The sequence below is a fragment of the Oncorhynchus masou genome, chromosome 9 (assembly GCF_036934945.1).
Source record: "Oncorhynchus masou masou isolate Uvic2021 chromosome 9, UVic_Omas_1.1, whole genome shotgun sequence".
Taxonomy (NCBI): Eukaryota; Metazoa; Chordata; class Actinopteri; order Salmoniformes; family Salmonidae; genus Oncorhynchus; species Oncorhynchus masou.
The window spans coordinates 72,972,746-73,116,924 of NC_088220.1; the positions used below are offsets into that span (position 1 = coordinate 72,972,746).

Here is a 144,179-nt window from a genome sequence, read left to right on the forward strand (position 1 = left end):
GGTACAGGTTGCCTTGCAGAAGGAATCCCTTGCATCTCGCTGGCGCGCCGTGAAAGCGCTCAGGGGTATTCCGCAAACCAGCTCAGATGGGACAGGGGCAGGTAGTGGTGGTGTGGAGGTTGGTACCAGAACCAGTGCTGGAGACTAGTGGGACTGTACATTCCCCTCCAAACGCAGGATGGTTGCCAGCACGCTGTCCATTTCGCTGCCGAGTCTGGAGAGACAGTACTCGTGATGCTGGACTGTCCCTACGATGGTCACCAGCACTGACTTTCCCGCTGTCTCCATTTATAATGGGTCGATCATTCTGTCGCGTTGCATAAGGATGGGAGACAGGCGCAGGAATAAGTTAGTTTTTAAAAAGTCTTTACCTAAAACAAAAGAGCTAGGTGTAAACCTCTAAATAATTCACAGAACAAGATCCGTAATAACAAGTGCACAAAATACACGTAACACCAAAAACCCAAATAAAACAGAGCACGGGTTCTCACAAGACCAACAGGCATAGGACAATGATCAACAAGGACAAAGGGGAACAGAGGGCACATATATACACACACTAATCAGGGGGAATTGGAACCAGGTGTGCATAATGACACAAGACAGTTCGGGGTTGGTGGTAATGATCAAGTTCAGTGACGCCTAGAAGGCTGATGACGTAGACCTCCGGAGCTGGTGAACGGAATGAACAGCAGTAACGGGGGATCCATGACAGTTGGGGACAGATGCACCAGATCAGCAAACAGTAGACATTTGACTTCAGATTCTAGTAGGGTGAGGCCAGGTGCTACAGACTATTCTAGTGCCCTTGCCAATTTGTTGACATAGCTATATGTTGAAGAGGGTGGGGCTCAAGCTGCATCCCTGTCTCACCCCACGGCCCTGTGGAAAGAAATGTGTGTTTTCCCAATTTTAACTACACACTTGTTTGTGTACATGTATTTTATAATGTTGTATATTTCTTCCCCTAACACTGCTTTAAATCAGTTTATATAACAGACCCTCATGCCAAAGCATGAGAAGAATGAGCTTTTATTTTGGTTTATTTGTTTGTCTATCTATCTCTATGCCCTGTTGTTCACACGTATCTGCCGTCTTATTAGCTAGAATGGTCCCACCTGACCTCACCTCGTCCTGCCTGACTTCCATCTTTGAGGACATGCGTTTCCATTGATAGAGCAGTCACTCAAATATCTTGTCAATATAATAGACAATCTTTTGTACATCGCACAACTTTTCAGCAAATAGGTGGGGTGTACTATGGTAGTAGGGGCCTTGGTCACGCCTATAATCTTTGACACCAGCCTCCACTGGTCTTCAATAGGGCATAATCTCACCGCTTTTACTATCACAGTCTGATGAATTAGGATAGGCATAATCCAGTGTGATTGTGGATTAAGAAGCCTAATATTTGATAGCCTATGACAATTGTATAACATCAAATATGTTCCAAATACCCGTAGCAATACTTGGCTTTTGTTATGAACTGTTCGGTGTAACTGTGTTAGCCCTACATTTCCACAGTCGGCCTATTCATAGCCCAGTTTAGAACCCAGTGGGACTCTGATCTATCCTTATAACACCACCTTGAGTTATTTACCGACCCTTGCCTCTGCATGTTTTCCCACCTTCGAAGATATATCTGTAATAGGTAGAAGGTTCTGATTAGGAGGTTGTCAATTACTTCGCTGAGTGGGTGCCCAGCAAATAAATAAATACAATTGTTAGATGCTACCACCCCCTCCAAATCAAAACCAAACATGGATTCCATGTTGTGTCTTTACTTTGCGTACACACACCTGTCTGTCCTAGCTAATCAACCTCACAATACGAGCACCATGCTACCGCGGACAGGAAGCAGAGAAGAAGTAGAATGAAGCGTGTGCATGCAAACATTGACGTCCATGGCTGCTTTCAATATGAAAAAATGTACAGCAATGTTCAATGGAATTAAACGGAAACAGTGCGGTTCTGTACGAACAGTTGAAAAACAGGTAGATTTTGGGAACGCTATACTGCCCTTTAAATAGGTTGCTCATTGCGTCAAGCTACACTCTACCACATCCATGTTTCTGTCTGTTCAATAATGTTTTTGGGGAAACTTGTCATATGGGGATGATTTCTGTATTTTGAAAGTTACATAACTTGAAAACTTGATTGCTGACAAGCAAAACATTTTGGGACTATGTCAACAATGGACTGATGAAACAAAAACCAAAATATAGTTTTTGGCAGCCCCCACACCTCTCTGATTCAGAGGGGTTGGATTAAATGTGAAAGACATTTCAGTTGAATGCATTCCGTTCTGCAACTGACTAGTGCCACGTTCAAAAGAACTGGGAACTCGGAAATCTTCAACGTCCGACTTGAGTGCATTTAAGACAACTGGAACATCGGAAAAAAACGAGCTCTGACTGGGAAACATCTTTCAAACAGTCATCTGGCTCGGAATTCCAACTCGGGAAGTCAGGCCTCTTTCGAGAGCTCCGACTTCCCGACCTGAAAATCACTGACGTCATGATTGGACCTCGTATTTTTCCGAGATCCCAGATGTCTTGAAAGCACCTTAGGTATCACCTTACCCTTCCCACCTGGCACTGGCAGACCAACAAAGGTGCGTTCACAATACATCAACGGTTCTACACTATTATACTTGGTCTTTGATAATCCAGTGTGACTGTGAATTAACTATTTGAAATTGCCATTTAATTCGATACCAAATGTTAATATGAGTCTTTTGGTACGAGTAGTACTTTATACTAATAATTCAGACTGGCATTGTCCCGGACAGCTAAAGCTGGTTTCGGTGGGTCCTTCAGTCTTGGAGGAAAGAGCTAGTAGCTAGCAGTTAGCCGTGGTCAACATGCCGACTGTCAGTGTCAAAAGGGATCTTCTGTTTCATGCCTTGGGCAGAACATATAGTAAGAAATGTTACTTACCTTTTTAAGTCATATATATTCAGTACATTGTAGAATTACACATTTTAACTAGTTTCGGCGTTGTATTTTCAGACAAAGGGTACCTATATATATATATATAGCGAGGTAGCTGCCTAAGTTAGCTACTGTGGCTACCTAGCTAAGACGGTGGCTGATGCCGTGGCAATAACAGCATATTACGTTTTTTGTGGGTTGTTTAACAACATATCACATATGTTACATACAAAACGGCATATACTCTGTTTCTACTGAATAGTGATTGAAAACATGATTTGATAGTTGACAGAACTGATGATGCTTGTTATTTCACGACGATTGCATCATTTCCCTACCCAGACCTATCCTACCCTGCTAAGTTACTGTACTGAACGCCACATAGCTACGTCCATTTAACTAGTCAAATCTGATTTAAATGAAGAATGGAGGTGGGACCATAATATACGAATTATTCCAACATATTAAAATGCTTTTCTCTTTCCCTTCATTTAAGCTGATGAAGAATTTGATGAGTTGTGTTTTGAATTTGGGCTGGAGCTCGATGAGATTGTGAGTAGAAGACAGTGAGGATGAACTTCAGCCATATCCACTTGTTTGTGTGAGCCCCAAAACAATACATTGGTTATAACTCCTCCCCCTAACCCTGTCCTTCAGACCTCAGAGAAGGACATCATCAGTCGTGAGCAGGGGGACACCAAGGCAGAGGGGGCGTCTGATGTCATTCTGTATAAGATCGATGTCCCAGCTAACCGATATGACCTTCTGTGTCTGGAAGGGCTGGTCAGGGGCCTGCAGGTCTTCAAGCAGAAGTATGTAAACACATCCATATGGAGAATTGTGTGCTTAAACATTACTTTTACATTGCCAAAGTATTTCAGCTTGTGCTGCTTTATCGTGTGTGTTGTGTCTTCAGCTGTTTATTGACATGTCCATATGTGTCTGCACTCCAGGATGGAAGCCCCTCGCTACAGGCGTGTGAGTCCAGCCAGCAGTGAGCCTCAGAGGCTGGTCATCACAGAGGAGGTGGGTGAAAAACACAGACCAGACTCTCTGTTTAATGACCTGGGTTTGGGACAGAGTGTAGGGTTGGGTCATTTGGTCATCTCAGAGGAGGGGGGGGACATCAAATCAAACTTTATTTGTCACTTGCACCGAATGCAAAGCAGTGTGACAAAAACAACACAGAGTTACACAAACAAACGTACAGTCAATAATACAAAACAAAATAAAAATATAAAAATCTATGTACAGTGTGTGCAAATGTAGAAGATTAGGGAGAATAACAAGGCTATATACAGGGGTTACCGGTCAGTGTGCGGGGGTACAGGCTAGTTGAGGTACTCTGTACATGTAGGTGTTGGCGAAGTGACTATGCATAGGTAACAAACGAACAGCGAGTAGTAGCAGTGTACAAAGGGGAGGGCGGTCAATGTAAATTGCCCAGGGCGATTTTATGAATTGTTCAGCAGTCTTATGGCTTGGGGGTAGAAGCTGTTGAGGAGCCTTTTGGGCCTAGACTTGGCGTTCTGGTACCACTTGCCGTGCGGTAGCAGAGAAAACACTATAACTTGGGTGACTGGAGTCTCTGACAATTGTATGGGCTTTCCTCTGACACTGCTTATTATATAGGTCCTGGATGGCAGGAAGCTTGGCCCCAGTGATGTACTAGGCCGCTCACACTACCCTCTAGCGCCTTGCGGTCAGATGCCGAGCAGTTGCCATACCAGGCGGTGATGCAACCGGTCAGGATGCTCTTGATGGTGCAGCTGTCGAACCTTTTGAGGATCTGGGGACCCATGCCAAATCTTTTCAGTCTCCTGAGGGGGTACTGAAAAGGTTTTGTAGTGCCCTCTTCATGACTGTCTTGGTATGTTTGGACCATGAGAGTTCATTGGTGATGTGGACACCAAGGAACTTCAAACCCTCGAGCCGCTCCACTACAACCCTGTCGGTGTTAATGGGGGCCTTAATTACTCACATTGGAGCAGACTCTCTGTTTACTGACCTGGGTTTGGGGCAGAGTGTAGGGTTGGGTTCATTTGGTCGAGGGGGAAACATGGAGCAGATTCTCTGTTTACTGACCTGGGTTTGGGGCAGAGTGTAGGTTTGGTTCATTTGCTCATCACGGAGGAGGTGGGGGAGGGGGAAACATGGAGCGGACTGTTTACTGACCTGGGTTTGGGGCAGAGGGTAAGGTTGGGTCATACATCTTGTCTTTGACAAGATGATGAATTAAGATATTGAGCTGTTGATTAATTCCTCTACATTTGTTGAGGCTGTGCAAAGGAGGGTTTGTGTTGGAAGCAAGATATAGTTTTTAGAGATGAATGAGAGAATCCTGACCGACTGTGGGTGCCCCTGTTTGTGCCTGTCGTAGACAACTGCTGTGCGACCCCACGCTGTGGCTGCAGTCCTGAGGAACATCACCTTCACACAGGAACGCTACGACAGCTTTATCGAACTACAGGAGAAACTCCATCAGAATGTCTGTAGGTTAGTAGACACCTAACACATCTCTACCTTCACAGAAAAATATATACAACACACACACACAAGTTTGACCAACTCAGTGGCCTTGAGGTTAGTGTCTGCCCTTAGATTGGAATGTTGGGGGTTCGGTCCTTGTTTGAGTCATACCAAAGACTGATGGCTCTATGCTTGGATTGTGGGTAAGGCCCTGCGACAGTTTAGCATCCAATTGGTGTACTTGTACATCAAGCTGCCTTGCTCTACAAAAAACAGGAGATGGGGCCAGGAGCCTGTGGGCTATTCTGGCTTGGACAAGGCTTACTTATTACACACACAATTTCACCTCTGCATATTTATTGTCAATGTTTTGGTCAGAGACCTTTTTCAATACCATGCCTCATACTTCAGTGATGGCTTTCAATGTGTTCTTCTCTGGTAGTTTGAGATATTGACTCAGTGGATGTTGTGACAGTGTGTGTGAATTGACTGTAATCTGTGCTCTGTAGGAAAAGGACTCTGGTTGCCATCGGCACTCATGACCTGGACACCATTTCAGGCCCCTTCACCTACACAGCCAAACCACCTGGTGACATCCGCTTCAAACCTCTCAACCAGGCCAAGGAGTACACCGCACAGGAACTCATGAGCCTCTACAAAGTGAGCAGGGATTGGCTACAGAGATCATGAGCCTGTGTAACATGAGTTGTGATTGGGTATGGCTAGAGATCTTTTATTTCTGTCATCCCAATCTTTCAATTTGTTTCTATTTCTCCCTCTCAGACAGACAGCCACTTGCGACACTATCTGCACATCATTGAAGACGAGGCTGTATATCCTGTCATCTATGACAGCAACGGCATTGTTTTGTCTATGCCTCCAATCATCAATGGTGAGGACACACACATACAGTGCATTTGGAAAGTATTCAAACCCCTTGACTTTTTACCCATTTTGTTATGTTACAGCCTTTTTCTAAAATTGATTCAATTGTTTTTCTCTCATCAATCTACACACAATACCCCATAATGACAAAGCAAAAACAGATTTTTAGAAATGTTAGCAAATGTATTAAAAATAAAAAACCTAAATCACATTTACATTTACGTAAGTATTCAGACCCTTTACTCAGTACTTTGTTGAAGCACCTTTGGGAGCGACTACAGCCTTGAGTCTTCTTGGGTATGAGTCTACAAGCTTGGTACACCTGTATTTGGGGAGTTTCTTCCATTCTTCTCTGCAGATCCTCTCTAGTTCTGTCAGGTTAGATGGGGAGTGTTGCTGCACAGCGATTTTCAGGTGTCTCCAGAGATGTTCGGTCGGGTTCAAGTCCGGGCTCTGGCTGGGCCACTGAAGGACATTCAGGGACTTGTCCCGAAGCCACTCCTGCGTTGTCTTGGCTGTGTGCTTAGGGTCGTTGTCCTGTTGGAAGGTGAACCTTTGCCCCAGTCTGAGCTCCTGAGTGCTCTGGAGCAGGTTTTTATCAAGGATCTCTCTGTACTTAACTCTTTGTCTTTCCCTCAATCCTGACTAGTCTCTCAGTCCCTGCCGCTGAAAAACATCCCCACAGCATGATGCTGCCACCACCATGCTTCACCTTAGGGATGGTGCCACGTTTTCTCCAGACGTGACACTTGGCATTCAGGCCGAAGAGTTCAATCTTGTTTTCATCAGACCAGAGGATCTTGTTTTTCAATATCTGAGTGCTTTAGGTGCCTTTTGGCAGAGTGAACATTGGGTTTGTTGTCACCTCCCTGACCAAGGCCCTTCTCCCCCGATTGCTCAGTTTGGCTGGGCAGCCATCTCTAGGAAGAGTCTTAGTGGTTCCAAACTTCTTCCATTTGAAAATGATGAAGGCCACTCTCTTATTGTACCTTCATTGGTACCCTTCTCCAGATCTGTGCCTGGACACAATCCTGTCTCTGGGCTCTACAGACAATTCCTTTGACCTCATGGCTTGGTTTTTGCTCTGACATGCACTGTCAACTGTGGAACTTTATAGACAGGTGTGTGCCCTTCCAAACCATGCCCAATTAATTGAATTTACAACAGGTGGACTCCAATCAAGTTGCAGAAACATCTAAAGTATGATCAATGGAGACAATGCACTGAGCTCCATTTTGAGTCTCATACCCAAGGGTCTGAATACTTATGTAAATAAGTTATTTCTGTTTATTTTTAATACATTATCAAAAATGTCTTAACCTGTTTTTGCCTTGTCATTATGGGGTATTGTGTGTAGACTGATGAGGAAAAAATATTGAATAGATTATAGAATAAAGCTGTAATGTAATAAAATGTGGAAAGTCAAGGGGTCTGAATACTTTCCGTATGGACTGTATATGCCAAAACTATTAACCTCGTAGACTTCCAATATTGATTTACCCATGGTATGCTGTAGATACTGTTCTGTGTCTGTTTTTCAGGGGACCATTCCAAAATCTCCTTGAATACAAAGAATGTTTTTATCGAGTGCACAGCCACTGACCTTACCAAGGCAAAAATTGTGTTGGACATGATGGTGACGATGTTCTGCGAGTATTGTGAAGAGCCTTTCACGTGAGTCCAGGCAACAGCTGTTTAGATTTCTATGATTAAAATTAAATGGCTAATTGAACCTAATATGTTAGTGTGTAAAATAAGACCATGAATTAGTAGGAATCTGTCATTATAATAAGAAGTCCCTTTGCCCTACCCCACTTTAAGACTCCTCTTGACCTATCTCACGTTCTGTCGCTCTCTCTCTCAGGGTAGAGGAGGCTGAGGTGGTGTACCCAGATGGAAGGACCTGTCAGTACCCGGTACTGTATCCCCTCACCATCACCCTGCAGTCTGTTTCCTTTTGTGGGAAAATATATTAGAACCCACTGGTCAATATGTACATTCTGATTATCCCCATTCTATTTGTAACCCTCAACCTTTCTGCTATACCATGTGACCTCAGGAGCTGGCTTACAGGAAGGAAACTCTGTCAGCTGACTTCATCAACCGTAAAGTTGGCATCAGGTAACAAAGTGGCTTGAAATAATATCCAATCTTGTTCCTGTAGAGCTACCGTCCTGTAGGTTTCAACTCTAACCCTGTTCCTGGAGAGCTACCCTCCTGTAGGTTTCAACTCTTAACCCTGTTCCTGTAGAGCTACCCTCCTGTAGGTTTCAACTCTAACCCTGTTCCTGTCGAGCTACCCTCCTTAAGGTTTCAACTCTAACCCTAATCTAGTGCATCTGATTAAATAATTAGCTTGTTGATAAGCTGAATCAGGTTATTTACAACTGGGTTTGAGTGAAAACCTACAGGAGGGTAGCTCTCCAGGAACAGGGTTAGCGTTATAACCTACAGGAGGGTAGCTCTCCAGGAACAGGGTTAGCGTTATAACCTACAGGAGGGTAGCTCTCCAGGAACAGGGTTAGCGTTATAACCTACAGGAGGGTAGCTCTCCATGAACAGGGTTAGCGTTATAACCTACAGGAGGGTAGCTCTCCAGGAACAGGGTTAGCGTTATAACCTACAGGAGGGTAGCTCTCCAGGAACAGGGTTAGCGTTATAACCTACAGGAGGGTAGCTCTCCAGGAACAGGGTTAGCGTTATAACCTACAGGAGGGTAGCTCTCCAGGAACAGGGTTAGCGTTATAACCTACAGGAGGGTAGCTCTCCAGGAACAGGGTTAGCGTTATAACCTACAGGAGGGTAGCTCTCCAGGAACAGGGTTAGCGTTATAACCTACAGGAGGGTAGCTCTACACGAACCGCGTTAGCGTTGAAAGCTACCGTCCTGTAGGTTTCAACTCTTAACCCTGTTCCTGTCGAGCTACCCTCCTGAAGGTTTCAACTCTAACCCTAATCTAGTGCATCTGATTAAATAATTAGCTTGTTGATAAGCTGAATCAGGTTATTTACAACTGGGGTTTGAGTGAAAACCTACAGGAGGGTAGCTCTCCAGGAACAGGGTTAGCGTTATAACCTACAGGAGGGTAGCTCTCCAGGAACAGGGTTAGCGTTATAACCTACAGGAGGGTAGCTCTCCATGAACAGGGTTAGCGTTATAACCTACAGGAGGGTAGCTCTCCAGGAACAGGGTTAGCGTTATAATCTACAGGAGGGTAGCTCTCCAGGAACAGGGTTAGCGTTATAACCTACAGGAGGGTAGCTCTCCAGGAACAGGGTTAGCGTTATAACCTACAGGAGGGTAGCTCTCCAGGAACAGGGTTAGCGTTATAACCTACAGGAGGGTAGCTCTCCAGGAACAGGGTTAGCGTTGAAACCTACAGGAGGGTAGCTCTCCAGGAACAGGGTTAGCGTTATAACCTACAGGAGGGTAGCTCTACACGAACCGCGTTAGCGTTGAAACCTCCAGGAGGATAGCTCTCCAGGAACAGGGTTAGCGTTATAACCTACAGGAGGGTAGCTCTACACGAACCGCGTTAGCGTTGAAACCTCCAGGAGGATAGCTCAAGCAGAATGCTACCAATATCCTTACATTTACATGACTCTCTTATCCAGAGAGTCAGTCTTACATGAGCAGTTAGGGTTAAGTGCTTTCTCAATCATTTTTAAAAATAATCACCAAGTCGGCTTTGGGATTCAAACCATCGACCTTTCAGTTACTGACCCAATGTTCTTAACCGCTAGGCTACCTGCCGATGTTTAACGTTTGTAATGCTTTAATGTTTGTAATCCCCAGTGAGTCGACTGAGCATATCGCTCAACTGTTGACCAAGATGTGCTTGCGCTCAGAGGTCATGAGTGACGGCGAACAGATCGAGGTGGAGATCCCGCCCACGCGCTCTGACGTCATCCACGCCTGTGACATCATGGAGGACGCCGCCATGGCGTACGGTTTCAACAATATTCCCCGCACCACGCCGCGCACATATACCATAGCCAATCAGGTGAGGGTTTCTTCAGCCGGTTATTCATTAATGAAGTTGATTGGTTGTTGACTGGAGCTGCTAGTTGGGTGCTATTAAGTGGTGAAGTCTTATTTTCCCTCATGACTGTTGTGTTTTTAGCTCCCACTGAATAAGCTGTCAGAGCTACTGAGACAAGACCTGGCTGCTGCTGGATTCACGGAGGCCCTTACCTTTGCCCTGGTAATGACCACACTCTTTACCTTTGTGGAACCCAAGAAGAGTAGCTGCTGCTTCTGCAAAATCTAATGGGGATCCAAATAAATAAACACACAAACACATTTTCATGTGTTGTATCTGTCTTCCTGTGCAGTGTTCTCAAGAGGACATAGCTGACAAGCTGTTGAAGAACATCTCAGAGACCAGAGCATGTCACATCTCCAACCCTAAGACAGCTGAGTTCCAGGTGGACCACCATTACTGTGGATTAAACATGAATCTCTCTGATAACATCTGTCCCCCTTTGGTCTTTGAATGATCTCGTACAGTTGCTTTACACTACAGCAATTTTGAAGTTAAACAGTTGACTGGATTCTTTCACCCTCTATTGATGTGAGGGTTGTTCTCCACTAGAGGGTGCTGTGTGACTGGGTGGGTGTATCAGAGGCTGGTGGTGGTGTTAACAGCAGTGCTCGTCTTTTCCACCAGGTGGCGCGCACCACCCTGCTCTCAGGCCTGCTGAAGACTGTGGCTGCCAACAGGAAGATGCCTCTGCCTCTGAGGCTGTTTGAGATTTCAGACGTGGTTCTCAAGGATGAATCCAAAGGTCTGTTTGTATGCCGGTGTGACCTCCGTATTCATAATAGACAGTATTCATGGATATGTGATTAAGTAATGTCATTGTATGCCTGCCTTTCCAATTTCTTTATTAGGACAAACATGAATTTACATATTGATTCCCTCATACTCAAGTATACACACAGTCATTATCTGTTTTTAAAGACATCCTACAGTATATCCTGATGCCTACTTTGTCCTCTGCTCTCCCTCTCAGACGTGGGGGCCAGGAACAACCGTCGCCTGTGTGCTGTCTACTACAACAAGAGTCCTGGGTTTGAGGTGATCCACGGTCTGATGGACAGGGTTATGCAGCTGCTGGAGATCAAACCAGACCAGGGCAATGGCTACCACATCCAGGCTGCCGACGGTAAGACAACCAGGGAGCCATCTCAGTGGTTTAAACTGGACTCCGTTTCTTTCAATGGCAACTGATTGGTGAAAGCTCTGGATAGGTTTTCAGTTTTCACCATGGTGCTTTCAACTGACGTTGTCAAACCGGTCCAACTAGCCTCCCGAGTGGCGCAGCGGTCTAAGGCACTGCATCACAGTGTTGTGGCGTCACTACAGCCTGGGGTTTGATCTTGTGGCTGGTCATCTGCAAGCTGATTTCGGTCATCAGTTGAACGGCGTTTCCTCAGACACATTGGTGCGGCTGGCTTCCGGGGTAAGCAGGCAGGTGATAAGCAGCGCGGCTTGGTGGGTCATGTTTCGGAGGACGCATGACTCGACCTTCACTTCTCCCGAGCCTGTTGGAGAGTTGCAGTGATGAGACAAGATCGCAATTGGATATCATGAAATTGGGGAGAACAAAATTCAAAACAAGCTTGTCCAAGTCAGTGGTCATAAAGGAAAGGAAGCAAGGATAGGAAGTGGTATGAAACTAAAACCCATGTCATGGTTTCACAGTTTACACCTAAATGATTTTAGGGGGTGTTTTGTCCACTAGTGAAGTGAATGTTTTTCCATTGCACTCATGAAACTTGTTCCACAAATCAGTGTTTTTATGAGCTGTGGGTTCTGCAGGGCTCAATTAGCTCCAAACCCTCCCATCTCTGTGTCTCTCTCACTCCACCTCACTCACTCACCACAGGATGTGTGTCTCCTGTCACAATCTGTGGGGAAATGGATGGGCTCAAGGACCACAGAAAGAGGGATAAGGAGGGGGTGAAGAGAGAGTGCAGGGGTGTGGAGGATAGAGAAACGGGGAGGTGGAGGGTAAGCGAGCGTGTCGTCAGCAGTGGGAGTCAGACTGCATGTGAGTCACGTCTGCTGCTGCAGTGCGCCTCCCTGGGTTTACAGGGAGATCCATGGGCATTTAGACTGCCTGAAACACACACTCACAGCTACAGAAAACACGTAGACTGTCACATTTACACACTATTATGCAGAGAGAGCGAGAGCTGTCAGTTGTCTCACTCATAGCCATGTGGTGTAGGGCTGAGTGGTTAGGGAGTTAGTGGAAGGAGAGCCTCTAAAGGAGCAGATGCCCACGTTTCACTTAACTGTGTCAAATTCAGCCCTTCCCATTCACTGTTAAAGGCATGCTGTACCCTCCTGACTGTCTGGTTAGTGTTGACCTTGGCTCAGTGAGAATGAATCTTAAGAGTGTTTTCAGGGTTGGTGGAATAGGTTGTCACATTGTCAGGCTGGCTGTCTGGCTATTAGTGTAGCATTTTTAATGACTGGGTGTCATGGTGCTGCCCTGGAAGACACACACAGATCATGCAGAGATTTTTCTGTTGCTAGTTATGAGTAAGTATCTGAATGGTGGCTCAGGATTAAATTAGCTTTTAGGAGCAAAGCAGTGTGGGAAGACCTGAAGCACCATGGAGAAGAGAACAGAACACCGTAGGAACGTAACATGTCTGTGGAACTGGAGTCATGGCAACCCAGAGCCTAGCTGGTCTCTTCCTTGAACAGGCTCTAGCGGTCAGTGTTTTAAACAAATCAATGAGTTGTCTCACATCTGAGAATAGTTCAAGCCAAAATGAGACGGATCTTAGGTGTCTTGTCTATAGAAACATTTATTCCGAGACTACATTTCTTATGTTTATTTTCAGTGGACCACAGATCCTCTTCACCTTCCCTTCCTTCCCAACCCCCCTCTGTTTCCCCTCTTTTCTTTCAGATTCCACCTTCTTCCCTGGTCGCTGTGCTGAGATCTTTGCGTGCGGGAAGAGCATAGGACGCCTCGGGGTCCTTCACCCTGATGTCATCAACCGCTTTGAGCTCACCATGCCATGCTCCGCCCTGGACATCGACATTGAGCACTTCCTGTGATGTCACACGCAGACACACGCCTGAACCTGTAACTCCACCAAACTCACCTACTCATGCTCAGTCCATCTCAACACAGGCTTTCCCAGCTCCAGCAGAGTACAGTCCAACCTGCCACAGCTGAGCTCACATTTTTACGCAAATCTCCCATTGACATCACATTGCGAGCTTGAGATATGTGCGAAAGTAAGGATTCAGCCCCAAATAAATTGTTCAGTTTATATCATGCTGGTATTTCTGTTGACAAATGTACAACAGTGTATGAAGTAACCATAGAAATTGTCGGCTGGTATATACAAAGGATGTGGCCGTATTTTTATCTCCATGGTAATTAAAGTGAATATGAGATGTCAGCCTGTGACTCAGTCCTGTGTTTCTGAATTAATCTCAGTCCTGCTTCATTTGAGCTTTAACCAATATATGCTTTATTATACAATGTAAAGACATTGCTCTGAGCAATTGTATCGATTCAGGTCATTTACATTTCAAAGGTTTGTCATACAGCATATAGCCCTAATACACTGTATGAGTGTAAATAACAGGAAGCCACAAAGCTGTGGTTCAACAGGTTTCCTTGTGTTGTGTTCAACTGGTATGGTCTTGTTAGGTGAGTTAATGGTCCTGGGTGGAGCTTCATCTACTTGATACAACAGGACATGAACTCGTGACATACGATACAGTACTGTAACTGCAGGTGTTGCTTAGGTCTGTTTCCATGTGATGGTGAGGAAGTCAGAAATAACTAAGGCAAGTAACACGTTAAATAAGATCATTAGTCTTTTCAATTGTCTTCAGTCTTTCAAAGATTCACGATGTGTGAAAAATATAGAATCAATGTCGGATGTATAAAAAAAAATTGTAAATGTCAGAACATTCTTACACAACACTTGAATGATGACAGGATCCTAGAATGTTTTATATTGACACTACTGTTCAAAAGTTTGGGGTCACTCTGAAATGTCCTTGCTTTTTAAAGTAAAGCACATTTTTTATCTGTTAAAACAACATCAAATTGATCAGAAATACAGTGTAGACATTGTTCATGTTGTAAATGACTATTGTAGCTGGAAATGGAATATCTACATAGGCGTACAGAGGCCCATTATCAACAACCATCACTCCTGTGTTCCAATGGCACATTGTGTTAGCTAATCCAAGTTTATCATTTTAAAAGGCTAATTGATCATTATAAAATAATTTTGCAATTATGTTAGCACAGTTCAAAACTGTTGTGCACTTTTAAAGAAGCAATTAAACTGGCCTTTAGACTAGTTGAGTATCTGGAGCATCAGTATTTGTGGGTTTGATTACAGGCTCAAAATGGCTAGAATCAAAGACCTTTCTTCTGAAACTCATCAGTCTATTCTTGATATGAGAAATAAAGGTTATTCCATGTGAGAAATTGCCAAGAAACTGAAGATCTCGTACAACGCGGTGTACTACTCCCTTCACAGAAACTGTTTGATACTGTTTTCTAATTTCAAAGTGACCCCAAACTTTTGAATGGTAGTGTATATATTTTAACAGTTCATAAAAGCATTGGGTCATAGCAGTCCCAGTACTATGAACAGTCTATTGACCAGAATAGAGTGGACCAGGCCTATAGAAGTATAGGTGGTGAACTTATATGGCACCTCGATCTCCTTCCTTCTCCTGGCGTATATGTCTTTGACTGACACTCCATACCAGGAGCACAGCACCCACAGACTGGCTGTCTTCATTATCTGTCGAGTTGCAACCAACGCCACGACACCCACCACAAAGCGGGAGCTGGCCAGGGCTAAGACACCCAGTGTCAGTGCTGGCAGGGGTATGGGTAGCAATCCCTGGGGCTCAAACGTCTCCCCCAGCCTCTCATTTACCCAGTAGCCCACAGAACAGCCTGCACCCACCCCCAGGATGGTGGTGGTGTCCCCCCGCGTGGTGGTGTAATGGTCCAGCTCAGGGTAGGTGTAGCTCAGGAAGAGAGCCAGTACCAATGCCCCGATGGGGGAGAGTGGGGAGGTGAGTTGGAGCCGGTCGAAGGTTTCCCAGTATGGATAGGTGACCAACATTAATGTGGCTGAGATTAGAGCACCACAGATCACGTCCTGAAACCAGCAGGGAGTGGGATTATATACATACATGTATGTTATACATTTCTGTAACTGCTTAGACAGATATATTCATAATTGATTGAAGGGTGATGTGGTCTTTATGGTGATGAAGTGCTAGTCTGAGTCAGAGGAGGCTGGTGGGAATAGCAATAAGAGGACAGCCTCATTGTAACGGCTGGAATGGAATTAATGGAACAGAGTCATACTTGGGGTTTCTATATGTTTGACACCGTTCCATTTCTTTCTTTCCAGACATGTCCTCCTATAGCTCCTCTCACCAGCTTCCTCTGGTCAGAGTGTTGCTCTGGAACCTCTTATCTCATATTTACTCCAAAAACTCTTTACAGGTCATAATGAACTACTCATTCTTATGTAAAGGCATGATGAGTGTCAAAGTGAAAGGCAGGTCCCCGTAGCTAAGAGTGCCAGCCAGACATACAGTATGAATAATACATCCTGCATTGGGTCTGAATGTTTTATACAGTACTTTATACAGTACTGTCGGGCAGAGCAGCAGAAGAGACTTACCAGAGCAGAATGCATGCCTGTGTACAGACGACTCAGACACACCAACACAGACAGCACCACCGCCACAAGCAGACCCACTTCAAACTGGAACTGTGGACAGAAAATAGAGGTACACACTAATCACACTCTGACAACAGGAGGTTGGTGGCCCCTTAATCAGGGAGGACAGGCTTGTGGTAATGGCTGGAGTGGAATAGCATCAAACACGGTTTCTATGTTTCTGATAATATTCCATTCTCTCCATTCATCCCCTCAGCAGCCTCCACTGACTCAGACGTGGGTACACACACACTACTCCAAAACACACAACATTCTGATAAAATACATTCTCTGATACTCATATCCATGAATTATGGATATGATCTGAAAACCTCCTCAGCTTGGGACTGTCAGACTATGATGGTGGAAGCAAGAAACTCCCATCATCCCCCTAATCTTCTATCTGTCATTCATCTACATCCCCCTAAGACAACTACATCTTCTATCTGTCAACCATCTACATCACCCTAAGACAACTACATCTTCCATCTGTCATCCATCTACATCCCGCTAAGACAACTACATCTTCTATCTGTCATAGATCTACACCCCACCAACGACAATTACATCTTCTATCTGTCAACCATCTACATCACCCTAAGACAACTACATCTTCCATCTGTCTTCCATCTGTCATCCATCTACATCCCGCTAAGACAACTACATCTTCTATCTGTCATAGATCTACACCCCACCAATGACAATTACATCTTCTATCTGTCAACCATCTACATCCCCCTAAGACAACTACATCTTCTATCTGTCATAGATCTACATCCCCCTAAGACAACTACATCTTCTATCTGTCGACCATATACATCCCCCTAAGACAACTACATCTTCTATCTGTCATAGATCTACATCCCCCTAAGACAACTACATCTTCTATCTGTCAAAGATCTACACCCCACCAACGACAATTACATCTTCTATCTGTCATTCATCTACATCCCCCTAAGACAACTACATCTTCTATCTGTCATAGATCTACATCCCACCAAAGACAATTACATCTTCTATCTGTCAACCATATACATCAAATTTATTTATATAGCCCTTCGTACATCAGCTGATATCTCAAAGTGCTGTACAGAAAGCCTTTCCGTTCACCTTCCCACTCCTGGGCCAGACTACACTCAATCATATGCCCCACTGAAGAGATGAGTCTTCAGTAAAGACTTAAAGGTTGAGACCGAGTTTGCGTCTCTGACATGGGTAGGCAGAGCGTTCCATAAAAATGGAGCTCTATAGGAGAAAGCCCTGCCTCCAGCTGTTTGCTTAGAAATTCTAGGGACAATTAGGAGGCCTGCGTCTTGTGACCGTAGCGTACGTGTAGGTATGTACGGCAGGACCAAATCAGAGAGATAGGTAGGAGCAAGCCCTGTAATGCTTTGTAGGTTAGCAGTAAAACCTTGAAATCAGCTCTTGCTTTGACAGGAAGCCAGTGTAGGGAGGCGAGCACTGGAGTAATATGATCAAATTTTTGGGTTCTAGTCAGGATTCTAGCATCCGTATTTAGCACTAACTGAAGTTTATTTAGTGCTTTATCCGGGTAGCCGGAAAGTACAGCATTGCAGTAGTCTAACCTAGAAGTGACAAAAGCATGGATTAATTTTTCTGCATCATTTTTGGACAGAAAGTTTCTGATTTTTGCAATGTTACGTAGATGGAAAAAAGCTGTCCTTGAAATGGTCTTGATATGTTCTTCAAAAGAGAGATCAGGGTCCAGAGTAACGCCAAGGTCCTTCACAGTTTTATTTGAGACGACTGTACAACCATTAAGATTAATTGTCAGATTCAACAGAAGATCTCTTTGTTTCTTGGGACCTAGAACAAGCATCTCTGTTTTGTCCGAGTTTAAAAGTAGAAAGTTTGCAGCCATCCACTTCCTTATGTCTGAAACACATGCTTCTAGCAAGGGCAATTTTGGGGCTTCACCATGTTTCATTGAAATGTACAGCTGTGTGTCATCTGCATAGCAGTGAAAGTTAACATTATGTTTTCGAATAACATCCCCAAGAGGTAAAATATATAGTGAAAACAATAGTGGTCCTAAAACGGAACCTTGAGGAACACCGAAATTTACAGTTGATTTGTCAGAGGACAAACCATTCACAGAGACAAACTGATATATTTCCGACAGATAAGATCTAAACCAGGCCAGAACTTGTCCGTGTAGACCAATTTGGGTTTCCAATCTCTCCAAAAGAATGTGGTGATCGATGGTATCAAAAGCAGCACTAAGGTCTAGGAGCACGAGGACAGATGCAGAGCCTCGGTCCGATGCCATTAAAATGTAATTTACCACCTTCACAAGTGCCGTCTCAGTGCTATGATGGGGTCTAAAACCAGACTGAAGCATTTCGTATACATTGTTTGTCTTCAGGAAGGCAATGAGTTGCTGTGCGACAGCCTTTTCTAAGATTCTTGAGAGGAATGGAAGATTCGATATAGGCCGATAGTTTTTTATATTTTCTGGGTCAAGGTTTGGCTTTTTCAAGAGAGGCTTTATTACTGCCACTTTTAGTGAGTTTGGTACACATCCGGTGGATAGAGAGCCGTTTATTATGTTCAACATAGGAGGGCCAAGCACAGGAAGCAGCTCTTTCAGTAGTTTAGTTGGAATAGGGTCCAGTATGCAGCGTGAAGGTTGAGAGGCCATGATTATTTTCATCATTGTGTCAAGAGATATAGTACTAAAACACTTGAGCGTCTCTCTTGATCCTAGGTCCAGGCAGAGTTGTGCAGACTCAGGACAACTGAGCTTTGAAGGAATACGCAGATTTAAAGAGGAGTCTGTAATTTGCTTTCTAATAATCATAATTTTTTCCTCAAAGAAGTTAATGAATTTATCACTGCTAAAGTAAAAGTCATCCTCTCTTGGGGAATGCTGCTTTTTAGTTAGCTTTGCGACAGTATCAAAAAGGAATTTCGGATTGTTCTTATTTTCCTCAATTAAGTTAGAAAAATAGGATGATCGAGCAGCAGTAAGGGCTCTTCGGTACTGCACGGTACTGTCTTTCCAAGCTCGTCGGAAGACTTCCAGTTTGGTGTGGCGCCATTTCCGTTCCAATTTTCTGGAAGCTTGCTTCAGAGCTCGGGTATTTTCTGTGTACCAGGGAGCTAGTTTCTTATGAGAAATGTTTTTAGTTTTTAGGGGTGCAACTGCATCTAGGGTATTGCGCAAGGTTAAATTGAGTTCCTCAGTTAGGTGGTTAACTGATTTTTGTCCTCTGGCGTCATTGGGTAGACAGAGGGAATCTGGAAGGACATCAAGGAATCTTTGTGTTGTCTGTGAATTTATAGCACGACTTTTGATGTTCCTTGGTTGGGGTCTGAGCAGATTATTTGTTGCAATTGCAAACGTAATAAAATGGTGGTCCGATAGTCCAGGATTATGAGGAAAAACATTAAGATCCACAACATTTATTCCATGGGACAAAACTAGGTCCAGCGTATGACTGTGACAGTGAGTGGGTCCAGAGACATGTTGGACAAAACCCACTGAGTCGATGATGGCTCCGAAAGCCTTTTGGAGTGGGTCTCTGGACTTTTCCATGTGAATATTAAAGTTACCAAAGATTAGAATATTATCTGCTATGACTACAAGGTCCGATAGGAATTCAGGGAACTCAGTGAGGAACGCTGTATATGGCCCAGGAGGCCTGTAAACAGTAGCTATACAAAGTGATTGAGTAGGCTGCATAGATTTCATGACTAGAAGCTCAAAAGACGAAAACGTCATTTTTTTTTTTGTAAATTGAAATTTGCTATCGTAAATGTTAGCAACACTTCCGCCTTTGCGGGATGCACGGGGGATATGGTCACTAGTGTAGCCAGGAGGTGAGGCCTCATTTAACACAGTAAATTCATCAGGCTTAAGCCATGTTTCAGTCAGGCCAATCACATCAAGATTATGATCAGTGATTAGTTCGTTGACTATAATTGCCTTTGAAGTAAGGGATCTAACATTAAGTAGCCCTATTTTGAGATGTGAGGTATCATGATCTCTTTCAATAATACATCCCCCTAAGACAACTACATCTTCTATCTGTCATAGATCTACATCCCCCTAAGGCAACTACATCTTCTGTCATCCATCTATTCTGCCACTTTGACATATGTACTGCCTTAAAGACATCCTCTGTTTTGGCTCAACTGTCTCTGTCCATCTCCCCTTCCCTCTCCACCCTTTTAAATAATTTGCCCCATTTGTGTTTTTGTTTCCCTCCATTTCAATGACAGTGAAGAGAGCCTATGTCATGTATATTCATTGACCTCCTTTTCCCCTCCTTCCCTCCCTGCTTCTCTCTCTTTCCTGTGTCTGTTCCTTTCCCTTGCAGTTGGGGGGCTTTCAGAATAAGTTAATGAAGAATGGACTCTGAATGGACACAAAGGATGTTGGGATGGAGGGGCCACTGTGATTGACTGTCCTGACCTTTCACCCCTCAGAACCTAAGAGATCGCCTCAGGCCATTCAGACCACTAAACATCTATAGCTATGTAACCTCTCAGAAACAGAAACTAAGTCACCACATGCATAGCTATGCATGCTCTCTCAGAGTCAATGTCACCACTGCAGTACACTACCACTGTATCTGAGGCTGGTGTTGTTTGAGTAGCTGGTTGATTGATTGTTCTGTGTGAGACAGAGAGAGAATAGAGAGAGAGAGAGCAGAGGAGAGGAGAGCGAGAGAGTGAAGAGAGATCGACAGTCATTTACTCTAGTCTATCAGAGGAACAAAGCAGCTGTGTGGGTGTGTCTGATGGTGACTGTTGGTGTCTGATGGTGACTGGCCACTCCACCCCTCCCAGCACATTGCCAGGAAGGGCAGTCAGGGTCAGGACTCAGGGACTCAGGAGAGACAAGCCCCCTGAACAGAGATGCATACACCTATTTCAGGTCCTTCAAATCTGCATACACTCAACGTCTAGAGGCAAGTCGGGGGGTTTTCAGACAAGGCTGTACAGAGTCCGGCAAACTACACTGAACAAAAATATAAATATAACATTAAAGTGTTGGTCCTATGTTTCAAGAGCTGAAATAAAAAAATCCCTGAAATTTTCCATACGCACAAAAAGCTTATTTGTCTCAAATATTGTGCACAAATGTGTTTACATCCCTGTTAGTGAGCTTTGTAGAGAATAACTATGTTGGCACCAAACTCTCCATATTTATTTTACATCTATAGTTCTGTACAGGCCTTGTCCCAGGGGAGTGAGCAAATGATGAGTCTCCCCCAAGACTGAGTAGCAGAAGCTTGGCAGGGGACCCAAGAGGCTCAGGGTGCTACATGGGCCTCACTTGAACCCTGGAAGGGGCGCTGAGGAGTAGGGTGAAGAAGATGGCGGTGGTGGCCATGACGTGGGTGGAGGGAAGGCCATACTCAGCATCCACACGCTTCTCCAGCTTCACCACTGGGGGCGATAGAGGGCGTGGCAGCTTCAGCACATCCTTCAGGGCCTGGCCGATGTACATCACCATCTGGAGGAGAGGAGAGAATGAGAAGAGGAGGAGAAAATAAGGGCAGAGGACAGGAAAAGAGGAGAGGAGGCGGAGAGGAGGGTAAATCTTAATAATGGCTTTACAAATACATTTGATTGATTGGATGGAACTCTACACTTTAACTGCGAAATAATACATCAAAAACATTGTAATGTATGAAGTTAACCTGATTGTTCAATGCTCCATTAAGAATGGCCACACAGTATCCTATAAATAAGTCATCATTCAGTGTGTAGCAACCAGTTTGCAAGAAGATGCAAGACACACTTCTATAAACGGAGCACAGTCTGCAGTTGCCCAGTAACACAATCTACTTTAAGAATCAAATACAGCCATGAGCTGCTGACACAGTGTCTTCAGTTGATGGTGACTGTCTCTACACCTACAGGAACACAGACACACTCCACTTAGGCCCTGTACACACTCAGATTCTTTGACAATGGTTGTGAAACAACTGATAATTTAGTGATACATAGTTTGTGCAGAAAAAATATGTTGTATTACAACCTTTGTGCGAGAGAGAAAGAGAGAGAGAGAGAGAGAGAGAGGGGGGGGAGAGAGAGAGGGGAGAGAGAGAGAGAGAGAGTGAGAGGGAAAGAGAGTGAGAGAGAGAGTGAGAGGGACAGAGAGAGAGAGAGAGAGAGAGAGAGAGAGAGGGGGACAGAGAGAGAAAGAGAGAGAGAGAGAGAGAGAGAGAGAGGAGAGAGAGAGAGGGGGGGACAGAGAGAGAGAGAGAGAGAGTGAGAGGGACAGAGAGAGAGAGAGAGAGAGAGAGAGAGAGAGAGGGGGACAGAGAGAGAAAGAGAGAGAGAGAGAGAGAGAGAGAGAGTGAGAGAGAGAGAGAGAGAGAGAGAGAGAGAGAGAGAGAGAGGGTAGGAAGGAGTATGCGAGCGACAGAAAGAAAGATATAGAGGTGGTGACTATTCCTATTCACAGGATGGAGACACTATAATCAGTGAGTGTTTCAGTAACCATGGTCTATGAGAGATAAAACTGCCTACAGGCATCTTATCCTCATGGTTAACATAGCAACCAGAGATTAATACTGAAAGAGAGAAGGAAAAGAAGAGGAAGAGGGAGGGAGGGAGGGAGGGAGGGAGGGAGGGAGGGAGGGAGGGAGGGAGGGAGGGAGGGAGGGAGGGAGGGAGGGAGGGAGGGAGGGAGGGAGGGAGGGAGGGAGGGAGGGAGGGAGGAGAAGAGAGTCACTATCACTTTAGCAATCAGCCACTTGTTCCCTCGGAAGAAATACTGTCCCTGATGCTACTGCCTCCAAGACATGGGCACCATTTACTCTGCCTCCACCCCAGTGGACATTGATTTATTCATCACTGCTACAGTTATGAAATGTATAGTGTTATTTCTGTTTATATTCTTTTTTATGACCATTTTTATTATTTTATTTCACTTGATCCTGCATGTTGGAGCTCGGAGCCTAATATTTTCACTCTACCCTGCAATCACACCTGCAACTCTGCACATGTGACTATTAAACACGCTGAATCTGAATCTGAATAATATCGTACCCTGCCCCTGTTAACAGACCACCGATCATATCAATCTCACTGGTACTGTCCTCAGATCAACCTATACAGAGGGCCAACACATTAGGCTCTTTGTGTGGGCCACATCAAAGGACTGGCAAGGCACCATCACATGAAGAGATGAGTTACAGATGATCCAGGTCATGAACAGATAGCAGCAGTGCAGATTTAGCTGAATGAATGAGAGTATTGATCGGACCCAGTGTCACTCTGGACGTTGATCAACATGGGAGGGACGTGGGAAAGGGGAAATGGGCTGTTTCCCTTCTCAATCTGATATATTATGCATGAAACTATACATTTATTAATGCCACGCAGTTCCATGGTGAAGACAGAAACCACTCAAAGGGTAACAGTTTAGGCATTGATTATGAGGGGTTGAGGTTAGGGCTATGGTTTGGGGAAGGCTTAAGACAACATAATAAAAAACAACTGTCATGATGTGACAGCTTGCCAGAGCATTGTAAAGTTGGTGGTGCAGTTGTCTAAGCAGTGTACTCCATGTCCGAGTACATGGGCAATTGTTTTGTTATTTTTGTTGTTGTTTTTTCGGGGGGGGGGGGGGGTTCGCTGAGGAAGGCATATCAACATTCTGGGGACCTTTTCAAATGTCCGAAATCGAAGTTTAGTTCTAGTGATCAGACTGATTACAGGGGGAGAACACATACAGTATGTGGTTTGAGTATGTAATACAGTATGTAATAGTATGTAATTGAGTATGTAATAAATGCTATGGTAAGTCCTGTCAATACAGCATGCTTCGGGAAGGGGACCAGAGTGGACAGGGTCACAGTCTGTAATTCAGTTGTCTTAGTTATGATCATGAAGAAAAGATGTGTGTTACCCTGTAATAAGGTGCGTGTTGTGATCAACTAGAGGTGTGTGTGTGTGTGTGTGTGTGTGTGTGTGTGTGTGTGTGTGTGTGTGTGTGTGTGTGTGTGTGTGTGTGTGTGTGTGTGTGTGTGTGTGTGTGTGTGTGCAAGCAAGCAAGCAAGCATGAGTGTTGGTGTTTACAGGTGGCTGGGTGTTCAGAGTTCACTTCCCAAACCATTCCTCCCCTGGGGAAGAACATGGGCAGGTCGCTCAGAGGGCATACACCTGCACTGGAGGAAAGGACACACAGTGCACACAAACTTACTGACACTCAAATCAGAGTGTGTATGTGTGCGTGCATGTGTGAGTTTGAGCTTCATGGTCAAAGCATACTTAGATGCAGGAACATAGATGATCTATGAGTATTAACGATTCATTATTAGATGTGTATTTTTATTTTATTTTTTATTTTTATTTAACCTTTATTTAACCAGGTAGGCTAGTTGAGAACAAGTTCTCATTTACAACTGCGACCTGGCCAAGATAAAGCATAGCAGTGTGAACAGACAACACAGAGTTACACATGGAGTAAACAATTAACAAGTCAATAACACAGTAGAAAAAAAGGGGAGTCTATATACAATGTGTGCAAAAGGCATGAGGAGGTAGGCGAATAATTACAATATTGCAGATTAACACTGGATTGATAAATGATCATGTACAGGTAGAGATATTGATGTGCAAAAGAGCAGAAAAGTAAATAAATAAAAACTGTGGGGATGAGGTAGGTGAAAATGGGTGGGCTATTTACCAATAGATTATGTACAGCTGCAGCGATCGGTTAGCTGCTCAGATAGCTGATGTTTGAAGTTGGTGAGGGAGATAAAGGTCTCCAACTTCAGCGATTTTGCAATTCGTTCCAGTCACAGGCAGCAGAGTACTGGAACGAAAGGCGGCCGAATGAGGTGTTGGCTTTAGGGATGATCAGTGAGATACACCTGCTGGAGCGCGTGCTACGGATGGGTGTTGCCATCGTGACCAGTGAACTGAGATAAGGCGGAGCTTTACCTAGCATGGCCTTGTAGACGACCTGGAGCCAGTGGGTCTTGCGACGAATATGTAGCGAGGGCCAGCCGACTAGAGCATACAAGTCGCAGTGGTGGGTAGTATAAGGTGCTTTAGTGACAAAACGGATGGCACTGTGATAAACTGCATCCAGTTTGCTGAGAAGAGTGTTGGAAGCAATTTTGTAGATGACATCGCCGAAGTCGAGGATCGGTAGGATAGTCAGTTTTACTAGGGTAAGCTTGGCAGCGTGAGTGAAGGAGGCTTTGTTACGGAATAGAAAGCCGACTCTTGATTTGATTTTCGATTGGAGATGTTTGATATGGGTCTGGAAGGAGAGTTTGCAGTCTAGCCAGACACCTAGGTACTTATAGGTGTCCACATATTCAAGGTCGGAACCATCCAGTGTGGTGATGCTAGTCGGGCAAGCGGGTGCAGGCAGCGATCGGTTGAAAAGCATGCATTTGGTTTTACTAGCGTTTAAGAGCAGTTGGAGGCCACGGAAGGAGTGTTGTATGGCATTGAAGCTCGTTTGGAGGTTAGATAGCACAGTGTCCAATGACGGGCCGAAAGTATATAGAATGGTGTCGTCTGCGTAGAGGTGGATCAGGGAATCGCCCGCAGCAAGAGCAACATCATTGATATATACAGAGAAAAGAGTCGGCCCGAGAATTGAACCCTGTGGCACCCCCATAGAGACTGCCAGGGGACCAGACAGCATGCCCTCCGATTTGACACACTGAACTCTGTCTGCAAAGTAATTGGTGAACCAGGCAAGGCAGTCATCCGAAAAACCGAGGCTGCTGAGTCTGCCGATAAGAATATGGTGATTGACAGAGTCGAAAGCCTTGGCAAGGTCGATGAAGACGGCTGCACAGTACTGTCTTTTATCGATGGCGGTTATGATGTCGTTTAGTACCTTGAGTGTGGCTGAGGTGCACCCGTGACCGGCTCGGAAACCAGATTGCATAGCGGAGAAGGTACGGTGGGATTCGAGATGGTCAGTGACCTGTTTGTTGACTTGGCTTTCGAAGACCTTAGATAGGCAAGGCAGAATGGATATAGGTCTGTAACAGTTTGGGTCCAGGGTGTCTCCCCCTTTGAAGAGGGGGATGACTGCGGCAGCTTTCAATCCTTGGGGATCTCAGACGATATGAAAGAGAGGTTGAACAGGCTGGTAATAGGGGTTGCGACAATGGCGGCGGATAGTTTCAGAAATAGAGGGTCCAGATTGTCAAGCCCAGCTGATTTATACGGGTCCAGGTTTTGCAGCTCTTTCAGAACATCTGCTATCTGGATTTGGGTAAAGGAGAACCTGGAGAGGCTTGGGCGAGGAGCTGCGGGGGGCCGGAGCTGTTGGTCGAGGTTGGAGTAGCCAGGCGGAAGGCATGGCCAGCCGTTGAGAAATGCTTGTTGAAGTTTTCAATAATCATGGATTTGTCGGTGGTGACCGTGTTCCCTAGCCTCAGTGCAGTGGGCAGCTGGGAGGAGGTGCTCTTGTTCTCCATGGACTTCACAGTGTCCCAGAACTTTTTGGAGTTGGAGCTACAGGATGCAAACTTCTGCCTGAAGAAGCTGGCCTTAGCTTTCCTGACTGACTGCGTGTATTGGTTCCTGACTTCCCTGAACAGTTGCATATCGCGGGGACTGTTCGATGCTATTGCAGTCCGCCACAGGATGTTTTTGTGCTGGTCGAGGGCAGTCAGGTCTGGAGTGAACCAAGGGCTATATCTGTTCTTAGTTCTGCATTTTTTGAACGGAGCATGCTTATCTAAAATGGTGAGGAAGTTACTCTTAAAGAATGACCAGGCATCCTCAACTGACGGGATGAGGTCAATGTCCTCATCCCGTCAGTAATAAACAGTTATAACACTGGTTGAAATTGTGGGATTGTTAATTGTTGCTTTGCCAAATACTGAGTAATTTAAGGACCCTCCTGTTCTGTTCTATTGCCTGTCCCATCACCCTGTAGCACCAGTCCACCTGAGCCCTGTGGCCCCTGTGGTCCCTGTGGCCCCTGTGGCCCCTGTGGCCCCTGTGGCCCCTGTGGTGTCAGGACCAGGTCAGAGAGGGGTAAGGGGGACAGGGATGAAAGGCTGGGTCAGAGAGGGGTAAGGGAGACAGGGATGAAAGGCTGGGTCAGAGGGGGGTAAGGGGGACAGGGATGAAAGCCTGGGTCAGAGAGGGGTAAGGAGGCAGGGATGAAAGGCTGGGTCAGAGAGGGGTAAGGGGCAGGGATGAAAGGCTGGGTCAGAGAGGGGTAAGGGGGACAGGGATGAAAGGCTGGGTCAGAGAGGGGTAAAGGGGGACAGGGATGAAAGCCTGGGTCAGAGAGGGGTAAGGAGGCAGGGATGAAAGGCTGGGTCAGAGAGGGGTACGGAGGACAGGGATGAAAGGCTGGGTCAGAGAGGGGTAAGGAGTACAGGGATGAAAGCCTGGGTCAGAGAGGGGTAAGGAGGACAGGGATGAAAGGCTGGGTCAGAGAGCGGTAAGGAGGGCAGGGATGAAAGCCTGGGTCAGAGAGGGGTACGGAGGACAGGGATGAAAGGCTGGGTCAGAGAGGGTTAAGGAGGACAGTGATGAAAGCCTGGGTCAGAGAGGGGTAAGGGGGCAGGGATTAAAGGCTGGGTTAGAGAGGGTTAAGGGGTGAGAGGAGGTGAGGGAGAAGGAGAAGAAGAGCTTCATTGTCTCACACACTCTCTCTCTTACACACATGATAAACATGAGATTGTATGGGATGTTCAAGCAAGGCATCAGTCTGTGACACTGCTTTGGTATACCATATCGGTGTGGGTATTTCCAGTTAAACATTTATTTTCTGGAATGAAACCGCAGGTGTGAATTTAATAGGTAGCAGTGGAAGAGAGAAAAAAAATAGTTATGTCTGGGATGATGGTTTGAAGAGCAGAGAAGACTGTGTCTGCATCCGAAATGGCACCCCAATCCCTATATAGTGGGCCTTATGGGCCCTGGTCAAAAGTAGGGGCCTATATAGTCCACTTATTTTGACCAGGTCACATTGGGCCCACTATATATGGAATATGGTTCCATTTGGTACCTTCTCTGTTCTTCAAACCATCCTAACTCACATAGATATTTTCTCTCTTTTGCAACCATAGGTGACTTACAGTCCAGATGTTGACAAGGCGTCTGCAGAGGAAGGGGTCCAGGTTCCAGTGTAAGCAAGGAGGGAAGGTGATGTAGAAGACCTCGTGACCCAGCCCGGCCGACACCAGGAACAGGAAGTATAGCAGCCGGTTCCTCACCTCATACTGGGGCCGAGCAGACACCTGTGGGTGGGTACACAGTTAGTTGTCTCTCTAGACAAACAGGTTGCCTCCCACAATGTAAGATCAGGGATATCTGAGACTAGAAAAAGCGGGAAACCTTATTAATTACAGTAAATAGTTTTTGCCACTCATTCTCAATGTAAAAGCAGAGGAGCCAACAGTATAATAACCAAAAAGGAGGCTCATTGCAGGTCATTGTCATTCCAATCATTTTCACTCCTCTGTAACCATATTCTGAACAAGATAACCACTTGTAGCCTCAAATGAACATATAGTGAAATTAACTATTTGTATATGGCCTCGGCTCGACCTGTACAACTTGTACAAGTTAGCTGGAGCAGACTCTCAATAGACCATGGAGCATTGCTATCAATTCCAGCTTTTGGACAGCGTTGTCAGTTGAAGTCTTTATCTCACGAGTCACATGGATAGCCTATGAAATGCAATGAATGGCAGTTTACTTCTGATTTCAATTTAGAAAAATATTTTGTCTTTTGGAAAATAATTTGACAAACATGTTTTAGGCACTTCCATTTCCAGGAGTCACCATCAGAACCGCCAATGTGTGATGGAGGGAAAAGAGAAACAGAAGCACGTCTGATCCAGTTGTGACATCATCCTCATCCGCGCCAGCTTCATCATGATGGTGTCGACAGAGGTGTCAGCATAGCAAATAGCTCTGAAGCAACTCTGCACTATTTTGTTTGTTTATGTACTATTTTTTACGTTATTAGCTCAAGAATTGTTTTGTGCCATACACACAGCCGGGAAGAACTTTTGGATATTAGAGTGGCATTAACTCACCAGAACTTCCAGCATTACGACCCGGAGCAATCTAACTTATTCCGGATGCTGACCCAAAACCACGCCGGAGAAGGAGAGGTACTCGAGGCGGTCTTCTGGTCTGACTTAAGAAGCACACCACCCACCGCTCCTGAGTATTTTACTTGCTAATGTCCAATCTCTGGATAATAACATTGATGAGCTCAAGGCCAGAATTTCTTTTCAGAGAGACACCAGGGATTGTAACGTACTCTACTGCACGGAAACATGTCTTTCTCAAGATATACTGTCTGACATGGTAAAACCAGTTGGTTTATCAGTACATCGCGCCGACAGGAACAAACATCTCTCTGGGAAGCAGAACGGTGGAGGTATATGTTTTATGATTAAGCACTTATGGTGTAACTGTTCTGTTCACCCGATCTAGAATATCTCACAATTAAATGCAGACCGTACAATCTCCTGAGAGAATTTTTGTCAATAATAGCAACAGCGGTCTACATCCTCTCCAAGCAGATACCACAAAGGCCCTCAAAGAACTTCACTGGACTTTATGCAAACTGGAATCCATATATCCTGAGGCTGCATTGTCACGTTCGCTGGAATAATTATCGGACCAAGCTGCAGCGCGATATGGTTTCCACATATTATTTATTAGAAACGCACAAAACAACAAAGAAAGAATTAGACAAACAACGAACCGTAACAATAACGTGTAACATACACTAACTCAAAACAATATCCCATAAAACAGGTGTAAAAAAATGCTGCTTAAATATGATCCCCAATTAGAGACAACGAGAGCCAGCTGCCTCTAATTGGGAATCATACCAAATACCAACATAGAAAAAATTAACTAGAACCCCACATAGAAAATAATAACTAGAAAACCCCTCAGTCACGCCTTGACCTACTCTACCATAGAAAATAAGGGCTCTCTATGGTCAGGAAGTGGCATGCATTTATTGTAGCTGGGGATTTGAACAAAGCACATTTTTGGAAAAGGGTCCCGAAATTCTATCAACATATTAATTGTTGTACTCGCGCTGCTAAAACCCTCGACCATTGTTATACTACCTTCCAGAATGCATATAAGGCCCTCCCTCACCCTTCATTCATCAAATCGGACCACAATTCCATCTTGCTCCTCCCCTCCTATAAGCAGAAACTCAAACAGGAAGCACCTGTGGTGAGGACTATTCAGTGCTGGTCTGACCAATTGGAATCCACGCTTCAAGATTGTTTTGATCACGTGGACTGGGATATGTTCAGAGTAGCTTCAGAAAATAATATTGACACATATACCGATACGGTGAATGAGTTTATCAGGAAGTTCATAAGAGATGATGTACCCACTGTGACTATTAAAACCTACCCCAACCAGAAACCGTGGACAGATTGGAGCATTCGCGCAAAACTGAAAGCGTGAAACACCACATTTAACCAGGGCAATAAAACTGGGAATATGGAAGAATACACACAGTGTAGTTATTTCCTCCACAAAGCAATCAAGCAGGCTAAACATCGGTATAGGGACAAAGTTGAGTCCCAGTTCAAAGGCTCAGACACGAGACGTATGTGGCAGGTTCTACAGACAATCACAGATTATAACGGGAAAACCAACCACGTCGCGGACACCGACGTCTTGCTTCCGGACAGGCTGAAAATCTTCTTAGCTCCATAATACTGTGCCACCGACGCAGCCCGCTATCAAGGACTGTGGGCTTGTCTTCTCTGTGGCCGATGTGAGTAAGACATTTAAGCGTGTCAACCCTTGCAAGGCTGATGGTATCCCTTGCCGTGTCCTCAGAGCAGGCGCAGACCAGCTGTCTGGTGTGTTCAGAGATATATTCAATCTCTCCCTATCCCAGTCTGTTGTCCCCACATGCTTCAAGATGACCACCATAGTCTCTGTACCTAAGAAAGCAAAGGTAACTGAACTAAATGACTATCGCCCAGTAGCACTCACCTCTGTCATCATTAAGTGCTTTGAGAGACTAGTCAAGAATCATATCACCTCCACCTTACCTGCCACCCTAGACCCTCTTCAATTTGCTTACCGCCCCAACAGATCCACAGACAATGCAATTGCCACCACACTGCACACTGCCCTGTCCCATCTGGACAAGAGGCATACATATGTAAGAATGCTGTTCATTGACTATAGCTCAGCATTCAACACCATAGTACCCTCCAAGCTCATCATCAAGCTCGAGGCCCTGGGTCTGAACCCCACCCTGTACAACTGGGTCCTGGACTTCCTGACAGGTTGCCCCCAGGTGGTGAAGGTAGGAAACCACACTTCCTCTTCGCTGATCCTCAAAACTTGGGCCCCACAAGGGTGCATGCTCAGCCCCCTCCTGCACTCCCTGTTCACCCATGACTGCGTGGCCAAGCACGCCTCCAACTCAATCATCAAATTTGCAGACGAGAGAACAGTAGTAGGCTTGATTACCAACAATGATGAGACAGCCTGTAGGGAGGACGTGAGGGCTCTGGGAGTGTGGTGCCAGGAAAATAACCTCTCACTCAATGTCAACAAAACTAAGGAGATGATTGTGAACTTCAGGAAACAGCAGAGGGCGCACCCCCCTATCCACATCAATGGGACCGCAGTGGAGAAGGTGGAAAGCTTCAAGTTCCTTCGCGTACACATCACTGACAAACTGAAATGGTCCACCCACACAGACAGTATGGTGAAGAAGGCGCAACAAATGTGGCTTAAAACCTTATACCCTTACAAACTTTTACAGATGCACAACCAAGAGCATCTTGTCGGGCTGTATCACTGCCTGGTACAGCAACTTCCCTGCCCACAACTGCAAAGCTCTCCAGAGAGTGGTGTGATCTGCCCAGTTCATTACTAGGGGGCAAACTTTCCACCCTCCAGGACAGCTACAGCACCCGATGCCATAGGAAGGACAAAAAGATCATCAAGGATATCAACCACCCGAGGCACTGCCTGTTCACCTCGCTATCATCCAGAAGGCGAGGTCAGTACAGGTGCATCGGAGCAGGGACAGAGAGACTGAAAAACAGCTTCTATCTCAAGGCCATCAGACTGCTAAACAGCCATCACTAGCACATCAGGAGTGGCTACCTAGCGACATAGATTAGGAATCACTGGTCACTTTTAGAAATGGATCACTAGCCACTTTAATAATGTTCCATATCTAGCATTGCTCATCTCATATGTATTAACTGCACTCCACACTATTCTATAGTGTCTTAGTCATTTTTAGATTGTGTTTACATATTGCATCATCCATTTCATATGTATATACTGTATTATATTCTATATTACACCACTGACTGTTAAACAGCCATCTCCAGCACATCAGAGGCTGCTGCCTATAGACATAGATTAGGAATCACTGGCCACTTTAAGGAAATGAAACACTAGCCACTTTAATAATGTCTCCGTATCTTGCATTGCTCATCTCATATGTGTAAACTGTATTCTATACTGTTCTACGGTTTCTTAGTCACTTTAATGGTTTGTAAATATTGCATCACCCATCTGTCAAATCAAATCAAATTTTATTTGTCACATACACATGGTTAGCAGATGTTAATGCGAGTGTAGCGAAATGCTTGTGCTTCTAGTTCCGACAATGCAGTAATAACCAACAAGTAATCTAACTAACAATTCCTAAACTACTGTCTTATACACAGTGTAAGGGGATAAAGAATATGTACATAAGGATATATGAATGAGTGATGGTACAGAGCAGCATAGGCAAGATACAGTAGATGGTATCGAGTACAGTATATACATATGAGATGAGTATGTAAACAAAGTGGCATAGTTAAAGTGGCTAGTGATACATGTATTACATAAGGATGCAGTCGATGATATAGAGTACAGTATATACGTATGCATATGAGATGAATAATGTAGGGTAAGTAACATTATATAAGGTAGCATTGTTTAAAGTGGCTAGTGATATATTTACATCATTTCCCATCAATTCCCATTATTAAAGTGGCTGGAGTTGAGCCAGTGTCAGTGTGTTGGCAGCAGCCACTCAATGTTAGTGGTGGCTGTTTAACAGTCTGATGGCCTTGAGATAGAAGCTGTTTTTCAGTCTCTTGGTCCCAGCTTTGATGCACCTGTACTGACCTCGCCTTCTGGATGATAGCGGGGTGAACAGGCAGTGGCTCGGGTGGTTGATGTCCTTGATGATCTTTATGGCCTTCCTGTAACATCGGGTGGTGTAGGTGTCCTGGAGGGCAGGTAGTTTGCCCCCGGTGATGCGTTGTGCAGACCTCACTACCCTCTGGAGAGCCTTACGGTTGAGGGCGGAGCAGTTGCCGTACCAGGCGGTGATACAGCCCGCAAGGATGCTCTCGATTGTGCATCTGTAGAAGTTTGTGAGTGCTTTTGGTGACAAGCCGAATTTCTTCAGCCTCCTGAGGTTGAAGAGGCGCTGCTGCGCCTTCTTCACGATGCTGTCTGTGTGAGTGGACCAATTCAGTTTGTCTGTGATGTGTATGCTGAGGAACTTAAAACTTGCTACTCTCTCCACTACTGTTCCATCGATGTGGATAGGGGTGTTCCCTCTGCTGTTTCCTGAAGTCCACAATCATCTCCTTAGTTTTGTTGACGTTGAGTGTGAGGTTATTTTCCTGACACCACACTCCGAGGGCCCTCACCTCCTCCCTGTAGGCCGTCTCGTCGTTGTTGGTAATCAAGCCTACCTCTGTTGTGTCGTCCGCAAACTTGATGATTGAGTTGGAGGCGTGCGTGGCCAAGCAGTAGTGGGTGAACAGGGAACAGGGAGGGCTCAGAACGCACCCTTGTGGGGCCCCAGTGTTGAGGATCAGCGGGGAGGAGATGTTGTTACCTACCCTCACCACCTGGGGCGGCCCGTCATGAAGTCCAGTACCCAGTTGCACAGGGCGGGGTCGAGACCCAGGGTCTCGAGCTTGATGACGAGCTTGGAGGGTACTATGGTGTTGAATGCCGAGCTGTAGTCGATGAACAGCATTTTCACATAGGTATTCCTCTTGTCCAGATGGGTTAGGGCAGTGTGCAGTGTGGTTGAGATTGCATCGTCTGTGGACCTATTTGGGCGGTAAGCAAATTGGAGTGGGTCTAGGGTGTCAGGTAGGGTGGAGGTGATATGGTCCTTGACTAGTCTCTCAAAGCACTTCATGATGACGGAAGTGAGTGCTATGGGGCGGTAGTCGTTTAGCTCAGTTACCTTAGCTTTCTTGGGAACAGGAACAATGGTGGCCCTCTTGAAGCATGTGGGAACAGCAGACTGGTATAGGGATTGATTGAATATGTCCGTAAACACACCAGCCAGCTGGTCTGCGCATGCTCTGAGGGCGCGGCTGGGGATCTCATATGTATATACTGTATTCTATACTATGTCACTGTATCTTAGTCCAATGCTGCTCTGACATATCTGTATATATATTCTTAATCCATTCCTTACTTATATTTACGTGTTTTTTGGGATATATGTTGTGAAACTGTTAGATATTACTGCACTGTCGGCGCTAGAAGCACAAGCATTTCGCTACACCCGCAATAACATCTGCTAAACATGTGTATGTGACCAATAAAATCTGATTTGATTTGAAGGCCTTCAGCGGTGCTCATCAGGTTGGAACTACTTTCGATATTGAATGTCTGTTGTATCTAAGTTTAAAGTAGCTTAAACAAAATAATAGCCTAGGCTAAATGCTCAAGTCAGGTCATAGGCTATGTAGCCTATGTTATGTCACATTTGAATAGCTTAACAAACACCCCAAAACAAACACGGATGTTGGGTTGTTTGTTTAGACTACTCATAGCCTACTTGGTTTCATTCTTCAAAACAAATGCAATGAATAAGACTGCAAAATACCTTTTGGCCATCGGATAATCAATCTGCAAGCAATCTCTACCTTCAATCAAAGACGGGTGGACTAACAAGCCTGTCGGAAGGTAGAGGACCGCTGTCAGAACTGATCAGTTGGACGGGATTTTGATTTCCATAGGGGGCAAGTATTTTTCATGGGCCAATTTTTTAAATGGGTTTTATAGTAAAGACATCTCCATTATTAAGAGTCTGTTGATACACCTGTGCAACAATCTAAGTAACATCAAAATATGTCAGTTTAAGCTCCAGATATCTGCATGGCCTGAGTCTCAATCCACTGCATCTGTATATGTCTGCCTTCCACATCTGCTGATGGAAGGTGGCCGAGCGACAGCGGTGTTTGTCAGACCATGAGACATCCCGAAAATGGGTCTTCTCGCAAAACTATCTGTAGTGTTCGAACGGTTACAAATTAATATGACCACTCTGTGGAAAGATGAGACTCTCACGAACAAGATGGCGATCTCCATTTTTCTCTATGACCCCCACAAGCTCCATGGACTCGTCTAAAAGTAACCCGGGACCAGTTAAAAAATTGTATGAAAGTATGGAGGTAGTTTTGTGCCAAATAAAAAAAGGGGTTAAATATGTGTCCAAAAAACGTTAATATTTCCTGAGCTTTCTTATATCTCCAAGATATAGGAAAGACACTTAAAAAACTAATTTCTTATGGTTTGTTTTTTGTATGGTATGTTTTGCCATTTATGCATGTGTTCTGTATTGCTTCCTATTGGCTATAATAGGAAAGGCAAAATTCAAAATGTTATCAAATTATTTGTTAAAAACATTTTTTATACCTACAGGGGTCCTAAAATTCATAAAAAAAATAGCTAAAGGATTCACCATCTTAAAACAGTTCAATATATTAGCCTAGTAACGTGGCATGAACACAACCAGTCAATATGTTTTCATCTGATTGTCAAACAAATCGGCGGCACATAAGTTTCAAGTTTGGAGAAGCTTACAATTTATTCTACCATTTCTACCAATCTGTGCGCCAGTTATGATTTTCATACATGCATTTTTGTTGATCGGGTTCATTTCAATAATAATGTTTTCATTTCTCAATATCATTATGACTTGGTTAATCATAAAATCTGAATTAATCTGAATTAATAAAGTTCAAATTTAACTACTGTGAGAACACCAGCCCTTGCCACATGAACACCTCTCTTTCGTGTCATCTGAGATTCCCAAAGATTGGAAAGCAGCTGCGGTCATTCCCCTCTTCAAAGGGGGGGAACTCTGAACCCAAACTGCTACAGACCTATATCTATCCTACCCTGCCTTTCTAAGGGCTTCGAAAGCCAAGTCAACAAACAGATTACCGACCATTTCGAATCCCACCATACCTTCTCCGCTATGCAATCTGGTTTCAGAGCTAGTCATGGGTGCACCTCAGCCACGCTCAAGGTCCTAAACGATATCTTAACCGCCATCAATAAGAAGCAATACTGTGCAGCCATATTCATTGACCTGGCCAAGGCTTTCAACTCTGTCAATCACCACATCCTCATCGGCAGACTCGATAGCCTTGGTTTCTCAAATGATTGCCTCGCCTGGTTCACCAACTACTTCTCTGATAGAGTTCAGTGTGTCAAATCGGAGGGCCTGTTGTCCGGGCCTCTGGCAGTCTCTATGGGGGTGCCACAGGGTTCAATTCTTGGACCGACTCTCTTCTCTGTATACATCAATGATGTCGCTCTTGTTGCTGGTGAGTCTTTAGACCTCTACGCAGACAACACCATTCTGTATACTTCTGGCCCTTCTTTGGACACTGTGTTAACAACCCTCCAGACGAGCTTCAATGCCATACAACTCTCCTTCCGTGGCCTCCAATTGCTCTTAAATACAAGTAAAACTAAATGCATGCTCTTCAACCGATCGCTGCCTGCACCTGCCCACCCGACCAACATCACTACTCTGGACGGTTCTGACTTAGAATATGTGGACAACTACAAATACCTAGGTGTCTGGTTAGACTGTAAACTCTCCTTCCAGACTCACATCAAACATCTCCAATCCAAAGTTAAATCTAGAATTGGCTTCCTATTTCGCAACAAAGCACCTTTCACTCATGCTGCCAAACATACCCTCGTAAAACTGACCATCCTACCGATCCTCGACTTTGGCGATGTCATTTACAAAATAGCCTCCAATACCCTACTCAATAAATTGGATGCAGTCTATCACAGTGCCATCCGTTTCGTCACCAAAGCCCCATATACTATCCACCACTGCGACCTGTACGCTCTCGTTGGCTGGCCCTCACTTCATACTCGTCGCCAAACCCACTGGCTCCAGGTCATCTACAAGACCCTGTTAGGTAAAGTCCCCCCTTATCTCAGCTCGCTGGTCACCATAGCAGCACCCACCTGTAGCACGCGCTCCAGCAGGTATATCTCTCTGGTCACCCCAAAAACCAATTCTTCCTTCCAGTTCTCTGCTGCCAATGACTGGAACGAACTACAAAAATCTCAAACTGGAAACACTTATCTCCATCACCAGCTTTAAGAACCAGCTGTCAGAGCAGCTCACAGATTACTGCACCTGTACATAGCCCATCTATAATTTAGCCCAAACAACTACCTCTCCCCCTACTGTATTTATTTATTTATTTTGCTCCTTTGCGCCCCATTATTTCTATCTCTACTTTGCACATTCTTCCATTGCAAATCTACCATTCCAGTGTTTTACTTGCTATATTGTATTTACTTTGCCACCATGGCCTTTTTTTGCCTTTTCCTCCCTTATCTCACCTCATTTGCTCACATTGTATATAGACTTATTTTTCTACTGTATTATTGACTGTATGTTTGTTTTACTCCATGTGTAACTCTGTGTTGTTGTATTTGTCGAACTGCTTTGCTTTATCTTGGCCAGGTCGCAAATGTAAATGAGAACTTGTTCTCAACTTGCCTACCTGGTTAAATAAAGGTGAAATACAAATAAATAAATAAAATTGATACACTGTGATCCATTGGCAGCTAAAGAAATGAGCGCATGCATGGAGCTCAGAGATGGCCTATAGACCAATGTAGCAGTGGGCCTATAACTTCCATGGTCAACAAAATAAAAATACATAAAGCCGATAAATAAAAAATAAATAAATAAAAAATCGCATTCATCTCTCTACTCCAGCTGTCTGCCTCCCTTTTCATCATTCTTGACTTGAACTATCCCTCGCGAAGTGCAACATTGTATCAAATCAATCAACTGGATCCTGCCCACCAGCAAACTTGCAACATTGTATCAACTAGCCTATTCCGGGCCTTCAAAAATGTCCAGTGAGTTCAAGACAGACAGCTGTTTTTAGGAAAGGTTTTCAGGTATTTTAAGAGCTTTCCACTGAATATATGGGCTCGTCAGATCATGATATTTTGCCCCTTACACCGAGGCTTGGCAATTAGTCCACAAACATTTCCCTCAGCATTTCCCTTTTAAGCCTATTGGATGTGCTATTGAAAAAGTAAGTTATCTTCACAGGTTCTTCAAAAATAATTCCAGCATCCGAACAGTGCACTGTACACCCGCCAACTTTCCTTCAATTTGCATGGCTGAATAACTATGTCAACGAAGAAAGCATCCGAGTGAGCAAAACAGCACCCCTATGTTTTACAATATGTACAGGCCAAAAAGAATATGACATGCCATACTCTTTTTGATCAGACAGCATCAGATACATGGGCTACACGTTTTTTTAAAAAACATTTTGTATTTATTTAACCTTTACTTAACTAGGCAAGTCAGTAAAGAACAAATTCTTATTTATAATGACAGCCTACCCTTGCCAAACCCGGACAATGTTGGGACAATTGTGCGCCACCCTATGGAACTCCCAATCACAGCCTGATGTGATACAGCCTGGATTCAAACCAGGGACTGTAGTGATGCCTCTTGTACTAAGATGCTGTGCCTTAGACCACTGCGCCACTCGGGAGCAAACTGAGACAGAGGGTTGCAGTTTAGTTTGTTCGGATGCTTTCTATGATTGATGAGTCCTTCTGTTGGTGTGCGTTTCAGTCATATAAATGGTCAATTTGAAATGTTTTATTTGGATGGGCAAGGAGGTATGGAATAGAGGCTATACCTTCCCAAGGCCTGCCCATAACGCCAGCCCATAACGCCAGCCCTGGGAAGGTAGCCTATAGCCCACTGGGCACATACATCAATTCAAAATCTAGTTTTATTTTACATTTGGTTAAGTTATCAACTAACGTGGATTAAAAACGTAAAATCTACAAAACAATTACCATGTCATTGGAATTACAGTAGGTTAAGAGTTAAGAGTTAGGTGAAAAAAATACAAAATGATCTTACATTGATTACCTTTTGCAAATCCAATCAGTTTTCCACTTTGATTCAACGTCATCGCATTAAATTTTGGCGTTGAAATTACCTGGAAACAACATTGATTCAACCAGTTTTTGCCCAGTGGGAGCCTACCTTCTTCTGTTTCAACAACTCAATAACTCAAACTCTCATAGAAAAGTTTACACTTACGCCAACACTGTATCCATTTTCCTTGTGTTTGTCATTTGAGTTGCTGTCCTTTTCATTGGTAATAACGTGTCCATTACCGCACCGCAGTCGAGCAAGTTGGTGAGGTGCTTCTGCGTCTATGAGCGGCGTTTCCCGCGGAGGGTGCACCCAGTTTCCGTTCTGATGCGAGCCTTCGATAAGGAACAGACCGCATGCCCTCTGGAACTTGGCCACAAGCTCCGAACCATGCAGATATTTAAGCAGTTTGAGCATCGCAACTCTCTCAATAGTAGCATATGAGGTGTATGAGAACAGACAGACAGGTACAGACTAAGACAGGGCGCATTACCCACCCTTGGGCCCATCCCACGCAGAGGTGTGTTTTCTGTGCGTGCAGGTGCGGTTTGACAGGTGTGTGTGGGATACGCCATGAGCACCGAACTGTCATAAAGCCAGACAAATTCACCGACCTTTAGACTACGTGAAAAGATCAACCACTATTTTTTAAACCCTTATATTAACTATTTTTATTGTTTTATTGTCAATGTATTCTAATAGTCTATAACAATCGGCCTATCATTTTGAGATAACAATGTAGCCTGTGTTTATCTGCAGGTCCTGCGTGTGTGTTGTGTGTGCGCGCGAGTGTGTGTGCGCGCGTGTGTGTCTTTCTTTGTTTCTTATTTTTAAGTATTTTGTTCAACATATAGCCCAATGAGGCCAAATAGGCTTAAGGTTATGCTATATACCTTTATTCAATAAGTGATATTGAACCTGAAGACTTAATGGGTCAAATAAAATAAATATCTACTTTAGGCCTTATACAGAATAATAAGTCTGCAATATTCCCAAAACGGGATAAGCTGCAAGGTGCAAATTGCCTATGTCGGTTTAGGTTATAGTCTTTGCTAGGTAAAGTCCCACATTATCTCAGCTCATTGGTCACCATAGCAACACCAACCCATAGCACGCTCTCCAGCAGGTATACAGTGCCTTGCGAAAGTATTCGGCCCCCTTGAACTTTGCGACCTTTTGCCACATTTCAGGCTTCAAACATAAAGATATAAAACTGTATTTTTTTGTGAAGAATCAACAACAAGTGGGACACAATCATGAAGTGGAACGACATTTATTGGATATTTCAAACTTTTTTAACAAATCAAAAACTGAAAAATTGGGCGTGCAAAAGTCCCTGGACACAGCCAATCTGTAAAAAGCACACCCAACTACCTCATCCCCATATTGTTATTTATCTTCTTGCTCTTTTGCACCCCAGTATCTCTACTTGCACATCATCTTCTTCACATCTATCACTCCAGTTTTAATGCTACATTTTAATTATTTCGCTTTCTGTGGCCTATTTATTACCTTACCTCCCTAACCTTACTACATTTGCACACACTGTACATAGATGTTTCTATTGTGTTATTGACTGTACCTTTGTTCATGTGTAACTCTGTGCTGTTGTTTTTGTCGCACTGCTTTGCTTCATCTTGGCCAGGTCGCAGTTGTAAATGAGAACTTGTTCTCAACTGGCCTACCTGGTTAAATAAAGGTGGGGGGGGGGGGGGACAAACAAAAACGAATATTATAATATCCTCCTGAGACCCGACAAAAAAAGTTTGCGATTGTTTTAGTTTTCTTTTACATTACATAAGTGTTTGGGCTGAAATAAAAACATGTTACCAAGAAAAAAATGTGAACAAATATTGTTATTTCTGTTTTATTGTAAGTGCAAAATTGTCCTCTGTAGTGGTCGTTAGTACATACGTTACATTACAACACAGTTTCTAAATCAAGAGGCGCAACATCGCGAGACTTCCGGAAATGCTTGGGAAACAGACCAAACAGAACAGGCCAGGGGTTTGAGAAGTCAATGGGGGAAGCGAACAAGTCTTTCTTTGTTGTTAATTTTCTCGATCTCTAAAGGTACATCCTAGATTCGAGACAATGTTTTAAGTAGTTGAACTCCAACATCGTGAAAGTGATAAATTGACACGTTTTCATTTTCGTCAAAACAACTTTATATTGAAAGCGTGCCTTAGATTTGACTGTTTGCACAAGCGCAGTTTGGCGCGAGACGACCATTTGGATGAAGTGTTTCTACGCATGACGTCGCCTACAAGTGTGATCAGCCTATCTTCATACTGGACGAACACTGTTATCTACATCTCTGCCTGTAGGCTCCTTTTTCTACGTAGAGAATGTGAATGGCGAAAGATGACATGGCAGAGGTAGATTCAGCATCCAGTGGAGCGGAACCCACGCGCGGGCTGGAGATAGCGTTCCCATACGAGGAGTATGAATGCAAAATATGTTACAATTATTTCGACCTTGACCGTCGCGCACCCAAGATTTTAGAATGCTTGCACACATTTTGCGAGGAGTGCCTGAACACTCTCCATCTCCGCGAAGAGCGTCCATGGCGAATCAGCTGCCCTATATGTCGCCACAGGACGCCCGTGCCGGACTATCGGATACAAAACCTGCCCAATAATACCAAGGTAACGGAGGATTTCCCATTGTACATTGACTCTGACCCTCTGCCTCAGGATGCCTTGCCCCTCTACCCTCCTCCGTTGCACCCCGCACTCGTCGCCCTCAGGCGCGAGGAGGCATCGGGGGCGTCCACGAGCCAAGCTACCCCCTCCACTACCTTGTCCACCGCCACTACCCTCTCCCAGGACTCCGTGCGCTATGACAGCTGTCAGAGCTGCAAGCGGGTTGCCCTGACTACGGGCTGTGTGTGTGTGATATTCTCCTTTCTGTCCATGCTGGTTCTGCTCTTCATGGGCCTGATCTTCGTGCACAGTCACAGCAACCCGCCCTCGCCCGCGGGCCCCATCTGCCTGTCGGTGGCCAGCATCCTAGCCATGTTCTCGGTGGTCGTCACGTGGCTGATCTGCTGGTTAAAATATAGACCAGATCACGAGTCAGGCCGCTCGTCTGGAACGAATAGGAGGAACGCCTGATAATGAAGATGCTAATCATGATGATAATGTGATGTGTGTGTGATTACGTAAATACTGCTGTATACTAGCATAATGTCCCTCCCTCCCTTCACTTGTTGTTGTTGAAATAAACATTGTCCAGAATGGCCTTTTAACAGTAGGATATAGCAAGCACCATGTAAACTCCTTCATCTGCTTATTGAGTACTAAGCCTACAGTAGCCTACCATTGATACATTCATACAGGCACTTGTATGTCTACCTATGGCAGGTTTCTATGATGATGGGTAACCTTGCCTGAGACCTAAATGAACTGCCTGTCGCTCCCAGAACAGACTGGTTGATTGCTGGTTGATTGAGTTGAGGACTGTGGTTTGATAACAGTTTACTGAAAAGTATACATCACTATGCCTCTCACTGCATGAAAACCTGTCCTCCCTCCCATGCATCTCAAAGACGCACCTGCCCATGTTATTGTAGTGTGGGCTACACAATTCCACATGAATAGTTTGAGATTTTGTATCATGCCTATAACAGGCCCACTCATTTGAGAAGTCACTAATATATGTAATTGACAAGTCACTCATGCAAGATATGTAAATAGTACAGTATCTGTGAAGATAGGAGAGGTCTAGAGAACAGGTGTTTAAATTGACATGGTGTTTAGGTTACCAAGAATAGGTCTAGAGAACAGGTGTTTAAATTGACATGGTGTTTAGGTTACCAAGAATAGGTCTAGAGAACAGGTGTTTAAATTGACATGGTGTTTAGGTTACCAAGAATAGGTCTAGAGAACAGGTGCCTGCTACATTCCTATTCTAAAAGGTCTCCGGTTGTAGACCTACTGTACACTTGTGTACATCTCCCTGGCCTCTCTGTGCCTCTGTAGTCAGATCATCATCATCTGCCAGGCCTCTGAAAGTATCCTCTTCCCTTCCTCCTGCCTGTTGACTGATCATCGCCACCGGTCTGACAGACAGTGAAGATGAAAGCAAGGTTCCTTCCCACCATATTGCTTTGAGTCTTGTTGTCATTCACTTCAGATCATTGATGAGAACCTTGAAGAAGGGAGGAGGCATTTCCTCCGTTTTTCGATTGAGGCGCTAATTTACCCCTCTCTTTAGGTGGTTGAAGATGCACTCCAGGATTTAAAGAACAACAATTCCTAACATATTGCACAAATGTGATTAGTAACAGTCACACGAAGTAGATGACGTTCTACACAATTGGATGACGTAGTAGGCTACACAAAAAAACTGATCAGTTTCGGCTGGTGAGCACCACTTTCAAAACTACTGGCTGAAATTATAGAAAAGCTCTGGAGTGCATCTTTAATTGCCATGTGCTTGACATGTTTCCAAAGCAAACAGATTCCTCTGGCCTGTTGCCTGTGTAACTGATGTGAAATGGCTAGCTAGTTAGCGGGGTGCGAGCTAATAGCGTTTCAATCGGTGACGTCACTCGCTCTGAGACCTTGAATTGTTCCCCTTGCTCTGCAAGGGCCGCGGCTTTTGTGGAGCGATGGGTAACGATGGGTAACGATGGGAGGCAGTTGTTGATGTGTGCAGAGGGTCCCTGGTTCGAGCCCAGGCAGGGGCAAGGAGAGGGACAGAAGCTAAACTGTTACACCTGTATGGTTGGGGATCATCAGGGGCATATTGAGAGATGCCATGAGAATGGAGTAGGATCCTCAAAGTCTGAGGCACAGTTTTTGCAATGCCTATGGAACTGAGAGACTAAAATGAGAGGGATTGGATTTGTCAATATTAGTCAATAGGCCAGGGGCATTGAAATCAGGGCCTGCTGTGCTGCACTGGTTTCCCTATAATCAGAGACTGATGGTTGGACTCTCAGTACAATCAATGATATTAATCAAACACTTAACTACTATAGAATGATAAATAATACCAACAGTACTACTGTAGACCATAAGGCCTATATTTACACAGCCCTGAAGCGATTTAGCTTTGTATTTACTTTCTACTGTACGTGCTCTGTGTAGAACAGACACTGTTGGGCCCTCTTCCTAAAGACGTGTCTTTTAGGATTCACATAAATAATATGCACATAGGAGATGGCTGGGATATACGCAAGTTATATCTAAGTACTTACTGCCCTAACAAATTCACTTTAACATTGCCTCACAACCAAACCTGATTATGGGCCTGAGCTCTAAAGATGGCCACACCTGCTTCAATCAACCTGTTAGACTGTCAGTATAACCTTTAGAAGATGCACTTTCACCCTCTTATTTGACACAAGTAAAGGGTTTATATACTGTATATGGTCTATTATTGTATTCATTAATTATGAATTCTAAAAAGAAAACTTGGATGTTTTTGAGTTTGTTGAAAATGTCGTCGTTGTTATTAAGGTACTAAAATGTATTTGCACAGATAAATGTTAGCTATGTGCTGTTTAACACGGTTCAGTATTTAATAAAACAGTACACTTTTGTGCAATGATCCTTTCTCGTAAAACTTTGAAATTAGACATGATGATAGGCATGTCAGTAAAGAATACGTAAAGGGAAAGGTTAGAATTTTGGCAATGATGCCCTTTACCTACTTCCCCAGAATCAGACTTGTGGATACCATTTTCATGTTTGTGTCCAGTATAAAGGAAGGTAGTTTTGTGAGCCAATGTTAACTAGCGTTAGCACAATGACTGGAGGTCAATGGGTATCTGCTAGCATTAGTAGATTTTGTATTTAACCTTTATTTAACTAGGCAAGTCAGTTAAGAGCAAATTATTATTTACAATGATGGCCTACCGGGGAACAGTGGGTTAACTGCCTTGTTCAGAACAACAGATTTTTACTTTGTCAGCTCAGGATTTGATCTTAGGGCAACAGCACGGTGTAACATTGGTTACATTGGCGGAGGCTAACAGACACCATCTTGTGGTAGACTAGAAAAAGGGTTTCAAAAGGGTTTTTCGGCTGGACTCATAGGAGAACCCTTTTTGGTTCCAGGTAGAACTCTCTGTGGAAATGGTTCTACATAGAACGCAAACGGGTTCTACCTGGAACCAAAAAGGGTTCTCCTATGGGGACAACCAAATAATATTTGAAGTTATAGATTGCACATAGATCATTCGTTGTATCAACATTCATACTGTCATTTTGACACTGCTGTTTTTGTAAACATTTTTGCAACTAAAAAAAATCCTGCAGGGCACCTCTACCGCCACCTCCTGGTTAACATGAGAGGGAGCGAGAGAGAGTGGGAGAGAGAGAGATTGATGGGAGTTAGACGAGGGAGTTAGACGAGCTTCCCTATATCCCATTCATTCTCCCCTTCCCTTGTTTTCCTTCCACCTTTCTTATTTTTACCATAATTTTCGCTGGTCAATTGAATTGTCTAGACCTTTATGCACGGATGAAAAGCTGGTAGTATATGCGGCCCTGATCCAGACGTTTGACACCCTTGTTTTACAGGATGTGGTGATAACAACTCAAAAGTTTTTGAATTTGCTAAAGCCCCCTCCCTCTCTTACCAACCAACTATCCTATTCATCGCTCCACATTTTCTGTTTAATTAAACATCATTTGCGTTCCCATATCCCCACTTGTCAGCGCAAGAAACGCACACCTGTTTAGGCGAGGTGCTGGCTAGCGGAGTAGAACACTTGAAAAGGAGAAGGAGAGCCACACACTCTAGGAGCTCAGATGCAATAATTGAATAGCCCTGATGAAGACAGCTTGTCTTTGGAAACGTTGGTTTTTCGTTTATTAAATGATTGCATCTGAGCTCCTAGAATGTGCGGCTCTCCTTCTCCTTTTCAAGTGAACATAATTACAACATCCCCAAATTCCAGCATTTAGCATCAAATCAAACTAATTATGTGATAAATCATAATGTGGTCACTTTATATTTCATATGAACATGTATTTCATGATAAACACTGCAAAACATATAGAGACATAGTAAGGCATGCTTTTATATAGCTTTACTTTATAACCATCTCGGAGGTCAATCTTCTCGTTAGCCTATATGCATATCTTAATTCGATAGCTTCATTCGATATGCATATCTTAATTTTTGTGTTGTGAATTGTTGATCTATAGCCTTAATAAATACGTAAATAAATAATGAACAAATACGTTTTTATAGATTTGCCTCCGACTCTGTATACCTGATGCAACTCATTTACTTCTCATCAAGCGACATTTCTGACTTTGAATTTCATCCCCGGTAATGGATTAGACACGGAGATTCTGTGTTGCTTTCAAGAAGGCCGAGGTATGCATCATCGGTCTCTGTTTTCCTTCGTTCCTGTCACTTTTTTAGGGTACAATATCCAGTTTCAATAAATTGAATGACCCCCGAAATCGCAACGTTGGTAAATGTAAGACAAATGTTTTGCCAGAATGTCCAAGAGGGATGACACTATTATGTGTAAAGTAAAAAATCCTATCGTTTCACTAAAATGTGACTTTTTATGTTCTTAAACTAAAATATTTATATTTAGGAAAATTGTCACAAATGATCGTTGTGCCTTTCATGCATCCAATCATCTTCAATGTGATCATTGCATTCTTTATAATATGTTCTCACCAGCAACTTCATATTGGCATGTGCCAATATACATTTTCATCCCATATAATTGATCTGTAAAGATGGTAGATTAAATACATCGGTTGTTGAGGGAAGTATAAAGCAATACATCAATGGTTATTAGAATATTTTTAGTCATCAATATTTGACCATTTCCCTTGTTCAAAAAGGCTATTTAAATTTGAAATCAATTGACAAAACTAATATTAATTTTATTGAATTGTTTTCCTCCTAAGGGTTCAGTGAATGTCAATAATCTGCTCTTTAGCACGTGAAAGGACCCTCGTTTCCCTGCCTATTTTCTCCCCCGCGCGAAGCTATTGTCCACGCGCGTTCTAACAGAAAGACAACATTTTACGTGTATTTTCAAAGGTACGAAAGAGGCTAATGTTATTGAGGCCATCTCGTGGGATACATATTTTCTGCGTACATAAGAGAAGTATGATAGTGTTTACGTTCGATCTCCCCGCTGTGCCCTATTTTCTCCCAGGTGACCTTACGGGTTGGAGAGGTGGAGGTAAAGACATCATATTTTCTCCCAGGTGACCTTACGGGTTGGAGAGGTGGAGGTAAAGACATCATATTTTCTCCCAGGTGACCTTACGGGTTGGAGAGGTGGAGGTAAAGACATCATATTTTCTCCCAGGTGACCTTACGGGTTGGAGAGGTGGAGGTAAAGACATCATATTTTCTCCCAGGTGACCTTACGGGTTGGAGAGGTGGAGGTAAAGACATCATATTTTCTCCCAGGTGACCTTACGGGTTGGAGAGGTGGAGGTAAAGACATCATATTTTCTCCCAGGTGACCTTACGGGTTGGAGAGGTGGAGGTAAAGACATCATATTTTCTCCCAGGTGACCTTACGGGTTGGAGAGGTGGAGGTAAAGACATCATATTTTCTCCCAGGTGACCTTACGGGTTGGAGAGGTGGAGGTAAAGACATCATACTTTCTCCCAGGTGACCTTACGGGTTGGAGAGGTGGAGGTAAAGACATAAAGACTTGGAACATCAGGTGCCTTCCAAACAGTGGCTGTTGTCTTCAGGTAATACGTCACGTGGAGCGTGAAATCCTTCAAATACCGTTACAAGGGCACACGTTTCAGAATAACCTTTTCGTCATTAGAAAAAAATAAAACAATCCTCAAAACAGTAGTCTAAGTGCACATTTCCAAAATCCGGAGAGGAAGTAGCACGTCTTCAACATCAATTTGGTAAAAACACTTCTGTAGCTGTTATTAGCAAGGTTACTGGCAGTAGCAGCAAGCATAGGCCTATTTGTTATTGGTATTATTTAGGCTACATTATGCATATTATAAATATCACTCAGGCCCTAATAACAGTGTCAATATTTAAATGTCCATTTAGCCTGTAAATGTACAATATGCCCTCAGGTCCCGCGTCAAAGGTTCACCTCTTGCCACGGTGGGCGAGCTAATCCGGTTACAGCGCACCTTTGCACTTGAATGGGTAACGACCTCTGTGCTTCTGCACCGCACGCGCATGCACCACTTTATGGAGAACATATAAAACGGGTGATATTTGAAGAAAACGCTTACAAAACAATCAATTATACGCCTACATTATTCACCAAATAGACGAAGAGGGTGTTAATGTTACTTATTGAACAATAATAAAACAAGGGCCATGGGATGAATGTATGACTAAAAAATGACTTGCTTACTCCAACATCATCCAAATACCATTTCCATCCAAAAGACCATAAAAACACAACATTTTAATGCGTGTGTGTTACTCTTTCTACTCTTGGGACTGAAGAAATTAAACTTAAAAGCAAACATGCCGCTAAGCAAGTAGAGTTGAGCTCCTTTAGATGGACAGTGGAGCGAAGAGGGGTTTTGTCTGAAGGTGGGGAATGAACCGTTGCTCCTTTAGATGGACAGTGGAGGGAAGAGGGGTTTTGTCTGAATTCAAAGGTGGTGAATGAACCTCTGTCCTTTTATTGATAAGGGGAGATCTAAAGAGCATGGTTGCTTTGACTTCTACAATTCCCTGCACTGCAGCCAAACTTGGAGGGGGAGAGACAGATTTGAATTGAGAGAGAGAGAGAGCGAGAGAGAGAGAGAGAGAGAGAGAGAGAGATAAAAAGAAAGAAAGACTGCAATGCCCCTTCCTTGTGCGATTGCCTTACCAAGTGTATTTTCAACTAGCAAGGCAACTATAAATAAATGCCCACAACACAATAGTAACGTCTCTGTCAGCAGAGCAGACGTTCTTTACGGCTCTCCTGGCGTCGTACCCTGCTGGGGCGGCAGTCCCCGTCAGACGTCTCTCCTGTTGGTAGTGCGCAATCTAAAAGCGACAATAAATTCCTCGAGGTGCACTAACTTTTGCTGCATCTGTCTTATCTTCAGGCCATGGAGTGAGAACAAATGGGTGCATGGCTCTAGGAAAATAATACCTTAAATGAAACACTGTTGTATGTTGAGTGACGAATCAATACTGCAACATCTAAAACTACAAGTATCTGTATAGTTAATCAATATCTGTGTGTGAATTTATGATCTGAAGTGATGTCACATCTGTCAATGGGATGATGAAAGACCGTTCCTCAGTTCTTTCCCAAGCAACGTCTCTAACAACAACTGAAGAAAGTGTCCTGCACTGTCAGCCAATCATTACGCACGCCCAAGAGCTGGGTCTGCCTCCTCTAAACCAATCATAGAGCCAGGATCACTGATGTGAAAGAAGTACAGCACAACTAATAAATGTTCCTCTGGGTTTTGACCATCTTCCCTCGCCCTGAACGTCTGTCAACAACAACAGCGACAACATCACTTGCATGATTATTGATGACATCACAGATTCCACACGTATCCAAGTGCTCTAGACTGGTAAAACATCAAGGCATAGGCGCACTCTTCAGAAGTCTACCTCCAGTTTTTCTTGGTTTGGTAACTTGGGCTTTTTTTTGTCGGGAGTTTTTTTCTGCCAGGACGCTGGTTCTTGTCTAGTCCAGTGGATATCCTATCAAGGCTAACCTTCCACGAACTGGAATACAGTGCATTTTTACTCATAATTTCACCCACTGGTCAAGCTCCATCGTCGGCAGCTCCCGGTTCTCTTCTCTGGCGGGAGGTTAGCAGAAGGCATAGGGTTGTGGAGGTATGACTGCGTTGGCTGGGGCAATACCAAGGATGATGCGCCCCATGCTGGCGCAGAACTACCCCCACAGTGGCTTCCCACTGGAAGGTAAAATCAAAAGTCGAAACAACTTTTTGAGCACTGCTTGTGGGAAGATTTGGGCTTCGATGTGTAATAATTAAAGAGCGATTATTAATATAGGAAACTCTGTGAATTCAATATTGTAGCCTACACCATAGCCCAGCTCCTACACAGAAACTTGGTTGTATCCAATTGAGATGTACACAATTAAATTGTAATGTTCTTTTCAGGTTTCAGGTTTCATTTTTCAATGTTCTTTTAATTTCGGTCGAATGCAACGTGGATTGAACTGTTAACCTCGACGTTTTGATCTGGTTTATTTTGTAGTCGTTATTGACATAACTTTTTGTATTTATCTATTTGCTTGTCAAATTTTCAATATGAAATTCTTAAGTTTATAATTTCCTAATATCTGAAAACAACGTTTTTGTTTATTTACACAATATGTACAGGGTATATAAGTAAGCTATACACCTCTCTATATTAAATCCGAACATATCATTACTTAAGGAAACTTTTAAGGCCTTTTATTGTTACCTAACCATTCAGTTTAAACAACTTTTATTTTTGTATTCGGCTATTATAATAATTGTTTTATTTAACATTATTTGTAGTAGCCTTGTGGTGTTATTAGTAGCCTGTGATGGAATCAATGTTAGTTGTTGTGTTGTTGGTCTATAGTTTATAATCATCAAGCAATCTGTAGCCATTTTGTGTTTTCTTTTACGCAGTCTCAACCCCGTTAGGCCAAGGCAGAATGAACCAGCTCGGGGGAGTTTTCATAAATGGCAGACCTTTGCCCAACCATATCCGCCATAAGATCGTCGAAATGGCCCACCAAGGCATCAGGCCATGCGTAATCTCCCGTCAGCTCCGCGTCTCTCACGGTTGCGTTTCTAAAATCCTCTGCCGATACCAAGAGACCGGCTCTATTCGGCCCGGGGCCATCGGGGGAAGCAAACCCAAGGTAAGAGAGTGGGAGCACGAGCAGGTGAAAGTATTCGGGTTTTTATTGTCATGCATTGTATTCTCCTTATAAAACTGTTTGTCTCAAGGTATGAGATGTTGGGTTAAAATTTAACAAGCCACAGGTTGAAAAAGCATGTACGAGGCGTATATTGTGTTGTTGAGTGTACGTAGACAGTGTAAGTAGACAGTGTAAGTAGATATAAGCTCTTTATTATGCCTTGATTAATTAACGATGATATGATGTGTCGTTTCTTAGCAGGGGACGACGCCTGATGTTGAGAAGAGAATAGAGGAGTACAAGCGGGACAACCCGGGTATGTTTAGCTGGGAGATTCGGGATAAATTACTGATGGATGGGATATGTGACCGGAACACCGTTCCATCAGGTAAAAGGAAATATCTGCATTCTGTCATAATTGCTGCCCATTTAAATGGGTGCAATCTTCACCTGCAGCGGTAGATTGTTCATCATCATCATGGTCACCATCATCACCATCATCATATATCACCGTCTTATTTATCATAATGGGCCTAATGTATTTTCCATCTCAATAACCACATTTTACCACAATAAAAATCAGTTTACTCTCTGAAAACAAAAACGTAAACAACGGCTGAAAATTATATAATTGCCATGTTGAGTTTAAGTTAAGATAAAATCATAAAAAAGATTGCAATGCAATTATTTACGCTAAAGTCAATATATGTTTCTATTTATTTGATGCTTTATCACGGTATAATAGAAGGAAAAATAAAAGCAAATGAGTGCAGATTGTTGAACTTTTATTTCGACTTTTCCAGTTTATTATGTATTAATCAGTGTTCTGTAATTTATTGTATCACAGTGAGCTCTATCAGTCGCATCATGAGGAGTAAATTCGGAGGGAATGGAGATGACGATGATGATGAAGATGAAATTGAGAAAAAGGAATTAGAAGAACACGAACGGCGGGCCAAACACAGCATCGAGGGCATCTTAGGAGACCGATGTGAGTGCAATCATAAATAAATCAATACATTCATGAATGTTCTCTCTTCTATAGGTAACTTGTGTGAGGCAGTTACTATTTGCGTAAGGGGAGGCCCGTCATATACAGGCCTAAATGCTTCCACTGTACACTTTCATGTTCTTTGAAACGGTGAGGAAACCTCTCGTTTATTCAAAACTCAACAAAGATGGACAGATAAAGGTTTTCATCTTGTTTTCTGTAAGCTTATTGACTTCCATAAATCATTCTTGATAGGCTCGGCCTACATTTTCACCATGGGTGTCACCAGTCCTTACGGGTTGCCATTCATTTTTAGACTTTGTGAAGTAGATAGGCCTTGTCTGTCTCTTTAACTCTAAGTTTTAGTTGTTGTCAAGTTTTTGCTTTTCGATGCGATGGAAGCGCAGGGAGTGTCTTCCTTTGTCGACCGTCATAAAGTGCACTGGGTTGTTTTTCATTCTTTATCGACCATATCGCTCCTGCTAATGCTTGTCCCATGAGGCGTTAGGATAATTCAAACAGCAGGTGATAGATTTTGTGGGAAAGGGAGGATTGCCCCTTGTGTGTGTATGAATGTGTGTGTGGGTGCGTGTGTGTGTGCGTGCCTGCGTGCGTGCGCGTGTGTGCGTGAGAGAGAGAGAGAGAGAGAGAGAGAGAGAGAGAGAGAGAGAGAGAGAGAGAGAGATATAATGAAAAAATGAAAAATTAACGGATGTGTAACTACACGTGCTTATACAAAGTGGGCAACACACGATATTTGTTACCGACAAAACATAAGGTACAGGCCTCGAATCAGTCGAATGTTCTTCATAAAAAAGAATCCAATAGATGTAATCGAATAGCCTGTGCGTATTCAACTTCTGCTACATATATTTATTTCTATTGCATTTATTGAATTGTTTATGTTAGGCCACTTGCAGGCCTATTTACATTGTAGGACTATTTACATTGTAGGACTATTTTAACATGTCTTCATCATACTAATAACATGCATTTTCTTCGAGATGCACACAGCCCCGTTGTAATGTTTGAGGAAATACCCCTTATCAAAAGTATATCAAAAAGAACCAAGAAATTGTTCAATCCCTAAATGGCATGGTGCATTCCAAAACAAAGAAATATCATAACATCCCTTTTTACGGTTTCCTACGATTTATTATGACCGAATTCGCAGTTATTTTACATCTTAATGCAGCTGCTCTCTGCTCTACTGTAAAATGCAGGCACACTAAAACAAATTAGAGGAAAAAACGGGGAGTTGGAGGGGACAAAACGTCCAAATGAGTTGATCAAACATTTGTATAACAGTTCCATCCCTCACAAAGACAGGCCTCGAGCACACAATCGGACACTTGGGGATGAACTTGGGAGACAAAGCCGCGAGAGTCCATTGAGACTGACGCTTCGGTTATGCGTGGACAAAGCCTGGCTTCGCAGCAGCTTGGTCGCCATAAAAGAAGGCAACCTGTTTATAATTCAGTCAGAAAAGGAGAGGGAGCTTCCCAACAAAAGGCAGAGAAAATACATTATGAAACCGCAATGAAGGATGAATTATTCAAGTCCGTCAATAGCCGCAGCTCGGGCTCGGTCTAGAGACTGTTCACCATGGAGAAATGGCCGTTTTCACCTACAAAATGTTTCTTTTGGAGTCGTTTTAAGTCATATAAATAAGCCGACTGCCATTCAGAAACCCTCAAGCCCCCTTTCACCCCCCTCTCTCTCTCGCTCTCTCTTTCACACACACACACACCACACACACACACACACACACACACACACACACACACACACACACACACACACACACACACACACACACACACACACACACACACACACACACACACACACACACACGCGCACACACAGTTAGGCCTAACTGATATTTTAAAAACATAACTTTCAAATCAGCTTAACACTTTGATTTAATGGCGGGATTAATTACATTTATTGATCATTTGGTACTTTTATTTTTGGAAATTCACAGCATTGCCGACACAATAGTTTACGAAAATACAAACTGTTTGTGTATTATGTGCACTCGTGTTATACATTTTGTGCACAATCACGTATTTTACACAATGTTTAAAAGTTGTTTACACAATGTTGAAACGTTTTTTTGTTGTTGGTCCTTCTGGTTGGTTTCTGCTTTGGACACTTTTATATTAGCCTACGTTTTTTTTGTTAATGTCACAGAATAGTTATTTAGGCATGTTACAAATTCCAATGCCACAAGATAATACATTAATTTTTCTGTGTAGCAGCCTCATATCAACGACTTTGACAAAGTATTATACCTCATAAAATGACAAATATTTTCCAAAATATATGCATTTGCTACTTGATGGTTATTAATAATTTAACTCATAGGCCTAATAATTGTAGTCATTTTATTATTTTTATAAGTACAAATTGTTGCACAATATATTTGTCTTAACAATAAGGCCTAATGATATGCAATTGGCTCGTAACATGCCTCTGCATGGTCTATTATTGGGTCTTTGATGCCCTATTCTTGCACTCTTAAACATTAATAATGTCTTCTAAATGATTTGATATTGTGCTATGTCACATTTAATGATCGAGGGAGTGTATTAAAGACTCCTTTGGTGAATGGGGACCAATGTTCTCCCCGGAGAGGCGCGCTTGGCCTCGAGCGGTGGTCACAATGGAACATGCGCACTGCCGCAATCCTCACCCATCATGCTCTCTCCCCCTTGCGCTCTCAAAATCTCTTCAAACGGATTAAATCGATCCCTTTATTTTATTTTACTTTCATCCGGAGAGCGAACCCGCCCCTCTCCCTTGCTTTCCTACTCTTTTTCTCTATGCCCGCGGCGCACATTCGTTTAATATATGTGGTTCATCTTCAGGAGTGCAACCGCTAACAAAAGAAAGTCAGTTCGTTGTAGAAAAGTCCCTAAAATGAATTTATCCGTTAAGCCATTGACCCCTGTAATATTTGTCTTTATTTTTTTGGGTTACCAATAAATGCTACATTGTTTTATTAATTCCAAAATGTAGGCTATAAGGTAATAATAATAATAAGCCTAACTTAGTAGCAGTTTCCGTTAGAAACGTTGTTTTGTGTCCACGTGCTCATTTGGGCGCGCTTTACCTCAGTCAGTTTGTTATCCTATTTCCATTCATACCAGTCAAATTCTAATTTTAACCTAAGGGTTAACGAAAAATGTAAATGCCATTTGCCACGACAGTGCTTTGACTTGAAACGGGAACACTTAACGTTTGCAGTAATATCAGTTGACTAACTAATGCATGGTTTAGGCTATTATGCGTAGCTAATGAGAGTTATAATGAGGGCCATATTCCAAACAGGGTGGTGTTTGGACCTGAGGACTAGGCTTTTGTGGCACTATAGAGACTGTCTTAGATGAGTATAGGGATGCCAGCAAGGTAATTTCTCTACATTTTTTAAACGACTTTTAGTTTTATCGAGACCTGTGGTGTCTACTATTTTCGTGCGTTTTTTCTGTCTGGTCTCATTTGGAATTATGTTTTTACAGCCGCAATTCCAAATTTAAAAAAAAACTTTTTTTCAACGTAGCTGGTCAGACATTGATGAAGTAGATGTTTGTTAAGACCATTGTTGTGCGAGGGAGGAGCACTAGTTGAGCCCCTGATCGTTCAGAATTCATTATCGTTTCCTTTAAGAGTCCACATCAAAGGCGGCTCGTTTGGATTTATTTGTCTGGGGAAAAAAACTACAGAAATGTGTTTCGAAAATCACAAGCTCCCTAAATTGCAGCCTCGTGCACCACAGTCCCTAAAATGATGCGCAAGTATATCCTCACGCGCCAAATGTGTTTTGAATAAATGCTTGTGCAGTTTGACTTGAAATTAGATAGTAGGGCAGGCTATCTTTCTCAATTCATGTATCAGAGAAAATACTTTCCACTTAGAATTACAATAGTTGAGCACATTCTGCCACATTCTGCCACAAAATACTTGTCTAAATGTCCAGTCAGTGCTCCAGTCGCACTAAATGCCCCCTACACATATGTTCTATTTTGGCACAGTTCCTGCATACCATTAGCAGGGGTTGGATATAGTAGTTTCTCTGCCTTCCAGAATCTAACATTGAGTTAATTAACCCTAGAAATTGAGCTAATGACTGATAATGTACACATCGGCCCTCCCCTCTCTCCCCCTCTCTCATATTTCCAGTGTATCTTCTTAACCTTATTTGGCAAATGAAAATGACCCCGAGTAATGCTGATGATACATACAGAGAAGCCTTGTTGGCCCAGCACATTTCCATTTATACTCAGACACACACAAAATTCCCCATCTGAAAGACAAACAGTCAAAGAGGGATAACTTTATTTTGTGAAAGGGACTCCTGGAAAGGGCTAATTGAATAAGTCTGAGATCTTTGAAAACCTGCCATGGTGAGCGCAGTCATCGTGTCATAATTAGTTTTATTGAGGCACATTCCGCCAATCTGCTGCCATTCTCCCAGCCTCATTGTGCCCAGAGCCAGGCCAATAACTGCAGGACAAAAGGGAATCAAGAGCTGACAATACATGAAAGGGCCAAAAGATTTAGCTGCTTTTGTCACAGAAACTGAGCAGGACTTTGTTTGTGTAAATAAAGTTGACGAACTGCCCACTACTCAGGCTGGAGCACCTATACAATTTACTATGTGGGCACACACTGGATTAGTGCCAGGAGGAGAGAGAGGGAGGAGAGGGAGAGAGGAGGAGAGGCAGAGAGGCGGAGAGGGAGAAAGAGAGTGAGTGGGGAAGAGAGTGAGAGGGGAAGAGAGTGAGAGGGGAAGAGAGTGAGAGGGGAAGAGAGAATGGAGGGGACGGTAAACGAGAAGGCTTTGAGAGAGTATTAGGGGCTAGGTTTGTGTATTTAGTAAGAGTTTGCAGAGTTATGTTCTGCATGGTTTCTGATGTTGGATTTGTTATGTTCATCATTGTCTTACAGTGGTGCTGGAAGAGGGAAGGTGGTGAAGCGTGGTGAGATGAGGTTTTGCTATTGTGGGCATCTGCTTTGTGAAGCTTAAGAGGCATTGAAGATGGAAACACATTACACACTGTAGTGCAGCATAGATTCATGGTCAAGGTCCCATATGATGTTTCCATATACATCATGATGTTCCGGTTCTTATGTTCTAAGGTGTTAAAGATGCTCCCTGCTGAGTTATCAGTTATCTTCAGGGATTCAGTTACACTGCAAAGGCACTTTCCAAGTATTGGCTGATGCCAGCATGTCACTGAAGCTTTCACACAAGTCATACATTGGTATTTTGGAGTGAAAGTTTGAGTTGAATGTGCATTTCAAGTTAGGGAACAGAAGAATTAGACTATAAGGAAACTCCGTAAGATGACCTGATTGATTCCACTCCACTCATGGCACACTCCATGTACAATAGACTTCACACTTTTGTTCTTCTTTTTGACAATTAAAATATCCAGCAGTAGATGATTCATACATTCATAAAGGTGGTTCATTAAAGAGAATGATAGAAAACATGACAACCTTGACATCTTCGGTTCTTACATCTTGCGTTCTATACGAGAAGCTATGAATAACAGTCACTTCTGGCACATTAGTGGTTGACGCTACGGTCTCTAGCAACGATCAAAGTAGGGCAAAGAATTTATATAGAAAATGTCCAATATGTTATTTTAAGACTTCAGAGAAACATAGAGTTAGACTGAGGTTATATAGAGTTAGTGGCAATATAGAGTTAGACTGGGTCTATATAGAATTAGACTGAGGTTAAATAGATTTAGACTGAGGTTACATAGTTAAACTGAGGTTAAATAGAGTTAGTGGCAATATAGAGTTAGACTGGGTCTATATAGAGTTAGACTGAGGTTATATAGATTTAGACTGAGGTTATAAAGATATAGACTGAGGTTATATAGAGTTAGTGGTAATATAGAGTTAGACTGGGTCTATATAGAGCTAGACTGAGGTAATATAGAGTTAGTGGCTATATAGAGTTAGACTGAGGTCATATAGAGTTAAACTGAGGTTATATAGAGTTAGACTGAGGTTATATACAATTAGACTGAGGTTATATAGAGTTAGTGGCTATATAGAGTTAGACTGAGGTTATATAGAGTTAAACTGAGATTATATAGAGTTAGACTGTGTGGTATATGGCCAATATACCACGGCTAAGGGCTGTTCTTACGCACAATGCAATGCTGAGTGCCTGAATACTGCCCTTAGACGTGGTAAAATGGCCATATACCACTGGTTACCAATGTAATTAGAACAGTAAAAGTAAATGTCAGCCAATCAGCATTCAGGACTCAAACCACACAGATTAAAGTTAGACTCAGGCTATGTAGAGTTATACTGAGGCTATGTAGAGTTATACTGAGGATTTATAGTTATACAGAGGCTATGCAGAGTTAAACTGAGGCTATGTAGAGTTATACTGAGGCTATGTAGAGTTATACTGAGGCTATGTAGAGTTATACTGAGGCTATGTAGAGTTATACTGAGGCTATGTAGAGTTATACTGAGGCTATGTAGAGTTATACTCAGGCTATGTAGAGTTATACTGAGGCTATGTAGAGTTATACTGAGGCTATGTAGAGTTATACTGAGGCTATGTAGAGTTTGACTCAGGGTATATAGAGTTATACTGAGGCTATGTAGAGTTATACTGAGGCTATGTAGAGTTAGACTCAGGCTATGTAGAGTTATACTGAGGCTATGTAGAGTTATACTGAGGCTATGTAGAGTTATATTGAGGCTATGTAGAGTTTGACTCAGGGTATATAGAGTTATACTGAGGCTATGTAGAGTTATACTGAGGCTATGTAGAGTTAGACTCAGGCTATGTAGAGTATACTGAAGCTATGTAGATTTTTCCCAAAATAACATGAACATCTGATGACAGGGAATAATCTATAATGTTCTGTCTGAGGAATGTGTCACTCAGTGTGTCCCTGGGCACAAGGGCAGAGGGGGCAAGGGGGAGCACCAAATCACTCTCACTAACCCTCGCCTCAGGCTCTCTCTGTCCCTCTCCTCTTCTCCTCTCCTACTCTCCTACTCCCCTACTCCTCCGCCCCGCATTACTTTTTAAAAATAATGCCGTGCATGATGACAATCCAAGCGTTAAAACATAGTTATCTGCAAATGAATGGGGGCTCTATGCTTCATTAAAGCCTCGTTCTCCTTTCACACCCCTATTGTGACCCTCTGATATCAATTCAAAGGGCAATTAATGAATGCAGGCCAACTTTGAAGTGGGGGGATGGAGAATGAGTAGGGGCTTGGAGTTTCCCCCTTCAGCCCCTTCAGACCTCTTGCACCCCCTTCACCCGTGATGGACTTGCCACATTCAGCCGAGCACGCCAAAAGACAGTTTGAAGTGAGTGAAAGAGTGAAAAGGCCTGTGAAGGTCAAGGAGAATGGCTGCCATAGAATAAGACCTGTCTTTATCTGATGGAAGTATTCCACCAAACAACGGCTAGAGAAAGAGAGAGAGAGAAGGAAGGGGGTGAGATATTGTTTTTACAAGAGTGTGTGAGTGTGTGTGCATGTGCAGAGGAGGGATTGGGGGTGACAGAGATGTGGAACGCAGGGCTAAGGCAACTGAATGCAATGGTTGAACAAGGAAAGGCAGACAGGGAATTGTCAATCACTTGACTGAGGTAGGGGCATAAGGCCCTGGACAGGGCATGGGTATAAGGCTCTGGACAGGGCAAGGGTAGGGGCATAAGGCTCTGGACAGGGCATGGGTATAAGGCTCTGGACAGGGCAAGGGTAGGGGCATAAGGCTCTGGACAGGGCAAGGGTAGGGGCATAAGGCTCTGGACAGGGCATGGGTATAAGGCTCTGGACAGGGCCAGGGTAGGGGCATAAGGCTCTGGACAGGGCAAGGGTAGGGGCATAAGGCTCTGGACAGGGCAGGGGTAGGGGCATAAGGCCCTGGACAGGGCAAGGGTAGGGGCATAAGGCTCTGGACAGGGCAAGGGTAGGGGCATAAGGCTCTGGGCAGGGCATGGGTATAAGGCTCTGGACAGGGCAAGGGTAGGGGCATAAGGCTCTGGACAGTGCAAGGGTAGGGGCATAAGGCCCTGGATAGGGCATGGGTATAAGGCTCTGGACAGGGCAAGGGTAGGGGTATAAGGCTCTGGACAGGGCAAGGGTAGGGGCATAAGGCTCTGGATAGGGCATGGGTATAAGGCTCTGGACAGGGCAAGGGTAGGGGCATAAGGCTCTGGACAGGGCAAGGGTAGGGGCATAAGGCCCTGGATAGGGCATGGGTATAAGGCTCTGGACAGGGCAAGGGTAGGGGCATAAGGCTCTGGACAGGGCATGGGTATAAGGCTCTGGACAGGGCAAGGGTAGGGGCATACGTCTCTGGACAGAGCAAGGGTAGGGGCATAAGGCTCTGGATAGGGCATGGGTATAAGGCTCTGGACAGGGCAAGGGTAGGGTCATAAGGCTCTGGACAGGGCATGGGTATAAGGCTCTGGACAGGGCACGGGTAGTGGCATAAGGCTCTGGACAGGGCAAGGGTAGGGGCATAAGGCTCTGGACAGGGCAATGGTAGGGGCATAAGGCTCTGGATAGGGCATGGGTATAAGGCTCTGGACAGGGCAAGGGTAGGGGCATAAGGCTCTGGACAGGGCAAGGGTAGGTGTATAAGGCTCTGGACAGGGCAAGGGTAGGGGCATAAGGCCCTGGACAGGGCAAGGGTAGGTGCATAAGGCTCTGGACAGGGCAAGGGTAGGGGCATAAGGCCCTGGATAGGGCAAGGGTAGGGGCATAAGGCCCTGGATAGGGCATAGGTATAAGGCTCTGGACAGGGCAAGGGTAGGGGCATAAGGCTCTGGACAGGGCAAGGGTAGGTGCATAAGGCTCTGGACAGGGCAAGGGTAGGGGCATAAGGCCCTGGACAGGGCAAGGGTAGGTGCATAAGGCTCTGGACAGGGCAAGGGTAGGGGCATAAGGCCCTGGATAGGGCAAGGGTAGGGGCATAAGGCCCTGGACAGGGCAAGGGTAGGGGCATAAGGCTCTGGACAGGGCAATGGTAGGGGCATAAGGCTCTGGATAGGGCATGGGTATAAGGCTCTGGACAGGGCAAGGGTAGGGGCATAAGGCTCTGGACAGGGCAAGGGTAGGTGCATAAGGCTCTGGACAGGGCAAGGGTAGGGGCATAAGGCCCTGGACAGGGCAAGGGTAGGTGCATAAGGCTCTGGACAGGGCAAGGGTAGGGGCATAAGGCCCTGGATAGGGCAAGGGTAGGGGCATAAGGCCCTGGATAGGGCAAGGGTATAAGGCTCTGGACAGGGCAAGGGTAGGGGAATAAGGCCCTGGATAGGGCAAGGGTAGGGGCATAAGGCACTGGATAGGGCATGGGTATAAGGCTCTGGACATGGCAAGGGTAGGGGCATAAGGCCCTGGACAGGGCAAGGGTAGGGGTATAAGGTTCTGGACAGGGCAAGGGTAGGGGCATAAGGCCCTGGATAGGGCATGGGTATAAGGTTCTGGACAGGGCAAGGGTAGGGGCATAAGGCTCTGGACAGGGCAAGGGTAGGGGCATAAGGCTCTGGACAGGGCAGGGGCAGTGGTATAAGGCTCTGGACAGGGCAGGGCAAGCTGGGAGGGAGGGAGTTCACCTTGCTCTCTATAGTAGAATCTAGAAACTGCAATTTCATATTTTTTAGGAACTATAACTTGTTGTTACTTTACTATTACCATGTTATTAACATTTCATTACATGGCGTAATGTAAAGTGCTACCAACAGTCAAAGATAACAGAGCTTAACTGAGTCGTATTGAGTTGGACTAGTGACCGGAAGGTTACAAGTTCAAACCCCTGAGCTGACAAGGTACAAATCTGTCGTTCTGCCCCTGAACAGGCAGTTAACCCACTGTTCCTAGGCCGTCATTGAAAATAAGAATTTGTTCTTAACTGACTTGCCTGGTTAAATAAAGGTAAAATAAAAAAATTAAAAATAAAACTCCCCAGTGGTCAGTCAGTGCCTAGCTCTCTCTGCTTGTCAGACCAGGCTAAGTGGGGTCAGAGGTCAACTTAGTATCATTCTACATCATCCCTACAGGAAATAGGGTTACAATCATATTTGGTTCAACATGACAGGTAACAGCTTCCTGTTGTCCTGCCAGAGCACAGACTCTCATACCTCTTATTGCTGTCTACAAGTTTTCTGTGTAGAGGTTTTCTGTGGAGGTTTTCTGTGCAGAACTTTTCTGTCCAGAGGTTTTCTCTGTAGAGGTTTTCTCTGTTTAGGTTTTCTGTCTAGAGATTTTCTGTCCAGAGGTTTTCTGTGTGTAGGTTTTCTGTCCAGAGGTTTTCTGTCTAGAGGTTACCTGTGTAGAGGTTTCCTGTGTATAGGTTTTCTGTGTGGAGATTTTGTGTCTAGAGGTTTTTTGTCTAGAAGTTTTCTGTCCAGAGGTTTTCTTTGTATTCTGTGTATAGGTGTTCTGTCCAGAGGTTTTCTGTCCAGAGGTTTTCTGTCCAGAGGTCTTCTGTCTAGAGGTTTTATGTGTATAGTTTTCTGTCCAGAGGTTTTCTGTCTAGAAGTCTTCTGACAAGAGGTTTTCTGTCCAGAGGTTTTCTGTCCAGAGGTTTTCTGTCTAGAGGTTTTCTGTCTAGAGGTTTTCTGTCTAGAGGTTTTCTGTCTAGAGCAGTGGTTCCCAAACTTCTATAGTTCCGTACCCCTTCAAACATTCAACTTCCAGCTGCATACCCCCTATACCACCAGGGTCAGCGCACTGTGAAATGTTTTTTTTTGCCATCATTGTAAGCCTGCCACACACACTATGCAATACATTTATTAAACATAAGAATGAGTGTGAGTTTTTGTCACATCCCGACTCGTGGGAAGTGACAAAGAGCTCTTATAGGACCAAGGCACAAATAATAATATAATAATAATCAATAATTGTGCTCTTTATTTAGCCATCTTACATATAAAACCTTATTTGTTCATCGAAAATTGTGAATAGCTCACAACAGGTTAATGAGAAGGGTGTGCTTGAAAGGATGCACATACAGTGGGGCAAAAAAGTATTTAGTCAGCCACCAATTGTGCAAGTTCTCCCACTTAAAAAAGATGAGAGAGGCCTGTGATTTTCATCATAGGTACACTTCAACTATGACAGACAAAATTAGGAAAAATAATCCAGAAAATCACATTGTAGGATTTTTAATGAATTTATTTGCAAATTATGGTGGAAAATAAATATTTGGTCAATAACAAAAGTTTATCTCAATACTTTGTTATATACCCTTTGTTGGCAATGACAGAGGTCAAACGTTTTCTGTAAGTTTTCACAAGGTTTTCACACACTGTTGCTGGTATTTTGGCCCATTCTTCCATACAGATCTCCTCTAGAGCAGTGATGTTTTGGGGTTGTTGCCGGGCAACACGGACTTTCAACTCCCTCCAAAGATTTTCTATGGGGTTGAGATCTGGAGACTGGCTAGGCCACTTCAGGACCTTGAAATGCTTCTTACGAAGGCACTCCTTCGTTGCCCCGGTGGTGTGTTTGGGATCATTGTCATGCTGAAAGACCCAGCCACGTTTCATCTTCAATGCCCTTGCTGATGGAAGGAGGTTTTCACTCAAAATCTCACGATACATGGCCCCATTCATTCTTTCCTTTACACATATCAGACAGTCCCTTTGCAGAAAAACAGCCCCAAAGCAAGATGTTTCCACCCCCATGCTTCACAGTAGGTATGGTGTTCTTTGGATGCAACTCAGCATTCTGCAGTGCCACAACGAGTTGAGTTTTTAACCATATGACATTCTCCCAATCTTCTTCTGGATCATCCAAATTCTCTCTAGCAAACTTCAGACGGGCTTGGACATGTACTGGCTTAAGCAGGGGACACGTCTGGCACTGCAGGATATGAGTCCCTGGCTGCGTAGTGTGTTACTGATGGTAGGCTTTGTTACTTTGGTCCCAGTTCTCTGCAGGTCATTCACTAGGTCCCCCCGTGTGGTTCTGGGATTTTTGCTCACTGTTCTTGTGATCATTTTGACCCCACGGGGTGAGATTGGAGCCCCGTGCTTGGAGCCCCAGATCCAGGGAGATTACCAGTGGTCTTGTATGTCTTCCATTTCCTAATAATTGCTCCCACAGTTGATTTCTTCAAACCAGGCTGCTTACCTATTGCAGATTCAGTCTTCCCAGCCTGGTGCAGGTCTACAATTTTGTTTCTGGTGTCCTTTGACAGCTCTTTGGTCTTGGCCATAGTGGAGTTTGGAGTGTGACTGTTTGAGGTTGTGGACAGGTGTCTTTTATACAGGTAACGAGTGGAGGACAGAGGAGCCTCTTAAATAAGAAGTTACAGGTCTGTGAGAGCCAGAAATCCTGCTTGTTTTAGGTGACCAAATACTTATTTTCCACCACAATTTGCAAATAAATTCATTAAAAATCCTACAATGTGATTTTCTGGATTTTTTTTCTCATTTTGTCTGTCATAGTTGAAGTGTACCTATGATGAAAATTACAGGCCTCTCTCATCTTCTTAAGTGGGAGAACTTGCACAATTGGTGGCTTACTAAATACTTTTTTGCCCCACTGTAACTCTGCAATGTTGGGTTGTATTGGAGAGAGTCTCAGTCTTAAATAATTTCCACACACAGTCTGTGCCTGTATTTAGTTTTCATGCTAATGAGGGCCCAGAATCCAGTCTCACATAGGTACGTTGTTGCAAAGGGCATCAGTGTCTTAACAGCGCTATTTGCCAAGGCAAGAAACTCGGAGCGCAGCCCAATCCAGAAATCTGGCAGTGGCTTCTGATTAAATTACATTTCACAGAACCGCTTGTTGCATTTTCGATGAGGCTCTCTTGTTCAGATATCGGTAAGTGGACTGGAGGCAGGGCATGAAAGGGATAATGAATCCAGTTGTTTGTGTCGTCCGTTTCGGGAAAGTACCTGTGTAATTGCGCACCCAGATCATTCAGTTGCTTCGCTATATCACATTTGACATTGTCCGTAACCTTGAGTTAATTTGCACTCAAAACATCATACAATGATGGAAAGACCTGTGTGTTGTCCTTGTTGTTGCAGACAGAGAAGAGCTCCAACTTCTTAATCATAGCCTCAATTTTGTCCCGCACATTGAATATAGTTGCGGAGAGTCCCTGTAATTCTAGATTCAGATCATTTAGGCGAGAAAAAACATCACCCAGATAGGCCAGTTGTGTGAGAAACTCGTCATCATGCAAACGGTCAGACAAGTAAAAATTATGGTCAGCAAAGAAAACTTTAAGCTCATCTCTCAATTCAAAAAACGTGTCAATACTTTGCCCCTTGATAACCAGCGCACTTCTGTATGTTGTAGAAGCGTTACATGGTCGCTGCCCATATCATTGCATAATATAGAAAATACACAAGAGTTCAGGGGCCTTGCTTAAACAAAGTTAACCATTTTCACTGTAGTGTCCAAAACGTCTTTCAAGCTGTCAGGCATTCCTTGGCAGCAAGAGCCTCTCGGTGGATGCTGCAGTGTACCCAAGTGGCGTCAGAGAAATTGCTTGCATGAGCGTTACCACTTTTAAGCCATCACTACAGATACCAACACATCTTGATCTTCAACTCCATTTGATCTCACAAAGCTGTCCAGTACTTTAAAAATATCCTCTCCTGTTGTCCTGGTTTCCAGAAGAGGATGTCTTCCTTATTGATCCCCGATAAACGTAACGGACATGTACCAGGAGCTGTGCCAGGGCCGTCATGTCCGTTGACTCATCCAGCTGTAATTCACTGGCTTGTATGCGAAGCAGTAATTGTTTCAGAACATCTCCTGCCACGTCACTGATGCGTTGTGAAACAGTGTTGTTTGATGAAGGCATTGTCTGTATATTCTTTTGGGCCTTTTCCCCCAGCATTGTCCCAGCCATATCCGCGGCAGCAGGAAGAATGAAGTCTTCCACAATAGTATGGAACTTGCCTGTCCTAGCCACTCGGTAGCTCACCATATAAGATGCTTCTAGACGCTTTTTAGTAATGGTATCTGTTACTTTTATACATGTCTCACTACTCGAAAGTCGTCTTTATTCTGGATCAAAAAACTCCCGTGGCTTATTTTTCAAATTGGCATGTTTCCTTTCCTAAATGTCTGCGCAAGAGTAAGGTTTCCAGGGAAAGAGTAACGGTGAATGTGTTTGGATGTTAATTATTTGACTAGGCTACCTGTATTTGACATTGTGTTGTTATTTCGCTGATCACTAGAACACTCTGAACACACATTTTATTTTTGGCAGTGAAACGAGGCTTCTCAGGCGACAGAAAAATAACTCACCCAAATGTATAGCCCCATTGGAAAATATGAATGTACTGTTTGAAAATGTGAAGATTTTTATAATGTGATTCACAATTTTATTCGGTGTAACCCCAATTGTGCGTACCCCTACCTCAGTTTGGGAATAGCTGGTCTAGAGGTCTCTTGAGGTTTTCTCTCTCTCAAGTTTTTCTGTCCAGAGATTTTCTGTCAAGAGGTTTGCTCTCTTGAGGATTTCTCTCTCTCAAGTTTTTCTGTCTAGAGATTTTCTGTCAAGAGGTTTTCTATCTAGAGGTTTGCTCTCTTGAGGATTTCGCTCTCTCAAGTTTTTCTGTCAAGAGGTTCTCTCTCTCTCTCTCTCTCTCTCTCTCTCTCTCTCTCATTAATCTGTCTAGAGGTTTTCTGTCAAGAGGTATTTTGTCTAGAGGTTTACTCTCTAGAGGTTCTCTCTATATAGGTTTTCATCGTTTGAGGAGAGCTTGGTCGCTTTGTCTTCTTCACTCTTTCTTTTTGTGACGCTTGATGAGGTTATGATTTATTAGTTATTCATCTCTCTCTCTCTCGCTCTCTCTCTTCTCTTCTCTCTCTCTCTCTCTCTCTCTCTCTCTCTCTCTCTCTCTCTCTCTCTTTCTCACACACACGCTCTCTCTCTCTCTCTCACGCACGCACGCACGCACACGCACACACGCACACACACACACACACACACACACACACACACACACACACACACACACACACACACACACACACACACACACACACACACACACACACACACACACACACACACACACACACACACACACACACACACACACGTTGTCAGTGCAGACAAACACACAGCGCTCTTCACACACTCTCAATTACAGGGCAGCTGTAGAGGTCGGGGCTCCTCCTTAGCAAGTCAAGTGAGCCCCCCCCATCTCCTTTAACAACATGGTAGAGGCGCAGATGGGCCCATAAGCTGTCAGTTAACTATTATCCTTCAGTCCTTCAGGCATCTGCCCAGTCTTCTATGTACTGTTTAATGCAGTTGGGCAGTCACTTAGTCCCCCGGCCCCTGAAAAGGACCAGCGTCATTCCCCGCCCAAATAAATGCTTCATTTGTTTCCTCTGCCTTTTGTTTTGTTTCGGAGGGGGGCACATGTCACTGGCTCAGTTACCCTCTTCATTTACCAACCACCCCAAGAGAAATTCCATGGCTGTACCCGCCATCCGTCCATTAACCACCATGAGAAGGTTGTGTAAATAGAAACGCATATGGTCAGCCACCCCACCCATCCACCAACCCACCATGCCCAAAACTGAGCTCCATGCACTCAGAGCACCCCTCCTCCATCTCTCTGTGGACATTTTAAAGCCTTTTTGTCCCCACTCGCAGTCCCCACAAAACCAAGCCAATTTCCAGGAGCACAGTCTGTTTCAGTTAAATCCTCTATTCTTTACCATCCACGGGAATGGAGGGGGTGGGGGGTGGGGGGGGGGGGTGCTCAGGTTGTTTAGACTCAGGCTGCTATGTGCTGTGTGCCTCTCAGGTTGTTTTGGCTCAGGCTGCTATGTGCTGCGTGCCTCTCAGGTTGTTTTGGCTCAGGCTGCTATGTGCTGTGTGCCTCTCAGGTTGTTTTGGCTCAGGCTGCTATGTGCTGCGTGCCTCTCAGGTTGTTTTGGCTCAGGCTGCTATGTGCTGCGTGCCTCTCAGGTTGTTTTGGCTCAGGCTGCTATGTGCTGTGTGCCTCTCAGGTTGTTTTGGCTCAGGCTGCTATGTGCTGTGTGCCTATCAGGTTGTTTTGGCTCAGACTGTTATGTGCTGTGTGCCTCTCAGGATGTTTTGGCTCAGGCTGCTATGTGCTGTGTGCCTATGTACTGTGTGCCTGCTCCGGCAGTCCCAGTCCAAGCCAGGCTTCTTCTCTGGGTCTCTGAAATTCAGATAGCTTTACCCTTTTAAGGATTGCACTGTGTTTTGGGGTTTTACAAACTGGCAAGTATACAGGTCCGGCAAGTCTACAGGTATGAGTGAGTGAGTGAGTGTATGAGTGAGTGAGTGTATGAGTGAGGGAGTGTATGAGTGAGTAAGTGAGTGAGTGTATGAGTGAGTAAGGATCTGAGTGTATGACTGAGTGAGTGTATGAGTGAGTGAGTGTATGAGTGAGGGAGTGTATGAGTGAGGGTGTGTATGAGTGAGTGAGTGTATGAGTGAGGGAGTGTATGAGTGAGGGAGTGTATGAGTGAGGGAGTGTATGAGTGAGTAAGTGAGTGAGTGTATGAGTGAGTGAGTGTATGAGTGAGTAAGTGAGTGAGTGTGTGTATAAGTGAGTGAGTGTGTGTGTAGGACTGAGTGTATGAGTGTGTGAGTGCATGATTGTATAAGTGTATGAGTGAGTGTATGAGTGAGTGTGAGTGTATGAGTGTATGAGTGAGTAAGTGTGAGTGTGTGAGTGCATGATTGTATAAGTTTATGAGTGAGGGAGTGTATGAGTGAGGGATTGTATGAGTGAGTAAGTGAGTGAGTGTATGAGTGAGTAAGTGTGTGTATATGAGTGAGTGAGTGTGTGTGTAGGAGTGAGTGTATGAGTGTGTGAGTGCATGATTGTATAAGTGTATGAGTGAGTGTATGAGTGAGTGTGAGTGTATAAGTGAGTGAGTGAGTGAGTGAGTGAGGGAGTGAGTGAGTGTATGAGTGTGTAAGGGTGTGAGTGTATTAGTGAGTGAGTGTATGAATGAGTGAGTGTATGGTGTATGAGTGAGGGAGTGTATGAGTGAGGGAGTGTATGAGTGAGTAAGTGAGTGAGTGTATGAGTGAGTAAGGGTGTGAGTGTATGAATGAGTGAGTGTGTGTATATGAGTGAGTGAGTGTGTGTGTAGGAGTGAGTGTATGAGTGTGTGAGTGCATGATTGTATAAGTGTATGTGTGAGTGTATGAGTGAGTGTGAGTGTATGAGTGAGTGAGTGAGTGAGTGAGTGAGTGAGGGAGTGAGTGAGTGCATGAGTGCGTAAGGGTGTGAGTGAGTGTATGAGTGAGTGAGTGTATGAGTGAGTGAGTGAGTGAGTGAGTGTATGACTGAGTGAGTGTATGGTGTATGAGTGAGGGAGTGTATGAGTGAGGGAGTGTATGAGTGAGTAAGTGAGTGAGTGTATGAGTGAGTAAGGGTGTGAGTGTATGAGTGAGTGAGTGAGTGAGGGAGGGAGGGAGGGATGGAGGGGTGAGTGAGGGAGTGAGGGAGGGAGTGTATGAGTGAGTAAGTGAGTGAGTGAATGAGTGAGTAAGGATGTGAGTGTATGACTAAGTGAGTGTATGAGTGAGTGAGGGTATGAGTGAGGGAGTGTATGAGTGAGGCAGTGTATGAGTGAGTGAGTGAGTGAGTGTATGAGTGAGTGAGTGTATGAGTGAGGGAGTGTATGAGTGAGTAAGTGAGTGAGTATATGAGTGAGTAAGTGAGTGAGTGTATGCGTGAGTAAGTGCGTGAGTGAGTGTGTGTATGAAGGAGTCTATGAGTGTATGAGTGTATGAGTGTGTGAGTGCATGATTGTATAAGTGTATGAGTGAGTAAGTGTGAGTGAGTGAGTGTATGAGTGAGTGAGTGTATAAGTGTATGAGTGAGTGAGTGTATGAGTGTATGAGTGAGTAAGTGAGTGAGTGAGTGTATGAGTGAGTGAGTGTATGAGTGAGGGAGTGTATGAGTGAGTAAGTGAGTGAGTATATGAGTGAGTAAGTGAGTGAGTGTATGCGTGAGTAAGTGTGTGAGTGAGTGTGTGTATGAAGGAGTCTATGAGTGTATGAGTGTGAGTGAGTGTGTGAGTGCATGATTGTATAAGTGTATGAGTGAGTGTATGAGTGAGTGTGAGTGTATGAGTGTATTAGTGAGTAAGTGTGAGTGAGTGTATAAGTGTATGAGTGAGTGAGTGTATGAGTGTGAGTGAGTGAGTGAGTGTATGAGTGAGGGAGTGTATGAATGAGGGAGTGTATGATTGAGTTATTGAGTGAGTGTATGAGTGAGTAAGTGAGTGAGTGTACACGTGAGTGAGTGTGTGTGTATGAGTGAGTGAGTGTGTGTGTGTGTGTATGAGTGAGTCTATGAGTGTATGAGTTTGTGAGTGCATGATTGCATAAGTGCATGAGTGAGTGTATGAGGGAGTGTGAGTGTATGAGTGTATGAGTGTGAGTGTATGAGTGTGTGAGTGCATGATTGTATAAGTGTATGAGTGAGTGTATGAGTGTATGAGTGAGTGAGTGTATGAGTGAGGGAGTGTATGAATGTGTGAATGAGTGAGTATATGAGTGAGTAAGTGAGTGAGTGTATGAGTGAGTAAGTTCGTGAGTGTATGAGTGAGTGAGTGTGTGTATGAGTGAGTGTATGAGTTTATGAGTGTGTGCGTGTGTGAGTGCATGATTTTATAAGTGTATGAGTGAGTGTATGAGTGAGTGTGAGTGTATGAGTGAGTGTATGAGTGAGTGTGAGTGTATGAGTATATGAGTGTATGAGTGAGTAAGTGTGTGGTCCAATCCCACACATACTGTATACCATTCCCCTCACAGTTGAGGTGAATTCAAAATACATGGAAAATTTAGTATGAGAGTTTAGCTCGAGTATGAATAATACATTTTAAGACACAGTTTAAGTATACATGGATATGTGTGGTTGGTGGATCATTTGATTGCGAAGGCTATTCAGCAGTGCCATATAAAACACATTGATCCTGTTATACAATTCTTTATTTTATTTTATTTTTACCTGGAACGATTTTTAACTCATGAGTAATGACCAAAGTAGTGTCAGGGAAAAATGGTAAACTCATTGCTGTGTGCTTTACATATGTTGGTATGCATTTGGTTGTATGTTCAATGTGCAAAATACAGAATATCTATGTCAAAATTAAAATGCACTGAAAACTTTGAGTGAGTGAGTGTATGTATTTATTTTAATTTTTTTATTTTACTAGGCAAGTCAGTTAAGAACAAATTCTTATTTTCAATGACGGCCTAGGAACAGTGGGTTAACTGCCTGTTCAGGGGCAGAACGACAGATTTGTACCTTGTCAGCTCGGGGATTCGAACTTGCAACCTTTCGGTTACTAGTCCAACGCTCTAACCACTAGGCCGTATGAGTGAGTAATGAGTGAGTAAGTGAGTATGAGTGAGTAAGTGCGTGAGTGTATGAGTGAGTGAGTGAGTGTGTGTATGATTATATAAGTGTATGAGTGAGTGTATGAGTGTATGAGTGAGTAAGTGTGAATGTATGAGTGTATGAGTGTATGAGTGTGTGAGTGCATGATTGTATAAGTGTATGCGTGAGTGTGAGTGTATGAGTGTATGAGTGTATGAGTGAGTAAGTGTGAGTGTATGAGTGTATGAGTGTATGAGTGAGTAAGTGTGAGTGAGTGTATGAGTGAGGGAGTGTATGAGTGAGTGAGTGTGTGTGTAGGAGTGAGTTTATGAGTGAGTAAGTTTGAGTGAGTGTATGAGTGTATGAGTATATGAGTGTATGAGTGTGAGTGTGAAGTGAGTGTATGTGTGTATGAGTGTATTAGTGAGTAAGTGTGAGTGAGTGTATGAGTGTATGAATGAGTGAGTGTGAGTGTATGAGTGTATGCGTGAGTAAGTGTGAGTGAGTGTATGAGTGTATGAGTGAGTGTGTATCTTCACACCACCAGAGTTGCCGTAGGGCTGACAAGGCTCATTAACCTATAAGCAGAAGGATGGCTTATGTAATGTACTGTCAGTACCAATTCTCAGTCTACAGAAACCTAGGCGCTTGTGTGTGTGTTGCTCTGAAGCAGAGTACTGAGAGCAGTGGGAGTTAACAGGTGGCAGGGGACGTATCACCAGGTACACCTTTGTCACTTCAACCCCCTACTGTGTGTGCTACGCCACTTGGTGACCTAGCTCTCTCTGTGTCTCTCTGTGTCTCTCTGTGTCTCTCTGTGTCTCTCTCTGTGTCTCTCTCTCTCTCTCTCTAAAACACACTGACACACACAACAACAACAACACTAATGCCTTTGTAAGACCCGCACTCTCACAAACACACTGACACACGCAACAACAACAACATCAACAACACAAATGCACAGTCATAGAAGCCTGATTGTGATAGCCTACATTTGAATAGGAGAACAACAAAGGCCTCCTCCTTCCTCTACCCCTCAGGTGCTCCCATGGTCCCCTCCATGCTGCTGAGGAAGGTTTTGGGGAGCCCCCCCAGCTGTGCCCCCCCTTGTCCCTTTCTGGCCCTCTTTGTGCCCCCCGCTCCCCCGTGGGGCAGGTGACAGGCCCCTCTGTGTGGGTTGAGGCAGCCATGACGGATTCCACAGATGGAGCGTGCAAATCGCCAGCAAAGACCTCAGCCTTAGAGCAACAAAGAGAGAGAAAGAGAGAGAGATGGTAACAGAAAGAGAGAGACAGAGTAGGCAGAGAGAGAGGTGGAGACGAGGAGAGAGGGACAAAGTAGGCAGAGAGAGATGGTAACAGAAAGAGAGGGTCAAAGTAGGCAGAGAGAGAGATGGTAACAGAAAGAGAGGGTCAAAGTAGGCAGAGAGAGAGATGGTAACAGAAAGAGAGGGTCAAAGTAGGCAGAGAGAGAGATGGTAACAGAAAGAGAGAGACAGAGTAGGCAGAGAGAGAGATGGTAACAGAAAGAGAGGGACAAAGTAGGCAGAGAGAGAGATGGTAACAGAAAGAGAGGGACAAAGTAGGCAGAGAGAGAGATGGTAACAGAAAGAGAGAGACAGAGTAGGCAGAGAGAGAGGTGGGGAGAGAAAGAGATGGGGGAGAGAAAGAGAGAGAGAGTAGGCAGAGAGAGAAATGGGGTAGAGAAAGAGAAATAGAGTAGGCAGAGAGAGATGGGAGAGAGAGAGAGATGGGGGAGAGAAAGAGATGGGGGAGAGAGAGAGATGGGGGAGAGAAAGAGATGGGGGAGAGAAAGAGAGAGACAGAGTAGGTAGAGAGAGAGATGGGGAGAGAAAGAGATGGGGGAGAGAAAGAGAGACAGAGTAGGCAGAGAGAGAGATGGGGGAGAGAAAGAGATGGGGGGGGGATGGGAGAGAAAGAGAGAGACAGAGTAGGGGGAGAGAGAAATGGGGTAGAGAAAGAGAAATAGAGTGGGGGGAGAGAGAGATGGGGAGAGAGAGAGATGGGGGAGAGAGAGATGGGGGAGAGAAAGAGATGGGGGAGAGAAAGAGATGGGGGAGAGAAAGAGATGGGGAGAGAAAGAGATGGGGGAGAGAGAGAGATGAGGGAGAGAAAGATATGGGGAGAGAGAGAGCTGGGGAGAGAAAGAGATGGGGGAGAGAAAGAGATGGGAGAGAGAAAGAGAGAGCTGGGGAGAGAAAGAGATGGGGGAGAGAAAGAGATGGGGGGAGAAAGAGATGGGGGAGAGAGAGAGATGGGGCAGAGTATAAATAGTCTTGTCACATGAGAGTATATCAAGACGGGACTGCAAACCTCCAAGAGATGCCATACTGACACTTAGTTTGAAAGACGTTCCCTAGGATCCCCAAAGCAGACTGGTCATAACCGATAGGTAATTCCAAAGTAATTAAGGATTTTTTATAACAACTCGGCATTCCCAGATTCTAAATCCCCGTGAAATTCTTTGGAACGCTGTTGCATGCTGGTAACTGTGGGGAAACTAACCATTCCCTATGAGCCTCCAGGAACTGAAGCTACAAAGGCTCCTCTCTGTTTTTCACCAGCAATTCTGTTTCAAATAATGCCCCCCCCTCCAACTCCTCCACACCCCAAATTCCTACCCCACCAGCCACTACCACCACCTAAAAACAATCCACCCACCCCTTGGTTCCTCCTCTCAATAATATGTCTGTGCATTTGTTGTTTGTTTAGGTATGTGGCTTGAGGATGTTATGAAGGTCAGGAATTAAAAGATTTGTTATACTAGAAGCTCACAGAGTGAAAAAATCATTAGGCTGTTGGAGGTAGTAAATTTGTAGTTTCTCACTTGATTCATTGTAATAATGGTCTTAACCGTAACAGGTAGCCATTTTACATTTTGGTTCTGTTTAGTGTGGATGGGAGCAGATGAATGGCCTGTATCTGTGAATGTAAACAGAAATAGAAAGTGGTAGCATTCTGATAAAGTGCAAAATAGAATCATCTCCCCAAATACCCAATGGCAACATCTCTCCCAACCCCTACCCTTTCTCTCTCTCTCCCCCTCTCACATTGTTTAATATTTCTTTACCAATTTGCTCTTAATGCATCCTACTGCCATTGGTGTTGAGAATGGAAAGCACTGAGGGGGGAGTGGATCAGTTTCACATGAGGAGCCCCAAGCTATTTGGGTTTTCTTGTATTTTATTGTTGCTTCTGAGGGGGAACTAATACAGTGTTGCACAAAAACGTCCCCTCCGCTCCAGGGAATTCATTAAGTGTAACACAAAGTCAGCGCGCCAGCCTCAATGAACTACTGTTCTGAAGTAGCTAAAGGCCTACTAGAACTGCCTGGTAGGAAACCAGCTCATACGCTTCAGAACAGAGTACACAGTAGTATTACAAATGATCTTACTTTAACTTGAATAGTAGACATACAAAAGCTGCCAAGTCTCATATCACACCATCTCAATCAAGCTGAGAAGAGAGAGAGTGTGTGTGTGTGTGTGTGTGTGTGTGTGTGTGTGTGTGTGTGTGTGTGTGTGTGTGTGTGTGTGTGTGTGTGTGTGTGTGTGTACAAAGCAGAGCTGAGACGATGAACTGAAAATGATCAACAGCGACCATACCAATCAATTATCGCAGGCATTTTGCTGATGTTGTTCATTGTGATAAGTTGCCTATACTAGAGAAATGTGAAGTTTGAAATGAAATAAGTTTGCTAATATGGGGGCTTGTTAATAGGATAATTGATGGTGGGACAACGATCAAACTAGTAGTAGTAGTTTAAGGCCCAGTGCAGTCAAAAATGTGATTTTACTGTGGTTTATATATACAGTGTTAAGGGTGTGTACTGGAGGCGAAGTCAGGTGCAGGAGAGCAGAGTGTAGTGAACAGGCACACTTTTTATTCCGGTCCAATGAAAGCACAAAAGTACATAAATGTGCCCAAACACGGAACAATAGACACAAGTATGAGGTGGTAAAAATACCCACATAACATAAATACAATTTCACACAGAGACAAGGAGGGAAACAGAGGGATAAATACATACAGTGTGATTAGCGAATGCAAACCAGGTGTGTATGGAACAAGACAAAACAAATGGAAATATGAAAAATGGAGCGGCGATGGCTAGAAAGCCGGTGACGTCGATCGCTGAACGCCGCCCAAACAAAGAGAGGAGCCGACTTTGGCGGAAGTCGTGACATACAGTGCATTAGGAAAGTATTCAGACCCCTTGGACTCCTTTTCCACATGTTGTTACGTGACAGCCTTATTCTAAAATTGATTAAATAGCTTTTTTCCCCTCATCAATCTACACACAATACCCCATAATGACAAAGCAAAAACAGGTTTTTAGAATTATTGCAAATTCATTACAAACAAAATCCGGATATATTCAGACCCTTTACTCAGTATTTTGTTGAAGTACCTTTGGCTGCAATAACAGCCTTGAGTCTTCTTAGGGATCACGCTACAAGCTTGGCACACCTGTATTTGGGAAGTTTCTCTCATTCTTTTCTGCAGATCATCTCAAGCTCTGTCAGGTAGGATGGGTAGCATTACTGCACAGCTATTTTCAGAGATGTTTGATCGGGTTCAAGTTCGGGCTCTGACTGGGCTGCTCAAGGACATTCAGAGACTTGTCACGAAGCCACTCCTGCATTGTCTTGGCTGTGTGCTTAGGGTCGTTGTCTTGTTAGAAGGTGAACCTTTGCCCCAGTCTGAGGTTCTGAGCACTCTAGAGCAGGTTTTCATCAAGGATCTCTCTGTACTTTGTTCTGTTAATTTTTCCCTCGACCCTGACTAGTCTCCCAGTCCCTGCCACTGAAAAACATTCACACAGCAGGATGCTGCCACCACCATGCTTCACGGTATGGATGGTGCCAGGTTTCCTCCAGGCGTGATGCTTGGCATTCAGGCCAAAGAGTTCAAGCTTGGTTTCATCAGACCATAGAACCTTGTTTCTCATGGTCTGAGCATCTTTGGGTGCCTTTTATTGAGGAGTGGCTTCCATCTGGCCACTCTACCATAAAGGTCTGATTGGTGGAGGCTGCAGCTATGATTGTCCTTCTGGAAGGTTTTCCAATCTCCACGGAGGAACTCTAGAGCTCTGTCAAAGTGACCATAAGGTTCTTGGTCACCTCACTGACCAAGGCCCTTCTCCCCCGATTGCTCAGTTTGGTTGGGCGGCCAGCTCTAGGAAGAGTTTTGGTGGTTTAAGAATGATGGAGTCCACTGTGTTCTTGGGGACCTTAAATGCTGCAGACAGGTTTTGGTACCCTTCCCCAGATCTGTGCCTTGACACAATCCTGTCTCTGCGCTCTACATACAGTTCCTTCAACCTCATGGCTTGGTTGTTGCTCTGACATGCATTGTCAACTGTGGGACTTTATATAGACAGGTGTGTGCCTTTCCAAATCATGTCTAATCATTTGAATTGACCACAGGTGGACTCCAATCACGTTGTTGAAACATCTCATGGATGATCAATGGAGACAGGATGCACTTGAGCTCAATTTCGAGTCTCAAAAATTGAGACTGAATCTCAAAAATTGAATCCTTATGTAAATGTAATTTTTTATAAATTGAACTCAGGTGCATCCTGTTTCCATTGATCATCTTTGAGATGTTTCTACAACTTGATTGGAGTCCACCTGCGGTAAATTCAATTGATTGTCATTATGGGGTATTGTGTGTAGATTGCTGAGGATTTTTTTAATCAATCCATTTTAGAATAAGGCTGTGTCACAGGCCAGCTCATAGCCTGTGGCAAAAATGAGGGGACGTGAACAACAGGTATAGGCCAATTAAAAAAACGTTATTAATTGTAAACAAACTATTAACATTAAACTAAGAAAAATGAATGAGGTGTGGAAGTATCATAATGTAAGGTGTATGTAAAGTGCATGGATGCATGAATCTGTGTGTGTGAATGACTGAGTGAAAACTATGCAAAACGACAACAGAACAAACAAAACAGGTTCATACCTGGAGGAGCGGAGGGAGAGAGAGAGAGAGAGAGAGAAGTGATTAGTGACACAGTTTAAATACTTAGAGCCTAGGTGACTCCAATCACTAACGACCCTCCTCTGCCTGCAGGAGGAACCGCCCCTGCACTGCAGAGGAGGAGCTGTGACAGCTGTAACATAACAGCATTTGGAAAATGTCAAGGGGTCTCAATACTTTCCGAAGGCACTGTATATATTTCCTCACTATGAGGTTGGAATATTACTTTTACTGTTGGAGCTGTTAGAAAAGATTGCATGAAATTTCAGCCTGTTTTGGTGGGGTGAAGTTTCAGCCCGCCTGGTGACATCACCAATAAAAACGAGAGTTGAAACCTGTCTACCAATAACAGCTAGTTTTCAGTTTTCCCCTCCCAACTTAGACCACTCCCAGACAGGCTTAAGAAGCAATTTTTGTATATTTTTGACCATTTTAAATTCAAACAATTGCTGTAAGGTACTTAATTGTTACTCAGAAATTATTTGAAATTGTGGTATGAAAACGGCTTTGAAGGATAATAAAAAAAACTGTGGTGCACATTAATGTTATAAACGTATCTTTCTATTTATCAATATTGCCTCAATTTGGCCAATTCAGGCAAGGATTTTTGTCCATATCGCCCAGCTCTAGTACAAATGTACATGCCTTTGCATGCTTATGCACAGTGACAGACGCAAGGACACTGAGGGGCATAGTAAAGCTGGGCGTTGGACACTGGCCTGAGGAGAGTCTCTGATGTCTGGGTCTCCCTGCCCTTGGGTCTGTCTGTTTGTCTGGCTTGGCCCTTCCCTAGGTTACCACTGTGTTACCACTGCGTTACCACTGGGCCGTAGCTTTAGAGAGCCTCGTCAATTCACTGCCTCTTCTGCTGAATTAGTTTTTAAATCGCCGGCATTTCTCTCTGAGCAAACAAGACCAGCATGCACCTGCAAGTGGTGTGGAGGGGGGTGTATGGTGGGCTGCTGCTCAGTCCCTCTCTCCATCCCCAACTGTTACTGGGGCTCCAGGAAGACTGCAACTGTAGACAATGCAGGTTCCCCCCGACACTCTCTCTCTAGCCGTCACTGACCCCCCTTTCCCCCCTTAAAAAACGAATGGTCCCTGGATCAAAATTAGGCCTTTGTGTGGCGCTTAGTCCTCTCAATCCCACTGCCGCCACTCCTCGGGAACCTTGTCCTGTGGGATTATTTATAAAAGCACACAGAATTCCCCTATGAATGGAAGTCTGTTGGTGCACAAGACAAGAGGGAACATTGGGAGAGATGGGGAGCGTTGGGAGGGGTGGTAGTGGCCCCTCTGAAGAGGTTTATGTAAACAGATAGCATGTGGCAAAAAGGAAAGCAAACAAGTTCACACTTCAAGTGGATGGATGGATTCATCCTTCTGTTCTTCACTCTCACTCTGAATCACTACACTTCTATTTATAGACGGCTCTCCCTATTGGTCTCCCTGCATTCTATTTGATCACTGTAGTCAGGAGAATAAGAAACTGAAAATGTGTTTTCAAGACTGATTTTTTAAAATTTGTACTTTTCTATAAACCAGTCCAGTCAGTTATGAACACATTATTAATTACAACGATGGACTTGACTAATGGAATCTAGTTCTAAAAACCATCAGTAACTGTTAACTGTGATAATGATACTGTACTAACACCATGAGAGCCCTAACTGTGCATCTCTTGTCTGTTGGAGCAGCGAGCCACTCAGATGAGGGGTCGGACGTGGAGTCTGAACCAGACCTGCCTCTGAAGAGGAAGCAGCGCCGCAGTAGAACCACCTTCACTGCCGAACAGCTGGATGAGCTGGAGAGAGCCTTTGAACGAACACACTACCCTGACATCTACACCAGGGAAGAGCTGGCTCAGAGGGCCAAACTCACAGAGGCCAGAGTTCAGGTAGACAACACATACATCACACACACACTCTTTATCACACATCACACACATCCACACACTCAGACATGCACTACACACACACACACACACACACACACACACACACACACACACACACACACACACACACACACACACACACGCACACACACACACACACACGCGCACACACACACACATTTCTGGCCTGCCCCTTCATCCTGTGTTCCCAGGGGTCCAATATGCAGGCCCAGCTCTGATCTACGGCCCAGAAAATTCCCCACAACAGATCCCGTATGGAGGCTGTACTGGGCCCAGCATGGGGCTATTACATATGGAATCAGCATGAGTCCCACCAGTCACACAACACCAACTCTCAGCAGTAGCAGCCAACCACATCCCCCCCATACTGTTCAGAGTAGAAGGGGGCCTGTTGAGTTAAATGTTAATTTATTGATATGGATGGGTTCATTTATCCTCTCTGTCCCTGTGAATGGATAAGCCAGGTCACACGTGATACAAGTCACTATTTGACGTCCATCCATGTCTGAAGATGCTGGGAGATGATGTGGACCCGGCCACTAGGGACAACAGTGAGCGCTGTTACGTTCAAGTAGGTTTGGGGTTTTCTAGGGTGTTGTGGACGGGGAGGCGGATGGACGTAAGCATCTGCCTCTTATTCCAAAAGTTGCAAGTTTGAATACAGAGATAGAAAGTTGCTTTGAGATTTTTGTTTTAAGCCTTTCCCACACCTTAACCCTGACCAAAACCATTCAGAGTTAATTCCTAACCTTAAGATTTCAGTAGCGAGGCTTTTACAGGGGGTACCAGTACAGGGTCAATGTGCGGGGCACAGGTTATTCGAGGTAATTGAGGCAATATGTACATGTAGGTAGAGATAAAGTGACTATGCATATAAACAGAGAGTTGTAGCTGCGCAAAAATTGAGGGGACACATAGTCAGGGTAGCCATTTGATTAGCTGTTCAGGAGTCTTATGGCTTGGGGATAGAAGCTATTAAGAAGCATTTTGGACCTAGACTTGGCGCTCCGGTACTCTTTGCCTTGTGTTAGCAGAGAGAACAGTCTATGACTAGGGTGGCTGGAGACTTTGGCAATTTTTAGGGACTTCCTCTGACATTGCCTGGTATAGAGGTCCTGGATGGCAGGGAGCTTGGTTCCAGTAATGTACTGGGCCATACGCACTAGCCTTTGTAGTGCCTAGCAGGTCGGAGGCTGAGGAGTTGCCATACCGGGTGGTGATGCAACCAATCAGGATGCTCTCGATGGTGCAGCTGTGTTTGGACCATAATAGTTCATTGGTGATGTGGACACCAAGGAACTTTCAGGCTTGTAACTTCAAAAACGAATCAGAAATAACATAATATGTTCAATAGGAAATCGATTTTAGCAGTTGCGCAACGTCATCATGGTGCACAAAAACACAGATTTTCAAGACTGTGTTCTCTTAACAAAAACTGTTCTTTCGCACTAAAGTACGTTCATCTCTAGGAGACAGACCACATCTCTTTCCTGAGTGGGATGACGGCTGCGTGGTCCCATGGTGTTTATACTTGCGTACTATTGTTTGTACAGATGAACGTGGTACCTTCAGGCATTTGGAAATTGCTCCCAAGGATGAACCAGACTTGTGGAGATCTAAAAAAAGAATTCTGAGGTCTTGGCTGATTTCTTTTGATTTTCCCATGATGTCAAGCAAAGACGCACTGAGTTTGAAGGTAGGCCTTGAAATACATCCACAGGTACACCTCCAATTGACTCAAATTATGTCAATTAGCCTATCAGAAGCTTCTAAAGCCATGACATAATTTTCTGGAATTTTCCAAGCTGTTTAAAGGCACAGTCAACTTAGTGTATGTAAACTTCTGACCCACTGGAATTGTGATACATTGAATTATAAGTGACATAATCTGTCTGTAAACAATTGTTGGATTGGTGCGAAAAGTGCAAATCAATCCCAGAACAGCAGCAAAGGACCCTGTGAAGATGCTGGAGGAAACAGGTATAAAGGTATCCATATCCACAGTAAAATGGGTCCTATATCGACATAACCTGAAAGGCCGCTCAGCAAGGAAGAAGCCACTGCTCCAAAACCGCCATAAAAAAGACAGCCTATGGTTTGCAACTGCACATGGAGACAAAGATCGTACTTTTTGGAGAAATGTCCTCTGGTCTGATGAAACAAAAATAGAACTGTTTGGCCATAATCACCATTGTTATGTTTGGAGGAAAAAGGGGGAGGTTTGCAAGCCAAAGAATACCATCCCAACCGTGAAGCTTGGGGGTGGCGGCATCATGTCGTGGGGGTGCTTTGCTGCAGGAGGGACTGGTGCACTTTACAAAATAGATGGCATCATGAGGAGGGACAACTATGTGGATATATTGAAGCAAGATCTCAAGACATCAGTCAGGAAGTTAATGCTTGGGTCGCAAATGGGTCTTCCAAATGGACAATGACCCCAAGCATACTTCCAAAGTTGTGGTAAAATGGCCTAAGGACAACAAAGTCAAGGTATTGGAGTGGCCATCACAAAGTGTAACGCTCGTCGAAATGGGTAGACCAAGGCGCATCGTGATTTGGGTTCATCATAATTTATTTGAATGAGAACCAGCAACATATACAAATAAGAGAAACAAACAAACAAACGTACAGCCTTATAGGGCTCAAAAGCAACAATACAAAAACAAGATCCCACAAACAACAGGTGGGAAAAGGCTACCTAAATATGATCCCCAATCAGAGACAACGATAAACAGCTACCTCTGATTGGGAACCATACCGGGCCAACATAGAAATACAAAAACTAGACTACACATAGAAATAACAAACTAGAACACCCCCCCCCAGTCACGTCCTGACCTACTCCACCACAGAAAATAAAGGCTTTCTATGGTCAGAACGTGACCCCCCCGCAAAGGTGTGGACTCCGACCGCAAAACCTGAAACCAAAAGGAGGGTTAGAGGGGGTGTCTAGTGTCGGTGGCGGCTCTGGTGCGGGACGAAGAACCCTCTCATCCCGCGGATCCTCCAGCATCGGAGGCGGCTCAGGTGCTGGACGAAGACCCTCTCATCCCACAGATCCTCCAGCATCGGAGGCGGCTCAGATGCGGGACGAAGAACCCGCTCATGCCGTGAATCCAGCCATGGACCCGGGCTGGACACTGTGCCTGGACTGGACACCAACGCAGAAGAAGACTCTGACCTTGGAGCTGGACTGGACGCCGTGCTTAGACTTGGCATCGGCGCAGGAGAAGGCCAAGGAGCTGGAGGTTCCGGACCGTGGACCATCGCAGAAGGTTCCGGGCCGTGGACCGTCTCAGGAGGTTCTGGACTGTGGACCGTCTCAGGAGGTTCCGGACTGAGGACCGTCGTTGGAGGTCCCGGACTTTGAAACATCGCCGGAAGCTCTGGACTGGGAACTGTCGCCGGAAGCTCTGGACTGTGGAGGCGCACTGGAGGCCTGATGCGTGGGACCGGTACAGGTGGCACCGGGCTGATGACACGCACCTCAGGGCTGGACTGTGCCCTGGAGGGATGCGTGGGAGGCAGGTGGCAGGATGTACAGGATGTACTGGACTGTGGAGGCGCACTGGACTGTGGGGAGGTGGCACCGGGCTGATGACACGCACTGGAGGGCTTGTGGAGGCGTGGAGGCCCGTGGGGTACAGGTGGCACCGGGCTGATGACACGCACCTCGAGTGAGTGCGGGGAGGAGGCACAGGACGTACTGGACTGTGGAGGCGCACTGGAGGCCTGATGCGTGGGACCGGTGGCAGGTGACACGCACCGGGCTGATGACAGGACGTACTGGCACCTCAGATGGGGACCGGTACAGGTGGAGGATGACACGCACAGGATGTACTGGACTGTGGAGGTGCACTGGAGGTCTAGAGCGTAGAGCTGGCACAACCCGTTCTGGCTGGATGCTCACTTTAGCCCGGCAAGTGCGGTGCGCTGACACAGGACGCACTGGGCTGTGAAGGCGTACTGGCGACACAGTGCGTAGAACCGGCGCAAGATATCCTGATTCGAGAAGGTGCACTGGAGACCAGGAGCACTGAGCCAGCACAACCCATCCTGGCTGGATGCTCATTTTCACACGGCAAGTGCGGAGAGCTGGCACCGAGCGCACCGGGCTGTGAATGCGCACTGGAGACACAGTTCGTATCACAGCATAACATGGTACCTGAACGGTCACACGCTCCTCAAAGTGAATGCAGGGAGTTGGCTCTGGTCTGAAACCTGGCTCCGCCAATCACCCCATGTGTCTCTCGTGCTTGTGTCGTGGTTACGAACCCCGGAGTTGTAGTTGATGCTCTCCTGCTGCGTCCGTCTGCTCCCATGGAAGGCGATCCTTTCCGGACATGTTTTCTTCCCACATAAAGAATCCTTTACCGTTATCCTTCCATGTCCATGATGTCTGCTCCTCCTGGCCACGCTACTTGGTCTGTTTGTGGTGGGATCTTCTGTTTTAGGGTTCATGATCCCTGCGTGGATTTTTTTTCCAGAGTAAAGTTCGTCATTTTTTACTCAGTTCTGTGTCCTGCGCCTGACTCCGTTCTCACCTCTGCACAACTATCACCTGACACAAAGCCCTGACCTCATACCTATAGAAAATGTATGGTCAGAACTGAAAAAGCGTATGCGAGCAAGGAGGCCTACAAACCTAACTCAGTTACACAAGCTCTGTCAGGAGGAATGGGCCAAAATTCACCCAACTTATTGTGGGAAGCTTGTGGAAGGCTACCTAAAATATTTGGCCCAAGTTAAACAATTAACAACTTAAAGGCAATGCTACCAAATACTAATTGAGTGTATGTAAACTTCTGACCCACTGGGAATGTAATGAAATAAATAAAAGCTGAAATTAATCATTCTCTCTACTATTATTCTGACATTTCACGTTCTTAAAATAAAGTGGTGATCCTAACTGACCTAAGACAGGGAATTTTTACTTGGTTTAAATGTCAATAAATGGTGAAAACTGAGTTTAAATGTATTTGGCTAAGGTGTATGTAATCTTCCGACTTCAACTGTAGATGAACGTTTAATTCTGAAGTGAGACTGTGTGAGTTAGTTGTAATAGATGAGTTTTGAGGCAAGCACAGTCCTCAAATACGAGTATCTTATTCTCATTAACTACAGTATTTGAAGCTTTGGGTGACTTTATGGCTATGGAACAGGACTGAAATAAAACCATCAGAGCTAATTTATAGTTAGAGGAATTTCTAGGGGGAAGGGGACCATGTAAATTGTGTTGTGTTGCTATGTTTAAATGATGTTCCTGTGGTGAGGCATGAGATGTGGAGAGAGAGAGAGAGAGCCTTGTTGGCTGCAGCCAGGAGTCACATGGGCAGGTCTGGAGAGGAGCACATGACCCCGACACACACACACACACACACACACACACACACACACACACACACACACACACACACACACACACACACACACACACACACACACACACACACACACACACACACACACACACACACACACACACACACACACACACACACACACACACACACACACACACACACACACAATACCTGGAAATCAGAAACTAAAAAACTGCAGTCAGACAAAAACATATTGACTCAAAGAGAGAGATATAGACATATGCACAAATGACAGTCATTAACCATTAATACAAGGCCTTCCCGAAAGTATTCAGACCCCTTGACTTTTTTTGTTACATTACAGCCGTATTCTAAAATGTATAAAAAAACATTTATCTCATCAATCTACACACAATTCCCAATAATGACAAAGCAAGAACATTTTTTTTGTGCTAATTTACAACTAAAAACCCAGGGAAATATCACATTTATATATTTATATAAGTATTCAAACCGTTTACTCAGTACTTTGTTGAAGCACCCTTGGCTGCGATTACAGCATTGAGTCTTCTTGGGTATGATGCTACAAGCTTGACACGTCTTTATTTGGGGAGTTTCTCCCATTCATCTCTGCAGATCCTCTCAAGCTCTGTCAGGTTGGATGGGGAGCGTTGCTGCACAGCTATTTTCAGGTCTCTCCAGAGATGTTCGATCCAGTTCAAGTCCGGGCTGGGCCACTCATGAACATTCAGAGACTTGTCCTGAAGCCACTCCTGCCTTGTCTTGGCTGTGTGCTTAGGGTTGTTGTCCTGTTGGAAGGTGAACCTTTGCCCCAGTCTGAGGGCCTGAGCGCCCTGGAGCAGGTTTTCATCAAGAATCTCTGTATTTTTCTCCGTTCATCTTTCCCTCGATCCTGACTAGTCTCCCAGTCCCTGCCACTGAAAAACATCCCCACAGCATGATGCTGTCACCTCCGTGCTTCACAGTATGGATGGTGCCAGGTTTCCTCCAGACGTGACATTTGGTATTCAGGCCAAAGACTTCATCTGACCATAGAATCTTGTTTCTCATGGTCTGAGCATCTTTAGGTGCCTTTTGGAAGGTTCTCCCATCTCCACAGAGAAACTCTTGAGCTCTGTCAGAGTGACCATTGGGTTCTTGGTCACCTCCCTGACCAAGGCCCTTCTCCCCCGATTACTCAGTTTGGCTGGGCGCTCACTTCTAGGAAGAGTCTTGGTGGTTCCAAACTTCTTCCATTTAAGAATGATAGAGGCCATTGTGTTCTTGGGGACCTTCAATGCTGCAGAAGTTTTTTGTACCCTTCCCCAGATCTATACGGACAATTCCTTCGACCTTATGGCTTGGTTTTTTTCTCTGACATGCATTGTCAACTGTGGGACCTTATATAGACAGGTGTGTGCCATTCCAAATCATGTCCAATCAGTTGAATTTACCACAGGTGGACTCCAATCAAGTTGTAGAAACATCTCATGGATGATCAATGGAAACAGGATGTACCTGAGCTCAATTTCGAGTCCCATAGAAAGGGTCTGAATACTAATGTAAATAAGGTATTTCTGTTTTTATTTCATTCATTTGCACACATTTCTAAAAACCTGTTTTAGGTTTGTCATTATGAGGTATTCTGTCTGGATTGCTAAGGATTTTTTTCCTTTTAATTAATTTCAAATAAGGCTGTAACTTAACAAAATGTGGAAAATGTAAAGGGGTCTGAATACTTTCCAAATGCACTGTATATATGGGAATGTATGTTGAAGACAATGTAAGATCTCATGTCATGTTTTCCTCTTTCCCCAGGTGTGGTTCAGTAACAGAAGAGCCCGGTGGAGGAAGCAGGCTGGAGCTAGTCAGCTCATGGCCTTCAATCACCTGATCCCTGGGGGCTTCCCGCCCTCTGCCATGTCCAGTCTCTCACCTTATCAGCTGTCTGACAGCCCGTATCCCCCTACATCCATATCACAAGGTGGGACACTCTGTAAACAAGGCCACAGGCTAAACAACTCCCTGTTTGTTTCACATATACAGCTATTGCTCTCAGAGTTCAGACCCTTGAGCTTGATTAGCAAAGTCATGTACTGTTAAATATTGACTACATTGTAATAATCTGTCAATTGAGAGACAATATATGTAAATGGTAAGTTCTTCTTTTCTATTTGTCCTTCCCTTAGTGGTGTCGGAGCAGGCCAGCACGCTGCACCGGCCCCAGCCCCTGCCCCCGTCCTCAGGCCACCACCAGAGCTCAGGAGGGGGAGGACAGGATGGGGGGTCTGCCTACTGCCTGGCCTCTGGACGCCACAGCTTCTCAGGCTACTCCGACAGCTTCGTCACGTCAGGAGGCCCTCCCATGAACCCTGCCATCAGCAATGGCCTCTCTTCACAGGTGAGTCAAACAGAGCTACGCACACGCACACGCACACGCACACACACACACACACACACACACACACACAGTTCATACTCTTTATCTATGTCAGGAGGTGGGGAGGGTGGAGGTGGGTGTGAGGTGGAGTGAAAGGACTTGAAAAGGACAGAGGATGGACACGGAGGAGGACAAATGATTGAGGAGAAGATGAGACAAATTAAAACTGAAAAGACAATTATGGCCAATTATATAGGCATGAGGCTTGTCGTCCCTTTACCTAAACATTAAGGGCTGTCCTAACAAGCAGAAAATGAGATTTCAGCTGCTCAAAGTCAGACCACCCCCCCCACACACACACACACACACACACACACACACACACACACACACACACACACACACACACACACACACACACACACACACACACACACACACACACACACACACACACACACACACACACACACACCAGTGCTTCAGGGTCACTTTAGAGAGTGTGACAATATGGACATGAAGGATGAATGACTGGAGAGGCTGGTGTGGTTAGACAGTATGCAAAAATAACATTTACACAGATCACATGGTGGGAAAGGAAACCTTTGAAATGTTTGATATTATTGATGAACGTTTAAAATACTTGTCGTCAATTTATGAGACATTTATTTTGTTCAGTTTAATCTACTGAAATGTGTCAATTGATATAAATGACAATGAATAGGCTAAGTCATAAGGAGGGGAGATATCGTCTATCAAAAAAAATGTATTGTAGTCTCGTCATTTCTTACCAGTCATTGTAGAGGCACTAACTTCACCTCAGTCAGGCCTGCTTTTGTTCATGAAAAACTTTTCCAAATACTAAATATTTGTAGACAATATTCAGTATTTTTCTGTTGCAGTAGGGCAAATATACTTTTGCTTCCAGTCTCTTCGTCAGTGCCTCTAAATCTTCCCTGCTTAAGCCCATCAACACTCACATAATATCCTTGCGCTTTGGCACAGTAATAAATCAAGGTTCCAGTGTTCAAATTGATTACTACCGAATATAAATTGAATTATGTGTGTAATTTATGTAGATTACTTCCCATGTTTTGTTACCTATATAATTGGTGCAGGTTATCTACATTTTTTGGTACGTGTGTGGAATGTAGGAATGTATAGTCCTTATTAGTTTAAATGATGGAATGACTTAAATTGGATGGGTCTTTAATTTATAAACTGGTTATGAAGACTGTATATCGAAGATCAACTAGGCCTACTCTATGTAGAAACTAAGATGGATTGATACTTATTATTTGCATGCAAGATGGAGAGAACTTTTGATACATGTTGGCACAATACACAATTCTACAAATCGAACACTCCTCATCTCCTCTCTCTCTCTCCCTGATAAATGGGGTGCCTGACCCCCACATGTTTTCCATTTGTAAGGAACACACCTCGTCCTCTTCAAGGGTGTTTGTCAAGATTCCACGGACAGGGCTTCTGTATGACAACCATAATGTATGTGTGAGAGTGTGTGTTTTAAGGTTCATGGGAAACTACCCCCTCCCTGAATCTCTGTTAAGACTTTCTTTCATTTATCTACACCTCCCTCTCTTACGCAGTCCATACGCAGCTACCTTGGGAAATCAAGGAAACACACACACACACACACACACACACACACACGCACACGCACACGCACACAAACAAACCGTTAAGCCTCCTGGGAGGCTTCTCATGATTGCATTCTTGTCTCCACATTCTTCAGTATGAAAGTCAAGTCCTAATTTATTTGTACATACGTTATATTGTATGAGAGAAGCAGACTTCCCCCATTCCGACATTCTTCCCCGGCTCTCCTCTGCTGTCCGGCTTTTCCTGGACACGCTGATTTGGGGCCGCTGGTCACAGCAACGTTCCAACATGGAACACCCCGGCGAAGCCCAGCATGTCACGCTAAAAAGACAAGGATAGAAGAAAGAGAGAGAGATTGAGAAAGAGAGAGAAAGAGAGCAAGAAAGAGAGAGGTATAGCATTTTTGAAAGCTGTAGTTTCTTGGAGAGATCGACCACGCCATCTGTCCATATACTTTTTCTGTTTAACCAGAGTGTTCCAAAACACAGGTCATTTTTTGGGAAAATGTTACTGGGGTCGAGAAACACAACTCCCCTCTCAAAATCAACATGGGCTCCTCTGTCCCCTGCCTGGGAAATGACTTAAGCGGGACCATCTGTGTGTGTGGATGTAGAATAATATGTCACTTATAGGGCCAGAAGAGCCCAACATGCAGCGAACCTGCGTTTCATTAGGACATGGACAGAGGCTACAGGTCTCTGTTTAGAGGGATTTGATGCATTTAGAGGTAGAGATGATCTTGAGTCACAGCAATTATCTGTTTATTATATACTTTGTTGAACTTTCTTTCTCATCCATCCAGGTAAAGTTAGTGAGGGTTTGTTATCGGCTCGTTCTGTCTGAACCTCCTCTATAACGACACCCTACGGCTCTTTTCCGTCCTTCGCTCGCCAAGAAATATTCCCCTAAATTCGATTATCGGGCAGCTAATCAATAACAGGTCAAATCCTAGCCTGTTTGTCTGCAGCTTGTCTGTTGTGGTCCAGAGGTTTTTCTCTCTGCTTCTAAAGGTCTACCATGTTATCTGTGGTGGGACATCTTTGGCGATAAGTCTTTATCTCATCCTTTGCTTTTTGGAGCGGCGACAGGAGGGAATTTCCAAATAAGTGGAGTTCTGAGACAAATTGGTTAATTCTTCCTCTGTGGAGTTATCTCTGCCTGTCTGGGAAGGCCTGGTGGAAGGGTTTTGATGTCAGTGGAGGAGAACTTCCTGTCTGAGTTAGGCTGTGTTGGAATGTGTTATAGATGGGGGTTGGGATGATACCTAACACCAAGCTGTGCCAAAATCACTTAACCACCTATCTGAATGGAGCGTCAATAACGTCACGTCAATAACACTTATCCTCCCTCCCTCCCTCTCCCTCTCCCTCCCTCTCTCTCCCTCTCCCTCCCTCTCCCTCTCCCTCCCTCTCCCTTCCTCTCCCTCCCTCTCTCTCCCTCTCCCTCCCTCTCCCTCCCCCTCTCTCTCCCTCTCCCTCTCTCTCCCTCTCTCTCCCTCTCCCTCTCCCTTCCTCTCCCTTCCTCTCCCTCTCCCTCCCTCCCTCCCTCCCTCCCTCCCTCTCTCTCCCTCTCTCTCCCTCCCTCCCTCCCTCCCTCCCTCCCTCCCTCTCCCTTCCTCTCCCTTCCCTCTCCCTCTCTCTCCCTCTCCCTTCCCTCCCTCCCTCCCTCCCCTCTCTCTCTCCCTCTCCCTTCCTCTTCCTCCCCCTCTCCCTCCCTCTCCCTCCCCTCTCTCTCCCTCTCCCTCCTCCCTCTCTCTCCCTTCCTCTCCCTCTCCCTCTCCTCTCCCTCTCCCTCCCTCCCTCTCCCTCCCTCCCTCTCTCTCCCTCTCTCTCCCTCTCTCTCCAGGTGATGGGTCTGTTGAACCCAGGTGGGGTGCCCCACCAGCCCCAGAGTGACTATGCCCTCTCCCCCCTGACAGGAGGCCTGGAGCCCCCTGGGGGCATGGGGGCCAGCTGCTCCCAGCGTCTGGAGCACATCAAGGGTCTGGAGGGCCTGTCCAGTGTCCCCAACATCCCCAGTCTCCCCTCGCTGCCCAACTCCCAGTCCTACTGCCCGTCCTCCTACAGCGCTCCTGCCTACAGCGTGGACCCTGTGGCCTCCTACCAGTATGGGCAGTACCACGGACAAAGTAAGGTCAATATCGCTCACTTTTATTACCACTTAAACACTTAGGAAGATATCTCTCCAATCATATCAACTGTGGCCACCTTAACCTTTCACCGCTCTTAAGTCTAATGCACCAATACATTTACAAAGAAAATGTGTTGATAGGATTCTAGCAGTGTTCACATGACGTGTTTCCATCCAATGAAAACAGCAGGGTTTCAGACAGGATAAGTTGTTTGATCCTATCTCTGAAGTAACACTGAGTATGTTGGAACATATCTGTCCTTTAGTAGACTGTAGCTCACCTCACCTGTCAGCAATTCAGTTCATTCCTATGAAACCGTACTGATAGTGTAAGATAGTGTCTCCTGGATCGTTTCCTTATGGGAGGCTTGTTTAACAGTGAGGAGGCCCTTCAGTTCACATTAACATTACACTAAGGTTAACTCTGACATCAAACAAACCTTCATGTAACTCTCAAAAACCGACATCATCCACATGCGTTCAGCAGTGATTAGAGCACCCTGCAGTTTTCAATTTCCCTCTGTGGGTCACCCAATCAGGCCAGTCCCTCAACCTCGCAGCAACCTCACCCTTCAAAGCAAAGACACCAGTCCATGTAGATGGCTGCCAAAGCTTTAAAAAGGACTGCAGGTATCGAGGAGATATTTAACCTAATATCCGAGAGAAATAAATGCTTAATGAAATATCTTTAAGAAATATGTAAGTGGACAGAAAAGACACACACACACACTCACTCACACACACACACACACACACACACACACACACACACACACACACACACACACACACACACACACACACACACACACACACACACACACACACACACACACACACACACACACACACACACACACACACACACACACCCATCAGAGGGACTACATCTTGATGTCATTAATCACAGAGACTGGATACCCGTGTGCGGTTAGGTCTGTAGAATGGGAAAAGGTATTTTCTGGGGGGTGGAAGGATCCTAATATCCTCTGGCAGGGCGGCAATTAGAAACAGGTGCGTGGTGTGGGCCTGCTGAGGTCAGCTGGGGAAGCAGTATTGAACTCTGTCCCAGATTCACTGGTACTAGGCCTCTAGTGTCAAGCCTAACCCAGTCTCAATGGGACTGATATCAAGTCTGCCCACTTCCCCTCTCTAGACCACACACACACACGCACGCACACACACACACACACACACACACACACACACACACACACACACACACACACACACACACACACACACACACACACGCACGCACACACACACACACACGCACACACACGCACACACACACACGCACACGCACACGCACAGACACACTGCCGCTGCACTGTTAGACTGATCACCATGATAATGCTTCTCCCATGGTTCAAACCCCTCTTTATCTCTGTCAGTGATCATCACCCTCTTTATGTTTAATTGAGGATAACTCATAACTTAGTCTCATTCTCTTCTGTTTTTCCTTTTAGGTGCCCTTCATTATCTGAGACCTGAGATCACCTGAGGTTCTGCCCCTCTAAGTGTCCCCCCACCACCTCCACCTCTGGCCCAACCCAGTCTCCACCTCCGGCCCAGCCCAGTCTCCACCTCTGGCCCAACCCAGTCTCCACCTCTGACCCAATCCAGTCTCCACCTCTGACCCAACCCAGTCTCCACCTCTGACCCAGCCCAGTCTCCACCTCTGGCCCAACCCAGTCTCCACCTCTGACCCAGCCCAGTCTCCACCTCTGGCCCAACCCAGTCTCCACCTCTGGCCCAACCCAGTCTCCACCTCTGACCCAGCCCAGTCTCCACCTCTGACCCAGCCCAGTCTCCACCTCTGACCCAACCCAGTCTCCACCTCTGACCCAGCCCAGTCTCCACCTCTGGCCCAACCCAGTCTCCACCTCTGGCCCAACCCAGTCTCCACCTCTGGCCCAACCCAGTCTCCACCTCTGACCCAACCCAGTCTCCACCTCTGACCCAGCCCAGTCTCCACCTCTGGCCCAACCCAGTCTCCACCTCTGACCCAGCCCAGTCTCCACCTCTGGCCCAACCCAGTCTCCACCTCTGGCCCAACCCAGTCTCCACCTCTGACCCAGCCCAGTCTCCACCTCTGGCCCAACCCAGTCTCCACCTCTGACCCAGCCCAGTCTCCACCTCTGGCCCAACCCAGGCTCCACCTCTGGCCCAACCCAGTCTCCACCTCTGACCCAGCCCAGTCTGACCCAGCCCAGTCTCCCTCTGACCAAGCCCAGTCTCCACCTCCGGCCCAGCCCAGTCTCCACCTCTGACCCAGCCCAGTCTCCACCTCTGACCCAGTCTCCACCTCTGACCCAGCCCAGTCTCCACCTCTGACCCAGCCCAGTCTCCATCTCTGACCCAGCCCAGTCTCCACCTCTGACCCAGCCCAGTCTCCACCTCTGACCCAGCCCAGTCTCCACCTCTGACCCATCCCAGTCTCCACCTCTGACCCAGCCCAGTCTCCATCTCTGACCCAGCCCAGTCTCCACCTCCGGCCCAGCCCAGTCTCGGTTGAGGGACATGTGTACTGCATGTGTTGAGACTGATGGGGCTCTCTATGTAATCTATTCCCTCAACAGTGATCTGTTCCTTCACACTTGATGAAAATAATGGAAGAGAGATTATAGATAAAATGACATTGATAGAGAGGAATTTAAGGACAAAACATAGAAACACATGAACTTCGATTCATGTCTGTTGATGAATGACAGAGATGCCACTAGGTACATTCCCTTGCCTGTGATGTGGTCTACCCCACATTGGGCGCCAACTTTGACCAGGAGGACCGTGGAGGACTAGCCCACATAGACCCACAGCACAGCCCAGGAGCAGAGGCCTGGTTGGGGTAAAACATCCTCAAGTCAGATCTGTGGAAGAGCTCAGCCAGACTGTATAGTAACGGACTTACTAGCGGCCTTAAAGCTGTGAGTCTGTTGACATGTTTGCCGTAGGGCCAAATGAATACAGATTCATTCTATTTATCTCTGAATGAAAGCTACTTGATGGAAAAAATAACAGGCTTTTCTTGTGGATTTATTTGACATTGCATTTATTTGATATGTTTTGTCCCAGATTCCTTCCCACACAGAGTGGATTCCTTCCCACACAGAGTGGAATGAACACAATATTCCAACCATAGATTGAGGAACAAACAAACAAACAAACAAACTTGAAAAAAATACATACAGTGCCTTGCGAAAGTATTCGGCCCCCTTGAACTTTGCGACCTTTTGCCACATTTCAGGCTTCAAACATAAAGATATAAAACTGTATTTTTTTGTGAAGAATCAACAACAAGTGGGACACAATCATGAAGTGGAACGACATTTATTGGATATTTCAAACTTTTTTAACAAATCAAAAACTGAAAAATTGGGTGTGCAAAATTATTCAGCCCCTTTACTTTCAGTGCAGCAAACTCTCTCCAGAAGTTCAGTGAGGATCTCTGAATGATCCAATGTTGACCTAAATGACTAATGATGATAAATACAATCCACTTGTGTGTAATCAAGTCTCCGTATAAATGCACCTGCACTGTGATAGTCTCAGAGGTCCGTTAAAAGCGCAGAGAGCATCATGAAGAACAAGGAACACACCAGGCAGGTCCGAGATACTGTTGTGAAGAAGTTTAAAGCCGGATTTGGATACAAAAAGATTTCCCAAGCTTTAAACATCCCAAGGAGCACTGTGCAAGCGATAATATTGAAATGGAAGGAGTATCAGACCACTGCAAATCTACCAAGACCTGGCCGTCCCTCTAAACTTTCAGCTCATACAAGGAGAAGACTGATCAGAGATGCAGCCAAGAGGCCCATGATCACTCTGGATGAACTGCAGAGATCTACAGCTGAGGTGGGAGACTCTGTCCATAGGACAACAATCAGTCGTATATTGCACAAATCTGGCCTTTATGGAAGAGTGGCAAGAAGAAAGCCATTTCTTATATCTTATATTAAGATATCCATAAAAAGTGTCGTTTAAAGTTTGCCACAAGCCACCTGGGAGACACACCAAACATGTGGAAGAAGGTGCTCTGGTCAGATGAAACCAAAATTGAACTTTTTGGCAACAATGCAAAACGTTATGTTTGGCGTAAAAGCAACACAGCTCATCACCCTGACCACACCATCCCCACTGTCAAACATGGTGGTGGCAGCATCATGGTTTGGGCCTGCTTTTCTTCAGCAGGGACAGGAAAGATGGTTAAAATTGATGGGAAGATGGATGGAGCCAAATACAGGACCATTCTGGAAGAAAACCTGATGGAGTCTGCAAAAGACCTGAGACTGGGACGGAGATTTGTCATCCAACAAGACAATGATCCAAAACATAAAGCAAAATCTACAATGGAATGGTTCAAAAATAAACATATCCAGGTGTTAGAATGGCCAAGTCAAAGTCCAGACCTGAATCCAATCGAGAATCTGTGGAAAGAACTGAAAACTGCTGTTCACAAATGCTCTCCATCCAACCTCACTGAGCTCGAGCTGTTTTGCAAGGAGGAATGGGAAAAAATGTCAGTCTCTCGATGTGCAAAACTGATAGAGACATACCCCAAGCGACTTACAGCTGTAATCGCAGCAAAAGGTGGCGCTACAAAGTATTAATAATTTTGCACGCCCAATTTTTTCGTTTTTGATTTGTTTTGCACGCCCAATTTTTTCGTTTTTGATTTGTTAAAAAAGTTTGAAATATCCAATAAATGTCGTTCCACTTCATGATTGTGTCCCACTTGTTGTTGATTCTTCACAAAAAAATACAGTTTTATATCTTTAGGTTTGAAGCCTGAAATGTGGCAAAAGGTCACAAAGTTCAAGGGGGCCGAATACTTTCGCAAGGCACTGTATGCCATTCAAAGAGGAAGCTTTGACATATCATCATAAACAGACCTGTAATGTATACTACAGCTTTTCCGTTCCCTTCATTATGTTAAATGCTTAGTGTTTTTAAACAATCCGTTGAACTCTCACTGTGTTCTGTTGATAACTCTGATCTCTCGTAGCTTTAGATGGATTCCTAGGGGTCAGGGGTGACTTCTGGGAAAGTCCCAGGTGAAGGATGAGGAGGAGGAGGGAGGGGGGACTCAGGGGTTCTGATGGGCGACAGGGCTGATCCATCCAGGGGTGCAGTTCCCCCTCATAGAGGCCTGTTAGGTCACGAGACTCACGACCAAGAGACACATGAGAAACCAGGATCACCTCACCTCAGACCAACCCAGCTGACCAGAAGTGCAATATCACGTACCTCAGAGTCGACGACGCCATCAAACAGATGAATCAAATTTAGATCTTGTGTCTTAAGAACATTCTGTATAAACATTTGAATCCCGTTTGAGTATGTCCCTATGGAGGCTTCCAGGTCCAAAACAAAGAAGCAACAGCAACAACAACCACCAGCATCGTCAGTACTGCTATAATAGCAAAGCGACAGGGAAAAGGTGGGACGCACATTGTGAACCATTGAAGTCATTCCAAGTCCATGTGGAGCAGATTGATTCAAGGGAAAAAATAAGTAAACAAAAAAACTTATGAAGAATTACAAAGCCAAATCATTTGTTGTTTTTTTGGTCTTTTGTCTTTTGGTTTTTCTTGTTGCAAAAACAGAAAGATCAATAGTGTGGTGTTTACGTAATTTCCTTATTTATTCTCTCTAAAGTATCTAAGCAATTCTGCAACATTATTCTTAAACTTTCTTCAATGTTTTAGTCAAGTTACTACATCACATATCTTATAGGAACACCGTGTCCGTCTGTTCACTAAATGGTAGCTGAATGTCTCAACAGATCCATAGTTTGCTACAAGCACTCAGCGGTCATTTGTACATTTGTCTGTAACAGAAAGAAAAGTGTTTTTTCTTACCAATGTGTTCCTTAATTTTCACATGTTTTTCTGTATTTTTTGACAGAATGATATGACACAATGTCTTGTGTACAAGCACAGTATTATTACTATTTATAATAAAACAGTTTAAATACAATGACTAAAAATAGTTTTCATTTTGTCTAAAGTTATACTGTCATTTCAAGATCATTTTCATCTCAGTGCAATCTTTGTGTATGAAATGCTTATCATCAGTGGGCAGTAAATAATTGACAGTGACTCATTGCAATATAACATACAAAAGAAGAGAGACAAGCATGTAGTTTTCAAATAAATGTATTTAAACCTCTAAGCCCTGTGTAAAAATAGAACCGTAACGAGATGTTCCTGACATGGAGTTGGACTTGAACACAACAGCCTTTCTTAGAAATTCAAACATCTGCACAACTTAGTAATGCCCACTGGCCCTCGATACTGTAACAAACACACTTCTGTTTAACAAATTCTAAATGAGAACAACCCTCAGAGCGTTTGGACAAACAGAACACCCTCCTCCCCCTCACTCTTCAACCTCGCTGGCCCTTACCCCTCTTAGGCCTTGGTCATACACACAGGGCCCCTCTGTGTGTGTGTATGTGTGTGTGTGTGTGTGTGTGCGCGCCACCCTGAGGATATTAGCCCTAATTAAAACACTCGTCTGATTAATCGAGTCTCGTCTCAGGCCTTGGAGGGACCACACGCTTTATAAATAAAGATTATGTCAACAGAAATGCTGACCCACTTTGGATCAATCACACTGCTGACATTTTTATTTACTAATACAAAATAATTTGGCCAACATGAGAACAAACATAAACTTGCACGCACGCACGCACGCACGCACGCACGCACGCACGCACGCACACACACACACACACACACACACACACACACACACACACACACACACACACACACACACACTGTTTGCTTTCCTAATCAGGCAGTACCATTAAAGATTAAGACAAATCGCTGTCGTTGTAAAAGTCCCAAGCAAAGCTGCGACCACAGAAATTTGTTTTACCAATGTAGCCTCCTCTTGAGCTGAATACCCCCCCCGAGTCTACTTAAAACCAAAACAAATTTGAGGGATTTTATAACATGTAATGAAAGGAAAGAGATAAAGATGTATAACTTTCTTATTTAGCCAGTTCATTGCACCATTGGCTGTGAGTAGTGAATATGGCCATGTTAATGGTTACCAGGGGCCCTCTGTATCCCTCTGTCTGTCCAATAGGGTTACACCCATCAGCACGTGATCCTGGAACTCACTTCACAGTCATTCCCCTCCCCTGTGTCATGTGAGCTGACCTGACCCAGGGATCACACTGGCAGCTGCTTCTGTCACTCCGACTCGATGTGTGTGTGGGTGTGTTTTTGCTTCTGAGTTTGTGTGCGTGTGCAATTACAGTATTAGTGTGTATCTGGGAGTGTATTCCTGCATTATACTATATTATTATTATTTTTATTTGATTTATTTCACCTTTATTTAACCAGGTAGGCAAGTTGAGAACAAGTTCTCATTTACAATTGCGACCTGGCCAAGATAAAGCAAAGCAGTTCGACACATACAACAACACAGAGTTACACATGGAGTAAAACAAACATACAGTCAATAATACATTAGAAAAATAAGTCTATATACAATGTGAGCAAATGAGGTGAGATAATGGAGGTAAAGGCAAAAAAAGGCCATGATGGCGAAGAAAATACAATATAGCAAGTAAAACACTGGAATGGTAGATTTGCAGTAGAAGAATGTGCAAAGTAGAGATAGAAATAATGGGGTGCAAAGGAGTAAAATAAATAAATACAGTAGGGAAAGAGGTAGTTGTTTGGGCTAAATTATAGATGGGCTATGTACAGGTGCAGTAATATGTGAGCTGCTCTGACAGCTGGTGCTTAAAGCTAGTGAGGGAGATACGTGTTTCCAGTTTCAGAGAGCGCGTGCTTCAGGTGGGTGCTGCTATGGTGACCAGCGAGCTGAGATAAGGGGGGACTTTACCTAGCAGGGTCTTGTAGATGACCTGGAGCCAGTGGGGTTGGCGACGAGTATGATGCGAGGGCCAGCGAATGAGAGCGTACAGGTTGCAGTGGTGGATAGTATATGGGGCTTTGGTGACAAAATGGATGACACTGTGATAGACTGCATCCAATTTATTGAGTAGAGTGTTGGAGGTTATTATGTAAAGGACATCGCCGAAGTCGAGGATCGGTAGGATGGTCAGTTTTACTAGGGTATGTTTGGCAGCATGAGTGAAGGATGCTTTGTTGCAAAATAGGAAGCCAATTCTAGATTTAACTTTGAATTGGAGATGTTTGATGTGAGTCTGGAAGGAGAGTTTAGAGTTGAACCAGACACCTAGGTATTTGTAGTTGTCCACATATTCTAAGTCAGAGCCGTCCAGAGTAGTGATGTTCGACAGGCGGGCAGGTGCAGGCAGCGATCGGTTGAAGAGCATGCATTTAGTTTTACTTGTATTTAAGAGCAATTGGAGGCCACGGAAGGAGAGTTGTATGGCATTGAAGCTCGCCTGGAGGGTTGTTAACACAGTGTCCAAAGAAGGGCCAGAAGTATACAGAATGGTGTCATCTGCGTAGAGGTGGATCAGAGACTCACCAGCAGCAAGAGCGACATCATTGATGTATACAGAGAAGAGAGTCGGTCCAAAGAATTGTACTCTGTGGCACCCCATAGAGACTGCCAGAGACCCTCCGATTTGACACACTGAACTCTATCAGAGAAGTAGTTGGTGAACCAGGCGAGGCAATCATTAGAGAAACCAAGGCTATCGAGTCTGCCGATGAGGATGTGGTGACAGTCGAAAGCCTTGGCCAGGTCAATGAATACGGCTGCACAGTATTATTTCTTATTGATGGCGGTTAAGATATTGTTTAGGACCTTGAGCGTGGCTGAGGTGCACCCATGACCAGCTCTGAAACCAGATTGCATAACGGAGAAGGTATGGTGGGATTCGAAATGGTCGGTAATCTGTTTGTTGACTTGGCTTTCGAAGACCTTCGAAAGGCAGGGTAGGATAGATATAGGTCTGTAGCAGTTTGGGTCTAGAGTGTCCCCCCTTTGAAGAGGGGGATGACCGCAACTGCTTTCCAATCTTTGTGAATCTCAGACGACATGAAAGAGAGGTTAAACAGGCTAGTAATAGGGGTGGCAACAATTTCGGCAGATAATTTTTAGAAAGAAAGGGTCCAGATTGTCTAGCCAGGCTGATTTCTAGGGGTCCAGATTTTGCAGCTCTTTCAGAACATCAGCTGACTGGATTTGGGAGAAGGAGAAACGGGTGAAGGCTTGGGTGAGTTGCTGTGGGGGGTGCAGTGCAAGTGACCGGGGTAGGTGTAGCCAGGTGGAAAGCATGGCCAGCCGTAGAAAAATGCTTATTGAAATTCTCAAACATAGTGGATTTATCGGTGGCAGTGGGGCAGCTGGGAGGAGGTGTTCTTATTCTCCATGGACATTAGTGTCCCAGAACTTTTTTGAGTTTGTGTTGCAGGAAGCAAATTTCTGATTGGAAAAGCTAGCCTTGGCTTTTCTAAATGCCTGTGTATAGTGGTTTCTAGCTTCCCTGAAAAGTTGGGAGCATTTGACAGTGATGAGTGGAGGTCGTTTGACCGCTGACCCATTACGGATGCAGGCAATGAGGCAGTGATCGCTTAGATCTTGGTTGAAAACCTCAGAGGTGTATTTAGAGGGCAAGTTGGTTAGGAAGATAACTATGAGGGTGCCCGTGTGTACGGCTTTAGGGTGGTACTTGGTAGGTTCATTGATAATTTGTGTGAGATTATACTATAACTATGTGTATAAATAAGTTCTGTATAATATCTCTGTTGTCAGCGGATGTGATTTGGTGTTGTTTTTAACTCCTGACAGGAAGACAGTCTCTCATCGGGGCCATCCACTTGGCCTGATCTGGGCTCTCTTCGTTCCTCCCACACGCTGAGGACAACTTAACCCCACAAACTCCCGGATATTAGTGCATGGAAAAATAGATCGGGAGGGTTGTATGTGTGTGTGTGTGTGTGTGTGTGTGTGTGTGTGTGTGTGTGTGTGTGTGTGTGTGTGTGTGTGTGTGTGTGTGTGTGTGTGTGTGTGAGAGAGAGAGAGAGATACAGACAGACAAAACAGAAACCTTGTTTATACCTGGGGAAAACATGCGTCCTTTGTCCTGATTGTGCCAATATTGTAGCTGTTGCATCTACACATGGTAGTAAAATGTGCTTCTTATATGTCTACTATTTACGCATTGTGACCCGATATCCTGAACCTCCCTGTATGGAAATTATTTGACAGATATGTATTTATTTGTTTTAAGGCACATATTGAGGCCATAAGTCAATGGTGCACCTGTCAATGATTTTAGAGGGCGGGATAATTATGGTTTAAATGTTTACACTGTCAAGATTCGTCTACAGTTGTAAGATATCCAGACACAATACGTGTCTGACTACCTCCCGAGGTGGTCTGGAAGATCAGATCACAAAATGTATTTTAATCATCTACATCTGTCTAAAAATGTGAGCACAATCAGAATGTTGACAAGATCAGGACAAAGGACTCATGTTAGAGCCAGGTATAAATGCTGATTGAGAGACCAAGACAGAGAAGAGAGAGCGAGAGACAGAGAAGTGAGCCCGCGAGAGAGAGAGAGAGAGAGAGAGAGAGAGAGAGAGAGAGAGAGAGAGAGAGAGAGAGAGAGAGAGAGTGAGCGTGAGAGAGCGAGAGAGAGAGAGAGAGAGCAAGAGAGAGAGAGAGGAGGACCAGCTAGTAAAAACTAAGAGAGAGACCCTATCCTCTGTTTTATGATAGACTATTACAACAATGGCAGAGCACTGAAAGAGAAAGAGGTTCTGGATGAGGTATCCCAGCAGCACATCATAGACTGCATGTGAGTTATCTGATCTAGACTGTTACAGCTGGGCTGGCTGGCTGATGGGACGGACGGCAGGCTGCTTTGATGAGGCAGTACGTTGGCTTAGCGTCGGCAGGCAGAGATGTTTTGACAAACGTGGAGCCAGGCAAAATATCAATCTGCTGGAGCGGAGGTCACCTTGGTTCATTCCTTCCCTCATACATTGCACCAGAACACCCCTCACATGATCATGACAGTGCGTGCGTGTGTGTGTGTGTGTGTGTGTGTGTGTGTGTGTGTGTGTGTGTGTGTGTGTGTGTGTGTGTGTGTGTGTGTGTGTGTGTGTGTGTGTGTGTGTGTGTGTGTGTGTGTGTGTGTGGAAAAAAGGCAGTGGAATGGGAGAAAATAGGGCAGAAGATAGTTATATTTTGTTTTTATTTGAAGAAAAAAAACTTTTTCAACTAAAATACAACTGATATTCAAACACGGGTCTCAAAAAAGTATTTTGAGTACCTCTCAGAAAACCAAGTTATATTTGAGAGTATTTGAATATATGCAAGCTATTTGAAAAACCCCAAATATTGATTTGATGGCTGCCAAATCGTTGATGAAGAACCAAAAACTACAACAGTTAGTTGAACTAGTCTAGATATATGATCATTAGCACATGGTTGGAGGGCTCTTAGATATTCATTTTAATATAGCCTATAGCCTAGAACTAAGTACATGAGGGATGTGGAATCACCTCAACATTTGAGTCGACCACTTGTGCAGCTTCAAAATGACTAATAAATATATTTTCATAATGATTGACGTAAAGTAATGCAGTAACACTTGACATCCAGTTCTTAAACATGTGTAGTAACTTTGGGACAATTACAATAGCAACATTGTTGTTACTAAGGATTTTGTAAATTGCTTTATAATTGCATCACAATGGAGTTATTACATAAGTAGAATAAGGAACAGTCACTATTCCTCTTCTGTACAGTAATTACAAAAGCTCAGCTCATTGCTATGCAATTAAAATGCAATTGCCAAAGTATAATGCAACAACCTGCAAATAAGCTTGTATTCTGAGTAAACTATCCCTTTAAAGATGGTAGAGTGTGTGTTTGAAACAAGAACACTTGCCCTCATATGGCGAAAGAGTCGAGGTTGTTCTTTGCATCCAACTTGCTGTTTGCAATGTTTGCAAATGGCTTTGAATTACTCTGCAGTATTTTCAGGTATCGTAAAATTAACTGCAGCTTGCGACCTTTTCAGTGGCATGTTGAGTCACAGCAGTTGAGTGTCAACTTATTTATACATATCTGTACAAAATGTCATTGGCTAATTGGTTTGGGTTGATTATGTACACCTTGGCCAATGGACATTCACTAGAAATGACATTTTTCAAAATCTTCAGATAGAAATGTATTGTGTGATCAAATATGACTGTCAGATAGATTGGAATACAATAGGAAATTCCAGATACAACCCTGCAATTAGCTGAAGGCAGCCAATCCAATAGTTTCAGAAATGTAGTCACATCCAGAGGTCTGTATTCAAATATATTTTTGCAGTAGTTCCTTTCTCAGATCTGTATTCAAATAGTTTAAAAAGTAGTCACTTTCTGAGAGCTGAATTCAAATAGTTTAAAAAAGCAGTAGCGGTGCGTGAGTAAATTCACAGCGGAAGCCAAGCCAGAACCTACGGGTTGTGATAATTGAGTTGTTTGCGTTATAACCTGTTAGTTCATATGCCTTGACACCGTGATATACTGTATAGGCCTAAGGCCGAGACAGTGGCAGAATAAACCTACTGTTCCTAGGCTTCATTGTAAATAAGAATTTGTTCTTAACTGACCTGCCTAGTTAAAAAAAAATAATAATAATAATATTGCATGTAACAAACAGCTGCATGACCTACAGCAGGGATCATCAACTAGATTCAGCCGCAGGCCAATTTATCCTTGAGCGGATGGTCAAGGTGCATAATAAAACAAATATATTTTAAGACTGCAAATTGACCATAAGAAGCCTAAACAGATGTAATATTTGACTAAAACATAATAATTTCAAACCTTGTGTGAAGTGAATAGATACTTTACCAAAACAAGAGTAACATGACTTTTGAAAACAAAAATCCCCCTGAAGTCATGCAGGTTGGCATTGTTTTGCTGAGAATTTGCTCCATGATAATCACAAGTCTCCAATGCTCTCATGGTGTGGTACATCTACATTTTTTTTCATAGCGAAGGTGGCAACAGGTCTAGAAAGCTTCAATTTTTTTTTTTGCAAACAAAGCTGGAGAAAATGTGTGATCTAGGGAGGGCAGACCAAACACAAGTAATCATTTACACTCACACCCACAAATACTCTTCAAAAAAGTAGAAACAGACATGATTTTTGTCCTCCATAGCCTTAACTTGTGACGAGCTCGTCTTACATTTAACGTTCAATACAGTGTGATATTTCATTGTATGTCTTTGTTGAGGGTCTGGCTTGTATAGAAATATAATGACATCATTGCCATAACTTGGTGACATTACAATCTGAGAATCATCACCATTGCAATGTCAGCAGAACATTGAAGAAGATATGAATCCTATCCATACTCAATGTGGCATTGTCAATATTCATTCATAATTCATATTATTCATTGCTGTAAGTTCGAATGAGTTTCCTCTAATCATCTAGATGATTGACAGCTGAAGTTGTGTGAGTGTTTCATGGTGTAGCCGTAACACAATCAAGGCATGGGGCAACATCCTGCAGTAAAGCCATGAGGATGTGCTGAAATCCTCTAACTTTTTTCCATGACAGAAAAGCAGAGATGAGAGGAGTGACAGGAAGTGAAGGATGTGAAGGATTGAGACTCAAGACACAGAGATAATGAGAAACATACTGAACAAGGAACATTGAAAAAGGGTGAAGGTTGAAGTAGACACAAATCACAAAATTTCTGGAAAAAGAGGAATATCAATGAGAGACAGACAGAGGGACTAGATACACAGCAGGTCTAGGACATGATTTACGGTAGATGAGTGAGAGAGACAGACAGACAGAGGGACTGGATACACAGCAGGTCTAGGACATGACTTACGGTAGATGAGTGAGAGAGACAGACAAACAGAGGGACTGGATACACAGCAGGTCTAGGACATGACTTACGGTAGATGAGTGAGAGAGACAGACAGACAGAGGGACTGGATACACAGCAGGTCTAGGACATGACTTACGGTAGATGAGTGAGAGAGACAGACAGAGGGACTGGATACACAGCAGGTCTAAGACATGACTTACAGTAGTTGAGTGAGAGAGACAGACAGAGGGACTGGATACACAGCAGGTCTAGGACATGACTTACGGTAGATGAGTGAGAGAGACAGACAGACAGAGGGACTGGATACACAGCAGGTCTAGGACATGACTTACGGTAGATGAGTGAGAGAGACAGACAGAGGGACTGGATACACAGCAGGTCTAGGACATGACTTACGGTAGATGAGTGAGAGAGACAGACAGACAGAGGGACTGGATACACAGCAGGTCTAGGACATGACTTACAGTAGATGAGTGAGAGAGACAGACAGAGGAACTGGATACACAGCAGGTCTAGGACATGACTTACGGTAGATGAGTGAGAGGGACAGACAGACAGAGGGACTGGATACACAGCAGGTCTAGGACATGACTTACGGTAGATGAGTGAGAGAGACAGACAGAGGTTTTGGATGGTAACAGGGGAGGCTGCCAGATGAACAGGGACTTTGAGAGCTGTGGGAAGCAACCTCAACCGGGAAGAGACAGAGGCAGAGGGAGAGTCTGGGAAGGTATGTGGTGTTAAATGGTTAAAGTGGAATACCAGCTGAGGCCGAGCAGGTCCATGAATCAGGCTGAAGCACCATGAAGTAGCAGACATCACACAAGCCAGATGTGCCTGCTGTGAAACCCCAGTAGTGGAACACACACACACACTTCAATATTTATGAAATTAGTCTACAATATGAATCACAATAATAAAACAAAATGATATATCTAAAAGTTTTATGGTAATTTTGTTTTTAGGCCTATATGAAGCAGTAATGCAGTCTAATTTTACAATTTCATTTATACAACTTAGTTTTGAAGAGAGGAATAGATCATAAAATAATGTATATAAAATCATATAATTTGGCAGTAAACTGCCCAAACAAAGACAATTTTTTTCTAATAAGCAGCAAGTAATATGATAATTGCCCACGTTTTATCTACACCCTTAAAGTGAGAGCTGTGTGGAGTAATGAATAGTTTCCCCAAACGAAGCATGGCATCCCTGTCGACTTGAGTTACGTCATTTTAGACTGTGACTGATTTCAACCCTTGTCTGAACCCATATGATCCTAGTTTACGACCCACAAAAAAATTAAGCGAAAAAACATCTTAACTTGATGAAGTTGGATAATTGTACGTGATTGTCCACCAGAAAGTCGTTGGCACGTATTTTTTCTGTGCCCTGGAAAGCAGTCTGCAGTTTCAGTGTCTCAACAAAAAGTAAGTCACTATATTTCTCCAGTGTAAACTGGTATTATAATCTTGTCTTCGAAGTTTAAAAGACTAATTGCAGGAAGCCTGCAAATGAGCAACGTTACTTCTATCTATACGATCTCAAATCAAATGTTACTTACAAGCTCTGGGTAGTTGGCTGGGTCATTTCTTATTTATGATAAATAGAAAAGAAAAGTAGTCATATTCCATAGTGTGGGCCTCCTTAAGAAAACAATTATTTAGTGTGGGAAACAAACTGGTATCCAAGTAAATGTCGGGAATCCAATGCCTACCTTGAATAAATTAATCATCACCACACCGAATTTTATTCAATATTTGTCCTTACATCTTTTTATTTTGATATTTAGATTTCCAGCTTTCATGAGGCCACATCAAAGGGAAAAATGATCTTGACCAGACTTGGATTGAACAAATACAAATGGAATCATTTGCGTCATTCTGCGCAGCTGCTCATATCAGTTATGTTCAGAAGAATTTTCAAATAGCCTATTGGTTTAATCATACAAACCCAAAACAAAACGAAATTCCACTGTTTCATCCCATTTTTTTCCTCCCATAAATAAAAACCATGAGAATGTTTGATCACATCATGAGCAATATGCTAATATGCAAACAGCCATTTGAAATAAATTACAATAATAGCTGCCCTTTTAAATGATTGAAAACATATAACAAAATATGGCCTCATATTTTTCATATTTTCTTTTTATAAGAAACATGAATGTGTTGAAAATCCCAAATTGTTTGCATAGTCAATTTACACACGCTCTGACACACACACTTACCCCACCTTTTCAGAGTGCCCAAATCCAGAACAAATTCAAGAAAGCATACAGCATTATGTAGAACTCCGTTCCATCTCATATTGCTCAAACAAACAGCAAACTTGGTTAAAAAAAACAGATGAAGCAACACCTCACCGCACAACGCCTCTCCTCTATTTGACCTAGATTTGGTGTGTATGTATTGACATGTAGGCTACTTGTGCCATTACATTTTTTTCATGTAGTTCTGTCCTTGAGCTATTCTTGTTTATTAATATTCTGTATTATGTCATGTTTCATGTTTTGTGTGGATCCCAGGCAGAGTAGCTGCTGCTTTTGCAACAGCTAATGGGGATCCCAGTAAAATACCAAAAATGTAGATCTATTATTTCCCCCACGCCACGTTGGGCCCAGGCCAGACAGACTGACTCTCTTCCTTCACTGAAATAAAAACTCTGAGGTCTCTGACCCTAAACTCTTACCAATGTAGCATGCATCCACGTGTATCAACATTCCATCCCATCTCTTCACTGTTAATGCTATATGGAATCTTACCCTCACTTTAACTCATACCCCAACCTTAACAATAACCCTTAACTATAACCCTTAACTAACCCTAACCTTAACACTTACATTAATCGTTTTAATATTAAACTTCAATGGGGTGACGTCATCCCGTTTACATTTTAGCATTTAAAAAAAATAATTGAGCACATGTATTTCCATTGTAAGAGGTCAGCTCGGCTATCTTTTCAGTATAATAGATAATCTTTGTCAACAGGTGATGAGAAAAATTAATGACTAAACACTGACCTCTGCTGACATGCTCGAGTTACTACACAACTTCCTTTAATTTCCAGTTTGTGGCCGTGCCCGAAATCTGTCTTGCCTACTACTTAAACTAATCGTACCAGTGGCGGTCGGGACCCTTTACGATGAGGTAGGAGGATTTTTTTATTTTCCATGAGCATGGTCTTATTTATATTACATCATATTGGACAGTGGAGGCTGCTGAAGGGAGAACGGTGCATAATAATGTCTGGAACGGAGCAAATGGAATGGCATCAAACACATGGAAACCATTATGATTGATGTATTTGACACCATTCCACTGATGGTGCAGTAACACATTCAATACCGCCTTGCATTCTCTTGCCTGCATTTAGCTGATCTAGGGTGTAATCATTAGTCCAACAGTGACAAACAAGAGTTGAGGTCTGTCCAACGCTGGTCCGACCAATCTGATTACACACTCCAAGACTGCGTCCATGACGTGGACTGGGATATGTTTCGTATTGCATCAAACAACAACATTGACGAATACGCTGATTCGGTGTGCGAGTTCATTAGAACGTGCGTTGAAGATGCCGTTCCCATAGCAACGACTAAAACATTCCCAAACCAGAAACTGTGGATTGATGGCAGCATTCGCGTGAAACTGAAAGCTCGAACCACTGCTTTTAATCAGGGCAAGGTGACCGGAAACATGACCGAATACAAACAGTGTAGCTATTCCCTCCGCAAGGCAATCAAACAAGCTAAGCGTCAGTATAGACACAAAGTAGAATCTCAATTCAACGGCTCAGCCACAAGAGGTATGTGGCAGGGTCTACAGTCAATCAGGGATTACAAAAAGAAAACCAGCCCCGTCACGGACCAGGATGTCTTGCTCCCAGGCAGACTAAATAACTTTTTTGCCAGCTTTGAGGACAATACAGTGCCACTGACACGGCCCGCAACGAAAACATGCGGACTCTCCTTCACTGCAGCCGACGTGAGGAAAACATTTAAACGTGTCAACCCTCGCAAGGCCGCAGGCCCAGACGGCATCCCCAGCCGCGCCCTCAGAGCATGCGCAGACCAGCTGGCTGGTGTGTTTACGGACATATTCAATCAATCCCTATCCCAGTCTGTTGTTCCCACATGCTTCAAGAGGGCCACCATTGTTCCTGTTCCCAAGAAAGCTAAGGTAAGAGAGCTAAACGACTACCGCCCCGTAGCACTCACTTCCATCATCAAGTGCTTTGAGAGACTAGTCATGGACCATATCACCTCCACCCTACCTGACACCCTAGACCCACTCCAATTTGCTTACCGCCCAAATAGGTCCACAGACGATGCAATCTCAACCATACTGCATACTGCCCTAACCCACCTGGACAAGAGGAATACCTATGTGAGAATGCTGTTCATCGACTACAGCTTGGCATTTAAGACCATAGTGCTCTCCAAGCTCGTCATCAAGCTCGAGACCCTGGGTCTAGACCCCGCCCTGTGCAACTGGGTACTGGACTTCTTGACGGGCCGCCCCCAGGTGGAGAGGGTAGGCAACAACATTTTCACCCCGCTGATCCTCAACACTGGGGCCCCACAAGGGTGCGTTCTGTGCCCTCTCCTGTACTCCCTGTTCACCCACGACTGCGTGGCCACGCACGCCTCCAACTCAATCATCAAGTTTGCTGACGACACAACAGTGGTAGGCTTGATTACCAACAACGACGAGACGGCCTACAGGGAGGAGGTGAGGGCCCTCGGTGTGTGGTGTCAGGAAAATAACCTCACACTCAACGTCAACAAAACTAAGGAAATGATTGTGGACTTCAGGAAAGCAGAGGGAACACCTCCCTATCCACATCGATGGAACAGTAGTGTAGAGGGTAGTAAGTTTTAAGTTCCTCGGCGTACACATCACAGACAAAATGAATTGGTCCACCCACACAGACAGCATCGTGAAGAAGGCGCAGCAGCGCCTCTTCAACCTCAGGAGGCTGAAGAAATTTGGCTTGTCACCAAAAGCACTCACAAACTTCTACAGATGCACAATCGAGAGCATCATGTCGGGCTGTATCACCGCCTGGTACGGCAACTGCTCCGCCCACAACCGTAAGGCTCTCCAGAGGGTAGTGAGGTCTGCACAACGCATCACCGGGGGCAAACTACCTGCCCTCCAGGACACCTACACCACCCGATGTCACAGGGAGGCCATAAAGATCATCAAGGACAACAACCACCCGAGCCACTGCCTGTTCACCCCGCTATCATCCAGAATGCGAGGTCAGTACAGGTGCATCTGTTCTAACTTTAATGTGTTTGAGTTAATGTTTAAGTTTATTCTTTGAACTGAATCTAAAGATATTTATTTAGATTTATTTGCATATGTAATTGTATTGGGTTGTGTTGAATTACGCTTTTTGACTGCAAGTCCCAGAATGCCTTGCGAGAGGAATGAGTGATAACGTGCCAATTATGTGCAGGAGTTAGTGATAGTAGCTGACTTTCCGACAGCATCTTACCTGCATTGCTCTGTACCAAAACAATTGTTGTTAAAGGTAACGTGAACCAGTATCAAACCAGCTTTCGTATCAAACCCGACGTCCCGAGTCATTATTTGCAGTTAGTTAATCTAGAATTTGGTTCCGAATCCCGGGATATGAGCTGCGACGAAGAAGTGGCAGAAATGGCTGAGGAGGAACATTGGCATGAAGCAGAAGGAATGAGACGAAAGCGGGGTACCATTCGAGGTGCAACAACACGGATTTTGATTCAGATTGACGTGGAAATATCCCAGTCAAATCCGGATACCGATCACTTGAGTACATTGTTGGAATTGTTATCAGCTAAGGAGGACAGTTTGTTTGAACTCGATCGTGGAATTGAACAGTTAACGCCATTGGGCGGATTGGAGGCAGAGATTGCATGCACGGAGGATTACAAAGAACACATTATCATGCTGAAGAGCTGTGCACAAAGAGTGATAACGAAGAAACAGGACGTCAATCCACTACCAGCCCGGGTGAGTGACGCTAACTCAGTAAGGCTACCGAAGTTGATTATTGAGAAATTCTATGGAGATGTCAGTATTTGGCAGGAGTTTTGGAGCCAGTATGAGACTGCTATTCACAACAATGATTCACTGTGTAAAAAGAGAAGTTTATCTATCTGAAAACATCTCACTGGACCAGCTGCAAAGGCAGTAGCAGGACTGATGTTAACAGACAGTAACTATGATAATGCAATCACTCTACTCAAGAGCAGATTTGGAAGGAAAGACCTTGTGATTTGTGCTCATATGTCAAAGCTGCTGAATCTCACACCTGTGAAGAAATCCTCTGATCTAAATGCATTGAGGCAGCTATATGATGAATGTGAAATTCAGATTAGGAGCTTGGAATCACTGGGTGTAGTGTCAGAAACCTATGGAAGCCTACTATGCCCAATCTTACTACAGATGATTCCAGAGGACATAGCTCTTGACTATAGTCGTCAGAGGGGAGAAGATGATGATGAATGGAAAGTGTCTGAGATTATCAGTTTCCTACAGAAAGAGGTTCAGAGCAGGGAGCGAGCGCTACAAATGACATGATCATACAACCAACAGAAAGAGAGCAAACCATGGAACAAGTCATGCTTCTACAATGAAATGAAAATAAAAAGACCCAACATGCCCTCTGCTGCAGCACTGCATAACAGCCAGCCAGAAGGAACAACAAACGTGTCTATTTTGTGACAGTGCAGACCACAAGTCAGAAAACTGCCCTGACTACAATATTGCTACACGCAAAGAGAAACTAAAGAACATGGGAAGATGCTTTGTATGTTTAGGACAGAGACACATAGCAAAATTCTGTAAAGTCAAAGATGTGTCATGTGCAACATGTGGAAGCAGACATCACATTGCGGTGTGTACCAGTCAGAGGAGTGAGGTGCAACCCCCTACTGTTTCTGTAGAAGCTGTTGTTTCCTCAGTTATTCCCCATTCAGTGAAGATGAAACCTGATGGACAGAACACTGTGTTGCTACAAACGGCAAAGGCATGGGTAGAAGGCCCATCGGGCAGGAAGATAGCTCGTTGCTTACTAGATGGAGGCAGTCAGAGAAGCTTCATACATGAAAACCTTGTGAAGCTTGAAGCTACCAGTAATCAGACAAGAGGCACTCACTCTTCACACATTTGGCTCCTCTGCCCCAGCAACGTCCCAACGCAACACCGTGAAAGTCATCTTGGAAAATGTCTGGGAGAAACAGCAGAGAATAGAGAGAGAGGCAATTGAAACCCCACAAGTGTGCACAGCTGTGATGAAGGTTCCTGGTGAATGGATTCATCATGAGCTCAGTAAAAGGGGACTGCAGCTCGCAGACTTTCCAGAAGATGACAATGATCCTGAACTCTGTCCTGATAGGAGCAGACTACTACTGGCAGATAGTATCAGGCAGAGTGGAGCGACTGACGGAGACGCTAGTTGCTTTAGAGAGCACCTTTGGATGGTCAGTGCAGGGACCCGTGTCCATGTCAAGTGTTGTCGAGGCAACCTGCATGTTCATCACACTTGATGAAGACACACTAGTCTCCAAGCAACAGCATGCATTCTGGGAGCTTGAGTCTCTGGGTATTCTAAGCGAGAAAACACAGAACTCAGAGGAAAACGAGGCTCTACAAAGGTTTGAGGAAACAACCACCTTCAAAGATGGGTGATACCATGTGGAGTTGCCATGGAAACGAGAAATGCCAGAACTCCAAAACAACTATAGAATCGCCAAGAAACGGTTTGAAGGTCTGAAGAAAAGACTGAAGAAGGATGTGACGTTGAACAGCAGATACAATGAAGTAGTAGAAGACTACTTACAACAAGATATGGCAGAGGACGTGCCCAAGGACAACGCATCAAGTGCAGACAACATAAAATACTACTTACCTCACCATGCAGTACTCCGAGAAGATAAGGTGACAACAAAACTGAGAGTGGTGTTTGATGCCTCGTCCCATGAAGATTGCTGTCCATCTCTCAATGACTGTCTACTCACAGGACCGAACCTGAATCCGGATCTGCTCAGCGTTCTGACAAAGTTCAGACTACATGAGATCGCATTCATGGCAGGCATCAAGAAAGCTTTCCTGCAGATATCCCTAGCAGAGAGAGACAGAGACGCCGTGAGATTTCTGTGGCTCACTGGCCCACCAAGGGGAGAAAATGAAGAGCAGCTGCGTGTGCTGAGGATGAAAAGAGTGATATTTGGAGCTTCCCCAAGTCCATTTTTGCTGGCAGCTACAATAAGGAAGCACCTGAAACAATATGAAACAGAACAACTAGAAGTTGTAGAGATACTGAGAGAGTCACTCTATGTAGATGACTTCATTGCAAGTTCTGTCAATGTTGAAGAGGCTTACCTTGTGACAACAACTGCAAAGCGAATGCTGTCGATTGCAGGCATGGACCTCTGCAAATGGATGACCAATTCTCCTGAATTGAAAACAAAATGGGAGGAGAGTACGACAACTGACCACCCGTTGACGTTACAAACACAAGGATTGGTGCTGAAGGTTTTAGGTTTAGTATGGAGGCCGGAAACGGATGACTTTGTGTTTGACCTCAGGCCGTTACTGAGCATTCTAAGGCAAAAGGAAAACACAAAGAGAAGTGTTCTGCAGTCGTCTGCACGTATCTTCGACCCTCTTGGTTTCTTAACTCCCTTCACCATCAGGATCAAGTGCATGTTCCAGGAAATGTGGGAGAGGGGACTCAGCTGGGATGAAGAATTAAAATCTGATCTGACACGAGAATGGCAACAGTGGTGTTCAGAACTACCCCAGTTACACCAGCTCACCAGACCAAGGTGGTACAGAACAGACATGCGGCCACAGAACAGCCACACCCTGAAACTACACGTGTTCTGTGATGCAAGTGAAAGGGCTTACAGTGCAGTAGCTTACTTGCAAGGTGAGTCACAAGACAGGGAAACAACAAGTCTAGTTGTATCCAAGTCCAGGGTAGCCCCACTTAAGAAAATGACGCTGCCACGCCTGGAGCTCATGGGAGCTGTGATTGGAGCGAGACTAGCAAACAACTTGATGACCACACTGAAAATGGAAGAAAAACAGATCAAAATGTGGACAGACTCGATGATCGTGCTGCATTGGATTTGCAGCTCAGCTCAGAAATGGAAACAGTTTGTTGCGAACAGAGTGACGGAGATCCAGTCCTTGACCAATCCAGAGTCATGGTCACATATTGAAGGGAAAATTAATCCAGCTGACCTACCTACAAGAGGACAAACTGTTTGAAACTTGACACGGAGCGAGCTATGGTGGAATGGACCCAGAATTCTGACATCACCCAATCAGTCCGAAGAGACTGATGATAACAAGGTTCCGGAAGAGGTGAATATAGAACTCAACTCCAGTTGCCAGGTTACTGTACAACTCGCAGCAAACAGCACAGACAGCACTGAACCTGTGTTGGAGCTTGAAAGGTACAGCAAACTGAAAAGAGTGTTCAGAGTCACCGCCTGGATAAAGAGATTCATAGCCAATGCTCGTACAACCATAAAGATGCAAGGTGAACTCACTGCTGACGAACTGTTCGATGCAGAAAAGTACTGGATTCAGGTAACACAACAACAGAGTTTTGGACAGGAGATCAAACTACTGAAGGCAGGAAAAAGCCTAAACAATGACTGTAAAATCAGATAACTGAAACCTTTCCTGGACGAACACGAACTACTCAGTGTAGGAGGAAGACTGCAACAGTCCAACTTTACATTCAGAGAGCAGCACCCATGGGTTCTGCCCAATAAGTCCAGATACTCAGAAATGCTGATACAGTACCACCATGAGAAGGTGATGCATTCTGGAGCAAGTGACACTCAGCACCCAACGTTAAACAAGGGGGAAATGACACACAGATGGAAGTACAGGCAGAGACTTGTGACCAGTTTCTGGAACAGTTGGCAGACTACTTGCTGGATCTAATGTCAGCACACCGCTGTGACACACCACAGCCCACCCCACTGAAGACGGGTGACGTTGTACTCATTGAAGAAGATAACCTACCCAGACAAACCTGGAAACTAGGAAATATTGAGTAACTGTTTCCAGGCCGAGATGGCTTAGTTAGATCATGTTCAGTTCGTACTGCTTCAGGGACTTTGTTGAGGAGACCTATTCAGTTGATATACTGCCTAGAGATCTAGATGAACACAATTGTTCATTGGGTGGGAGGATGTTGTAAATTTAATGTGTTTGAGTTAATGTTTAAGTTTCTTCTTTGAACTGAATCTAAAGATATTTCTTTAGATTTATTTGCATATGTAATTGTATTGGGTTGTGTTGAATTACGCTTTTTGACTGCAAGTCCCAGAATGCCTTGCGAGAGGAATGAATGATAACTTGCCAATTATGTGCAGGTGTTAGTGATTGTAGCTGACTGTCCGACAGCATCTTACCTGCATTGCTCTGTACCAAAACAATTGTTGTTAAAGGTAACGTGAACCAGTATTCTTACTAAAAGAAGCTTTCGTATCAAACCCGACGTCCCGAGTCATTATTTGAAGTTAGTTAATCTAAAAGCATCAACGCTGGAACCGAGAGACTGAAAAACAGCTTCTATCTCAAGGCCATCAGACTGTTAAACAGCCACCACTAACATTGAGTTGCTGCTGCCAACACACTGACTCAACTCCAGCCACTTTAATAATGGGAATTGATGGGAAATGATGTAAAATATATCACTAGCCACTTTAAACAATGCTACCTATTATAATGTTTACATACCCTACATTATTCATCTCATATGTATACATATATACTGTACTCTATATCATCTACTGCATCTTTATGTAATACATGTATCACTAGCCACTTTAACTATGCCACTTTGTTTACATACTCATCTCATATGTATATACTGTACTCAATACCATCTGCTGTATCTTGCCTATGCCGCTCTGTACCATCACTCATTCATATATCTTTATGTACATATTCCTTATCCCCTTACACTTGTGTCTATAAGGTAGTAGTTTTGGAATTGTTAGCTTACTTGTTGGTTATTACTGCATTGTCGGAACTAGAAGCAGAAGTTCGCTACACTTGCATTAACATCTGCTAACCATGTGTATGTGTCAAATAAATTTGATTTGATTTTGAGTTTCTACTGGACAAATTCGGGTATGTTTATCCCGTTTTGTTATCATTGCTTCCGTTTAAGAAACGTCTTTCAACAGAATTGTCCGAATGAATACACCCATAATCACAAGTAAACACAGTTCACTTTCATAGCAGCCACGTTGTATTGCATCTGCGTTTCTCCTCTTCTCACATTTTCCCTTCATTTGTGGACAACATATCAGCTGTATGTGACCAGGCATAAAAACCTTTCCAAGCCAAACCATATCATTTATTTATCCATTGTTTTACCAGGTAAGTTGACTGAGAACACATTCTCATTTGCAGCAACGACCTGGGGAATAGTTACAGGGGAGAGGAGGGGGATGAATGAGCCAAATGTTGACTGGGGATTATTAGGTGACCGTGATGGTTTGAGGGCCCGATTGGGAATTTAGCCAGGACACCGGGGTTAACACCCCTACTCTTACGATAAGTGCCATGGGATCTTTAATGACCTCAGAGAGTCAGGACACCCGTTTAACGTCCCATCCGAAAGACGGCACCCTACACAGGGCAGTGTCCCCAATCACTGCCCTGGAGCATTGGGATATATATATATATTTTTTTTTAGACCAGAGGAAAGAGTGCCACCTACTGGCCCTCTAATACCACTTCCAGCAGCATCTGGTCTCCCATCCAGGGACTGACCAGAACCAATCCTGCTTAGCTTCAGAAGCAAGCCAGCAGTGGTATGCAGGGCGGTATGCTGCTGGTATATCCGCTACACATAGCCTACATCGGTGTCACTATATTAACTAAGGTGATGTCATAGTCAACCTACAATGCCTTTGGAAAGTATTCAGACCCCTTGACATTTTCCACATTTTGTTACGTTACAGCATTATTCTAAAATGTATTAAACTGTTTTCCCTCATCAATCTACACACAATACCCTATAACGACAAAGCAAAAACAGTCATTTTTGCACATGTAATAAAAATCAAAAATCCAAATATGACATTTACATAAGTATTCAGACCCTTTACTTTGTACTTTGATGAAGCACCTTTAGCAGTGATTCCAGCCTCAACTCTTCATGAGTATGATGCTACAAGCTTGACATACCTGTATTTGCGCAGTTTCTCCTGTTACTCTCTGCAGATCCTTTCAAGCTCTGTCAGGATGGATGGGGAGGATTGCTCCACAGCTATTTTCAGGTCTCTCCAGAGATGTCCGATTGGGTTTAAGACCTGTCTCTGGTTGGGCCACTCAAGGACATTCAGAGACTTGTCCCGAAGCCACTCCTGCATTGTTGGCTGTGTGCGTAGGGTCTTTGTCCTGTTGGAAGGTGAACCTTCACCCCAGTCTGAGGACCTAGGCGCTATAGAGCAGATTTTCTTCAAGGAACTCTCTGTAATTTGCTCCGTTCATATTTTCCTCGATCCTGATTAGTCTCCCTGCCGCTGAGAAACATCCCCACAGCATGATCTTGCCACCACCATGTTTCTCCGTAGGGATGGTGCCAGGTTTTCTCCAGACGTAACGCTTGGCATTCAGGCCAAAAGTTAAATCTTGGTTTCATCAGAACAGAGAGAGTCTTTAGGTGCCTTTTGGCAAATTCCAAGAATGCTGTCATGTGTATTTTACTGAGGAGTGGCTTCGGTCTGGCCACTCTACCATAAAGGCCTGATTGTTGTAGAGCTGCAGAGATGGTTGTCCTTCTAGAAGGTTCTCCCATCTCTACAGAACTCCAGAGTTCTGTCAGAGTGACCATTGGGTTCTTGGTCACCTCCCTGACCAAGGCCCTTCTCCCCTGATGCTCAGTTTGGTCAGGAGGCCAGCTCTAGGAAGAGTCTTGGTGGTTCTAAATGTCTTCCATTTAAGAATGATGGAGGCCACTGTGTTCTTGGGGACTTTCAATACTGAATATATTTTTTTGATACCCATCCCCAGATCTGTGCCTCGACAGAATCCTGTATCGGAGCTCTATGGACAATTCCTTCGACCTCATGGCTTGGTTTTTGCTCTGACATGCACTATCAACTGTGGGACTTTATATAGACAGGTGTGTGCCTTTCCAAATAATTTCCAAGCAATTGAATTTACCACAAATGGACTCCAATCAAGCTGTAGAAACATCTCATGGATGATCAATGGAAACGGGATGCAACTGAGCTAAAATTCGAGTCTCATAGCACATTTTCTGTAATCCATTTGCAAAAATGTCTAAAAACCTACTTTTTGAGGGCACTGTAGCTAATACAACTAGTGTACACTGGCGGGCCCCAATAAATGAGACAAACCAAAAGCTTACCTTGACTTGGAAGTGTTGTGTTGGATAGTCATAGCCAGCTAGCTAACATACCATCCCTCTGTTTGATCTGGGTGTTTGAGTAACTTAACTAGCTGCTGCATTTGCTAGCTAAGTAAGTGAAAGTGAAAAAGAAAGACAAAATCTCTCTCTCTCTCACTTCCCTTTTCATTTTTGAAGAAATTCATTTGTTATAAACTCTTCAACTATTGTCTTTCTCTTTCTTTGATTTAACTACTCACCATAATTTATGCACTGCAGTTCTTGCGAGCTGTAGTTGATGCTTTCAGTACTTGATTCATTCTCTGATCCTTTGATTGGGTGCTGCAAAGCTCTGATACACAACATGACCAAATGTATGTAGACACCTGCTCATTGAACATCACATTCCAAAATCATGAGCATTAATATGGCGTTGGTCCCCGCTTTCCTGCTATAACAGCCTCCACTCTTCTGGGAAGGCTTTCCAATAGATGTTGGAACATTGCTGCGGGGACTTGCTTCTATTCAGCCACAAGAGCATTAGTGAGGTTAGGATCTGATGTTGGGCAAATAGACCTGGCTCGCAGTCAGCATTTCAATTCATCCCAAAGGTATTCGATGAGGTTGAGGTCAGGACTCTGTGCAGGCCAGTCAACTTCTTCCACACCAATCTCAACAAAATATTTCTGTATGGATCTCACTTTGTGCCCATTGTCATTCTGAAACAGGAAGGGCCTTCCTAAAACGGTTGCCACAAAGTTTGAAGCACAGAAACGTCTACAATATCATTGTATGATGTAGCCTTAAGATTTCTCTTCACTGGAACTAAGGGGGAACTAAGGGGCCTAGCATGAACCATGAAAAACAGCCCCAGACCATTATTCCTCCTCCACTAAACTTTGCAGTTTGTGCACTATGCAGTCAGGCAGGTAGCATTCTCCTAGCTGTCAATTAACTTCTGGGCCACATCCTGACTGATGGCAGCCCATTCTTGCATAATCAATGCTTGGAGTTTGTCAGAATTTGTGTGTTTTTGTTTGTCCACCCAACTCTTGAGGATTGACCACAAATTGGGATTAAGGTCTGGGGAGTTTCCTGGCCATGGACCCAAAATATCAATGTTTTCATCCTCGAGCCACTTAGTTGTTCAAAGGCATTGTTCATCACCAAACTGTTCCTGGATGGTTAGGAGAAGTTGCTCTCTGAGGATGTGTTGGTACCATTCTTTATTCATGACTGTGTTCTCAGGCACAATTGTGAGTGATCCCACTCCCTTGGCTGAGAAGCAACCCCACACATGAATGGTCTCAGGATGTTTTACTGTTGGCATGACACAGGACTGATGGTAGCGTTCACCTTGTCTTCTCCGGACAAGCTTTTTTCCGGATGCCCCAAACAATCGGAAGGGGGATTCATCAGAGAAAATGACTTTACCCCAGTCCTCAGCAGTCCAATCCCTGTACCTTTTGCAGAATATCAGTCTGTACCTGATGTTTTTCCTAGAGAGACACCAGGCCATCCTCCAAAAGTCTTTGCCTCACTGTGCATGCAGATACACTCACACCTGCTTTCTGCCATTCCTGAGTTAGCTCTGTACTGGTGGTGCCACGATCTCGCAGCTGAATCAACGTTAGGAGACAGTCCTGGCGTTTGCTGGACTTTCTTGGGTGCCCTGAAGCCTTCTTCACAACATCGGAACCGCTCTCCTTGAAGTTCTTGTTGATCCGATAAATGGTTGATTTAGGTGCAATCTTACTGGCAGCAATATCCTTGCCTGTGAAGCACTTTCTGTGCAAAGCAATGATGACGGCACGTATTTCCTTGCAGGTAACCATGTTTGACAGAGGAAGAACAATGATTCCAAGCACCACCTTTCTTTTGAAGCTTCCAGTCTGTTATTCGAACTCAATCAGCATGACAGAGTGATCTCCAGCCTTGTCCTCGTCAACACTCACACCTGTGTTAACGATGTGATGTTAACGACATGATGTCAGCTGGTCCTTTTGTGCCATGCTGAAATGCAGTGGACATGTTTTTGGGGGATTTAGTTCATTTGCATGGCAAAGAGGGACTTTGAAATTAATTGCAATTCATCTGATCACTTTTCATAACATTCTGGAGTATATGCAAATTGCCATCATACAAACTGAGGCAGTGGACTTTGTGAAAATTCATGCCATTCTCAAAACTTTTGGCCACGACTGTACATTTGTATGTATAGTGTTGGTTAGAGGACGTCCTACAGAATTACTGTGTAAGTCTATGGAAGGTGGTGAGAACCGTGAGCCTCTTTGTACCCAGAGGAGGACGGAAGCGGTCCTCTGGCTACACCATGTTGCAGAGAACTGTTGAGGCTACTGTAGACCTTCATTGCAAAACAGTATGTTTTAATAAATTATTTTGTGACATTTTAATATATTTAGTATTTTAATAACTTTTTTAATGTTTCACAAAAAAATAAAAATAAATTCCCTGAGGAGGATGGTCCTCCCCTTCACCTCTGAGGAGCCCCCACTGAATCACATTAAGTAAAAATGAATGCAGAAAGCAAAAAATAACAGCATTCTACTGAGAAGGCTTAATCTAATGCGCAAGTGCGTTGATTCCCGCCATTCGTTCATTTTGGTACAACGCGTCCCCTCAGTTTATCAGCTGTTAATTAGCTCTTGTCAGACGAACGTGGGTTTTGAAATACTATCCTCTACCTCAGTAGTGTGCAGCGAATTCTACAAGAGGAAAAGCTGAAATGAGTATGACATCCTGGCATTTAAAACATACTACATTTGAGAAATTTCACATAGGCCTTCTATAAAACATTTACAACACATGTAGCCTACTGGTATTTGGACAGTCAATTTCTTTGAATATGCCATGTATAACCACTAGATGGGAGTAGGAGACTGCATATCATTTAGAGGCCCTCTACTTCACACCCAACCTCCCAATGTGAGAAGAACCTCAGATTCTCTTCAAAGGCAGATGGATGTCAGTTATGAGTTTAGTTTATGCTGTTGTATCTCCCATAAGGTATGAATACTGCAGTGAGTGGTATGAATACTGCAGTGAGTGGTATGTGGTGTTACGGTATGCATCTGTGTTGTGTGTGGTATGATATGAAGTAGACAAAGAAAGAACAAAAGCCAGTCCTCCCAGCTGCATCTCTCTTTTCTCTCCACTCCCCCTCTCCGCTCCATCTCCTCCTAACCCTTCAATCATCTCAGCCTGCACCTGTGTGTTGTTCTCCTCTCTCTCTCCTCTCCTCTTCCATCCTTCCCTGCCTAGACTACTAATACCTGGTTGGTCCTCATCAGAATGTCCCGTTTGACTTGGGCCATCTGTGCCAACCGGTGCTCTCCCTGCCAGCCGTTTGATGTTGATTAGCTCTCAGACAGACGGTTGGCCACTGGTTGGTTGATCTTCACCCACTGCCCGACAGACATAAAAGGTCCTTTTGCTTTGTAGTTTTGGGGGGGATAGCTGTGATCTGTTAGTCCTTGAAGCTTACATGGTGTTCCAAGTCCCAACGCTGTCCCGTCGTTTTGGGATGTAGGGTAAGTTGGAGTCGTGTCTGGTGTCGGTGATTCAGACGTCTTGCTTACCTTGTCAGATGTTAGATGTCATTTGTATACAACACACACACACACAGTGCTGAGAAGTAAACAAAATATTATCATATAAAACAGGGGTGCCACAGAGGGCCCAGTGTTGGTTTTTCCTTTCAGTTAAGACCTAGACAACCAGGTGAGGGGAGTTCCTTACTAATTAGTGACCTTGATTCATCAATCAAGTACAAGGGTGGAGCGAAAACCTGCAGACACTCAGCCCTCCGTGATATAAACCATGGATGTGTGGTTTATGTGAGAGCTAACCATACTGTAATAAAGGGAGTGAGAGGGAGGCAGCACTTTAAACACTGTAATGGTTGGCTCTCCATGATGTTTTATCTCCTAAGGCCCAAAGCTTTAAGCGACACAGCGCTGGTGCCCCACAGAAACATAGAACTGAATAAATCATTGACTTTCTCCCTCCTCTTCACTCTTTTTCTTCCTCTTCTACTCCATCTAACTTTCCCACCCATTCTCTCTTCCTTTTTATCCTTCTGTAGTTCTCCTCTTTGTCCATCTATTTTGCCTCCATCTCTTCCACCCCATTTGTCTCCCTTACCCACATTTTATCCCCCTTTTCTTTCCTACCCTTTCTTTTCCCTCCTACCCTTTATTTTCTCTCCTACCCTTTCTTTTCCCTCCTACCCTTTATTTTCTCTCCTACCCTTTCTTTTCCCTCCTACAGTTTCTTTTCCCTCCTACAGTTTCTTTTCAATCCTACAGTTTCTTTTCCCTCCTACAGTTTCTTTTCCCTCCTACAGTTTCTTTTCCCTCCTACAGTTTCTTTTCCCTCCTACCCTTTCTTTTCCCTCCTACAGTTTCTTTTCCCTCCTACAGTTTCTTTTCCCTCCTACAGTTTCTTTTCCCTCCTACCCTTTCTTTTCCCTCCTACCCTTTCTTTTCCCTCCTACCCTTTCTTTTCCCTCCTACCCTTTCTTTTCCCTCCTACAGTTTCTTTTCCCTCCTACAGTTTCTTTTCCCTCCTACCCTTTCTTTTCCCTCCTACAGTTTCTTTTCCCTCCTACAGTTTCTTTTCCCTCCTACCCTTTCTTTTCCCTCCTACCCTTTATTTTCTCTCCTACCCTTTCTTTTCCCTCCTACAGTTTCTTTTCCCTCCTACAGTTTCTTTTCCCTCCTACAGTTTCTTTTCCCTCCTACAGTTTCTTTTCCCTCCTACAGTTTCTTTTCCCTCCTACAGTTTCTTTTCCCTCCTACCCTTTCTTTTCCCTCCTACAGTTTCTTTTCCCTCCTACAGTTTCTTTTCCCTCCTACAGTTTCTTTTCCCTCCTACCCTTTCTTTTCCCTCCTACAGTTTCTTTTCCCTCCTACAGTTTCTTTTCCCTCCTACCCTTTCTTTTCCCTCCTACCCTTTATTTTCTCTCCTACCCTTTCTTTTCCCTCCTACAGTTTCTTTTCCCTCCTACAGTTTCTTTTCCCTCCTACAGTTTCTTTTCCCTCCTACAGTTTCTTTTCCCTCCTACAGTTTCTTTTCCCTCCTACAGTTTCTTTTCCCTCCTACCCTTTCTTTTCCCTCCTACCCTTTCTTTTCCCTCCTACAGTTTCTTTTCCCTCCTACAGTTTCTTTTCCCTCCTACAGTTTCTTTTCCCTCCTACCCTTTCTTTTCCCTCCTACAGTTTCTTTTCCCTCCTACAGTTTCTTTTCCCTCCTACCCTTTCTTTTCCCTCCTACAGTTTCTTTTCCCTCCTACAGTTTCTTTTCCCTCCTACAGTTTCTTTTCCCTCCTACCCGTTCTTTTTTCTCCTACCCTTTCTTTTCTCTCCTACCCTTTCTTTTCACTCCTATCCTTTCTTTTCTCACCTACCCTTTCTTTTCTCTCCTACCCTTTCTTTTCACTCCTATCCTTTCTTTTCACTCCTACCCTTTCTTTTCACTCCTACCCCTTTTCACTCCTACCCTTTCTTTTCCCTCCTACCCTTTCTTTTCACTCCTACCCTTTCTTTTCTCTCCTACCCTTTTCTCACCTACCCTTCCTTTTCTCTCCTACCCTTTCTTTTCTCTCCTACCCTTTCTTTTCACTAATATCCTTTCTTTTCACTCCTACCCTTTCTTTTCTCTCCTACCCTTTCTTTTCACTCCTACCCTTTCTTTTCACTCCTACCCTTTTTCACTCCTACCCTTTCTTTTCTCTCCTATCCTTTCTTTTCTCTACTACCCTTTCTTTTCTCTCCTACCCTTTCTTTTCTCTCCTACCCTTTCTTTTCCCTCTTACCCTCCTACCCTTTCTTTTCCCTCCTACCCTTTCTTTTCACTCCTACCCTTTCTTTTCACTCCTACCCTTTTCTCACCTACCCTTTCTTTTCTCTCCTACCCTTTCTTTTCTCTCCTACCCTTTCTTTTCTCTCCTACCCTTTCTTTTCTCACCTACCCTTTCTTTTCTCTCCTACCCTTTCTTTTCTCCTACCCTTTCTTTTCTCTCCTACCCTTTCTTTTCTCTCCTACCCTTTCTTTTCTCTCCTACCCTTTCACTCCTACCCTTTCTTTTCTCTCCTACCCTTTCTTTTCTCTCCTACCCTTTCTTTTCTCTTTCTTTTCTCTCCTACCCTTTCTTTTCCTACCCTTTCTTTTCTCTCCACCCTTTCTCTTTCTCTCTCCTCCTTTCTCCTACCCTTTCTTTTCTCTCCTACCCTTTCTTTTCTTTTCTCCTACCCTTTCTTTTCTTTTCTTTTCTCTCCTACCCTTTCTTTTTCTACCCTTTCTTTTCTCTCCTACCCTTTCTTTTCTCTCCTACCCTTTCTTTTTTCTTTCTCCTACCCTTTCTTTTCTCTCCTACCCTTTCTTTTCTCTCCTACCCCTTTTTTCTACCCTTTCTTTTCTCTCCTACCCTTTCTTTTCTCCTACCCCTTTCTCTTTCTCTCCTACCCTTTCTTTTCTCTCCTACCCTTTCTTTTTCTCTCCTACCCTTTCTTTTCCCCCCATTTGACCCTTTCCCTTCCCTCCTACCCTTTCTTTTCTCTCCTAGCCTTTCTTTTCCCTTCTACCCTTTCTTTTCACTCCTACCCTTTCTTTTCTCTCCTACCCTTTCTTTTCCCCCTACCCCTTTCTTTTCTTTCTTTTCTCCTACCCTTTCTTTTCTTTCATTCTCTCCTACCCTTTCTTTTCTCTCCTACCCTTTCTTTTCTCTCCTACCCTTTACCCTTTTCCTCCTACCCTTTCTTTTCTCCTACCCTTTCTTTCTCTCCTACCCTTTCTTTTCCCTACCCTTTCTCCTCCTACCCTTTCTTTTCCTCCTACCCTTTCTTTTCTCCCTCTTTTCTACCCTTTCTTTTCACTCCTACCCTTTCTTTTCACTCCTACCCTTTCTTTTCTCTCCTACCCTTTCTTTCCCCCCGACCCTTTCTTTTCACTCCTACCCTTTCTTTTCTCTCCTACCCTTTCTTTTCTCTCCTACCCTTTCTTTTTCCCTCCTACCCTTTCTTTTCCCTCCTACCCTTTCTTTTCCTCCTACCCTTTCTTTTCCCTCCTACCCTTTCTTTTTTTCACTCCTACCCTTTTCTCCTCCTTTCCCTCCTACCCTTTCTTTTCCCTCCTAGCCTTTCTTTTCCCTTCTACCCTTTCTTTTCACTCCTACCCTTTCTTTTCTCTCCTACCCTTTCTTTTCCCCCGACCCTTTCTTTTCCCTCATACCCTTTCTTTTTTCTCATACCCTTTCTTTTCTCTCATACCCTTTCTTTTCTCTCCTACCCTTTCTTTTTTCTCTCCTACCCTTTTTCTCCTACCCATTTTTTTTCCTTACCCTTTCTTTTCCCTACTCCTACCCTTTCTTTTTCTCTCCTACCCCTTTCTTTCTCTTACCCTTTCTTTTCTCTCCTACCCCTTTTTCTACCCTTTCTTTTCCCTCATACCCTTTCTTTTTTCTCATACCCTTTCTTTTCTCTCATACCCTTTCTTTTCTCTCCTACCCATTCTTTTCACACCTACCCTTTCTTCTCTCTCCTACCCTTTCTTTTTTCCTACCCTTCTTTTCTACCCTTTCTTTCTCTCCTACCCTTTCTTTTCTCTCCTACCTTTCTTTTTCTTTTCCCCCCTACCCTTTCTTTTCACTCCTACCCTTTCTTTTTTCCCTCCTACCCTTTTTCTTTCTTTTCTCTCCTACCCTTTCTTTTCCTCCTACCCTTTCTTTTCCTCCTACCCTTTCTTTTCTCTCCTACCCTTTCTTTTCTCTCCTACCCTTTCTTTTCCCCCCGACCCTTTCTTTTCCCTCCTACCCTTTCTTTTTACCCCGACCCTTTCTTTTCCTCCTACCCTTTCTTTTCCCTCGACCCTTTCTTTTCCCTTACCCTTTCTTTTTTTCACTCCTACCCTTTCTTTTCCCTCCTACCCTTTCTTTTCCCCCTGACCCTTTCTTTTCCCCCGACCCTTTCTTTTTCCTTACCCTTTCTTTTTTCCCCCTGACCCTTTCTTTTCTTTTCCCTCCTACCCTTTCTTTACCCTTTCCCCCGACCCTTTCTTTTCTCTCCTACCCTTTCTTTTCCCCCGACCCTTTCTTTTCCCTCCGACCCTTTCTTTTCCCTCCTACCCTTTCTTTTTCTCCTCCGACCCTTTCTTTTCCCTCCGACCCTTTCTTTTCCCTCCGACCCTTTCTTTTCACTCCTACCCTTTCTTTTCCCTCCTACCCTTTCTTTTCCCTCCTACCCTTTCTTTTCCCTCCTACCCTTTCTTTTCTCTCCTACCCTTTCTTTTCTCTCCTACCCTTTCTTTTCTCTCCTACCCTTTCTCTTCTTCCTCCCTTTATCTCTGGTTAAGTCCTCCGTCTCTTCCTCTGCTTGTGATGTGTGGCCAGTGGTGACCCAGTTTAGTTTAGCTGAGGGGGCATATACAGACAGTTTTCTGCATGTGTCACATTGTGTGAGGGCTGAGTTCTGGGGCTGGGGCTCCTTTACTCTCTCCTCTACCCTGCTCTCATGTCCCACGGTGCTGTTTAAGGTAAATATTTGTATAGCCCTGCTGATCACAAGGACTGCTGGGACAGCACCTCCCCCTGCAGGATGAAATATTAATATGACTTCCTCCTCACTCTCTCTCCCTCTCTTGCTCTCCTTTACGCAGCCTCTCTCTCCTTTACTAAACCTCTCTCTTCTTCACTCCTCTCTCTTTTACTTCCTCACTCTCACTCTCTCTCCTTCATAGTCCTCTGTCTCTCCTTCAACCCTCTCTTCCGCCCCTCTGCTCTCCTGCTACAGTTAACGTTGGTTTACTCTGCTCTCCTGCTACAGTTAATGTTGGTCTGCTCTCCTGCTACAGTTAATGTTGGTTTGCTCTGCTCTCCTGCTACAGTTAATGATGGTTTACTCTCCTCTCCTGCTACAGTTAATGTTGGTTTGCTCTGCTCTCCTGCTACAGTTAATGTTGGTTTACTCTGCTCTCCTGCTACAGTTAATGTTATCCGCTCTCCTGCTACAGTTAATGTTGGTTTACTCTGCTCTCCTGCTACAGTTAATGTTGCTCTGCTCTCCTGCTACAGTTAATGTTGCTCTGCTCTGCTCTCCTGCTACAGTTAATGTTGGTTTACTCTGCTCTCCTGCTACAGTAAATGTTGCTCTGCTCTCCTGCTACAGTTAATGTTGGTTTACTCTGCTCTCCTGCTACAGTTAATGTTGCTCTGCTCTCCTGTTTAGTTAATGTTGGTCTGCTCTCCTACTACAGTTAATGTTGGTTTACTCTGCTCTCCTGCTACAGTTAATGTTGCTCTGCTCTCCTGCTACAGTTAATGTTGGTTTACTCTGCTCTCCTGCTACAGTTAATGTTGGTTTACTCTGCTCTCCTGCTTCAGTTAATGTTGGTTTACTCTGCTCTCCTTCTACAGTTAATGTTGGTTTACAGTACTTTGCTCACCTGCTACAGTTAATGTTGGTTTACAGTACTTTGCTCACCTGCTACAGTTAATGTTAGTTTACAGTACTTTGCTCTCCTGCTACAGTTAATGTTGGTTTACAGTACTTTGCTCACCTGCTACAATTAATGTTGGTTGATAGTACTTTGCTCTCCTGCTACAGTTAATGTTGGTTTACAATACTTTGCTCTCCTGCTACAGTTAACGTTGGTTTACAGTACTTTGCTCTCCTGCTACAGTTAATGTTGGTTTACAGTACTTTGCTCTCCTGATACAGTTAACGTTGGTTTACAGTACTTTGCTCTCCTGCTACAGTTAATGTTGGTTTACAGTACTTTGCTCTCCTGCTACAGTTAACGTTGGTTTACAGTACTTTGCTCTCCTGCTACAGTTAATGTTGGTTTACAGTACTTTGCTCTCCTGCTACAGTTAATGTTGGTTTACAGTACTTTGCTCTCCTGCTACAGTTAACGTTGGTTTACAGTACTTTGCTCTCCTGCTACAGTTAATGTTGGTTTACAGTACTTTGCTCTCCTGCTACAGTTAACGTTGGTTTACAGTACTTTGCTCTCCTGCTACAGTTAATGTTGGTTTACTCTGCTCTCCTGCTACAGTTAATGTTGGTTTACTCTGCTCTCCTCCTACAGTTAATGTTGGTTTACTCTGCTCTCCTGCTACAGTTAATGTTGCTCTGCTCTCCTGCTACAGTTAATGTTGCTCTTCTCTCTTGCTACAGTTAATGTTGCTCTGCTCTCCTGCTACAGTTAATGTTGGTTTACTCTGCTCTCCTGCTACAGTTAATGTTGGTTTACTCTGCTCTCCTGCTACAGTTAATGTTGGTTTGCTCTGCTCTCCTGCTACAGTTAATGTTGGTTTACTCTGCTCGCCTGCTACAGTTAATGTTGGTTTGCTCTGCTCTCCTGCTACAGTTAATGTTGGTTTACTCTGCTCTCCTGCTACAGTTAATGTTGCTCTGCTCTCCTACTACAGTTAATGTTGGTTTACTCTGCTCTCCTGCTACAGTTAATGTTGCTCTGCTCTCCTGCTACAGTTAATGTTGGATTACTCTGCTCTCCTGCTACAGTTAATGTTGGTTTACTCTGCTCTCCTGCTTCAGTTAATGTTGGTTTACTCTGCTCTCCTTCTACAGTTAATGTTGGTTTACAGTACTTTGCTCACCTGCTACAGTTAATGTTGGTTGATAGTACTTTGCTCTCCTGCTACAGTTAATGTTGGTTTACAATACTTTGCTCTCCTGCTACAGTTAACGTTGGTTTACAGTACTTTGCTCTCCTGCTACAGTTAATGTTGGTTTACTGTACTTTGCTCTCCTGCTACAGTTAACGTTGGTTTACAGTACTTTGCTCTCCTGCTACAGTTAATGTTGGTTTACAGTACTTTGCTCTCCTGATACAGTTAACGTTGGTTTACAGTACTTTGCTCTCCTGCTACAGTTAATGTTGGTTTACAGTACTTTGCTCTCCTGCTACAGTTAACGTTGGTTTACAGTACTTTTCTCTCCTGCTACAGTTAATGTTGGTTTACAGTACTTTGCTCTCCTGCTACAGTTAATGTTTGTTTACAGTACTTTGCTCTCCTGCTACAGTTAACGTTGGTTTACAGTACTTTGCTCTCCTGCTACAGTTAATGTTGGTTTACAGTACTTTGCTCTCCTGCTACAGTTAACGTTGGTTTACAGTACTTTGCTCTCCTGCTACAGTTAATGTTGGTTTACAGTACTTTGCTCTCCTGCTACAGTTAACGTTGGTTTACAGTACTTTGCTCTCCTGCTACAGTTAATGTTGGTTTACTCTGCTCTCCTGCTACAGTTAATGTTGGTTTAATCTGCTCTCCTCCTACAGTTAATGTTGGTTTACTCTGCTCTCCTGCTACAGTTAATGTTGCTCTGCTCTCCTGCTACAGTTAATGTTGCTCTTCTCTCTTGCTACAGTTAATGTTGCTCTGCTCTCCTTCTACAGTTAATGTTGGTTTACTCTGCTCTCCTGCTACAGTTAATGTTGGTTTACTCTGCTCTCCTGCTACAGTTAATGTTGGTTTGCTCTGCTCTCCTGCTACAGTTAATGTTGGTTTACTCTGCTCGCCTGCTACAGTTAATGTTGGTTTGCTCTGCTCTACTGCTACAGTTAATGTTGGTTTACTCTGCTCTCCTGCTACAGTTAATGTTGCTCTGCTCTCCTACTACAGTTAATGTTGGTTTACTCTGCTCTCCTGCTACAGTTAATGTTGCTCTGCTCTCCTGCTACAGTTAATGTTGGTTTACTCTGCTCTCCTGCTACAGTTAATGTTGGTTTACTCTGCTCTCCTGCTTCAGTTAATGTTGGTTTACTCTGCTCTCCTTCTACAGTTAATGTTGGTTTACAGTACTTTGCTCACCTGCTACAGTTAATGTTGGTTTACAGTACTTTGCTCTCCTGCTACAGTTAATGTTGGTTTACAATACTTTGCTCTCCTGCTACAGTTAACGTTGGTTTACAGTACTTTGCTCTCCTGCTACAGTTAATGTTGGTTTACAGTACTTTGCTCTCCTGCTACAGTTAACGTTGGTTTACAGTACTTTGCTCTCCTGCTACAGTTAATGTTGGTTTACTCTGCTCTCCTGCTTCAGTTAATGTTGGTTTACTCTGCTCTCCTTCTACAGTTAATGTTGGTTTACAGTACTTTGCTCACCTGCTACAGTTAATGTTGGTTGATAGTACTTTGCTCTCCTGCTACAGTTAATGTTGGTTTACAATACTTTGCTCTCCTGCTACAGTTAACGTTGGTTTACAGTACTTTGCTCTCCTGCTACAGTTAATGTTGGTTTACTGTACTTTGCTCTCCTGCTACAGTTAACGTTGGTTTACAGTACTTTGCTCTCCTGCTACAGTTAATGTTGGTTTACAGTACTTTGCTCTCCTGATACAGTTAACGTTGGTTTACAGTACTTTGCTCTCCTGCTACAGTTAATGTTGGTTTACAGTACTTTGCTCTCCTGCTACAGTTAACGTTGGTTTACAGTACTTTGCTCTCCTGCTACAGTTAACGTTGGTTTACAGTACTTTGCTCTCTTGCTACAGTTAATGTTTGTTTACAGTACTTTGCTCTCCTGCTACAGTTAACGTTGGTTTACAGTACTTTGCTCTCCTGCTACAGTTAATGTTGGTTTACAGTACTTTGCTCTCCTGCTACAGTTAACGTTGGTTTACAGTACTTTGCTCTCCTGCTACAGTTAATGTTGGTTTACAGTACTTTGCTCTCCTGCTACAGTTAACGTTGGTTTACAGTACTTTGCTCTCCTGCTACAGTTAATGTTGGTTTACTCTGCTCTCCTGCTACAGTTAATGTTGGTTTACTCTGCTCTCCTCCTACAGTTAATGTTGGTTTACTCTGCTCTCCTGATACAGTTAATGTTGCTCTGCTCTCCTGCTACAGTTAATGTTGCTCTTCTCTCTTGCTACAGTTAATGTTGCTCTGCTCTCCTTCTACAGTTAATGTTGGTTTACTCTGCTCTCCTGCTACAGTTAATGTTGGTTTACTCTGCTCTCCTGCTACAGTTAATGTTGGTTTGCTCTGCTCTCCTGCTACAGTTAATGTTGGTTTACTCTGCTCGCCTGCTACAGTTAATGTTGGTTTGCTCTGCTCTCCTGCTACAGTTAATGTTGGTTTACTCTGCTCTCCTGCTACAGTTAATGTTGCTCTGCTCTCCTACTACAGTTAATGTTGGTTTACTCTGCTCTCCTGCTACAGTTAATGTTGCTCTGCTCTCCTGCTACAGTTAATGTTGGTTTACTCTGCTCTCCTGCTACAGTTAATGTTGGTTTACTCTGCTCTCCTGCTTCAGTTAATGTTGGTTTACTCTGCTCTCCTTCTACAGTTAATGTTGGTTTACAGTACTTTGCTCACCTGCTACAGTTAATGTTGGTTTACAGTACTTTGCTCTCCTGCTACAGTTAATGTTGGTTTACAATACTTTGCTCTCCTGCTACAGTTAACGTTGGTTTACAGTACTTTGCTCTCCTGCTACAGTCAATGTTGGTTTACAGTACTTTGCTCTCCTGCTACAGTTAACGTTGGTTTACAGTACTTTGCTCTCCTGCTACAGTTAATGTTGGTTTACAGTACTTTGCTCTCCTGCTACAGTTAATGTTGGTTTACAGTACTTTGCTCTCCTGCTACAGTTAACGTTGGTTTATAGTACTTTGCTCTCCTGCTACAGTTAATGTTGGTTTACAGTACTTTGCTCTCCTGCTACAGTTAACGTTGGTTTACAGTACTTTGCTCTCCTGCTACAGTTAATGTTGGTTTACAGTACTTTGCTCTCCTGCTACAGTTAATGTTGGTCTACTCATCTCTCCTGCTGCCCAGGTTATTTTGGGCACTGGAAAGATGAAGAAAGTAGCATAGCTTTATTCTCTTTCAAGTATTGATGTCAGTTAAAATGTATATTTATCTAACACAGGATCAGACATAAGTTGTGGAATTTGGAGAGACAAGAGGAGTTGGGGAGTGAATGGATAACCTCATTCTCTTCCTTTAGGTTTTCATGTCTTTTCATCTTCTGTCACCTCTCTCTGCCACTCCCTTTTCTATGTCCATCCCTTTCCTCGTGGTTGTAGCTCCATAATGAGATAAAGGAGGAGAAAACAAGAGTGGGGAGAGGAAAGTCTGGAAGAGAGAGGACAGAGAGAGGAGACGAGAGAGAATGGGATAGAGAGAGCGAGACTGGGAAAGAGGACAGACGGAGGAGAGGAGGGAGACTGGGAGAGAGGGAGGAGTGAGAGAGAATCCTTCCTTCTCTCTTCTATTAATATTTGATGGTGTGATGACTGAAGCCAGCGCGGTGAATTCTGAATGAGTGTGACAGCTGCAACTGCTCAGAGATGAGAGGGTTACTGCGGAGACCAGCAACAGGAAGAGCAGGGGGATTTGGGGAAAAACAGAAGAAACAGTACACAGACCTGCAGACTAAACACTGTTTTCATCCTGGCTAAACACCTACTCAGAGACAGAGAGGGAGAAAGAGGGAGAGAAAGAGAGAGAGAGGTCCAGTTCCAAAAAGGGTCCAGTTGCCAGGACCACGAATACAAATTCCATCTAGACATCATTGCCCTAGAGCACACATCAAACTATACATACCTTGGCCTAAACATCAGCGCAACAGGTAACTTCCACAAAGCTGTGAATGATCTGAGAGACTAGGCAAGAAGGGCCTTCTATGCCATCAAAAGGAACATAAAGTTTGACATACCAATTAGGATCTGGCTAAAAATACTTCAATCAGTTCTAGAGCCCATTGCACTTACTGGTTATGAGGTCTGGAGTCCGCTCACCAACCAATTAGGCCGATACCCGCTAATTATCCAAATCCAGAAAAGAGATGTTAAATTCTGCAACCACCTAAAAGGAAGCGATTCCCAAAACTTCCATAACAAAGCCATCACCTACAGATAAATTAACCTGGAGAAGAGTTCCCTAAGCAATCTGGTCCTGGGACTCTGTTCACAAACACAAACAGACCCCACAGAGCCCCAGGACAGCAATTCAATTAGAATTAGCCAAATCATGAGAAAACAAAAAGACAATTACTTGACACATTGGAAAGATTTTTTTTTAAACAGAGCAAACTAGAATACTATTTGGCCCTTAACAGGGAGTACACAGTGGCAGAATACCTGAACACTGTGACTGACCCAAGCTTAAGGAAAGCTTTGACTATGTACAGACTCAGTGAGCACAGCCTTGCTATCTTCCCTTTTGTACTTTTACTATTTGCAAAACTGTATATATTCTTTATTCTTTTGGAACTTTTGTGAGTGTAATGTTTACTGTACATTTTTTTTATTGTTTATTTCACTTTTGTTTATTATCTATTTCACTTGCTTTGGCAATGTTAACATATGTTTCCCATGCCAATAAAGCCTGTTAAATTGAAATTGAAATTGAAATTGAGAGAGAGAGCGAGTTACAGACATGGTGTGATAATCTGTGATAGTGTGTTAGGGTTTACGGAAGACAGGGAGACAGCAGCCTATGGTTCTATGTTACTACAGCCTACTACAACATAAACTCATGCACACACAAGCTTTCATACACGCGCACACACGTGCAGAAACACGCGCAGACACAGACACACAGACTCACACACACATGCTTTAAATGGGCACATTGAAATATTGATGGAGGCCCTTTCCTTGACTTGATGAAAAATCACCCTGTGATAAATGTTTCATCGGTCACGATGCATTACCTCCCGTTTCTAAAAGATACAGCAATAGCTGAGGATACACAAACACAGGATGTCTGAGAAGAATAGAAAGCCTAAGTCTCCGACAGAGATTCATCTCTGTCTCTCCCTCGCTCTCTCCTTCTCTCTCCTTCTAAATCAAATCAAATCCAATTTTATTTGTCACATACACATGGTTAGCAGATGTTAATGTGAGTGTAGAGAAATGCTTGTGCTTCTAGTTCCGACAATGCAGTAATAACCAACAAGTAATCTAACTAACAATTCCAAAACTACTGTCTTATACCCACAAGTGATATAAAGATATATGAATGAGTGATGGTACAGAGCAGCATAGGCAAGATACAGTAGATGGTCTCGAGTACAGTATATACATATGAGATGAGTATGTAAACAAAGTGGCATAGTTAAAGTGGCTAGTGATACATGTATTACATAAAGATGCAGTAGATGATATAGAGTACAGTATATACGTATACATATGAGATGAATAATGTAGGGTATGTAAACATTATATTAGGTAGCATTGTTTAAAGTGGCTAGTGATATATTTTACATCATTTCCCATCAATTCCCATTATTAAAGTGGCTGGAGTTGAGTCAGTGTGTTGGCAGCAGCCACTCAATGTTAGTGGTGGCTGTTTAACACTCTGATGGCCTTGAGATAGAAGCTGTTTTTCAGTCTCTCGGTCCCAGCTTTGATGCACCTGTACTGACCTCGCCTTCTGGATGATAGCGGGGTGAACAGGCAGTGGCTCGGGTGGTTGTTGTCCTTGATGATCTTTATGGCCTTCCTGTAACATCGGGTGGTGTAGGTGTCCTGGAGGGCAGGTAGTTTGCCCCCGGTGATGCGTTGTGCAGACCTCACTACCCTCTGGAGAGCCTTACGGTTGTGGGTGGAGCAGTTGCCGTACCAGGCGGTGATACAGCCCGCAAGGATGCTCTCGATTGTGCATCTGTAGAAGTTTTTGAGTGCTTTTGGTGACAAGCCGAATTTCTTCAGCCTCCTGAGGTTGAAGAGCCGCTGCTGCGCCGTCTTCACAATGCTGTCTGTGTGGGTGGACCAATTCAGTTTGTCTGTGATGTGTACGCCGATGAACTTAAAACTTACTACCCTCTCCACTACTGTTCCATCGATGTGGATAGGGGGGTGTTGAATGTGAGGTTATTTTCCTGACACCACACACCGAGGGCCCTCACCTCCTCCCTGTAGGCCGTCTCGTCGTTGTTGGTAATCAAGCCTACCACTGTTGTGTCGTCCGCAAACTTGATGATTGAGTTGGAGGCGTGTTTGGCCATGCAGTCCTGGGTGAACAGGGACTACAGGAGAGGGCTCAGAACACACCCTTGTGGGGCCCCAGTGTTGAGGATCAGCGGGGTGGAGATGTTGTTGCCTACCCTCACCACCTGGGGGCGGCCCGTCAGGAAGTCCAGTACCCAGTTGCACAGGGCGGGGTTGAGACCCAGGGTCTCGAGCTTGATGACGAGCTTGGAGGGTACTATGGTGTTAAATGCCAAGCTGTAGTCGATGAACAGCATTCTCACATAGGTATTCCTCTTGTCCAGATGGGTTAGGGCAGTGTGCAGTGTGGTTGAGATTGCATCGTCTGTGGACCTATTTGGGCGGTAAGCAAATTGGAGTGGGTCTAGGGTGTCAGGTAGGGTGGAGGTGATATGGTCCTTGACTAGTCTCTCAAACGGACGGAAGTGAGTGCTACGGGGCAAATCAAATCCAATTTTATTTGTCACATACACATGGTTAGCAGATGTTAATGTGAGTGTAGAGAAATGCTTGTGCTTCTAGTTCCGACAATGCAGTAATAACCAACAAGTAATCTAACTAACAATTCCAAAACTACTGTCTTATACCCACAAGTGATATAAAGATATATGAATGAGTGATGGAAGTGAGTGCTACGGGGCGGTAGTCGTTTAGCTCAGTTACCTTAGCTTTCTTGGGAACAGGAACAATGGTGGCCCTCTTGAAGCATGTGGGAACAGCGGACTGGTTTAGGGATTGATTGAATATGTCCGTAAACACACCAGCCAGCTGGTCTGCGCATGCTCTGAGGGTGCGGCTGGGGATGCCGTCTGGGCCTGCAGCCTTGCGAGGGTTAACACGTTTAAATGTTTTACTCACCTCGGCTGCAGTGAAGGAGAGTCCGCATGTTTTCGTTGCAGGCCGTGTCAGTGGCACTGTATTGCCCTCAAAGTGGGCAAAAAAGTGATTTAGTCTGCCTGGGAGCAAGACATCCTGGTCCGTGACGGGGCTGGTTTTCTTTTTGTAATCCGTGATTGACTGTAGACTCTTCATACTGACGCTTAGTTTGTTTGATTGCCTTGCGGAGGGAATAGCTTCACTGTTTGTATTCGGTCATGTTTCCTGTCACCTTACCCTGATTAAAAGCAGTGATTCGCGCTTTCAGTTTCATGCGAATGCTGCCATCAATCCACGGTTTCTGGTTTGGGAATGTTTTAATCGTTGCTATGGGAACTACATCTTCAACGCACGTTCTAATGAACTCGCACATCGAATCAGTGTATTCGTCAATGTTGTTGTCTGACGCAATACGAAACATATCCCAGTCCACGTGATGGAAGCAGTCTTGGAATGTGGAATCAGATTGGTCGGACCAGCGTTGGACAGACCTCAGCGTGGGAGCTTCTTGTTTTAGTTTCTGTCTGTAGGCAGGGATCAACAAAATGGAGTCGTGGTCAGCTTTACCCAAAGGAGGGCGGGGCAGGGCCTTATATGCGTCGCGGAAGTTAGAATAGCAATGATCCAAGGTTTTGCCAGCCCTGGTTGCGCAATCAATAAGCTGATACAATTTAGGGAGTCTTGTTTTCAGATTAGCCTTGTTAAAATCCCCAGCTACAATGAATGCAGCCTCATGATGTATGGAAATAAAACAACAGTAAAAAGAAGTTTGAATATAACAGTAGCAAGGCTATACAGACACCAGTTAGTCAGGCTTATTGAGGTAGTATGTACATGTGGGTTTGGTTAAAGTGACTATGCATATATGATGAACGGAGAGTAGCAGTAGCGTAAAAAGAGGGGTTTGCGGGTGGTGGAACACAATGCAGATAGACCGGTTAGCCATGTGCGGGAGCACTGGTTGGTCGGGCCATTTGATGAATGTATAGTTAAAGTGACTATGCATATATGATAAACAGAGAGTAGCAGCAGCGTAAATGGTACCGCTTGCCATGCGGTAGTAGAGAGAACAGTCTATGACTGGGGTGGCTGGGGTTTTTGACCATTTTTTAGGACAAGCTCTAAAGCTTTGTCAAAAAAACCTGACTAATGACTGACCAAATCCTTCCTTCTATTCAAGCAACATTCTGACATAATGTATGTGTCAGACATTAATTTAACACTAACCCACTCTACTGTATGTGTTAGACATGAACTTAACACTAACCCACTCTACTGTATGTGTCAGACATGAACTTAACACTAACCCACTCTACTGTATGTGTTAGACATGAACTTAACACTAACCCACTCTACTGTATGTGTTAGACATGAACTTAACGCTAACCCACTCTACTGTATGTGTTAGACATGAACTTAACACTAACCCACTCTACTGTATGTGTTAGACATGAACTTAACGCTAACCCACCCTACTGTATGTGTTAGACATGAACTTAACACTAACCCACTCTACTGTATGTGTTAGACATGAACTTAACACTAACCCACTCTACTGTATGTGTTAGACATGAACTTAACACTAACCCACTCTACTGTATGTGTTAGACATGAACTTAACACTAACCCACTCTACTGTATGTGTTAGACATGAACTTAACACTAACCCACTCTACTGTATGTGTTAGACATGAACTTAACACTAACCCACTCTACTGTATGTGTTAGACATGAACTTAACACTAACCCACTCTACTGTATGTGTTAGACATGAACTTAACACTAACCCACTCTACTGTATGTGTTAGACATGAACTTAACACTAACCCACTCTAATGTATGTGTTAGACATGAACTTAACACTAACCCACTCTACTGTATGTGTTAGACATGAACTTAACGCTAACCCACTCTACTGTATGTGTTAGACATGAACTTAACGCTAACCCACTCTACTGTATGTGTTAGACATGAACTTAACGCTAACCCACTCTACTGTATGTGTTAGACATGAACTTAACACTAACCCACTCTACTGTATGTGTTAGACATGAACTTAACACTAACCCACTCTACTGTATGTGTTAGACATGAACTTAACGCTAACCCACTCTACTGTATGTGTTAGACATGAACTTAACGCTAACCCACTCTACTGTATGTGTTAGACATGAACTTAACACTAACCCACTCTACTGTATGTGTTAGACATGAACTTAACACTAACCCACTCTACTGTATGTGTTAGACATGAACTTAACACTAACCCACTCTACTGTATGTGTTAGACATGAACTTAACACTAACCCACTCTACTGTATGTGTTAGACATGAACTTAACACTAACCCACTCTACTGTATGTGTTAGACATGAACTTAACACTAACCCACTCTACTGTATGTGTTAGACATGAACTTAACACAAACCCACTCTACTGTATGTGTTAGACATGAACTTAACAATAACCCACTCTACTGTATGTGTTAGACATGAACTTAACACTAACCCACTCTACTGTATGTGTTAGACATGAACTTAACACTAACCCACCCTACTGTATGTGTTAGACATGAACTTAACACTAACCCACTCTACTGTATGTGTTAGACATGAACTTAACACTAACCCACTCTACTGTATGTGTTAGACATGAACTTAACACTAACCCACTCTACTGTATGTGTTAGACATGAACTTAACACTAACCCACTCTACTGTATGTGTTAGACATGAACTTAACACTAACCCACTCTACTGTATGTGTTAGACATGAACTTAACACTAACCCACCCTACTGTATGTGTTAGACATGAACTTAACACTAACCCACTCTACTGTATGTGTTAGACATGAACTTAACACTAACCCACCCTACTGTATGTGTTAGACATCAACTTAACACTGACCCACTCTACTGTATGTGTTAGACATCAACTTAACACTAACCCACTCTACTGTATGTGTTAGACATGAACTTAACACTAACCCACTCTACTGTATGTGTTAGACATGAACTTAACACTAACCCACTCTACTGTATGTGTTAGACATGAACTTAACACTAACCCACCCTACTGTATGTGTTAGACATGAACTTAACACTAACCCACTCTACTGTATGTGTTAGACATGAACTTAACACTAACCCACTCTACTGTATGTGTTAGACATGAACTTAACACTAACCCACTCTACTGTATGTGACAGACATGAACTTGACACCTATGCATGTTTGTACCAGTAGGTAGACTAAGTTACAAGGAAATTGTGAATACCTATTTACCTAAATTAGCATTTTTGTGCTTTATATCCAAATAATCTTTAAGTAACTTTGAGTTACACAATACATGTTTAGATGCTTTAGGGTGATTTGGACATGAAGTGTGAAAATGCTAATATACAGTGTCTTCAGAAATGTTTCACACCCCTTGACTTTTTCCACATTTTGTTGTGTTTCAAGGTGGGATTAAAATGGATTTAATTGTCTTTTTTTTTGTCAACAATCTACACAAAATACTCTAAGTAGTAAATTAATTGAAGAAAGTTTGTAAAAAAAACTTGTGAAATATAAAACAATGATTTATCTTGATTACATAAATATTCAACCCCCTGAGTCATTACATGTTAGAATCACCTTTGGCAGTGATTACAGCTGTGATTCTTTCTGCTGATGTCTCTAAGAGCTTTGAACACCTTGATTGTACAGTATTTGCCCATGATTCTTGAAAGAAAATATTAAAGTTGGTTGTTGATCATTGCTAGGCAGACGTTTTCAAGTCTTGACATACATTTTCAACCTGATTTGAGTCAAATCTGTAACTATGCCATTCAGGAACATTCAGTGGCATCTTGGTAAGGAACTCCAGTGTATATTTGGCCTGTTGTAGTTTATTGTTCTGCTGAAAGGTATCACAGCACCGCTCACCCTCACAGTGGGAACCATACACCAAGAAAGCCTTCCCTTCATCATCACCACCGTACAAAGTCATCCTCTGCCTCTCGTGGCTCCAACTTCATAACCCCACCATCTCCTGGTTGAGGATGAGAATCACCGCCTGGGGACCAGGATCCCGGAGGAACGGCTTTCCCACCATCCTGTGAGTGCCCTCCAGCCTATGAATCTATCGTCCCAACTCGTTGGCCCTGTGTGTTGGGATGAAGATGTGGACATCCACCAGGCTCTAGAGAGGGTACCTGCTCCTGCTACCTACCGTCCCCCTAGAGTGCATCTATGCCCCACAGGTGTCAGAGATCAAATGTTGACCTGAGCACAAACATCTCTTGCTGCTGGAAACCCAGGTATCACTCACACCATCCAATCCCTCCGATAAATATTGGTGGCCCACCTTGGCGCAGGACGTCGCTCACTATGTCAACTCTTGCATCGTATTTATCCAATCCAAATCTCCCCGGGACTCTCCAGCAGGGAAACTACTTCCCCTTCCCGGGCCTCAGAGGCTTTAGTCACATCTGTCAATAAACTTTGTAGTTGATTTCCCCCTTTCTGAGGGTTATACCACTATTATGGTTGTTGTTGACAGATTCTCTAAATCCTGCCATTTTATCCCTCTCTCTGGTCTACCTACCACTCTCTAGGTCACTGAGGCACTATTCCAGTAGGTCTTCCAGCAATATGGCCTTCCGGAGGACATTGTTTCCGACCATGGTCCCCAATTCAAATCGCAGGTCTGGAAAGCCTTTATGGAGAAGCTGGGGGCCACAGTCAGCCTCACATCCAGGTACCAACCTCAGTCCAAAGGGCAAGTGGAGAGGACCAACCAGGAGCTGAGGAGGTTCCTAAGGAGTCACTGCCAGGACCAACAGGGGGAGTTGACCCGGATCATTCCCTGTGCAGAATAGACCCAGAAATCACTTTGTTACTCCTCCACCGGGCTGACTCCCTTCCATTACGTCCTGGGACATCAACTGGCCCAGCCTCTGTGGACTCCGAGCCAGACCGAGGCCCCTGCAGTGGACGAGTGTTTCCGAAATGCAGAGGAGGTGTGGAACGCCACCCACGTGAGGCTCCAGCTCGCTGTCCGGCGTCAGAGGGATCAGGCACACCACCACCGCAGTGAGGCTCCTGGTGATCACGTCTGGCTCTCCACCAGGAACCTCCCGGTCCGCCTTCCCTGCTGGAAGCTGAGCACCTGGTTTTTAGGGCCCTTCAAGGTCCTCCAAAGGATTAATGAGGCCGACTTGTAAGTCGCTTTGGACAAAAGCGTCTGCTAAATGGGATATATTTTTTTATTTTATTTTATTTTTTACCATTTACAACTCCCTACCAACTACCGGATCTTACCCTCTTTTCATGTTTCCCTCCTCAGGGCGGTGGTTCCTGGTCCACTTGCTGATCCTGTCCCCTGTGACACCCCTCCGCCTCCCCTGGACATCAATGGGTCCCATGTGTTACGAATCCCTTTTGGCCCGACAGTCTAGGGGGGATGGTAATGAGACTCGTAACATAACTCATGCAAATTATTATTGTGACAAAGGAAAAGTGTGAACGAAATAAGCACGACAACTGAAATCTACCGTCAAACTCTAGGTTTATTTATAAACACACGGTAATGGGGGGAGCAGGAAAAGGGGCTGGGCTGAACCCAAGGAAAGAAACAATAAGTATTCAAAAACACCCCTAAGCTAGACTAGCCTACTTTAACAACAGCTAACTAACTAACCAAAAATACAGTGGGTGGTCCGCCCAGTTCTAACTAGTGTATTTAACAAAGTTCACCTACGGGTAGTGTATGCCCATGGGCGACTTGTCTTGGTTTCCCCCTTTTCCACCAGCAATCAAACACAAACACCATAACCAAAAACAATACTCACAGGTGATGACAAAGTGCTATGAGGTGCTTAAACAAAAGAGAGGTTACAACACAAAGCGAGAGTGAAACACAGAGACCTACAGACATGGCATTTACAGAGAGATTGAGCTGGGCTGAGCTGAGCTGAGCTGGGCTCCAGAACAAACAAATGATGGGGTTTTTAAACCATGGGGAAGGAACTGTGATAGGTCAGGAAATATGAGGAGGTGTGTCTTCTGATTGATGATTGATTGTTGACTGATTGGGGAGTGATGATTTTCACCTGTGAGGGGAGAAGGAGAGAAAAGAAACACACACACAGGATACACACACACACACAGGATAACTGTATCCGTAACACTCCCACCCTTAAAAGAGCAACCCTAGGGGTTGCGACTACAGTATTTCAATGAATACTCCCAACAAAGCAACAACCTTGCAAAACATGCAGAAATCATATTCACACACGAGACAAAGCATCTGCCAACACATTATCAGAACCCTTTTTGTGCCGGATCTCCAAGTTATAATTTTGTACAATCAGCGCCCAACGCATAAGGCGCTGGTTCTGGTTGTACATTCGGTGGAGAAAAACTAAGGGGTTATGGTCAGTATATACAATCACGGGTAGGGCACTGGAACCAATATATACTTCAAAGTATTGCAGAGCCAACAACAAAGCAAGAGCTTCTTGTTCTATTGTCGCATAGTTTGTTTGACATTTATTAAATTTACGTGAAAAATAACAAACGGGATGATCCACTCCACTCTTGTCCTGCTGCAGTAGAACAGCACCAGCACCTCTGGCACTAGCATCTACCTCAAGTTTGAACGGTTGTTCAAAATCTGGAGCAGCAAGTACAGGTGTACTACATAAGAGTGCTTTCGCTGATTCAAAAGCGCTCTTACAATCAGGGGACCACACAAATGATCTAGCCGGACTAAGCAAATCGGTCAATGGAGCAACTACCGCAGAGAAATTTTTACAGAAGCTACGGTAGTAGCCAACCATCCCTAAAAAGCGGCGTAGCTCTCGTCTGGTGGTAGGTGCAGGGAATGCAGTTATAGCCAAGACCTTGGCATTAACAGGGCGCACCTGTCCATGCTTCTCAGAGGTATCACACAATCCATCCTCTTGATCAACCTCTTTGAACAGAACAGTGTTCGACAAATCTATCTCATCACCCTCTTGTCGTGCCTGAGCACGAGTGACAGCACAAGCGGGGAACACATGTGGATAATTCTGTGCCAGCTCATTCGAGAGAGTGGTCACTTTTATCCAACACTTCCAATATGGGTACTACATTTCCTCCGGCAATATCGTTACCCATTATGAAGGTCACACCTTTCACTGGCAACATAGGGCGTACCCCCACTCTGAATATTCCACTGATTAACTCAGAGTGTACTTTCACAAAGTGCAATGGCACTGGGACAAAACCCATTTCAATACCCTGCACTAACACACTGGAACCACAGTATGTATCGTCAGACAAGGGCAACACATCAGACAATATAAACGACTGCGCCGCACCAGTATCTCTAAGGATTTTAACCGGTCGTTGAGAACTCGTCATTCGTTAGGGACACAAACCCCTCGAAAATGAATGGTTCATAACTGCGGTCGGGGACTGAGACTTTCAAACTACAGTTACCCTGAGGCACCTGTTTTGTTGCAGACCTCACAACCGTACGAATTAGAGCAACACCTGTTGGTGGCTTGGCACGAAGAGGCATCCCTTGTTTGCGTTTAAGCAGGAAGCAATCATTAATCATATGTCCTACTTTATGACAATAGAAACATCGACGCTCATTCTTCTGGCGTGCTTGACATACTACTGCTGGACGACTAGGGCTAAAGGTAGGAAACTCAGTGGCTCTACTCTCAGTTTGAGCCGAAAACACACTCTTGTGCGTCAACACAAACTCGTCTGCCAACACAGACGCTTCTGCCAGGGAGGATACTTTCTGTTCGTTTAGGTAAACTACAATGCGTTCGGGTAAGCAATTTTTAAACTCTTCCAACAAGATTAACTCCCGGAGAGAGTTGAAATCAGTTACCTTACTAGCAGCATGCCATTTATCAAACAGATTTCCCTTGTCTCTAGCAAATTCCACATAAGTCTTACTAGAAGACTTTCTATGAGACCTAAATCTCTGTCGGTATGCCTCAGGCACAAGCTCATAGGCACGAAGAACAGTAGCTTTGACCACTTCATAATTCAAACTGTCCTCCAGAGGTAGCGCTGACAAAACCTCTTGGGCTTTACCAGTTAATTTACACTGAAGTAATAGGCACCAAACCTCTTCAGGCCATTTCAATGCTACGGCTATACGCTCAAATACACAAAAATAGGAGTCAACCTCTGACTCTCTGAACAAAGGTACTAAGGCAATCTGCCTACTAATGTCAAACGTGTTTGAGGACACAGCAGGTGAGGACGGCTCACAAACAGGCACAGTAGGACCGGAGGCTAGCCTCGCTGTCTCTGCCTCAAGTTCCATCTGGCGCATTTTGA

General features: G+C 44.1%; 4 protein-coding genes across 4 annotated transcripts; 3 read left to right on the plus strand and 1 right to left on the minus strand.

Moving 5' to 3' along the window:
• Window positions 1-2,812: 2,812 nt before the first annotated feature.
• On the plus strand, window positions 2,813-13,718 carry farsb (phenylalanyl-tRNA synthetase subunit beta). Its single transcript, XM_064975162.1, has 16 exons — window positions 2,813-2,921; window positions 3,430-3,485; window positions 3,591-3,745; window positions 3,887-3,959; window positions 5,314-5,429; window positions 5,912-6,062; window positions 6,186-6,294; window positions 7,829-7,961; window positions 8,152-8,203; window positions 8,347-8,408; window positions 10,083-10,290; window positions 10,411-10,491; window positions 10,622-10,714; window positions 10,957-11,074; window positions 11,303-11,455; window positions 13,217-13,718. The coding sequence occupies exons 1-16, from the start codon at window positions 2,864-2,866 to the stop codon at window positions 13,366-13,368; spliced, it is 1,770 nt and encodes a 589-aa protein (XP_064831234.1). The 5' UTR covers window positions 2,813-2,863; the 3' UTR covers window positions 13,369-13,718.
• Window positions 13,719-13,766: 48 nt separating this feature from the next.
• sgpp2 (sphingosine-1-phosphate phosphatase 2) lies at window positions 13,767-39,743 on the minus strand. The gene is made up of 5 exons (XM_064975165.1): window positions 39,403-39,743; window positions 28,082-28,243; window positions 21,334-21,513; window positions 15,990-16,079; window positions 13,767-15,455 (listed from the first exon to the last, which is right to left on the minus strand). Exons 1-5 carry the CDS (start codon window positions 39,652-39,654, stop codon window positions 14,910-14,912), a joined length of 1,230 nt encoding a protein of 409 aa, XP_064831237.1. The 5' UTR covers window positions 39,655-39,743; the 3' UTR covers window positions 13,767-14,909.
• Window positions 39,744-41,246: 1,503 nt separating this feature from the next.
• LOC135546610 (E3 ubiquitin-protein ligase RNF182-like) lies at window positions 41,247-44,775 on the plus strand. The gene has a single exon (XM_064975174.1). The coding sequence runs from the start codon at window positions 41,592-41,594 to the stop codon at window positions 42,351-42,353; it is 762 nt and encodes a 253-aa protein (XP_064831246.1). The 5' UTR covers window positions 41,247-41,591; the 3' UTR covers window positions 42,354-44,775.
• Window positions 44,776-49,644: 4,869 nt separating this feature from the next.
• Window positions 49,645-92,873, plus strand: LOC135546614 (paired box protein Pax-3-like). The gene is made up of 9 exons (XM_064975180.1): window positions 49,645-50,101; window positions 50,806-51,041; window positions 51,300-51,429; window positions 51,889-52,032; window positions 79,108-79,307; window positions 86,471-86,636; window positions 86,842-87,053; window positions 90,501-90,788; window positions 92,258-92,873. The coding sequence occupies exons 1-9, from the start codon at window positions 50,017-50,019 to the stop codon at window positions 92,273-92,275; spliced, it is 1,479 nt and encodes a 492-aa protein (XP_064831252.1). The 5' UTR covers window positions 49,645-50,016; the 3' UTR covers window positions 92,276-92,873.
• Window positions 92,874-144,179: the final 51,306 nt, after the last annotated feature.

Bases quoted from the DNA above. Each gene is read 5' to 3' on its own strand.
- farsb (XM_064975162.1), top strand. From the start codon at position 2,864: ATGCCGACTGTCAGTGTCAAAAGGGATCTTCTGTTTCATGCCTTGGGC. The intron at 8,204-8,346 runs GTACTGTATCCC...ATGTGACCTCAG, and splicing joins GAAGGACCTGTCAGTACCCG to GAGCTGGCTTACAGGAAGGA. The intron at 11,456-13,216 runs GTAAGACAACCA...CTTTTCTTTCAG, and splicing joins CCACATCCAGGCTGCCGACG to ATTCCACCTTCTTCCCTGGT.
- LOC135546614 (XM_064975180.1), top strand. From the start codon at position 50,017: ATGACTGCGTTGGCTGGGGCAATACCAAGGATGATGCGCCCCATGCTG. The intron at 50,102-50,805 runs GTAAAATCAAAA...TCTTTTACGCAG, and splicing joins CAGTGGCTTCCCACTGGAAG to TCTCAACCCCGTTAGGCCAA. The intron at 86,637-86,841 runs GTGGGACACTCT...TCCTTCCCTTAG, and splicing joins CCCTACATCCATATCACAAG to TGGTGTCGGAGCAGGCCAGC.
- LOC135546610 (XM_064975174.1), top strand. From the start codon at position 41,592: ATGGCGAAAGATGACATGGCAGAGGTAGATTCAGCATCCAGTGGAGCG.
- sgpp2 (XM_064975165.1), bottom strand. From the start codon at position 39,654: ATGCTCAAACTGCTTAAATATCTGCATGGTTCGGAGCTTGTGGCCAAG. The intron at 28,244-39,402 runs GTAAGTGTAAAC...ACCCACCCACAG, and splicing joins AAAATGGATACAGTGTTGGC to GTGTCTGCTCGGCCCCAGTA. The intron at 16,080-21,333 runs GTGAGGCCCATG...TTCTGTCCACAG, and splicing joins GCGCCCCTTCCAGGGTTCAA to TTCCAGTTTGAAGTGGGTCT.